Here is a 144179-nt window from a genome sequence, read left to right as displayed (position 1 = left end):
CCAGTTTGCAGAGCGTTGCTTTGCATCAGACACATGCGTCTGCTCCAGCACACAATTTGGCCCCATGCCTCTCTCTTTTCCTTTTTTTGTACCACAGGAAGCAGCATTTATAAAATCCCTAATGATCCCGTCAGCTTTTATACATTTCCTGTCCTGCTTTATAAATGAAGGAGGAAAACACAGCACTTTTGACCTGAATTACTTTGGATTGTGTTTGCTGGATGTGGTATTAGTCACTAGTCTGCTTTGCCTCTGTCATCTGTGATGCCAGGATGGCTGTGTCTGCTTCCATGTCTTTATCAAAATCCTGGCAACTTCAATATTTCTACAACAGCCCTTCTTTCCCCTTCTGATTCAGGGGGAATCTGAGGGAGGAAATTGCTTTACCTTTTGGAGTCATAGAGAAAACCTGGAAAATGTGCATCTTTTTCACTCTACAGACTGAGTAGCAGAAGGAAAAATAAATAGAATTTATGTTCTGTTACTAAAGATGAAAGAGCCTTCATTTTTAAGCTAAGGTATATTGGGGTTTTGTAAATGTCTTATTTGAGACCACAGGGGTGACCCACCCAACACACACACTGAATCACCTCTTTCCAGGAGACTGTCTGGTTTGACACGTGCATTCTTGAGGCCATAAATGGATTTGTTGGGGGATGCAAGAAGTCCTGAGAGTGCTAACCACACACCTGGCAGTAGTTTTGAACCCCACATTAGTGCTGTCTGTTTTCTGTGGTGCAGTTTGCAAGGAGCAGCTCTACCTCAGTTATCCTCTGCCAACAGCCAGGGATTTCAGGGCTTTTCACAGGCAGTCCTCATCCACAAGGCAGATGGAGCTGTAGCTGTGCAAAGCTCCTCAAAGCCAAGGGTTGTAGAGGTTTCTTGATGGGTGCTGTTGTATTCCAGCAATCCATGCTCACTCCAGAGACCATGTCCCACCAGTCCCATCAGTGCTCACAATGATGATCCCTGCAGCACCTGCAGGGCATGGGGCAGGACAGGGGTCTTCCCCTTGGCGTGCAGAAGAGCAGCAAATTTTGGACCACTTTATGACTAAAGGTGGGGAACACTGGCTCTTGTATCCTCATTACCTTGAACCTTCCTGATGTTATTTCCTGAACTGGTGGAAAACTCAAAACCCCAGACCAGACATTAACTGCTGAGGTGAAAGATATTTTATTCCATTCCCTCTCTTTGCTGCCTTGCTTTTTTCCTTCAGAAGCTCTCTTGAAATACCATTCCTACTCATAACTTTGTGAAACATGGTGTCCAAGTGCCTGGAAAATATATCAGGCCAGCTTCTAAGCTGACTTGCATGCAGCACTGGAAATAAAAGTAATTCCTGTAGTCATTGAAGCTCAATCAGACTGAAAACTAGACTAAGTAAGCAGAAGAATCCTGTCCTGACTGCTATAAAGAAAATCTACTCTATAGCAGTTATGAAACAGCAATGCTATAGCCAGGTGTCTTGAGCAAGGAACAAAGTGGTTGAAGTGATACATAAAAAATGTCAAGTTTGTTTTCTTCATCTAAAATAGGGAGCAAACAGCCAAGGACATCACCAGTTAAACAGGCTGTTAAACCAGCTTTGGGGGGAGCTGGATGCAGTTTTGCAAGGGGAAGAAATCAGGAGGACCAGCTGTGAGCAGGACTTTGCAGCTGAGATGAGGTAATGCGGTCAAATACGCGCCTCTGAGAGTGAGGTTAGTTATTTATTCCCTTCAAACACTTTCCTATGTCTATGCAGTCTGAAAATTATTTTTACAGTTCATATCAGCCTGGCCCAGGCCAGACTTGTTCTGCTGCTGTTGGTACTGCTGCAGCAGCAGAGGAGCAGCCAGACCTGCAGCCCAGCTCGGGCATCCTTTGATCAGGCTCTGTAGGATCCCCAGTGACCCAGAGGAGCCCTGAGTGCAGATTATCCTTATCGGGCACTTGAGCTGAGGTCACATGAAGTCAGTCAGAAAGCTGAACTGATGCTGCTCTTTGACTCCCTCAGTGGCCAAGGGTGGAAGGTCTGAGGAGCTGTGCTGGGGTCACCAGGGAAGGGAATCCCCAGCCTGCCTTGTGCTGGGTGGGATATCCCACAGCTTGGTGCAGCCTCCCTGGGACTCATGCCATGTAGGCACAGGCTGCTCTCTCTATTGGTGTATTCAGGTGCAGATTTTTGTCTTCAGGACCATGTGGAAGTGATACCTTAAGTTTTAGGGTTTATGTTTTTCAGATCAGTACTGCTTTAGTGTGTGACTCTAAAAATCTATAGCCTGTCAGCTACTGTTCTTCCAGTTTATTCAGACAAAACAATTTCTCTTCGGGCCTGAAACTCAAGGACACCTTATTATCTCAGGCCCTGAAAAATGTCAACAACAGTGAATTGGGGAGTGGGAGGAAACCTGGAGTAAGCACCTTCATTACCTGGAGCTATAATTGGACAATTAACCTCTGATATGCAAATAGACCAAACTTACATCTGTCAGAAAACCTCAGTGACTATTGTCCATCTTGGGTGTAGCCTCTGGGAGGTTCTTGCCCTGCCCAAGGTGTACCCTTTGAAGGCCTTTAATAAATATCTACCCTTTATCTTTTAACTCTGTCTAGCCTCTGTCTAGGTAGCCTCTCCAGGCGTCAGGAAAACACCTTGATGCTTGTCCAGCCTGCCCAGCTCCACTGACCTGGCTCTTGTGTGCCTGGAGCCCCCACAGTGCCCCAGCACAGGGAGCTGAGGAGCTCCAGGGTTTGCTGTGCTGTGAGTTGCAACAGGGGATGGCCCTGTCCCAGACCACAGAGAGCAGTGACTCCTTCAGAAGCAGCACCAGTCTGTGGCACAGCACAGAGCCCTGAGAGCCCAAACCTGCATGTTGTCCCCAACCCTTCCTGGGTTGCCCCCAGTGCTGGTGGGAGGCAGCTGAGGTGAGCTGAGGCCAGCTGAGTTACCTGGTGTCTGCTGCCAACACTAGCTGGAGTAACCACTGCTGTGGAGCAGGAATGAAATCACTTTAAATGCTGCCCAGAAAGGGGTTTGACACCCACAGGAGGAGGGGAAAGCACCAGTGCTGTGTTTCTGGTGGTTAACAGCTCTGGTGCCATCGTCTGTGCCATTCCCCATGTCCTGGTCTGGCTGTGTCACCCCTTTCAAAGAGTTTCACTGCTCCTGTTGGAGCTGGGCTCCTGCCGTCCATCGTGTCTGCTCCAGAAATAAGGGAGCAAAAGTGCAGGAGATGGGCCTGCCTGCATCCCCAGTGAAGGGCTGGACAAAGATAATGTCTGTGGTCATTATACCCATCCTCTGCACCCAGTGGAGATCAGCTAATCTGAGTGTAAGATTGGGTTTACACTGTGGAAAGGGAAGGATAGAAAAGACTGTTCTCCTGTTGCTGTGTGTGCTCTCTGGTGTTGGGAAACGTGCTCAGTACCCTGTAAGGAGCCTTTCAGCAAATGTCAGACTTGGGTGAGATGAAAAGAGACTTCCGAGAAGCCTGGCCAAAAAGGGCAGGAAGAAAAAAGACAAAAAAAATATTTGCTTTGAGGTTCTGCTTTGAGAGACTTGGGGTTATCTGGGTTTGCAACATTAAAATTAAGGGAGGAGTCAAAGAAATAGAAGACATCACCAGGAAATTTTGATGCAAGGCGATTTCTTAACACACAGAGATCATTCCTGATTTTGGGAGGTTTACCCACACTGAGCTTAGAGGTTGGAACTGGAAAAAAAAATCAGAGTGCTTAGGTTTCTTACCAGTGGCTTTGGTTTGCAACCCCAGTCTTACACAACCCAGTCTCTCCAGAGCCTCTCCTGAGCTTTCCATCACATGCTCCCCTCCTCCTGCTGTGCCTGATGCTTGTGTTACTCAATTTTCAGACCTCAAGAACACATGGATCTATCATTCAATCCCATTTCCAGTTCTTCCTGGGTTCTTCAGGACTTTTTCCTTCCAGGGCTCCTTGCAAGGGAGTCTCAGACAGGTTGATTCCTGTTTCTGGCACTGCTGGCTGCTGTGTCCCCTGCCAGCCCTTCCCCTTGTCACCAGCGTGCTGGCATTCAGTTTTGGGCTGCCTGGAACAACACATCAATACCCAGGAAAGCAGTGGGAAAACAGCAAAGAACATGTTGGAGCTTTATTTTTCTTTCTTGTTTTGACAACCTCTGGCAAGAATCTAGATGAAAACAGAGGGGCTGCAGGAGTGATTGAGGAGGGATTTTTCTGTGGGGTGTTTTTTTTTTTTTTTTTTAAAGATAAGATTTGCCACCCACCTGTTCAGACAAGGCCTCAATTGTGGTAGGTGGTGGTGAACAACTGAGTGCCTGTGTTCCCCTCCAAGAGCCACAATTCCTGGGTTATTTTTAGCAGATTTGTGCACCTCTGTTTATTTGCTCTCCCTGGTGCACATTCCTCAGTCCCTGTGACTTCCTCCGTAATGTGGCCAAAGCTGGAGGCAGAGGAGCTTTCTGTGAGCAAATGCTGTTCTGATGTGAAAGGATACACTGAGTAAAAGGGTACACTGAGTTTTATCCCAGCACCCATTCAATGTAAATCACAGTTGTGGGCTTTACCTCTGGGGCTCCCTGAGTGTTGTCCTTTCACAGTGCAGTTCCCTGCTACTTCTCCTGCCTCTCTGGATGTTTTTGGAGCTTATAAAAACTGTATCTTCATCTGCTTTTCATTTCCTTGGGTGCTTCTGGGCTATCAGCTTGTTTTGTCCTTAATGGCAAGTTGCTGCTCCACAAAGTCTTTCAAGACAAGGGAGGTGTTTAGTCTGGGTTTTTTTTCTGTGCTCATAAAATAAGGGAGACAGTAACTGATATCATGGGGGTGGAGAGAAGGGATTTATCAGTGGAGAAAATTGGACTGACCTGGAGGAATGTCATTAGACGTGGATGAGTCCTTAAGTGGTAAAAATGATCAGACAGCTGCCTGAAACCAAATGCTCATGGCCTTGAGAGATGCTGTCAGACAGTCGGTGTGGTCTCCTCACCACAGTCCCCCAGAGCCTCGTTGATGCTGCTGTGCATCTTCTCAGTGTGCCAAAGGAAAGGAATGTCTTGTCCTTGTCCCTGGAAGGAGCAGAGCAGGGAGGGATTGCTGTGTGTGTGCCCTGTGGGACACTTCAGGCTGCCAGGGCCACCCTGATCCAACAGCTCTGCCTTGGCCTCTGTGAGCTTCCCAAGGTCGTGCAGGAAAGTCCATATCAAAGTGCAGACTTTCAGTGCAGGAGTATTAAATTCCTTCTGTTTCCTTCCATTTGCTGCTGTTACTGTTGCTCTCCTCCTTGGTTGGGTTCCTACTTTTCCTTCTTTGTTCTTGGGACATCATCACTTATTTGCACAGGTAGGAAGACTGTTGGACAAGTCTACTTCCTTTCATTCTGTATTTTCTCTCAGGGTTTGTGCTAACCCTTGATCTGATACACTTTCAGTGTGAGCCTGGGCTCCTTACGTCAAGATCTTTGGCTGCTGCGGTGTGTCCCTTGGGAAGGTTTCACAGTTTGAGGATCAGGTTTGAAATATTCAGACTCATGAACGACAGAAGTGGCTCAGCTCTTCTCTGTTTGCATCAGAGCCAGCTCCACTTGGTTACAGCACCTGGGCTGACCAAACCCAAATGTCATTTTTGTCAGGAATTTCCTTGCTGACCTGTAACAGTCCTGCTGTTACCAGAACCACTCCTCAGGAGATGTGTCCACTGGCATCCCTGCAGCTGATGTTGGCTGATGCAAAGGAGGGCCTTGGAAACCAATGGTCTGGACACCTCTATGTGATATTCACCTCTGTCACTCTGCACACTTCTGCCTCAACACCCTGAGCTGAAATTTCCCATCTCATTTGCTGCTGTGCCCTCCAGCTGCCCCACACTTAGCAGTTGGATTAGAGTTGTGCAAAAAGGGAATTTTTCACCCAGCAACTTTTGGGTGGACCCAAAGATCTTTGGGATTTAGTCAGGATGTAGATTGGCTGCCTATGCCCAGCTTTGTCTGCAGGAAGGTCATAGGATCGCAGAGATGTTTTTTTCTGGAAATGTAGTACAGTTACACTGGCTGTATTTTGTATGAGGGAATACATGGGGAAGAGAGACAAGTCCTGGTAGAGCACCTCACTTGTTTCTTTTCCTCCTCTCTGGGCAAATGCACCTTTTTCTGGGCTGGCTGAACCCTCAGAGGACTTTGCATGTGGATGGAGACATCTGCTTGTGCTGAAATTGGAGACTATTTTCTGTTTTCATAAAGAAGTGATGACCTCTCTCATCCATCCCAACTGTTGGGTGGTGATTACTTGGTGATTCAAGGCATAGGGTCGGTATCTAAACATGAAATGATGACAGTGATCCTGATGGTGCTGGGATTAGCTGTGTCTCTCCCCTCTTGCCATCTACCACCCCTTCCAGCAGTGGAGCTGGAAACAAAACAAAATTTTCCATCCTGCTTTAATGTGGCTTGGCAATGAAACTATGTACACTCTAACCAGCTTGCTGCACGTTAAACAAACAGGGAGACTCCTCATTGTAGTAAAAGCATAACCATTAATAACTTTGTTTATAATGTGCTTATTTGCTGATTTGGAGGTCAAGCATGTTTGACATTCCCACTGCAGGAAGGGGGCTGGCTTAGCAAGGGCCTCTGCTTTGCATTGGACACTTTTGCTTTTTTTTGCAAACCACATCTACAAAGCTCCTGAGAAATGTTTATGGTTTGGAGGTCGCTGACATAGTTTTAAACATCTGCTCAGCTCAGAAAGGGAGAAATGGCCATTGTTTTTGCTATGGCCCTCCTAAGTGTCGGCTTCTTTTAGGCAGAGTGATTCATGTGTCACTCTCCTGCTCACTTCAAACATGCAAACAGTGAGCTGAGCACTGCAGAGCCAGTGACAGCAAACAGCTCAGCACCTGCCACTTCCACTGTCCTCTGGCCTCAGAGAAGGCTCTTGAAATTACATTTTCATGTGTGTGAAATGCCAGGTCTTGATGGTGCAGGGCAAGGAAGTTTTGCCTTCAGCCAGCAGGGCCAGTCAAGCCAGGAAAATCTGGAACTGCTGAGCTCCTTTCCTGCTCTGGAAAAACCAGGTGGGAGCTGGGGAGGTCACCGGGCAGGTGCTGTTTATGCAGGCTCTTGGTCCTGTGGTGTCTTTCACTGCTCCAACACTAACAGAGACACCCTTGGATAGCTGAGTTTGGTTGTTGGAGCAGCCTTGGTCTGTGCCCATGGTTTAGCTGCCAGCTCATTTCTGTGGCATGCTGTTGAGGGTATCTGCACTGCTGTCCTGGCTCAGAAGGGCTGTGGGTCAATGGGAACAGATGGTGGTTGCTCAAAGCTTCCATTTCTTACCTTGCTCCAGAAGCTGACAGCAGGAATATCTCCTGAAAACTGTGCCTGATTGGAAAGACACTCTGATTTTTGTGTGCTGTGCCCTACATCCTTCTCAGTCAGATAATGGAACTGTGCTATCATTCAAAGCCTGAAATGGATGTGGAGTTTGATGTGATGATTTCTCTGGAAAATGGCTGAGGACAATGACATGATGAGTGATTTACAGAAGTAGTTTCTATTTTTTGAAAACACCCTGTTTCTCTGCACACCATCAGACAAACAAGGCAAGGGAACTGGATGCATTATCAAATCTATGAAACAAACTGGGCTGCTTTACAAGTGTGAAAGACATACCTAAGGGCTGCCAAAATGCATTTTGGTGAGGAAAACAAGATTACAAACTGCTTTTGCTGTAGAGAGAACATGCCAAGATTCAGAGTTGTGCATCTACCACTTCTAGAGAGGAGCACACAGAAATCTGTGTCTCAACATTAATGTAGTGAGCAAGAACAGACCCAAACAAGTATGGGGTGCTCTGTCCTTTGGAAATCTGTCCCTCTTGTGGGTCCTACACACAGAAATTCCAGCTATGAAGTTTGCCATTTGAAAAATCTTTGTAGAGGTGGGTGTGGAGCTGTGTGTCAGCCCATACCTGTGCTGTGGCCGGACAAGAGAAGAATTTTCTGCATTTCCTGCATGGTAAGGATTTTCCTTTTACCCAGGTGCTGATTTTCCAAAAACCTGTGGTGACTCTGCTTGGGAGACTTGCACTCCTGGCCTGCTGATCCCAGCCCCACAAACCTTTCTGGGGTTGCTGAGAGGCTTTCAGGGAGTGATCACAAAAGAGTTGTTTCTCTACAAAAGTCAACTAAAAACAGGAAATGATGTTGAATGCCATGGTGGATTTTCAAATTCTAAACGGTATTTTAATTTTATTTAAATCCTAGTACCCTAAGGAGGAAATGATGATGTGCTCATATGGGGCTGTGTGTTTGCATGTGTTTGTTTATCCATCCACATTCACTCCTACATGCTATACTGCTTTTTGACCCCCAAATTTCAGCAAAAACTCGACATTTTGATAGTGTTCTTAGAGTTTATAAATCTCTAAAATTGTGTAAAATATGCAGATCAAAAGCTAAAATCACTTCTATTAATAGTCACAACAAGGAGATTGATATCTAAGCCCAATCCTTCATAGACTGCTGAGAATACACACAGGGGGATGCTATAAATGCTCCAACCACAGAAGGAGTTTCAATCACAGCACATCCTTTATTGTGCACCAGAGAATCCAACCACAATGCAGAAATCCCCAGGAAACTACCCTGTGTTATTTCTGCTGCTTATAGAAAAAACTCATCTGGTCTGTTTGTTTATTTGTGTGTTGGGTGTTTTTAAAATTTTATGGAGAAGCCGCAGGGCATGACATTTTAAATTAAGATGAGATTGCTATAGGAAATGGTGAGAAAGGTCACAGAAATATCCCTCTCTTGGCAACAAAAGGCCTTTAAAACCACGTCCAGGCTTTGCTCTGCTGAGCAGGGTGTTGGAGATGTGCTCAGCCGAGGCGTGGGAATGGGGAGCAGTGTTCTGGGCAGCTTCTCAGGAGGGAATGGGAATCTTTGGGAGGTTCATGTGGCCTGGCAGCACTGTGTTGTGTTCAGCTGCTGTGCTCCCTACCATGCTCCTTCTCCTGAGGGAATGGGGCTTTAGGCTGTAATAATACAGGGTACAAGGAGGCACCAGCCTTTCATATAATAGTGACAGCAGGAGTCCTCTCACCAAACCTACAAGATACCCAAGGCTAAGTTATTTTCTTTGTGATCAGAATAAATAGGCAAAAATAGAGTAACTTTTCCCCAGGAAGGGCTTCATCCTAAGACAGGTGGGGGCTCATCCTCTGGGGTGACTGCTTGTCTTCATGGACTTCACCAGTGCTCAGGGTGACTAGCTTAGATTTGGTCACCTCATTTGTAGACACCCTGTTGAAGGCAGATGGAACCCACTCGAGCTGTCCTGGTCCACAGTGATGCCTTCCAAAAAGAGGTGTTTTAGTGCAGGGCTTTAGTCCAGCTCTACCACCAAGCTCAGCCTGAGACTGAGATCAAGCTGATGAGCAGATATTGCCACCAGCCAGCTGCTGTGAGATCCCCACACTGCTCTGAAGCATCTGACAGGGTAGGATGCTGCCAGATGGACCTAAAATCTGAGCAGTCTCTGAAAATAAAGTGCAAATAACTTCTTGCGTGGAAATTGTGATTAGTGCAGGCAGCTGGTTATGGACGTGTGCTCTGAGGATTTTTGTGTCCTGCTCACTAAGGGAGGCTTCCAGGTGTGCTTGATGCTGCTGTCTCTGAACAGCATAGTGACTTCATAGTGACAGCAAGGACAGACATTGGAGATGATGAAATTCTACCTGGGCTTTTCTGGTTCTGTTGACAATTAACAATTATATTTTTCTTCTTTATTTTTTCTTCCTTGCTCTCTGCTGATACTCTCAGCATGATCAAGCAAGGAAGAAGTTCCACTGCTGCTACTAATTGAGCCCAGCTGATTCTTTTGAAGACTTTCTGCTTGGAATCACAGCATTTTCCTTGAGATTATATTACAAGAACATGGCAGCCTCTAGTTCTCCTTTTGCTATTTCTATCTGTAGCTGTATATCCAAGTGTGGAGCCGTGTAACCGTAAGTACACTCACTCTTTTATGGATACTCTGTCCTGGTCTGTTTTCACTTTTTCTGTTATTTCTGCACACTGTAAAAGTTATGAAACTTGAAGGAAGAAGCCAGCAATGTGGCCAGTTGTAGGCAGAGATGCATTTTCTACGTGGGGACTGGGGTGTTGGAAAGACTGACACTTGTTTTTGTCATAAAAATTGCTTTTGCTAACTCCAGTCTGGCTCAGTAATACCTCCACAAGATCCTTGGCAGTTCCAAACACCCTTTTGCTATGCTCTCTTAGTGCAATTGTTTATTTTATAGTGTCAACTACTTTGTATTGTTAGGACATCGTTACAAGCCAATATTTTACTTGGCAAAACTCTTCGAGTCACAAGCTCAGTCCCTCAAAATTTCCTAGTGTGAGTGATCAGTGAAACCAAAGCATGCTCTGACATCTGTGAGGGGCTTGTTGGTAAAAGAGGGGGATTAGCAAAGAGGTGATCTCAGCTGCCTGTGCTTTGCATGCAGCACATGGGGTGATTGAACCACCACAAAGTGCTGCAAGATGAGGTTTGTGACTCCTCCCCAGTGTCTGCAGCTGGGAAGTGCTAAAGCACTCCACTCTCTGCTTTATGGGAGGCTGGAGACCAAAACCAGTTGGAAATTTGGAATGAAGAATTCTCCCTGATTGAACTGGTCACCCCTGAGGGGTGACTGCAGCCCCTCGTGTCTACACACAGCCAGGGGCTCACAAAGAGCCATCAGCCCCTTCAGTGACAGAGATGGGTGCAGAGGGAGCGGCTGTTGGCGGGGGGGAGTTAGTCTGGTGGAGTTTCTTTTATTAAAAAATCCTGAAACTCTCATCTGGAATGTGATGTGTTAGGTCTCCTGGCAGGTAGAGCAGTGTGTGCTGTGAATTTGGAGAGGGTGAATTTGCTGAACGCTGAGATGGCTCAGTCTGGATGCCTTATCACCATGCCCTTGTTCAGAGTTTGATATGACCACTCTATTCTTACAGAAGCCTTGGCATGTATCTTGTTTTTCTTGCTGTCAGTCTTGCTTCTGTTTGCTCTGTTTGAGCTCTGTACCTGCTGCTTTTCAGAGAAATCACCACTTCATGGTGAATTGGAGCAGAACCCTGCTGCAGAGAGTTGTAAGGTGGAGTACACAGCAATCCTGGCAGTCTAAACCCTCTTCTTCCCCAACAGGCTACACTCATGGTGCTCCTGCTTGTGGCAAACACAAATGGGCAAATCCCCTTCAGCTTCTCTGTCCCACAAGAGCTTCTTACCCAGTAAATGTTTTTTTTTTTTTTTTTTTTTTTCTCTGTCTCGCCACACTGGTTCAGCACCAGCACTGATACCTGTGGTGCTGCTCCATCCTGGTTCAGGTGGTCCCCTGGCTGTAGGAGATCTCAGAGACGTAAAGGAACTTTCCCTGTGCTTAGAGGTTTGAGGGCTGGAGACACCAGTCCCCAGCAGATGAATCCTGATTCCTGATTGTAGGAACGAAGCAACAGAGCTCACAGTTTTGTCAGTCAGGAGCAGGATCTAAGCCTGGATTGCTCGAGCAGCAGAGAGTGGGTTGTTTCATCCCAGGAGAATTTTGTGGGTTATTTTGGCAGAGCACAATGGAAAAAGCATGGACTGTGGCTGCCTCTGCAACTCTTGGCTGTGTGGATGACAAAGTTTGCCTTCTGGCCTGCCAGGCCTTTTTGCCTTCGTTAGCACAAACTTATTTAGGAGACTTTTTTTTTTTTTATATAAATTTTTATTTTTACTTTCTTTCAGTCTTCTCTGGCTGGTCTTTGTCCCTGAAACCCACGCTGATGGGAGCATCCAGGAGATAAGAAAATGGTGAATTACATTTTGCATCATCTATGGCTGGAATTTCAGTGCTGCAGGGTCAGTTTTAAATTATCCCTGGAGGGTTGGTTGTGTTTTATAAGCTGGATGGCTTGGCTTGCAGCCCTTTGATTTTTCCAAATAGTATAAATCTATAGACATTTGCCTTTGGCAAAAAAACCTCCCCACTTCGAAGTCAAGAATAATTATTTTCCCAGAGACAAGGTCAGCAACTGGATTCAAATAATGGGATAGAAAAAGACACTCTTGTTGCTTTTCACATTATTTTTAATAAGTAATTTTCAAAGTAACCTCCATGCATCAGCATCTGCCCCTTGCTCCCATGGCAGCCCCGACAGGGCTCCTTAACCCAGGTACAGCTCCCAGTATCCTCCAACAAGGCAGGAATTTCCTCTGAAGCTCCACCTGCAGCAACAAACACACAGAAAACCACAAGAAATGGTACACAGCCACTCTTCCCCTTGCCTAATAGTGAATGTTTCCCTAAGATTTTCCAAATTACTATAAAAACTCACCATTTCTTTTTTTTTTTTTTTTAATTATGGTTAACTGGAACCAGTGTAGCTCGCATCAACTGAGATGTTTCATTTACGTTTCTACTTTTCCAGAAAGAAATACTCTTTGCAAGTAACTTGCACTAAAAATGCCAATTTAGGGATGGGTCCCTGGACAGCACTTTCCACCTGGCTCTGCAGGGAGGACTTGGGATGCAGGAGGGAAGTGTCCCACCACTGGCCTGACCAGTGGTTTGGAAGAGAAAAATAGACACTGCATCTGTGCTGGACAGGAGCTGTATTGAGCCTGATTTTCCTTCTCAAAGCTATTGAGTTTATTAAGGATTATTATTTCAGGCATCCTTTCCCCTGCTATTGAAAGTCCATTAAGATAGAAAATAAACCCTTCTCTCTTTAAGCACGTGGATAGTTTTGGTCTGGACCAACTCGTGTCAGAGTGACATAACCCAAAAAAACAGGAGGAACTGTTTGACTGAAGTTCTGCTGCCAGATATATTGAAGGTTAAAATAATCCTTGGCAGGGTCTCCATCCCTGGTGGATCCCAGGTGTTGGGCAGGCAGATTCCAGCTCTGGCTTGGCTGCTTTGGCCTCTTGTGTGTCTGTGAAGCAATTCACGGCAGAGGAAGGAGAGGGTGAAGGGCTGTGGCTGAGGACAGGCTGGCCTGGGGCTTTGTGGCTCCCTGTGCTCTTGGCTCAGGATGGATTCAGCTGTGTCCTTGTGGTGCTCTTGTGCCTGGGCTTCCAGGGCTTCTCCTGTAGTGGGAGGCACCTTGGGCTCTTCCATGAACCAGGCCAGGATGCAGCTCCTTGCTGTGCAAAATGAGGAAAGTGGGCAAAACCCAGATCAGACAATGGTGGTGAGATTCAGAAAGGTTCTGCACTGAAAACTGCAGGTGATGGCTGAAGGGAGGTGGTGGGTGTTGCTTGTCAATGCTAGGGATATCTTTGCTTCATGGAGGTGTGCTCTTTCTCTCCCTTTATATTATTTATGGTGGCACTGAAGGTGTTTGCTATCTCTTCTACACAGTTGATGTTTTCCCCCTTCAGCTTCCTCAGCACCAGTTATATTTCCTGGGTGAACATTGTTCTCAGTCTCCTCTTCCCCTGCTAAAATCTGACCCCTGAGGCTGATGGGTGTATCAGCCAACATGACAGGCTCAAGGGGATGGCTGGCTGAGGTGGCTGGTGCCCCTGGAGACCTCAGTAAAATAACCCCAACGTTTATTATGACCTTGAGTAACTCACTACTTCTTTCCTTGTTTCCCTTTCAAACCTGTTAAATAACAGAGAAAAATATTCCTCCCTTCTAAGCCATGTCAAAGGATGGACGATCAACCTAAATATGGATTTTTGAAGAACAGGCTCATTTCTATGAAGCAAGCAGATTCCTGTCTGGTGTAAATCAGGATAGGATTGTCACAGTCACTCAGAGCTGAGCTGGGGATGAGCCCCCAGACATCCACTTTGCAGCTTTACATGTGAGCAGATCACTCTGTAAAGTATGGATATATTTTTCAAGTGAATTAAATCTCTTTGTGTAGAGAGCATTCATATCAATGGATTTATCATCTTCCATTCTAACACTTAATTAAACTTTCCATCTTCAAAGGAATCCCTGAAGACTGCCTGCTGAAGACTTGAATTCCCCCCGTTTTTAAGTTTTTAAAGTCCCATTTTGCAGAGAGGCAAACCAGCACTGGGGTAAGGATGACATTTTGGAAAGGTGCCTGGGATTCTGGGAGCACTCAGGTTTTATCCCATCCTCCAGTGTGGCAAAGGTGCTGTCACCCTGTCACAACACAGCATCTGATCTGCAGCTCACGCTCTGAGAAGTGGCACAGTGATGGCAAGGCTGAGGGAGGAAATGCAGTTTGGGTGATGGATACCCATGAGCCCTGCAGTTGCCCTTGGGATTATCATCCACCCCAAATTCCCAGCTCATCCCAGAGCCACCATCTCCAGTGGGGCAGGAGCACCAGATTTGGGGTTCTCCTCATTTGTTTCTACACTGGTCATTGCCCTTTGGGCTGTTCAGTGTAATTCCTGGTATCAGCTGAGGAACCTTTGCCCATGGGAGCGAGGCTGGCTCTTTCCCTGTCCATTCCTCATCTCTCTGCACCTGGTGTTGCCATTCCTGCCTGTCCTGAGTGGGTGTATAATAGCTCCCACTCGCATTTCACTCGCCCTGGGTGAATAAACAAGGTGAGGGCTGGTTTGGTCTGGCTCAGAGAGCCAAATGAACAAACCTTCCTGCAGAGCTGACACCAATCCCACAGTCTCCGTGGCACCCACGGGTCATTCCCTACCCAGACACCCACAGAGTTTCACTGTTTGTTTGAGTGCTGCAATTGAGTTGTGCAGAGGACACTCCAGTAAATACTCAGCCAAAGGGCAGCTCTGCCTTGGCAGTCTTAAGCCCAGCAGGGCATTGATGGATTTATTTAAGAGGCTGAGCAGGATATATGTCTTTTCCACACAGTAAGAAGAGTGTTGGCCAGGTCTGTTCACTTCAGGCTGCCCAAGGTGTGCTGGTTTGTGGGTATGAACCCCCCAAACCAAACAGGGCAAAGTCTTTTTGCCTTACACAGTGTACACTTGGTGTGATCTGTCCTTCACTTTAAACCTCATGCACTGGCAACATTTCTTGGGAAACCAAAAATTAGTACTAAGTTTCTCTCTTGGACAATCACTTCTGATTTCCCTTGGCTTTTTACCCATGTTGGACTGACAGAAGTGGAAACAGGAGCAGGTACAGTTCCACGGTGGGCCGCAGCCTCAGAGGAGTTTTGAAGAGAGATGACTGCAAAACCTCAGCCCTGATGAGGCCACCCTGGCTTCAGGTGGTGCCTGTGGATTCTGGTGTGTGGGTACAGAGCCCTCCTTCCATCAGGCAGAGTGCAGCATTTGGGGGAACCGTGGTGGGAGGGGAGGAAGCAGGGCTGGGGAGACCTGGGCTGCACCAACAAACCATGGCTGGGGTCCCAGCTCTTCAATAAAGTGAGAAAAGCCCAGAGATAATTATGAGGAAAAGCTGCAAATTAATAGAAAGATGCTTTAGGAGATAGAGATTGGCCCAAGAATGGGGTAAATCAGGGGGGTCTCCCATCACTAAAGCCTGAGTTGAATACAGGACATGGGACCTGGTGTACAGGGGAGGCTGCTGGTCAGGTCTGAGGCATCTTAGGGTTACCAGGCAGAAGAAACCTGTTTCAAGCTGTGGATGTCAGTCTGTCACATTCACAGAGATGCCAGGATCCCTTGCATTGAGTTATCGGGAACAAAGAGTTCTCTGAGCAGTTGTTTAATGTAGAGTCAGATATGATATCAGTATTTCTTTGAAATAGAACTTGATTTTCTTTTTAGTGTTTTTTTCCCCTCTGTGCTGTCAGTGCTGAAACTCGTAGGACCAATTTATCTGTCCACTGGTGCAAACTTAAGTTTAGATACTGGTAAATCTTCTCTTCTGCTCATAGGATCACCTTTTCCACCCTCATAAACACTGAAATAAATTTTCCTATGACAGAAAAGACCAAAGAACTGTAGAAGAGGCAAACACTGGACTGGAACAACAGGAAGAAATGGTGCCACTCAGAATTAAGCCTAACTCTGGCATTTTGGCCCCATGCAAATGAGTGGTAAAATTTGCATCAGCTTGGGTTGAGCTGAGATAAACCTTAATCCATTGTAGATGGTAACTCTGCTGCTCACGTTGTGAGCAGTGTGGATATGGGTTTCTAGGCTTCAGGCAAGTCTGGTCGTGGCTTGGATCACAGCTGTCTCACTGAAGCCAGTTGCAAAAGTCGTGTTGACTTCAATGTGACCAGGTTTGGGCCCTGCAGCAAGCCTGGCCTTTTAGTCAGCCGAGATCAAGTGTGATATTAATTTAATACCTGATGAATAACCTCGTAGGATATAATTTTTCCCATTGCAGGGAAAGGGGTGTATTTGACTACTCAGTATGATCCCTCCCTCTTTAACTGCTAATCCAACTAAATCTTCTGGCAGCAGACATCTGAAAAACACTGGAAACTGCCATCCCACAAACGTGGTGATACGCTGTAAAAATAGCTTTATGCTGAAATGCTATTTTATCACAGCAGTTGCTATAGTTTCTGGGTCTGGCAGAGATTCCTTCCCCATAAACCCTGACTTTAAAGGGGGGTGTTGTAAGTCAGCTGTTGTGATTCCCATTAGGCTGAAACTTGGCACCAAGTCCATCTGTACGTTAAACTCATCCCCTGCAGGTCTTCTGAGCTTTCTCAAAGTGTTAGTGTGTGACTTGTGCACATGAGAAATACTAGCCCAGATTCACTGGCTGCTCTAAAAGACTCATTTCTGGGTTCCTGAGAGGCAGGAGCAGCCCTAAGAGCAGCCAAGGCCAGAGAGACTCGGCGTGGGCGCAGCCGTGTCAGATGAAATACCATGGTGAAGGTCAACTTCACTATTACTGTCTCCCTCTGTTTATGTATTATACCTCACTCTTTCCAAGGTGACAAAGGAGAAAATGAGAAAACCCACATGTGTTCCTGGTCTCTGCTTCCCTGTACAACTTCCATCTGTTCTGAGCAGTGAGATGTGGAAGCTTGCAGGGAAAAGGTGAGAGCAAAGGAGGCCTTTCCCAGCCAGGTCTTAGCTTGGTTTGAGCCTCATGGCAGCAGAACAGGTGGGTGCAGAGAAATTCCCCACAGACATCCCAGCAATGCCAGGGAGAAGCTCAGAATGAAGCATTGGTGTATCTTCTACCTGCCATGAGCTTGCAGAGGACCAGTGCTGGCCTCTGTAGAAGGCAGATGTTCTCTTGGGGCTTATTCAGGAGGACCAGAGGCCAAGGTGTGGACAAGACAGCCAAATTTTTCATCCCCTGACAGCAGTTTGCACTCATAGTTAGCAAGAGCCAAGTAAGGGTTTGTGGGGTTTTCAGTTAGCAGGAAGGTCACCACTAGAAATCTTCCACCAGTGCTTCTCCTGAAGGTGAAGATATGTCAGTGCACAATGTCAGGTGAGCTAAAACCTGAGAGGGAATTATTTGTTTGGAGTCACTGTCCAATGGAGCTAAGCAGAAAATGCAGTTATTTGGGTTATGACCTGTTGCTGTTTGTTTGGGTCATGAACACAACCTTGCTCATTGTCACAGCAAGGATCAGGGGCTGCAGAAAGCTGCTGGTGATGGAGGGGGCTGGGCACCATCCTTTAGGAGATGTGCATCCACACACAGCTCTTGGGGATCCTCAGCTTGGAGAAGCTCAGGTCAGAGCTGCAGGGAAAGCAAGGGGCAGGCATATCTTTAAAGACATCAAACAAACAAATAAATAAATAAACAAACAAATAAATAAATAATCCTTTCCACGCCCTGGCGCCTCTGATCCCACATTGTGTCAATGCTCAGGAGCCACCCACGTGGCACGGGCAGTGCTGTGGGTTCCTGTGGCCCCATTGCAGGCAGGTCACTCCACAGGCTTCTCTTTGATGTTTAGGCAAGGTCTGGATATTTTTTTTCTCTTTTTTTCACTTCTCCCCTTGGAGGGACAGAGGCAGTCGTGTTGTCTCAGAGCCAGCTGTGCTCTATGCAAACCAGATGCCCATCACAGGCAGCTGTCAGGTGTTGCTGGCCCTGGCTGGCTTGTGCCACCAGGGATCTGTGCTTGAGAGGTCAGTTTGGGAAAGCTGCTCTGCTCCAGTCCAGTGCTCATCCCACGGCAGCACCATGTCCTTGCCAAGGCACAGAGGCTCCACAGGACCCACGTTTCTGCAGCATCTCCCAAAGCTCCCCCGAGCGGGTCCCACCTGAGCCTGACACGACTGTGCAATGCTGCCTGGGGGAACAGATGCTTTCAGGAGAAGGGAGTGCAAGGGTAAGTTAGTGAGGGAAATGAGAGATGGCCTGTGGAAATCACTTGCTCCTGCAGAGCCCTGAGCAGGCAGGGGACAGGAGGTGCCTTCCTCTCCCTCCTAAGCCAGGGTTCACTTATGAAAAATGAACCACATGCCCCGGTCCTTGCCACCAACGCCTTTCCTTGTGGCTTTCTGTGCGCTGCAGTTGCATTTTGCAGACATCTGGATTCAATAACCCTGCTGATACAGCCCATAAAATTAGAAACCGAACACTGTGGAAGGCAGAGGTCAGTGAGTGATTCATCCCGATATAATGTGCTGGGGCTGGAGCTCTCCATGACTCAGGATGGGGCTCTGCGGGACCCTGGGTGCAGCGGGGCAGCCCCCTGCCCACGGCTCCCTGTGCTCTGTGGAGAGGTGGGAAAGCAGGGGGAGGCATCGGTTGCCTCCAGCATTTCCGTGACCTCAGAGGGACAGACCTGGCACCTCCCTTCTCCAAGAATCTCTGCGGCTTGCAGAGGAAGTGCTGAGCATCCCTTACTGGGGGGATAACCAAGGACTTGGAAAAACTGGGCTCGTTTCCTCTCCACAAACTTCTTGTGTAACTACAGACAAACCCGCGCTTTCCTTCTGGCTGTAAACCCAGGACCTGAGCCTGCTGGAAGTCCTGTTTTGCGTGGAGAAGCTCCATGTGTGCCTCAGCTTATCCCTGCAGAATTTGGGGCTGAGCTGCAGCCTGCAGCTGTTCTTCTCCATCCTTGCAATGCTCTCCAAGCACCTGAGCCACCATCTCTGAGGATGCTGCAGTGGAGGTGGCTGCAGTGTCCCCAGGTTGGACAGGGCCCTGGCTGGAGCCAGGCTCTGCTCAGTGCCCTGAGCCTTGGGTGGATGATTTCACCTCCCCAGGCTCCTCCCTGCCCCAGTGGCTCTGGGTCACCACAGTCTGTGGCCATGTGTGGGGAGGTGAGAAGTCTGATTCCCTCTTTGCAGCACCCTGTGGCTCCTGTCTATGTGGTGAGCAGAGCTGGAGTTGATGTTTTGCTCTGCAAGGCACCAGCCCCAGGCTTGAGCAGGGACCAAGAAGCTGGTATGCTTAGAATGCACATGGGGGGGGGGGGGGGGGGTGGTGGTTAAAGCTCCTGCTTTAATGTATTTAAATGGATAATATATTAAAATGGAGAATGGAGAGAAGGGGATGGAAAAGGTCGGAGTGCAGAGAATAGATTTGATGCTGTACCACTGCCCAAAAATTCCGAAAGCCCATGGATACCCTCTTGCTGGAAGAGCTCACAGCTGTGCTGGATGGTGTGTGCTCATCCCCTGGGATTTCCCTCCTGATTTCTGAGCCTCAGTGGTACTTGTCCACTTTGGCTCTCTCTGCAGCCAAGAGAGACAGAAACTGTCATATTTTCGTGGTGACAGCATGCTCCCCGCAGTCTGCAGAGAGCAGAGGCACAGCCAGAGGGATGAAGGGCTGTTTTCATCACCGTGCATGCGGGCACTGACTCCCACAGGCACGCTGCATGGTGAGCGAGGCATTTCAAAGTCAGCAGGCTGAATCCTGCTGGCAGCCCTCACCTGCAGGGCTGCACAGACTTTGGGATGGTGTTTGCTACAGCAAGGTGTCCCTTGTGACCTAGGATGGAAGGGGCTATGACCCACACGTGTGACTGGGCTCTTGCAGGACGTGCAGGGCAGGATGGTCAGAGCCAGGACTGGAGTCTGGGCAGCAAGAGGGTGGTGGTGTCACACCAGCTCAGACTGGGGATGTGCACTGGCCAAACTGGGGAGCTGGGCCTGCTTGGTGCCACTGCTTTGGTTCTCACAGAACTCTGCAGGACCCAGGCGAGAGGTTTTTATAACATTGGTTTTATCGTAATGATTCTCAGAATTTTCACTCCCATTTCTTGACCTCAGTGCATTGAGACCACTGGTCCTGTTGGACTGAAACTGTATTTTCCTGCTACTCTCTAGCTAAGATGATAATCTCTGGAGCTTCTTCCTGGGCAATTTTGGGGTGAATAATACCTGTGCTTTCCCTTGTATTTGCACAAGTATTTATATTTGCAAACATATAGAGAAACTCTCAGCCCCTGGTACTGCAGAGAAACATTTTATGCTTCCAAGACCTGATGTGCCAATGACTTTTCCTTCCCCCAAACCTTCAGCTGGGGTGAAGCTGTTAATCTCTGTCCTGAGACACACTCCTTCACACCCGTTGTGCTAAATCCCTCACCTTGCTAGGAGGGAGCTTGCCCACAACCTGCAGGGTTTAGAGCCACCCAGGGGCTCTGGAGCAGGGCATTCTGCACCTCCTGTCACTGCTCAGGGCTCTCAGGGGAGGATCACAAGCCACATTGCCTGGGGGACTGCCTTCCCCAGCTGTTCTTTGTGGAAATGGAGCTTTGTGGCATTGCATGAGCACAGCTGGAGCAGCAGCAGGGGATAATGTGATCCAGGAGGTGGTTGCCTCCAGCCTGCAGGATCCATCCTGGTGTGAAGTCCTGGGCATGCTCCTCACCATCATTTTCACTGCTTGTGGTGTGAGGGGGGATTCCTTAAGGTTAAGGTTTGCTGCTGAAGTGTCATTATCCAGTGCTGGACAAATGAGCTGCCAAGAGAATGTTTTGCCATGAGGCTCTAGGCTGGACTCAGCAGATTGAGCCGGGCCCTGGAGGCAGAGAGACTTTCTGCTTCAGCTGATCATGCAATTTAATGCTGGATTGGCAGGTGCTGCACTAGCCCAGACCTCAGCCAGGAGAGTGTAAAATTTGGCTGCCTGAAGTGCTGCTGATGTGTGCCCAGGAGTTGCCTGTGCTGCCAGCTCAACACCCCTCAGCTTCAAGGGACAGCTCTCCATCACCTCTCCACGCCGTGCAGATCTTGCTCCTTTTAAGGTGACTCTTAATCCTGTCTAATTTTGCTGAAGGAAAACTGATATTCCCCGAGGAGGAACAGGCAGCATCAAAGACAAGCAAGATCTTTATTCTGGAAAGTTTGGCTGGATTAGGCTCAGCTTTTATAAATATGCAGATCAAGTACCATGACCTACATTTCACTTCAAGGATATTTTATTAACTTTATTTTTTGACTTGTCATGGCTTGAGTGTGGCTTGGCTGAATGGCTTCAGACTGTTAACAGCCTTGGCCTTGGCATGAGCTTGTGCTGTTAAGTAATTTGCAATGGGTTTCTTTAATTATAAATGCTCTTATTTTTCATATTGTCTCAGTCTGCATGGCAGATACAGATTTTTAAAGACCACGTGCCTCAGCCATGAGGGATTTGTAGAAGCTGTGTCTCAGCTGGGAGTGCAGCCATGGGCCACACAGCCATCAGGACATCTGCAGGCAGAGCACCAGGTACTCACTGGGAGCACCAAAGAGAAAAGTGGGGTGCAGAGCTCTCAGCAAGAGGGTGAAGTCCAGTACTGCTGCAAACTCAGACCCAAGGAGTCCCAGATGATGCAGCCACAGCTGTGAGCTCTGAAAAAACAACAACAACAACAAAAAAAAACCAAACCAAAAAAAAAAACCCAAAAAAAACCTCCACCCCAACCCAGTGTTTGTCTCTCCTCAGCCGAGTTTCTGCTCTGCAATGACAACTGTGAATGTTTTGGAACCTGCAGAGCCATGCGGAGGCTGAGGCACCTTTGCAGGGTGGTGTCTGGGGAGGAAACGCCCAGCCAAGGAGGAAAAACAAATTAAATAAAAGCTCTTGCTGTTTTCTTAATTGTTGCTGTTTCAAATCAAAACACAAACAAAGAAACCTCAGAGGAGTTCATGGTGGGACAGGAGCTCCGTTTGCTGTGCTCCAGCCCTGGCTGGCTCCAGTGATGCTGCTCTAGGCACTGGGGCTGCTGCTGGTGCTTTTGGGGGGAACAGGAGCAAACAGGGCTGTTGGGAAAGGCAAGCACTGAAATAAAAGACTGTGCTGGCAGCTCAGTGGGCTGGAGAGGCTGTGGAGCCCTGGCTGTGAAGAAATCAGCCACAGTGGGAAGGAGAAGTTAATTAGCTGGAATAAATCATGTCAGTGTGTGCTGGAGCTGGGGCCCAGGAAAGCTGTGGTGGCTGAGGGGCAGCTGTGCATGGGGGCAACACAGCAGGCAGGGCATCCTTTTCTGGCCACACTATCCCAAAATTGAGACTGAGGGTGCTCTGACTCCCTGACACCAGGGCCATGTCCATCAGATCCAGTGGAAAGCTTCAGGCAGTGCAGGTTTAGCCTCCAGGTGAGAGAAAAATGTTGGGGTGTTTGGGATTTGGCAGGTCCAGCTCCCCTACTCCTGCTGCACTTTCTGCTTGGTGTCCTCAGTGCAGCACCAGCCCCCAGCAGGGGATGTGTGACAGGGTGGTGGCAGTGCATGGCACGGGGCACTGCAGCCCCTCTGCTCTGGAGCCAGGATGGACAGCTGAGGTTATTCAGCCTGGAGGAGAGAAGGCTCCAGGGAGACCTAAGGTGCTAAAGCAGCTCCAGGAGAGCTGGAGAAAGACTTTGGACAAGGGATGGAGTGACAGAACAAAGGGGAATGACTTCAAACTGACAGAGGGCAGGGTTAGATGGGATATTGGGAAGAAATTCTTCCCCATAAGGGTGGGCAGGCTCTGGCACAGGGTGCCCAGAGCAGCTGTGGCTTCCCCATCCCTGGAAGTGTTTATGACCAGGTTGGATGGGCTTGGAGCAGCCTGTGACAGTGGAAGGTGTTCCTGCCCAAGATCTTTAAGGTCCCTTCCAACCCAAACCATTCTGTGATCCTGTGCCATGCAGTCACTGTGTGGCTGAGCCTAAGGGCTGGCTGCAGGCTGGCTCCTCCACGGGCACTGGGAATTCTGCTTTTGTGTCCTGGTCCAGTCCCAGGGAGCAGCCTGGGTGTGGGGCACAGCAGGAGCTCCTTTATCCTGCTCTGGCTCTGCCTGGCCAAACCACACACGCTCCCAAGCAGTGCAACTCCGACCTGAATAAATAAAAAGCTCTTCCAATTCCACCCCCATCCCTCCCTTGCCTCACCCCCAGCTCTGAAAGAAAAAGGAGAGTTCAGGAGTTTCACACAGCATCCAGTTTCAGGCAAATGTTTTCTGTAAAGCTAATTGAAAATGTTCCTCCATGCTGTTCCCACTCACACGAGGCTGTTGGGGAGGTCAAGGCTGTGGTGATGTTCCTGTGCACCCCTGGTCTGGGGCTCAGTGGCCACAGTCCAGCACACGGTGTTGAGGAAGGTACTGAGTGACTACAGCAGGAGCTGGCAGGTTTTGTCTGATCCTCCTGGAGCTTTTCAGCAACTGCCCAGCCCCAGAGAACCATCCCAAACAATTTATGATGCAAATCTACGTCCCAGACCTGTCAGAGGTGAGCATGAAATGGCTCAGATCATCAGGATTTGCATAGCATGAGCTGATAGGGATGTGTGGCCCCTGTCCCTTATCTCTCTCATCTCTCAGGGATGCTCCCCTGGCTCAGCAAGGCCCTGAGAGTGCCCAGGCTGGGAGCCACCCCCAGGGACCCGCACTGGAGAGTGTGCAGGAGGCAGTGGCTGATGTCTGCACGTCCCCAAGGATCCCTGGGCTGTTTGATGGGCTGGATGTGCCCACAGGAGCTGATGGGCTCCCCTGGCTGGGTGCAGCCCCATCCCTGCCTCCCTTGGTGCTGGGTTTGGGCACACACAGGGGCTGTGGCAGGAGCGAGGCTCCGTGCGAGGGCTCAGGTTTAGGAGCTGGGCACTGACTTTTGGTGAATTACCTTCACATTCTTAGTTCTTCACTTGCCCATGAATGTCACAACAAGAGAGCCTGGAAAGGTGCCCAAACACACCAGAAAGGAATCTAATTTCTTTTCGAGGGAGTTGCTGCAGAAAAACATTTGAATTATTTGCTAAGCTCTAATAATGATACTTTACATTTGCATTGCAGCTTCCACCTAAGGGCATCTTGGCACAGCCGGTAATTAAACCTCCGAGTCCTTGTGAGGGAGACAAAGCCCTTTTCTAACATTTGACAGACAGCTAAACTTTGGGCCAGGGTCAGATTAAGTGGCTTGCTCGGAGATGTACATTGAGTGTGCAGCAAATCCAAAATCAAACAAGAGCCTAGTGCAGCCCGACTAGACATTTGGGATTCTGCTCCCTCTACACTGCTCCAGTTGGCTTTTGTAAGGCTCTGTGGTTTGATGGCAGTTCCGAGACATCCCTTCTTGGTATTAAATGCAGGAAGGTCTTTTGTTGGATTTAGGTAACAGGGCGAGCTAATTGCAAATTCAATTTTGGTTAGAAATTGAAGCTCAGTCTCCATCACCTTAGCAGCCACAGAGTTATCTCTTAGGACTTTTCTCCAGCACTAGATTCATTTCAGGTCTGTTTTCTTTAGAGCTTTATGGTCAGTAATTAATGGTATAATTACACATTGACATAATGACGGCCCCTGACATGGCAAAGCTCAGGGGCAGGGCACTGAGTGTCGCTCATTGTTTGCTCCTGTTTCTTTATTTTGGAGGGTGAGAGCAGGCAGCTCTGGGCTCTGATAGCCCAGGTCCAGCGGGGGAAGCCCTTCTGCTCCAGTTCTGTGTCCAAAGGCACCAGCACCCCACAGAAACCCACACGTTCCTTTGCTGTGCTGGCCAGTGTCCTGTCATCTCCTATGGCCATCATCATCCACTGGGGAAATCCTGAACGGGCCAAACCAGGGGGAATCCAGCACACCCGGCCACCCACTGGGGGCACAGCTGAACGTGGCAGAGCTGTCTGAGCTGAGGGAGTTTTCTCTGTGCCTCTGGTTTCTTCCTGGGGCTTCCAATTTTTCCCTCAATGTAATGTCTTGGCTGAATACAGATCTGGCTGGTGGGTGTTGGGTGCTCTCAGGAGGTTACAGCATGCAGGTACAGACAAGCAGGGCATGTGATGGACTCTCAGGGCTCTCTTTCCTGCCAGGAGCTGCACATGGCCATAGTTTCACTGGGTAGTGGTGCTGCAGGCACCTGGACCTGGATCTGCCCTCTGGTCCCCTACAGCTTCCCTATCAAGCAGTGGGGACATCCATGGTGAGGATGGACCTCTCCACCCGGGATTATCAGGGACAGGCAGACCCCAAGGACACCTGGTGGAGTTATTTTAGGGTTTATCCCTACTCTTGCTAGGGATGATATTTAAATTCTGGGGTGTTTCCTCTGCTTCCCAGTCATGCAGCCCCTGTCTAGCCCAGCACATGGCCAGTACAGCCACCAGTGCCCCCCGAGCCCTGACAACCATCAAGACAGCCAGGCTGGAGGAACACGGCTGCATGGATCAGACCTTGGCTGCTCTTCCATCCCCATCTACTGGCCAGCCTGGAAAAGAGCTTCCTGGGGAAATCCCACCTGGCTGCTCGGTTTGTGTCTGGGCATGCTGGACGCAGCAGCTGCTCTGGTGATCCCTGCACCGGTGATCCCTGCTTGGTCAGGACGGTGGGACCAGTGGTGGATTTGTCCATGAGGAGAAAGCAGTTCAATCTGATTTTTGGTGGGATCTTGCAAGACCTTGTGAAGTCTATGCAAAGAGGGAAACTGCTTTGTGCTCAGCTCTCAGCTCCCACCAATGTTGGGTCTCTAACTCTCTTTCGGTGTTTCTTGTCCTCTTTCCTATGCTGAGTTTTAGAGGAGCAAGTAATGTTGGAGGGTCAGGGGTGGGACAGCATCTCCACTGCCTGGCTCATTGTGAACTTCACACATCCTTGGTCAAGTTCTCTGCTTTCTCTGTAGTTCTTTTTTTTTCTGTTTTCTTTCTTTCTTTCTTTCTTTCTTTCTTTCTTTCTTTCTTTCTTTCTTTCTTTCTTTCTTTCTTTCTTTCTTTCTTTCTTTCTTTCTTTCTTTCTTTCTTTCTTTCTTTCTTTCTTTCTTAAAAAAAAAAAACAAAACACAAACCAACAGAGTAGCAAAACCTTCCTGTGTCACTGAGAGGCTGCTGGGAATATGTGAGTGAGGCTGGTTCAGTCTTGTTTGCTGGTCTCCTGGTTTGTCCCAGCTGGAATCAAAGTTATACAAGCTGATGGCAGCAATGTTGTGAGGGTGTTTTCCTAGTGGACCTTGTTCCCAGAGGTGGGGATGGGATAGGGGTCCTGTGGGCACTGGGCAGGCAGCTGTAGATTGGCAGTGTGGTGGCGGATGGTCTCTCCTTTGCAGGCAAAGAAGTTGAGTCAGGGTGATGAAAGAGGGACAGCAGCTGCCTAGGTGCTTCCTGAAGAGAAATCTTGGAGATGGTCTGGAGAGATGCCATCATCAGGCTCTGCAGATTCCTGGCTTCAGAGGCTGAACCCCAGCCCTCCCTTAAAGGACTTGGCTCCCCAGAGCACAGCACTGACCTGGTTTTAATTGTTTTTTCAATTTGGTTGATCTATCCATCTCAGAACTTAGATATAGATAGACAGACATAGATATGAAAGGCAGAGAAAACCTGGCAGCTCTGAGGAAAGAAAACAGATAGGTTGCTTCAGCTAGTGCCAACCAGCAGATGCCCTGAGTAATTTTGAGATCCAGATGCCACTGACTGCATTTGCAGTGAGGTCAGCTTATCCCCATGCTGATTACCAGAAAGCAAGAGCTGTGGTGAGAGGAACCATCCCAAACCAGCCACAGCCTTCCCTGTGCTCCAAGACAGAGCCACAGCCTAGGCTGGTTTGTTCAGAGACACATCTGTGCTGTCAGGGCCTGTTTGGCATCAGTAAACTCCAATGATTGCACAGCTAAAGCACAACCACTCTGATCTCGGGTCCAAATTCAGCTTTCTACATTTCAGAGAAAAAAGGAAAGTCCTCTGAAAGACCCAGCCAAAGCAGCAGTGCTGCAGGACCCAGGGATGGGTTGTGTGGTTATGGGTGCTGGCTGCAAAGCTTGCATGGATTATCCTAAAAGGATGATGTGCAGTTGCACATGGGTTACCAAGCATGTACTTCACATATCTACTCTTAGAAGAAGCGATCAGAGATGGTTTCTGCTCCTTTGAGGACCCATTCTCATATCCTGCTCCAGTTCATTATGCAAATGCTGCATCACCTGCAGACTGCCCTTCTTCAAGGACACTTTCTTCCGTTTCTGAGACTGTGCTGGTCTCAACAGGTGGTCAAATAGCCCAAGTCTTCAGTGTCCACCTTCAGAGCACCTACCTGCTATCAGCTTGAAAAGCTGGAAGCCTTGCTGTGCTATCACAGACCAGGTTTTTTTTTTTTCCAAGCTCCCTCAGATTGGACTGAAGCAGGTGCTGAAGGCTTAACAAAAGGTGTTACCCAATACAACTACGAAGGACTATTTAGGTGCTGGGAGAAATCATCTTAATCAGAACTATCTGTAGAGACCTGTGGTGTGGGACTTGGATGGCAGAGAAAGTTTTGGCTGCTGATTTGCTCCCAAAGAAAGTTGTGGCTGCAGCAGTGCGGGGCTGTGGCTGCATTTTTACACAATATGTGTGAGTATGGCAGTTATGGAAGTGCTTGGATTTGTCTGTGGAAAGAGACAAGTGATGCTCCCAGACGCCTTAGGAAGGTGCTTCTATCTGTTGAGTGGGGACACCCAAGCAAGAGGGACTGGACTGGGGAGACCATTGCTGTAGGAGGTCAGTACCTGAATAACTCTGTCTCTGGTCATTTACCTTGCTGGGACCAGGGATGGGCCAGAGCTAAAAGCTTTCAGAAATCCCTTTCCCCTTGCCAGGACTGTACCCATGTCCCCAGATCCTCCACAGTAGCTGCCCAAAATGTGTTGGGCCCTGTCTGCCACCCCAGAAGGATGGGGAGCCCTGCATACCAAACCCAGGGTAGGGTGTGTTTGTGTGAGCTCCAGCAGTGGTGGGGAATCACTGAGGCTGTGGTGAATCCCAAGGTACAGGCTGGCTATCTACCTCTTGATCTCTAAATGCACACTGAGACTGCCTGCCAGTTCTGTAACAGAGCCTATCTTCACAATTATCTGTGATCCCCAGTGATATGAGACATTTAATCTGTGTCTCCTGACTTCTTGTCAGATTAATTACCATCAGCAGGAGTGTTTTCTGCTGTTTTCAGGGGAATCCAGTCATGGGAAAGTGAAGAAACAGCTCTGCTTATTTCAGCAGGGCTGGAAGGAGGAGGGAGGGCATGGAGGTGTTGCGGTGCTGCACTGGGGCTCTTGCAGGTCCCTGCAGCCCTGGGCTGGTCTGGCTGGGTTGATGACCCTAGAGGTCTTTCCCAGCCTTACTGGTTCTATGATCCCATGGCTTTGCAGGCAATGTCAGGAGCGTGTCTGGCTTGCAAGCACATCTCCTTCCCTGCAGGACTGCTCCCGTGCCCTCGGCTCCTGGGGCTGGCAGCGCTCAGCCTCGCCCAGGAGGGATGGGAGCTCCAGGGAAGGGAGGGCAAAGGGAATGGGAAAAAGCCTTTGGGCTCCTGGAGAACGGCACGAGGCTCTTCTCTCTCCAGGCTGTGGGCAGTGATAAATTTGGCAGCTGCCGCAGTGACTGCGTGGGCTGCTTTCGTGTGTGTGTGGCTCTTCCCCGTTTCTCAGGCTGCGGCCCCTCTGAAAGTGAGCTGAGGGGTGGAAACCTAATCCTGTGTGTGGGCAGAGAGCCCATCCCGAGTGCTTTTGGAACGGCTGCTGGCCGGCTTTTTCCTCAGTCAATCTGAACGGATGCTCAGCAGTGGGGGATGCTGTGCGGATGCTCCCGGTACCATCCGGGATCCGGGCTGTGCAAAAAAGCAGAGATAGCAGGGAGATGCTGAGGCTGTGGAGAGAAGCAAGCAGAGCTGCCAAGCCCTGCTTTCTCCAGCTCTCCTGATCAGGAACCCCACCTGCTCTGAGCAAACAGCAGCAGGGGCTCATTGTCACAGGTGTCACCGGGCTGAGCACCCCATGCCCTGGGCAGCAGTGGCACCTTCTCCGCTGTGAGTTGTGATGTGATGTGGTGATGTGATGATGTGCTGGTGTTCAGCACCTCCTCCTCCTCCTCCCCACTGCCTGCAGCCAAGGGAGGTTATAATGCCTCCAGCCAGCAGCATCCCTTGGGATAGAAAACTCCCTTGGGACAGCAAACCCCCTTGGGATAGAAAACCCCTTTGGGATAGCAAACCCCTTTGGGATAGAAAGCCCCTTTGGGACAGCAAACCCCTTTGGGACAGCAAACCCCCTTGGGATAGAAAAGCCCCTTGGAACAGCAAACCCCTTTGGGACAGCAAACCCCTTTGGGATAGCAAACCCCCCTGGGATAGCAAGCCCCTTTGGGACAGCAAACCCCTTTGGGATAGAAAGCCCCTTTGGGATAGCAAACCCCTTTGGGATAGAAAGCCCCTTTGGGATAGCAAACCCCTTTGGGACAGCAAACCCCCTGTGGGCTCATGCCTGTGGGGTGCATAGCAGACCATGGCTGCAGGAAGGTCAGGCTGGATGTGCTGAGGAGGAGAAACTGCAGCTCACAAAAGATAACAACAATTCACTCTTGTCTTAAGGTAGAATGTCCCCATAACAAATCCATGAAGATGCTGAGGGGAGAGCAGTTAGCTCTGTATGGAGTGCTGGAAATGCCTGACTGGGAAGCTCTTGAGTTCTGTAGTGTGGCTGGAACCACTTTGTTCTTTCCCAAAAATTAGATACAATCTAAGATATTTTCCCAGAAAACTCTGTGTCTTTGCCCTCTCCCTGACAGAGGCTGCAGAACAGAGATGTATTTGAAGCCCCTTGGGCTTTTCCCATGAAACATTTGGCTTGTTAAAATATTTGACATCAGGGTTCTTTATTACCTGCAATAAAAAGCTTCTGCTAATCTTTAACATGCAGTGTGTCTGAGAGAAAGGATTGCATTAAAAACCTGTTTATGGGAGTGTTACTAAAACTTGTAAAAAGGAGTAAAAGTGAATGATGACTGAAAAAACTTCACTTTGTAACAGCAAAGGTGCTGCCCACCAGGCAGTGCCCACTGACCCCAAGGCTCAGTGCAAGGAGGAACTAGCACCCCTCTCCCTCTCCAGCTCTGATTTGCAGATTCCCAAACCTGCTGTTTGGGACTCCCCAGCAGTCTTGATTCAAAACTTCTTCAGCAAACCACCCCAGACATGTTTGTGTTGAAGAGCACAGCCTGTCTAGGGGCATGACTGGAGCTCCAACACTGTCCTGTCCCTTGGGTTCAGCATTTTGTGACATTTTTCCCTCTTTTATGTAGTCTGGAGAGGTTTGGATGTTACAAAATTAGGCTTTCCTGCAGCATTTAAGTTTTTATAAATGCTGCTTTTAAACACAATTCCTTAATGCCTTGCGGGTTTTGATATTTTCATTACAGGAGCTGTGGGCTCTGGTCCCAGGGTGAGATGGCAGCACCATACCTGCTGCTTCAATTACCTCATAAAAAATTTCAGTCCTCTAGAAGGATAATTTCATCCCAGTTTCTGTTCAAGACAAGGTCTGGGAGTGTCTGAGCTGTAATCACATGGACATGCCTGTTCCCAGAGTTCAGCTATTGGATTTCAGACAAGGGAGAAGAACAGCATCAGGTGTAAATTTTTTCTCCTGCTATTTCTACTCCACAGACTATTTTAATATTATTTTTATTGTATAGTAGATAAACAGCAAGTGGATGAGTTCCCATGAGAATCAGGATCTATCCACCATTCACAGCAATTTAGCCAAGGGGGAAGTACAGAGATACTTGCATGAGAGACTTCAGGTCTTTTGTGCTGAAATTTCCCCTCTTTTTATGATTTCATTATATTTACCAAAGCTGGTTCACATTAAGCCATGAAGCCTGCAGTGCTGCATCACCCCATGTTTGGGGGGAGGAATGGGAAAGGCATATTTCAACAACATTGTCACCCCAACTGCTGCTGACAGCAGCCCTCAGCAGGGCAGGGGGATTGAAGAGGCTGCAGGACCCTCTTCTGACTTCCTCTGCACGATTGTACAGTGGGATCAGTGTGCCCTTGCTTTCCCCAACACTTTGATCTGCAAGAGGCTGTTTGAAGTGCTCCAAAGCAGCATTTTTATGATAGCATTGCTCTGACTCAGGCTTTGGAGATGCACCGTGGCTCTGTGTCCCACCAGCCCTGGAGAAAAAGCTCCAGTGCACGTGTTGTGCTGCCTCATCCCCATGTGGGAGGGAAATGCCAGCTGCCTCAGATACCTGTACAGGACAGGGATGTGGCTCACCTTGTTGACCTGGGCCTGACTTGGGCACTCTTAGTCTGGTCATGAATCCAACAGATCCACTGACCTGGTGAATTCCAGCAGGTCCCAGGTGGATACACTCTGGGAATGTGATTTTTGAAGGAGACATGCTGCTGAGTGCTGGGACTGTGTGTGCTGGGGCAGGGACACTGAGCATGAGGTCAACAATAGGATGTGTGTGACCCACAGGAGATCTCCATCCATGTGTGATGCTGATGAATTTGGTGACAGACCCAGCAACAGCAGGGTAAGGAGTGGGAAGAAGTTGTGGGAAAGAGCTGATGGATGCAAAGGCATCGGAGAGCTGGAACATCTTCTGCAACTGCAGTCAGGATAATGTCTGGAGGTGGGACTGGTGCCATCTGGGGAGATGAGTGATATTAGACAGACCCAGAGGGGACCTTTCTCTATGCTACATCTACCCCTGGCAGTTACAGCATTAGATCTGGAAGATTTTCTTGCTTTTAAGCTTAGACCTCAGAGCAAGGACCCTTCCAGATGAGGCCTGGAGAGAAAAATTCTTTTCTGTGGTTGCATTTTTGAGAAGCCAAAAGTCAGAGGACTGTTCTTCAAAGGCAGGCCCTGCTCTGCAGATGGGCTGCCTCCCACTCCCAAGCATCTCCCTCTGCTGAGCACAGACCAGGCTGGAGCTGCTCAGATCTGAGCTGCCTCCTGCAGTCATGTGTGAAACATCTGTAGGAAATCTGTAGGTGAAGGGTTGGAAGTGGAGCTGGGATCTCCATGAGGATCTTCATACAGCATTTGGTGCAGGGTGTAGAGGATGAGGCTTTGGTTTGGGGAGCTCCAGCAGGGTTCTCAGGGGTGTTGCTCAGCTCCTGTGTCCCTGGTGGGGTGGCCCAGGCCCTGATCTCCAAGGGTTTGTCACTGGGGCACCTTTTAATGGGATGGCAGCACTGCAGTCATACTGTTGTGTGACCCCACACTCACTGTGATGCCTGGAGAGGCTCCCTGGAACAGAGGCTGGGCAGTGCCAAAGGAATAAAACAGGGATTTATTCAAAGGATTCACCTTGGGCAGTGCAAGGGCCCGGCCGTGGCTCCAGCCAAGATGGACCCAAGATGGACCCAAGATGGACCCAAGATGGACCCAAGATGGACCCAAGGTGGACCCAAGATGGACTCCGAGTCACGAGTTCTCCCACTTGGATCAGTTCTGCTCCATTCCCATCTTGGGCTTCATTGTCCAAGCCCAGCTCCAGGTTCTGCAGTCCCATCCTCCCACATTGCTCTCCTCAAGTCGCTGCTGTTTGCACTTTTTGGGGCTGAAGCTGCAGCGCTGTCCTTGGCTGTGGGGCTGGAAAAGGATTGTTTTGTGTGCCTGAGCTGTGAGGAGAACTTGGAACACTTGGTGTGAAGTTCAGAGTCCCACACCAGTGCAGTGCAGAGTCTGGAAATATGAAAAATAAAACTCAAGGTTTCAACAGGGGTGCTCAGACCTGTGCCCTCTGAGCCTGCTTCCACCTCCTGACTTGGGCAGCGTGTCACCCTTCCTTGTGAGCAGGGTGACACACAGGCTGGGTCTCTTCCCTGGGCACTGCCCTGCTCCAAGCTGTGTGCAGGAGCTAAAGCCCCATGGATGAGCAGAGCCCTGAACCTGCTCAGCAGGAAATGCAGCTCCTGATGGCTTTGAAATCTGCTCCCCTCCTCTGGCCTGAGGCTGGGCTGGGCCTGGGGGGATAAATGAATGGTAAGTGCTGTCAGTGAGGAAGTCAGGGGGTGAGATGGGAGCAGCCTTGGTGCTCTGGAGCGTGACCAAGTGCCACAGGAGGAGTTTCTGAACGTCTCCCTCTCTGCAGCATGGTGCCTTTCGTGCTGCATGGAACAGAGGGAAGGATCCTGCATTTGAGCTCCTCCCTATCCCTCACCAGAGCCAGGAGCTGCTGGCACTGGCACTGTGCCCAAGGACCTGTGCTCCCCTTTCTGCCATGACCCCAACGCTGCAGGGCTGGAGGCAAGCCTGCCACTGGAGGCTGGCTGACATTCCCAAATATCCGTGCCCTGCGTGGGCTGAGTGGCCATCTCCTGGCTGTAACCCCAGCGGAAGGTTTTGGCTCACACCTTGCAGCCTCTCCCTGTTTTCTTGCTGCTCCGTCTAGCTGGGAGATGCTTAAAGGTGCCTCGCTGATCTGTCACAGAGTGGAGCAGAGATTTCTCCCTTCCTGCCTCAATTCAACATGGGATTTGCTGCCTGCAGCAGGGCAGAGGGTTGGTACCCCCAAACCTTCTCTGGCAGGAATTTATGGCACCTGTTGGGAGCTCCCCACCATGGTGTCCTGCCTTGGGGGCCTCCTGACATCTGCTGAGAGGGACCAAGCAGCACACAGGGGCCAGGGGCTGAGGTGGAGCTGAATGCCTCCTTTGACACCAAGAACCAGACCGAAACTATGTCAACGAAGAGAGCCAGGGAGGATTTTCCTGTTTTTCCTGTTGGATGCTTTGAACTGTGTCCTGCAGGGTCAGTGCATGGGGAGACACCTTGGGCTGGGATGGGGAGGGTCTGAAATCCTAGACCCTGGGAAAGGGGAGACCAATTTGCCTGGGAGAGCCCTGAGAGCCCATCCATCTCCAGGGCATTAGCCAGGAAGAAGAATTTGGGGGCAAGTAGTGACCCATTATTTATTCCAAAAGCTGCATCTACCCTATGTGCAATGCCATTTTGGCTGGCTCAGCTGTTGTAGGTAAGAGATTGGTTTGGAAGGAAAACTTTGAATGCCCCAAAGCCTTGGGCATCTCCAAACACTGGTGTAACTTGAAGGGGACCCCTGGGCTGCAAGCCAGCTCTGAGTTTGGGAATCTCACGTGGATGTTCTGGGATGTGCTCTAAGATGCTCTCTGCTCAGACCAGGAAGGTGGCCCCGAGTCAAGAGTGCAATGAAAGTACAGCTGAGTCTGTGGGGGCAAATTTTTGGGGTGGGGTGGTTTCCCAAGGCTCAGTGATCCGTTCTCCTGCTCTTGCACAAAGAGGCCAGCACAGGACCTCAAATCTCCCACTTCTCAGACCTGTTTAAAAGTGTGTAAAAGCTGCTGGGGAGGGTGACAGCCTAGCCCAGGACAAAGCAGGTACAGCCTTGGGGTGGCTTATTACACTGTGTGCCCTCTGCTGCAAGGGCTGCACTCTGAGTTCATTACTGCATGAACCATACAATACAAAAGCTGAAAGCACAGGACTGTTTCTCCTGGTGTAGAAAGGTGTTTTATGCTGTGGCTTGTTTTTATGTTGGTGGAGCAAGGGGCAGGTCATACCTGCAGGGCTCCTTCATAATCCCCAGCTCCAAAGGTGTCTGCAGGAGAAGCTGGGGAGCAGTCCTGGGTGATTAAATCAGCTCTGCTAGAGATGCTGGCCCTGGGCCAGCAGCAGATCCCCCACCACTGAAAATGTGTGTGCAAAAGAAATGCTATTTTGGTGTCCCTGAGTGTCTCAGGACTCTGCTGACACAGATGAGTCAGTCCAGGGTTGTGGCTTCCTCTGGCTTCCTCCATCCAAGACTTACAGAGACACCAAATCTCCCCTTGGAGGTTTTCCCTGCCACCCTTTGCCCAGTCTGGTTATTGCTGCAGCAATGGATTTATCCGTGTCAGGTTGTGAGTTTTAGTGACCCAATGGAAATCCCCACCAGGTTTAAGCTGGAGCACCAGAGTGATTTTTATTCTTCTGCTGACATCTAGTGTGTGAAAACCTGCAGCACAGCATACTCAGTGGGTTGGGAAATCTGGATATGAGAAAAACAGAGCTGTTTCTTGCCATATTCATAGCCAAGCAGATACCAGCATCTTGCTCCAGTTCCTCTTTGGGAGCCTCAGTGACCCAGGTGACCACGAGCAAGGGGGGGATCCTGCAGACTGCTGCTGTCTGGTATTTCCAGGTAGAGCTGCTCAGATTAATCCCAAGCAGAGCACGAGGATGAATTAGAAGTGGGTTGTGATCGAAGCTTCTTGCTTGAGGCACTGTGTTCAGTGGGTGGTGAATGGGACAGTGGAAAGAAGGAGCTGCTGTGTTATCATGGAGATGTTCCTCTGCTCAGGGATGGATGGCAGCTTATCCAGGGGGCTCAATGCTGAGCATCTGTGCTGGATGGGGACAAGAGAGGGAAAGGAAAGTGGAGCAGTGACTCCTTGGGTTTGGCCTTCTCCCCCTTATTCTGTTTCTGGCCTGGTTTCCAAGAGTTATCTCAGGTCAGAGAGTTCTCATAAGTACCTTTCACTGTCTGGTAGTGAATGAGGCTTATTAATGGCAGAAAATATCCTGGTTTGGTATTCCTGCCATCTGACTCAATACACAGAATTTTGGGATCTGCAGGTCGCTGATGGTGCCCTGGAGATGGGGCTGGGAGCTGTGGCTCCATCTCCTGACACTGCACATGAGGGGCACAGTGTAACCTGTGGAGGTGACAGGACACTGCCTGCCCTTAGCACTGCCCCAGCACATTTCCCTCCCTGGTGGTTTAATTTGTAAAATTTCCTTGTCTTTCTCCTCTGCTGTGAGAGGACCCTAGCTGTTACCACTTTATCACCCTTTATCACCCCTCCAGCATTCAACTTGATGGTCTGGAGCACCCAGAATGACCCAAACTCAGGCTTGAGATGGGAAGCTTTGCGCATCCTAAAGTATCATCGTGGATGGAGTGAACCTGCCCTGTGTCCTGACTGGTCTTGTCCCTATGGCAGTGGCCATCCAGTGGGGCTCCTACCCCACATGGGAGCGCTGGTCCCTCGTTCCAGCCTGGGAAATCCTCCTGACACTGTTATGGGACATCTGGTGCTTCAGGGCTCTGTCATGTCACATCACAGGATGGAGCCAAGCAAGTGCTCCCCTGTCCTCGCATGTAAAATGTAAAATGTGCTTTAAGGTACAGAGTGCTGTGGGAAATCTCATGCTGAAGCATTTACACTGCTGTTCACATGACTTTATTTTGTACAGAACCTCTCAAATCTTGCCAGAAGTCAAGGTTTATTTCCCCACCCCGAGGGTATTTAATCCTCATCTCATTAACTTTGATTTTCGCGTACAATTGCGGAGGAGAGAAAACAACCAAAATATTTTGTATTACGGAACAGATCAGACATAAATTTATCCTGAAGCCATCCAAGATGCTTATCAGCATGTTCTTCTCTCTTCCCCAGCTGCATGAGCTTGCAGAAAAACTGGTTTTGCATGGCTTTGGCATTCTGAAAGATGAAATGACTGCTGAAGAAACTCCTTGGGCAACACATCCCTGCTTAGGATGGGTTGATGGTTTGAGATGGGATCAAACTGAGGTACCCCAGGCCATGGAAGGACTTCGATCTTGAAAGGAGAGAGATTTTTTTCCCAACAGTTTATTCAGAAAAGTGACCTCTGAATGGAGTGTAACTTACTTCTGCAGTTAAAACCATCTGCTTCTTGCTTTCAGCCACAAGCAGCCCAGGGTTATAAAATCAAAAAGAGGTGTTAAGTGGGATTATTAAGCCAAATCTCACACTCTCCTTCAGATTCATCTGAGGCTGCATGAGGCACAGGCTGTCTGGAGGCAGAGCACATCAGGGCATTCCACCAGCCCAGTACTCAGCTTTGTTCTGAGCAATGAGTGAAAACCAGCTCTGGTAAAATCACTGTTTTGCAAAGTTGGAATAAACTCTGCTTTAAAACTGCTTGAAAACCAAACTTCTGCCCAAAGGAACTTCTGCCAAACATCATGCCAGAAAAAAAAAAAAAAAACTAAAAAAAAGGAAAGGGCAGTTATTTCTTCCCATTTTGGTACTTTCCATCCACCATTCCCTGGTGATTCCTACTACATGTATGAGGTTAGAGAGGAGAAAATGCCCTCACTGAGACACAGAGAGGTGGAAGGGGGAAGGCTGAGATGGCTTGGGGGGAAGACTGGACGGAGCAGGTGAGTTCCCTGCAGAGCTGCCCTGCCATAATGAGGGCAGGGTTAAGTCACAACATTCCTGGGGGGTCTCAGGAGCTCAGGTGTGGCTCCCTTCTCCTGCCTGGCCTCCAGGATAACAGCACCAGGCTTTGGGGAGAACTTAGACAATGCCTCTCCCAGGAGAGCTGTCCCAAACCTGAGGCTGAAGTGTCCATCCTTGGGGTGCGGGGACATGGGGGGCAGCATCTCCCCTGGGGACACAGCTGCTCCAGAGGATGGTGGTGGGGAAGGCAAAGCAAATGGTGCACCCAGATTTGCCCTGTGCAGGCTCTGAACAGCTCAGAGGAAGCAGCCAGTGTTTTTTGCCCATCCTGCCTGGCCAAAGTATTTTGGAGCTGCCCTGGGGAACAGTGAGCTGTGGATCTGCTGGACCTGCAGCCCCTCCAAGGATACTGAGCTGACAGCTTGTGGATTGGAGCACTAAACTCTGCACCCAGAAACCTGATAATGAGTCATCAGCCCAAGTAAACGAAGAACAAATATTTTCAGGTACAGCCCCAGGAACAGGTTTGATAGTCAAGTGGGAAAGAGTAAGGTTTGAGCAAAATGCACTTTGTCCTTTGCCTTTATGGATTTACTTTCTCCCCTTGAGAAGAGCAGGTCTTCATTTCTAAGAAAACTCTAGGAATGGAAAATTTAATAAAACTTATGGTAAAAGGGGAAAACTTTGTGGTGCTGTGCAATGGATCTTCTGCCTTGCACCTTCCTGGCTACCTGGAAAACTGCTCACAGGTGAGGGTCAAATGGCCCAAGTGTGAGTCCAGGTCTGCAGAGACCCCCATGGCCATACCCTGGCAGGGATCTCTGTGCCTGCTGTTTCCACCTGGCCTGAGATGCTCTGGAGCAGCTGGCAGGGCTGGACCATGCACCAGCTCTCTGAGGCTGGGCACTGACTGCTTGGCAGGTCTTCTTCCACCACTCTGCAGACCTGAGGTGTGAATCTCTTCACCCAGGTAAGAGCTTGGATGGGATGGTTGTTTTACACTCCTCTTCCAGCAGTTTTTAAAGTCATGGATGGCAGGATTTGCATTCATACAAGGTGCACTGCCCGAGTTTAATTATTAACAGAAGTTTTTTTCCCCGCTGCTGCAGTGTGCCACACCTGCCTGCAAGATGCCTCTGACACAAGGATTGTAGCCAAAAACAGGGGGAGCTTTCTATTTATTTCCTGGCCAGGAGTGCTGTGAACTCAGGAATTCCTCCAGGTAGATGTTGTTCCCAGAGTTTACATTGGGCTGAAGGACAAACTGTCTCTAACCAGCTGAGCTGTGAAGTCTGATTATCTGTTTTTACTTGTTTTTTGCGAAGTTGCATCTGAGGGCTTATCTTGCTTATCAGCAGCTCAGTGCTGTCACCAAGTGGAAAAAGCAAATCCCAGAAAATTGCACGTGAGCCAGGCTGGAACCCACCATAGCTCACCAGTACAGCATTACCTTTCTGCATGGTAAGGTCATCACTTGGGATTTGCAACATCACACTGGCTGCTGTGACAGCAAGCACAACAGGCCAGCAAATTAATGGATTTTTTTTTTTCTAAAAGTGTGACTTTCCAGAAGTCCTGATAAAACTTCCCTGGAGAACGTGTTTCAGATCCAGGAGGGACTTTCTTGTCAGCCCAGAAAGAATGAGAAACAGTCAGATAAAAAGGGCATGAACCCATAGTGTGAGCAACAAAGACCAAGACAAGATGCATGAACTCAGCATCCTGGTGAGTCCCCCAAGACCAGGGTCAGGCTGGGAGCTACCTCTGCTTTATCTCCTGCTGAATAATTCCAGGTCTCATCCTGACAGGGAATGGGAAAACCGTGGTGATTACAAGATGTTTTCAGAGCTGCCAGCGCTGTTTCTCGCCCCGCTGCAGTGACAGGTTGTGATGAGGCGTTAGCAGGTTGTGGGATGATCAAAGGCAGAGGGGAGGAATTCCCTGTACAAGAGGGATGCTGGGTCTCACTCCAATGCCACCTTAGAGCAGAGGGCAAGAAATACCGAGGTTTTATGTTTCCTCACATTGACTTTGTGCTGGTCTTTCTTCCCAATGATAAACAGCAGCAGTCAGCTGATGGTGATTTAGTATGTGGAAAGCCTGAGCTTTATCTGTGTCCCTATCCCGGCTCCTTTTAAGTCTCCAGTAGAAATCTCAGCAAGATAAAAACTGTCTGAGTTTGTATCCACACAGGGTAATATGGCTGAGCCTCATAAATCCCAGCAGTGTATAAATATCACCCCATTTTCCTCAGCAAAATCAAAACCACTGGGTACCAGCAGTAATGAAGAGAAGAGCTTGTGCTGCCTAGGATCAGTGTTGGAAAGTGCTTTGCACCCCAAATGTCAGCAGAGATGGGACTCAAGCACTAATCTTGTGGTGTGTTTAGGATGCTGAAGCACCCTGAATCTCCCAGTTTCAGGCAGGAGTAATTTCCCATTTAAATGAGAGTTGGGGCAGCCGTGCAGAACAGCCCTGATGCCTGTTGGCGGCACGAGAGCGCGTCTGACCCTGCTGCACAAGCAGCCCTGTGCCCCTGTGTGCTGTGTGCAGCTCTGCAGGATAAAACACATGCCACCTGCAGATCCTGGCTTCACAAAGACCCTTCTGGTCTCAGTCCCCCATCCCTGTGTGTGGCCGTGGCTTGGAGGATGCAGGGGTGCAGGGCAGAGAACCCCGAGCCCCAGGCTGCTCCCCAAAGTGCTGCAAGGCTGATGTGGGGTTGCCCAGCTGGAATCAGGCCCCACATCTGCAGGTGCTCACCAAGTCCTCCCTTTGGATGGAAGCTCTACAGCACTGGCCAGGAAATTCTCACTCTCTGGATAACACGAGGAACTGTTCCTGCACAGCCAGGGTCCATGTCCCAGTCCCCATCCTGAGAGTCCCAGCTACCATGGCCCTGGAAATGTTGGGGCAGCAGTCATTGCTCCCTTGCCTTTTATTCCTGAAGACACCTGTGGGATCAAAATGATGGTGTTTGCCCATCCCACCCATCCATCACCCATCCATCCATCACACCTCTGCCTCCTGAGCAAAGACAGGGAGTGATTTCCTCAAGTATAGGTCCTGGGTTGGGTGGATTTTGCTGCCCTGCCTTTTAGGGGAAGGCTGGTAAGAGATGCCCTGGAGATGCTGAGTGAAATTCCTCTCACCTGTCTTGGGCACACACCTCTGTCAGCAGTGCTGCAGCACATTCCAGAGGCAGCTGTCTCCTCACTGACTGCAGAGAGAGCATCAGGTATTGGCTTAGGCTCATAAGGACACTTAGGAAAGAAAATCAAAATTAAAACAAATGTTTATGGATTAAACTCCTTGGTAGGAGGCTCTTACAAGGGATTCAGTTTACTTTCATTCATTTAAGGAGAACTAAACTGAGTCACGGTCTTTTTAATTCTGCTAAACACACTACAAAGAAGTAAAATGTGACTTATCTTAATCCACTTGAAAAATCAATTCAGTTTAATTTTCTTGAGTGTCTTGCATAGCTTGCCTTTGATTTTTCATGTTAATTAGTTTTATTGTGGCTGACTGATACCTAGCCTGACCATGGCTTCCCTCAGTCACAGAAAACTCCTGTGGCTGCGTGCAGAGTAGAAATATAAAGCTCCTGTGTTGGCTGCCCAGGATGGAGGATGATCCTGTGCAGGTCCCATGAACAATTGCTCAGGATCACTGTGGTTACGAGGTACCTCTGGAAGGTTTGGGTCCAGCCTGTCTTCCAGATGGGTTTGAATATCTGCAAGGGCGGAGAGTCCAAAATCTCTTTGGGCAAAATTCTGTCCCCCCACCCTAGAAATTCCCATATGGCCACCCTAACAACAGAAAAAAAAAATTCTCAGATGTTTCAAATGTACTCTTTTTAATTTTTGTGTTTCTTCCAGCATGTGGCACATAGCTGGAGACAACCCAAAAGTGACCATCACTGCAGGGGAACTGATACAACAGAGGGGACTGCTGTGAGAAGTGTGCTCTGGGACCCAAAGTCATCTTTGCAGCCCTTTACACCAGGGCCAGGACAGAAACGGGTGGGAAGATGAGAAAAATCCCTGCACAGATCATCGCTCTTCAGCAGGGTGGATCAAGCTGAGAGCAGAAATTGGTGGAGCTGCCACAGGCTGCTGAGAAATTCAAAATTTCCACCCCTGAGAAGTCAGCAGAGCCATAAGAAAAAGAGGCTTTTACAGAGCACTTTGCAGAGTAGGTGAGTCCTTCATCTCTTCTTCCTGCAGGTGGGGAAAATGAGGCAGGAGTTAAAGAAACCATTTGCCAGTGGTTGCCTGGCAGAGAAATGCATCCAGGTGCCAGCTCAGCACTGGGCCAAGTGCAGTGTGAGTGCCAAGGCACTGCCTTTATCCCAGGTACTTCCAGCCTTGGGGCTGTGATGGATAAATGCTTATTGTGCTCTCTGTACAAAACAAAAACAGAAGTGCCAAGGAGGGGTAGAGGGAAAGAAAAAGCACCAAGGCATGGGAATCTGCTCATGGTTTTAAAAAGACTTGGACTAAAGTCAGATTTTAATTTTTGATGGTTTTCCCGGAGAGAAAAATACCAATAAAATGTCAAAAAAAGCCAAAACAAAGTAACTGACTGTTGAAATCCAAATGTTTAAAGTTTATTCTCATTAAACCCCTATAGAAGCATGTGAAATGGAAAAAAAAAATCTGCTTTCTTATGATCCAGTAAGTCGTGAATCATTAAGGTTGGAAAAGACCTCCAAATTCATCAAGTCATAAAATGAAAATGGTCCAGCAGGATCCAGTGTCTCGGAGATGAAACTGGACAGTGGCGCCTGGACATGAGATGTCCATTTCCAAAGTAATGGCATTAACAACCAAATCCCCTCAGCAGCTCTGGGCTGCCTTCTCCACTGCCCAAGGCCAGGGAGCCAGGGGCTGTGCAGCTGCAGGAAAAGCTGCAGTGGAGCTGGGTGTGTATCAGCTGCTGCTTGGAGAGGCTGCTTGGTCTGTGCTCTGAGAAATGCCAAATCACACAATTAAATCAGTCCCTGCTGGTTTTATGCCTTATGGATCTGCATTCCCGAGGGTGGACGGATGGATTTACTGCTATTTCACCAGTGCTCATTACAAGAGCTCTGGAGAGGAGGGGCTGAAAATTGCACCCACATCAGCCTCAGCAGAAGAGGATCTAAGGCTGTGGAGAGTCCAAAGGAACAGCGTGGATGAAGCAGAGGTTTCCTACTGGCTCTGTGACCTCAGGGGGCTTTGAAATGGGAATTTGAGAAGTCTCCAGCAATCCCAGGCACAGGGCAGAGCTCTCCTCTCCTCTCCTCTCCTCTCCTCTCCTCTCCTCTCCTCTCCTCTCCTCTCCTCTCCTCTCCTCTCCTCTCCTCTCCTCTCCTCTCCTCTCCTCTCCTCTCCTCTCCTCTCCTCTCCTCTCCTCTCCTCTCCTCTCCTCTCCTCTCCTCTCCTCTCCTCTCCTCTCCTCTCCTCTCCTCTCCTCTCCTCTCCTCTCCTCTCCTCTCCTCTCCTCTCCTCTCCTCTCCTCTCCTCTCCATGTTGTGCTCCTTTGGGTGCCCCACGACTGGAACATCCCCAGCTGTGTCCAGGCTTGTGCTTGTCCTGCAAGAAATAAGATTTCACATAAGTGAGATGTGCTCCAGTTCACCCTGATGTGGATAAAAGGAAGAACAGACACACAATTCATGCATTTGAGCTGTTGCAGACATGGAACCATCCAGGGACTCAAGTCCCACATTTAACCGCAAAACCATCTCCTGTATTGAGGCTCAGGCTCTCCATCCTCAGCAAGGCCACACCAAATTCTCTTTCCCAGGACCTGTGTGTGGGTGCTGCAGGCTGCAAGAAGGGATGATAGTGGTGACACTGGGTGTAGCCCATGTCCCAGGGCCACAGCTACGGGCAGAGCTGCTGAAAACTCCACCCAAGGCTGGCTCTGCTGCTCTGCTCAGCCCGTGCCTGGAAGTTATATATTTTATTCTGTGTGCCAGGCTGCTCCATCCCCAGGCTTCATTCAGGGATTGCCATGCAAATAAGCCCACTGCTGCCTGAGACTGTGATAATTAAAAGTGAAGTTGTAAAACAAGCACCATCAATTTTTGGTGCACGTCCCCAGCAACACATGGTGATTGCACCGAGTTAGGAGACATTTCCAGCTACGCAGCAAACTCTAAATAGCCTGGAGAGAATACATGGGAATTCAGCTTGTGCAGCGATTTCAGATGTCAAAACAAGTTTCCTTGTTAATATGAAACTATTTGGACTTTGCATTTTAATTAAAGCTTTTAATTATCCAACGGTATTTTATTAGCTTTTATGAAGACAGCTGCTTTAAATGCTATAAGCCAAATCTATGCTCTGAAGCACTATTTGTCCAAGACAGGGTTTCAGATGCAAACAGCCTTCATCTGACTAAATGGGGTAGTTTAATTTAAACTAGAGTTTACTGTCCCAGCTTGATTGAAACACTTTTATGGCAGAGACAATAAACAGCCTCGGTGGGAGTGTTGTGCACCCATGGCTGGGAGGGGGTGCTGTGCCTGTCAGCCCTTCCCAGGTGAGCATCAGGTGCCTCTGGAAGGGATTTCTCTGCCCACCCCACCTCCCTTCTCATGTTGTTTTGTCTTTGAGCACTAGATTGAGACTGGGAGGTCCTGGGGGGAAGCCTTTTGCACCCCTGTGATGGGTTTTGAGGTGCTGAGGCCCTAGAGCTGGTGCTGCTGGGGGGTTCCCCAGCATAGGAACTCAGGAGAGCTGAACTCACTGGGCTCTGGTCTGCAGCACCAGGCTCCAGAGATGTTCTGTGCTTGCTCTGCAGCACTGTGATCACAGCCTTCACCAAGAACGAGGTAGCACCTGTTCATCACACGAGCCACTTGTTCATTGGGATCGTGTTGTTTACAGCTGAACGAGTTGTGGGAGCCTTTATCCTGCCTGTGCAGGAGACCAGGCAAAGAACAGAACTCCTGAATTCCATTGCAAGGGAAGAGCTGACAATCAGAGCAGGTTTCTGGCTGGAGCACAGCCCCGTGCTGAGCACAGTGCTCCAGCTGGAGACCTTACTCTTCATCATTGTCAAAAATCATCAAAGTGTTCTAAATCATCTGTATTTTGCCAAGAAGAAAGTCAAAGCAGGCAGCTTTTGACCAGTGAACTGGAAGGATCAGGGGTTGAAGAGATGATAGCTGTGCCTGAAGCTGAAAGGGCAGCTCAAGACCCTCTGTCTTTTGAAACAAACCACAATCTTGCATGAAAAAAAAAGTGTATTGTAATGGCTCTGAAAAGTTGGAAATGATGAACAAATGTGTTGAGTTCCACTTCAGGTGTTATAGCTGAGTCAGGAAAAAGTACCAGGAAAGCCTGAATTCTGAACACAGCAATGAGCCTGTTTCTTTGCAGAAGTCTCTGTCAGGAGGAAGAAATGAAGAACAAGAAGTGGCATGTTGGGTGCTAGGTATAAATCAGAGCAGGTCAGGTTGAGGAGCACAGCTGTGGTCACTCCCTGGATATCCCTGCTGGGATATTTTTGGGGATAGATCCTTTTCCCTTGGTTCTCTCTGCTCCCAAGGATTAAACCCTGCACGTGGCCAGAGCATCCTGTAGCACCAGCCATGGTGGCTCCATCCTGCCTGGTTCCCAGGGCTGTTGGCAGGGAAACACCATCCTGCATCAGAGCTGCTCTGAGACAGGGCAGATCTTGCCCTAACAGCACCAAGGCTGGCAAGGAGACCCCAGGACTCACAATTCCCTTTCCAGCGAGTAGATGTGTCCCAGTACCAAACCATGGGGTTTGATCCACCCCTTGACTGCCCCTTTTTTGTTTCTTCTTCCTCACTGGGACCTCTAAGAGAAGGTTTCCAGAAAAAGATGCAGTATTCTGTGTCAGTACCCAGCCTTGCTGCAGTCTCTCAAGAGCTCGTAATGATGAAGATTTAATGCAAATCGAATGGACTTTTCATCTTAGCAGAAAAGTATTTACAGCCCATTAAGTAGATGGGAAAACTGGTCTTTTTTTTGGAGGGTAGCAGAGGGAAAAAAAAAATAGTGCTGTGTGTAAAAATGTGGCCACAAAAGGCTCTTAGCTCGAGAAACTTAGCCTGAGAAATTTATCAGCTTTGAGGATGGAAAACTCATCATTTATATATAAAAATATATCACTTTTAATTGCACAGCCAACTTCAGCTTTACTCATTAGCTACTCATGCTATTCTGCCAAGTTACACAGTGGTGAGCTGGCTGGAATATTTTATTTCATATTTCATCCTGGACCAGAAAAGTCAGCGTATGACTCCATCAGCCTTTGCTTTCTTCGGCCACAGGACAGGGAAAGGAATGCAGGAAAATGTAGAGAGGCTGAGAAGCAGGACAGGAAGAGGAAGGTGAGTGAGGGAATGCTTGAATGCCTCAGTCAGGGATGAGCAGCTCTGGCACTCTCAGGTGTTTTTGGGGCTGCAGGGCTCTGTGTCTGCTCCAAGGCTGTGTACCAGGGCTGGTGCTGAGGTATCAGACACAGGAGTAGCTGGGTGAAGGGGTTTGAACCACCTTTGGAGGCCTGACCCCTCTCCTTCCCCCAGGTCACACCCACATGCCCTCCCAACGTGTGCTCACACCGCCTCCAACACCCTGACTCTGCTGGGATGGCCCATTTCTGCACCTAATCACTCACTCCTCAGACAGTTTTTCTTAATGCCTTTGCCTGAAATATTTTCATTTGTAGCTCCTGGCCCCAGGTCTCCTTGTTTTACTGTTTCCAGATCATTTGAATAATCCCCCTTTCTCCTTTGATGGTATTTCCCTGGAGGTATTTATAGCATTATCACACTCCCCACTTAATCTCCTTTCTTACAAACCGTATAAAATTAAATTTCCCATCTCCTCTCCTTTGCCTGCTGTGCTCCTTCAGCTCTGTGTGTTTGTGGCAGCTTGGTTTGAGCTGTGTCCAGTTCGGGGTGACTCCTCTGGTACCCCCTCAGCCCACCCTGGTGAAGCAGTGCCAAGCTGTGCAGAGCCTTGGGGTTGGTCAGTAGCTTGGAGGGTTTGCAAAAGACCACACGGAGTTCAGGGCATCTGCCAGCATTTCCCCAGGCCAGGAGATCTTTGCTGGGAAGCCCAGGGTGGTGCCAGCAGTGTCTGTGCTGTTTGGAGTGTGTTCTGGTGACCCTGACACGTGCCCAATGTGCCAGGGCAGCAGCAGGTTGCAGCTGCCTGGATTGGCAGGAGACTGGGGGGTGTGAGGGTCCTGCAGAGAGACTGGGGGTGCTGGGAACCTGCAGAGAGATGCCAGCAGTGGGGGGATGTAGAGAGGGTCTTCCTTTGAGATTTGGGGTATTTTCTGAGCACAGAAACCCTGGCAATGAGAGCTGCTCTGAGCATGAGGGACACTGACAGGGTACCACAGCACCTGCAGCTCTGCTGTGAAACCACACAAACCCTACACAGGCAAACACCTGCACTTCTTAGCCATGGCAAGGATGACTCCTTGGTCTCCTGCTCCATCCCTCCCACCTGGCTGCTGCTCCTTCCCCACTGCCTCCCTGTTCCTGGAGGTGGGAGATCTCAATCCATTCACACCGAGCCAGCTGCAGCCCCCAGCCCCTGGGGGAAATTTCCCCTGGGGGAAATTTTAAATCGAAGGGATTTTTTTTTTTTTTTAGGGGCAAGCCACATCTCTGGAAACAAATGTTCCATAGGAAATGTCTGCTCTATATTTTGCATTCTGGAAGTAAAGTAAAAAAATAAAAATCCAGTGAAAATGGAAAATAGTTAGCAATTTCAGAGCTCATCCCAAAGAAGGGAGACCTGCTCTGTTTTTCTTTACCTAGTCTCCCAGGCCAAGCTGGATGCTGCACAAAGCTCCTGGAAGCCTGCAGAACCTGTCTTAGAGGGATGTGGCTTTACCTCTGCAATATCCCAGCTCCAGAGGTCTTGTTTCTTCCAGGCCCCCCATGATTTTAATGGTAACTATAATAATAATAATAATGGTTCCTTTGCAAGGGAAGCTTGAAGCTATGGGCAGCAGTGAGGAATGGGGGCTGCTCAGGATGTCTGCATTGAGATGGATGGGATCCCTCTTAATGGGCAAAACCAACTTACTGGGGAGAGGGAAGAAGAAACCCTTGAAACCCTTGTATCTAATCAGTTAATTTGGAAAGATGAGATAGCAGTAGCCTGATGCTGACAGACAGGAGGTTTTGGATAATAATTTAATATTTTTTTTGCCTTGAACATGAAATATTGCCTTAAAAAAAAATTCCTTCCCCACTTTCTGGCAAAGAAATTGGAGATGGGAGCCTGTGCTCCAGGTCCGGTGTCCATGTGCAAACTGAAGGTTCTTGCTGAAACAAAGAGAGAGTTTGTGGCTCCCATGGCTGAGCCTTGGGTGGGAGCTGCCTGGTTTTGTAGCTCATGCCCCTCTTGCTGTGGCTGTGTTTTTTCCCCACTGGAAGCAGTGCTGGCCATGCACTGGTGCCTGTCTGCAGGACAGGAGGCTGAAAGCTCTGCCTCATGTTCCTTTCTGCCTCATAGCACCCAACACCTTGTGCCACCCAGCAAACTGGGATTAATAGGAAAGGTTCACAGTAGCATCATTGTTTTGTGGGGGTGGGATGCTGAAGCCCTCCTTTTCTCAGTCACCTAACTGGCAAGAAATCAAGGGACACTCAGAGCAAAAAGAGAAAAAAAACAACCCAAACACAACAAACATCTAAAAACCTCAAGTCTTATGTCAAACCTTAAGTCATAGGACAGAACAGTAAATAATGGACCTGGTGACCTAGACTTGCAAATATTTACATTCCCTTGGCTTGGCTGATAGCAGGGGTTCCTCTTACCATGTCTCACCTAATTAGCAGCGGGCTGCAAGAATCCAGGGCTGGGTTCTGGTTTCTTTTTCACCTCGTTTGTAATGTGTGCCTCTCTCTGCTGGGCCATGTAGTTTGCATGTCAGGAATAACATGAGGAAGGCGTGTGTGGTTACACCAGACTGGCAGGACTCACGTGCAGCAGCAGCTTGGGAGCCAAGGATGAGTTTCCACAGCCAGGCAAGGGGTGCAAGCCTTGATCCCCTTCAGTCCTGATGGTCAGACCTGTCTGAGGGCTTCCAGAGATACAGAGCTCACAAAGGACTGTGAGCTCTTTGATTTTTAGGGCTCTCTCACCCCAGGGGCTCAGCTGTTTGTGTCTGTTCTCCCAATAAAATATTGGCCGTGCCACTGCTTCAAAGCAGGAGTGCTTTGGGAGGGCACTGGTTGGCACGTGCCAAAATTTGTGGTCAAGAATGTCATAAACAATCCAACTGTGCAGACTGCAAGTTCATGTTCAGGCAAAAACAAAAAAAAAAAAATCTCCAAGTTAGTAAAACATTTTTAGAATTTGTATCATTTCCAGCAGTCTGGGTTGGGAAGCTAAACCCCAAAATGTGAGTCAAAGCAGCACTAGTGGCTCTCAGGAATGGGCACTAAAGGAAGACAGCACTGTGTGAATTGCTGTTGGTCTTTTCATTTGACAAACAGGCTACATCCAAAATACATCCTGAAATGCTACAGAAGAGAGAGGGAAAAGCTGCTTCTCTTTACTCATTATAGTGAGTTACAAGGAAAATAACTGGCTCATGGATGAAAGCTGGAATAAACCCATCCTTCCATCCATCTTCAGTGGCCTTTTTTCACTGGGGTGCTTTGTGTCAAGGAAAGAGGTAATGAGGAGTGGCTGGAGCAGCTGAGGACCTGCAGATCCAAGCAGAGGGCTGTGGAGATGGACTCAGGGCTGCAGCAGAGCCCAGGCTCTGGTGGGGCTGTCGAGGTGGATATGAGGGGACATGGCACGGACATCAGAGCACAGGATGTGCCTGTGGCTGGCTGGGATTTCCAAGAAGGTTCACCTCTTTTCCCTGTGTATCCATGTGGATCACATAATTTCCTTTTGGTTTCTTCTCCCTAAGGCACACATTGTCTCTCCAGGGCTGATTGGGGGGGGGGGGGGGGGGGGTCGGGTCTGCCTCTGGCTTTCAAAGGTGAGTTTGATAATGACATTTTGTGTAGTCAGAAAAGAGCCACATTTCCCCAGGGGTAGCCCAAGGACACGCATTGAAACTGTGACCTACTGGGCCTTCAGCTACTGTGTGTGGACCCCACACAAGCCTGTGAATGCCTCTTTATCTTGCCTTGCCATGCTCTCTGCCTGTCGAGGCTGGGGGCCTTGCGTCATTCTTACAGCACTCCTCAGCCTGACCCGCAGTGCCCTGAGCTGTACAAACACTCACAGGAGGGAATGTTATTCATGTCTCACACAGAGCTTGCACTATGTCCTGGGCAGTGTATATCAAACTTCTTCAAAGAAAAAGCCACTGAACAAAATCTAGTCAGCTTTACCCAAGTGTCAGCCAGCATCACCTCTTGTGCTGCAGCCAAGGAGGCTCTGCTGGGGCTGTAGTTTGCTGCTCACAGAGCTCTCTGTGTCACACAGGGATGGAGAAAGCTTCCCTTCACAGGGCAGTGACAGCAGGGGTACAGCCACAGCGAGCCTGAGTGCTGGGGGAGCCATCCAGCTGGATGCTGCTGAGGGTGTTGGATGCAGAGCGAGTCTCATCGCTCCATCCCAGCCCCCAGGTGGGACATGCTTAGCTCTGCACAGCTCCTCACCTCTTGCAGCCAGATATTTAGTGTCAGGGAGCTGAAATCCTGGAGTGACCCATCCCAGCTGGCCCAGCCAAAGCCCCCCCTGCACAGCCCCAGCAACAGAGAGCTCCAAGCATAGGCATCAGCCACGTTAACATCTGAATTGTCATTGCAACTCCTTTTCCTAAATTTGCAAGGCGAGGTTTATGTCTTTCAGTATTGAGTAAATGAAGCCTGATGTTGAGACATACTGGCCTGGTGATAAATGGTGTGTTGAGAGATGGTTTATGGGGCCATCACGGGCTACTTTATCTGCTGCCACTTGCGAGTTGCTGATCCGTTCCTTTTTTATTTTCAGAGTTAATTTTTATTGATTTCTTCCCCTTGCTTTCCCGCAGCCACCGAGAATGAGGGAAGAGCAAACAGAAGCGGGTGCAGGAGGATGGGCCATCAGTCAGACTCCACTTGCCACCCTGGGTCACCGGGTGAGCTGGGGCTGGAGGGGTGCTGGGCACTGGTACCTGCCCCTGGCTCCCTGTGACCTGTGTGACACTGCTGGCCCTGGCTGTGGCTCTGAGTGCAGCTTCTGCTGTAGAGCCCATTCCCCAGGCTGGGATGCCCACCAGCGAGGATGAGGGTTGGATAAATAAGGGATTAAGAGGAATAGGAAGGAGTTTGGATGTGGGTGATGCTGCAGCCCCACAGCTGCCAGCCAGTCCAACCCCCATTTTAACACAGGCTTTAGAGCGTGGTGTAAAATGCCAGATTCGAGGGAAAACATGCCTTTAAAAGAAGGAACAAAAAAAGCCAAGCCCTGGATGGAGCAGGCACAGGGGGCAATGCTGGTGAGCAGCTTTTCCATGCTGATACCCCCCAGCCCTGTGTGGGGGCAGGGACCCCGAGCATGGTGTGGGCTGGGGGGACAGGGCTGGGCACCAGGAGGTCAGGGCTGTCCTGAGGGGTGACCCCCTGAAGGGGCTGTGTTGGAACCCAGAAACCTGGGAGTTTTGAGCTTTCTGTGCCTTCTTGCACTGACCCCCAGGAGAACACTGCTTTTGACTTGAGGCCTTGGAGGAGACTTCCAAATTTGAGTGATGGAGTTAAAGTAACGGGTGTGTAGTTAAATAGAAGTGTGTGCTTTCACAGGGTGAAGGGTTTTGAATCTGGGGTTTTACAATATAGAGCTAGGTATGGGACAAGATGGAGGTTTTTGGGTGCTGTCTCTTTCTGTGTTCTCCTTCTTCATGATTGCAGGTAGTAATTTTTGGTTGGATAGTTAGTGCTGCACTGGGGGTCACAGGTGTTTGCTTATTGGGTCAAAAGTATAAATAATATAGGTAGGTGTTATCTCTTCATTGGACTGTTTAGTTTCAAAAGAGTTTTAAACTATCTAGATTTTCCTCCACTTTGCTCACTTTTAGCTGGTAGCTCAGGAATGTTGCAGAACTCTCTGTACATCAGATAAGATTTAATAAACAACCATGTCTGAACCCAAGAAATTAGTCTCCTTCATGTTTTTAATCCTGACTCTAAGTGAAGAGAGAAGAAAATGGCAACAAACCACTAGTTAAAGGCTGCAGCTAATCCATTTACAGGGGTCAGTGCTGTGGGGTCTGGGGCCATGCACAGAGCCTTCCCCCATGGGAAACATTTGGGGACCCCACCCTGGGCACCCCAGTGGCACAGGGCTGGTGGAAGGCAGGAGCTGTGGGGCACTGGGGTCCTGCAAGGAATCTCTCCATGGTGGGAGCTGTGCCCTGGAGCAGCCAGGCTGGGCAGGGTCCATGCTGTCACTGGCTGTGGAGCCTCACAGAAAGCCCACAGTGGAGCTGCTCTCTTGTCTGAGGACCATCCAAATTCCTATGGATAGTGTGGGTGGGTGCTCCTGACCATGATGCCACCTCCTCCCTGTGCAGCACCACCTGCTCTGCAAAACTGATGGGAGGGCACAGGAGGAGTCACTGCAATTAACCTCGGGTACCCTGACTAATCAACCGGCAGAGCATCCAAACACAGCTCCAACGAGCCTGGGGAGCAAAACTGGGGGCACAGTGGCCACTCGAGAGCATTGAGTGGCCTCTTCTCTCCCCTCCCCAAGGACATGCACTTGCATTAGAGGGCTGAGTGCTTTTATTTTGCTAAACCACTTTGAAGTAGAAACCAAATTGCACTGTCTCCCTCCCGGCTCCCCTGAGCCCTCCTGGTTTTAATTAGTTCCGTCTGATCTTCATAGGCTTCCAAGAAATAAATGTGCTTTTAAACTACTTAAGAAGCCGGGTGGGGGCAGAGCACAGGGAGCTGTCTCAGTGGCACACAGGCTGACAGGGGACTCGTGGTGAGCACAGCAGTGCCTGCAGCCAGCATGAATCTCCCCTTCTGGCCACGGACATGGCTCTGCCCTGCATGATTTCCATGTCTGTGGGCTGAAATTCTTGTGCTGAGGTCAAGGATCATGGAGGAAGATGCTTTAACCTTTTTGCTGCACAGGCATCAATGTTTTCCCTTCTGCTCCTCCATCCGTTCCTGCTTTGCTCTGAGCTTTCTATCTCTAGTTCAGCTTCTCAGCCCAGGCTGAAAGAAGAATTAATGGGAAAGGTGTCTCACTGCCTACAGGCATTTTGTGTACACGAGTCTTTGCTGAGAAAGACAACACCATCCCTGTGGAGTAACTGGAAAATGAAGTCCTAACTCACTGAGTTAGCAGAAAAAGGCCACAGTCTCTCAGGAACTGTGCTAGCCGGAGTCCTTTGAAACAACAGGGACAAAACCTTCTTTGAGGCTTGCACTCCCCTCTCCATTCCTATGCCCCATAAAGTTCTCAGGACAAGCTGCCCCAGGAGGGTTTTATTCCCACATGTATAAAATTTACCTTGGTTCCCCTTGTTCTGCTGATAAGCAAAGCCAGTAAAACTTGGCAGTGTTCCTCTTTAGATTTGGGGAACAGTGAGTATATCCCTCTTATCTTGTCCTAATTAATCTGAAGTTTTCTCTTCTGGCTGTCAGGAATTAGGCTGCAGTGTGGCTGTGACTGTGGATTAGGTGAACGAGCTGATTGCTCCACGTCCTGCCAGTGTCCCAGGAAAATTCCAGGTGCTCTTGCTGTAGCCTGGGCTCATCCAGGGAGGGAGCAGCAGCTTTCTTCAGAAAGCCCATCCCATGAGCATCCTCATCAGGCACCTCAAAACTACTGAAAGGAGCTGGACAGGGAGGGGTAAATCTTGTCCTGCCACCACAAAATGTGCGTATTCCCTGTCAGCCTTCCCTCCACAGGGCACCCCCGGGTTTCCCTTCTCCAAAGGGCCCTGATGCAGAGAAAGCTCCCCCTGCTCTGGGTTGGGGGCTCCTGGGGGAAGTGCTGCCTGTCTCAGTGACAGAGGCTTCAGGCACCAGTCTGGTGCTGTTTTGTCTCCTTGTCACATGCTCTGGTCTGTCCGTCCCGTGTTCAGGGACCCTGTGACCCTCTGGCTCTGTTTGACACCCCCCCAGGTGCCACTTGTCGCGTCCCCAAGCTGTGGGGTGTCACACACTCACTGACACCCAGCTGCTCCAGAAGTTACTCAACACATCCATGGAATTCTATAAAAACTCCATGTGACTGCCTGGGCCCCCACGTCGGGTGTCCTTGGGTCCATGTTTTGCAGTTTCCTGCATTTCTATAAATCCTGTTAGGATGGGAGGAGTCCTCAGGCATCCTGTGCTTCAAATGCTCCCTCTCCTCCATCAAGGCAGGGTCACAGGTGATCACAGCCAACCTCTGCTTTGGGGAGGATGCAGCTGAGCCCCTGCTGTCTCCTCCCTTCCTCTTCCTCCACTGCTCCTTGCAGATTTAACACCCCAGAATTTGGGCTATTCGAGCCAGGAACATACCTCAAAGAGTACAGACAAGCAGCAAATTTTTTTTTTTTCTGGACTGTTTGCCTTTCAGGTTTGTATCTGTAGATATTATGTAATTTTTGTGTGTGTGGCTTTTTTTTTTTGCCAGTTCAGTGTACTTGTTAGAGTATAAGATATTCTATTTAGTTAACAAAAGCTTGACAAGTACAGAAATCTTCCAGTGCCAGAAGTGGAGTCCTGCTCAATTACAGCCCATCTTCTGGAGTGATTTCCTCCTCCAGAGAGCTCTTCTGCTATCAAGTGTGATTGTGTGGTGTCACATTAGTGAGAGCTTTGCAGCTGTGATTCCAGCTGCTCTTTCCTGGACAGTATCCTGTTTATGATTATAAAAATATATGAAGCAACAAGCGGATTTAATCACTTGGTGTCCATGTCACATCCACAGACAACAGACTGGGAGGAGGAGAGGAGGCTTTAAGGAAGTGTTTTAGAGCATGGTTCAGTGCTCCAAAATATTGTGCATCAGTTAATTATGCAAAAAAACCCCAAACCCTTGGAAACATTCAGTTTTTACAACTGGACATTTTCATTTTGTTTTCAGATCTGGTTCAAGACCTGGAGTTTGCTCTGTGAAGCCCTGGAATATCTGGGAATCAATGCAAGCTTGGGAAAGAACTGAGGGGATAGCACTGGTTTTCTCTGAATTCATGTTGGTACTGACAACTTGCAAATTAGGACTCAGTGCAATCAGGGTTAATTAGAGGAAGCTTGAGCTGGTGCTGGAAATGCAGTCACCTATAAAGGAAATAGGAAACACCATTTTCTCCCAACTTGTTGATTACTGTGCTTGTTTTTTGGTTTACAGTTCATTAGCCCTCCCTCCACACAGCTTGAAGTTTGATTTGAAGAACAAGCAGTATTTCTTGCCATTTGGCCTTGGAATTTTTTCTGGACTTGGAAGCCTGGATGATATCTGGTGACGTTGGTTTGTCTTTGGGCTGTCACAGGAGGCAAGCTCTCACCCCCAGCCTTTTGGCACGTGGCTGAAGAGGAAAGGCAATGCCACAGGATGGGGTGTTGCTGTGCCAGCTGAATGAGACTGAGAGGAGCACCCAGTGGAAAACAGTATTTACAATCCCCCAGTTTAGTTGCTCTTCGTGGAGATACCCTTGGGTGTTTCAGGGTTCCCAAAGGGCTTGTTGCAGCTTTGTAGGTCCCAACTCTCACAGGTGATGGGTATTGCAGCACTCAGACCACAAAATTAGGGCCCAGTGTCTAAAGCCTCCTCTCCTTTGCTGTAGTTATTTAACCAGGATGGCCAGAAACTGTGATATGCCATTGAGGTAATTCTCCTTTTAAACAAGTATATTTATATAAATGTCTTCATTCACATGTTAAAAGGAAAGGTTGGAAATTCTGAAATGGTGGTGTAATTTTTTGGTATTGCTTAGGACTGAGTCTGTGAGAATCAGTCACACCAATACTTTGAAACAGCTGCACTGGGGACCAAAAGGTGCAGGAGGACACCAAGGCACTGCAGTGCTTAGGTGAAGTCACTGGCTGAAAACTCATCGTGTGGCAGTGATATCTGCTGAGAGCTAGCTCTGGTGGAATGTGAGGAGAGCTGAGACACTGAGAATTTTGGGATGTTAGTGCTTCTGCAGAAGGACAGGCGCACGAGTTGTGTTTTCACGGGCCACGTGCTCCACGCAGAGTCAGGTCCTGGGCACCTGTGCCTTCAGGCTGCAGCTCAGTGCTCATCATTTGCTGTGTCTGCCTCTGTGCCCACAGTGCTTTCTGCTCCTAGGACTGCATCAGGCACTGCTATATTGCTCTCTGTAAATGCATTAATGATGTTCTGGTTTGAGTTATTTGGCTAGAGCTCTTGTGTGGGGCCCATCCTGCTAAATGCACAGCAGCCAGGGAGATTCTGCATTCCTTGTCTCCCATCAGCTTCTGCAGGTTTTGCTACAGCACTGGGGTCAAGCCCAGCGTGGTTTGTACCAGCTCTTGAGAGTGAAATGTTGCTGATGCTCTGCAGCTCTCAGCGCTCTGTGCATGTGCTGTGCTGTGCTCTGCTCAGCCCTGGTGCTGACTGAGGGTGCTGATTCCAGACACGTCACCTCCCTGGGCTTCTCCCTGACCTGCTGCTAAAGGTGTGGGTATTTTTTTTTTTTTTAATGCCATTGCAGTTTAACCAGAATATTTTATTTGAACTTTGATTTCAGCTACTTTGATTATACTGGAAATGTTGGCAAGATAATGCTAAGTCGTCAGAGTATAACAGAGCCAAATTCAGAAATCTCTTTTGCTGAGGATGAGGTTTGTTTTTCTAGCAGTTGGAGGCTCTAGCCAGGCTTTTGTCTAATTTCATTGGCTGGGCAGGGTCAGTTGCCCTACACGTAAATACTGAATCTTAATGAAGTTTGCAAAACCACATTATTATAATTAAGTTAACTTAAGGTAAAACCTTGGTCTTAAGATCTAGTCAAATAAACCAACAAGAGAACTGAACTCTCTGAATACCACTGCCAGCTCTCTGTATGTTCACAGCCATTTTTTCTTTTCTTAAAAAGTAGTTTTTCCTTGGAAAAGGTACACTGTCTTCATTGCTTTGGGAGGCTGGAATTGCCTCTTTGGAAAACATTCTCTAATACATTTTCATAGTCTGCTGGTTTTGCTTTCAGATTCATTTCAGTTGCAGTAATATTTTCACAGTTGCTCCTTACAACTGTGTTCCTTACAATTGGTAGATCTGTAGTGGATGTTGTCTCTAATCCTAAACAAAGTTTTAAGGTCTGTGGGCTTTGGGATTTCATGGAAGTTGCTTTCCATCATGGATCTTGAGCAGTTAAGAGCAGAGCAGTTCCTGTGCTCTGCTGTGGATTACCAAAGTATGGCATTGGACAGGGCAGCACATGGGTTATATGTGCTCAGCTTCAAACATAGCAGGAATTGCACTGAGCTCAATGCATCAATCCAGGTTTGAGTAAAGCACTTGCTGAACTGCTTTGCCTGGTTGGACCATATTAAATTCCCATAAATCAGAAATGCCCCTGTTCCACACATCAACCCTGCAGCAACCTGTTCTCAGTCCTTTAACATTCGTATTTTGCAGCATCCTCTGATCCAGTGAGCTGTCCTGAATGCTTGCAGGGAGTGTCTTGTAATCATCTGCAGCAGGGCATGCAGAAGCTGAAGAAGTTCAGATTTAAATGAGCCATTTATTGTGCTGCTTCTGCAGACAATTGTTGTACGTGAGCCCTGGACGAGGGCTCCAGGGAAAGAGAGGGGCTTGTCTGCAAAGCCTTCCTCTGGGAAGAAGTGTTCTCCTGACTCAAAGCAAGCCTGCATTATACTGTTTTAAAAGCGTTTATTAAAACATCTCTCACGTATTCCTGCACTGGGAGATGTGAAATCCTTTTCCTTTCATGAAGGGCAGCGGGGTGGGGGGAGCAGGAGGTGACTGGCTTGCTCTGCAGCTCAGCTGGTAGACTGCCTGGAAGGGAGCCAGGGGGCCTGGCTTCAGTCCTCTGATAAGTCATCAATTTCTTTCTCACCAAAAACATCTGGTTTTGGATGCTGAGTTATGAGCTAATATTAAATACAAAAGTTTATAGCATCACATATATAATATTGTTGATTAGAAGCATCAAGTAAAGTAATTGACCAGAGGGGATTTGGTGTGAGCAGCTGGTAGAACATCTGGAGGGTAGCCAAGGGGCCTGGGTTTAATTCTCAGGTCATCTATTTCTTTCTCACCAGAAACATCTGGATTTGGATGATGCAAAGCTACAGACTATTGTCTCATGCAAATGTTGCTGGGGTCACACTTTTTTTTTTTTTTTTTTTAATGGCAATGTGTTTCCAGGAACATTTCCATTAAGTATTTACACCCAAAGAGTCCTGTAAGAGTGACAAGGAAAAGGTGCATTCCCAGCCCTTGCGAAAATCAAAAGCAAAATTTATTTTGGTGGAGTTGTGATTTTTAACTGGATTCTGCATAAATGGTGCTATGAGCCAGAAGGAAGTATTTAGTTTGACCCTGCCAACCTGAAAGACAGCAGATTCAGTGGTTTGCCAGCACGATGATGCTGATGGCTGACAGGGGTGAGGGGCTGTCCTGGTGGCACAGGGAGGGACTGGAGCTGCCTGTCCTGGGCTCTGGGCATCCTGGGCACCAGGTGTCAGCAGAAGATCACTCTTGTGCTGGATGAGGCTTGGTGGCAGTGCCAGGGCTCCTGAGCTTCCCGCAGCCCAGGGCGTGGTGCCTGTTCCCAGTGCTGCTTGCAGGAGATGCAGAATTCTGCTCTCTGCCAAGGCTTTGGTAGAGGCTGGGGTGTTGGGTGAGGAAAAAGCCTGCTGTGGGTGTTCTCTGCTTGTCATGGAATCACAGAATGGTTTGGGTTGAAGGAATCCTGAATCTTATCTCATTCCCACCCGCTGCCATGGGCAGGGACACATTCCACTATCCCAGGTTGCTCCAAGCCCTCTCCAACCTGGCCTGGGACAATTCCAGGTATTTTCCTTAGGTCCTTCCCCCCTGCGATTGCTCCATCACAGGAGAGGGTGGAGGCCTCTGTTTTCTCTGTGGAAACAAAGGGTAAATCCTCCCAAGGAGAAAAGGATTCCTAAAAATCACATTTTAGCCATACTGCACAGCGCTGCCTTGATGTTGCAGGCAGTGGTGGCTGTTGGCAGCTCTAGGGCTGGGATCTCACAAGTGACAAGCTTGTTAGCTGTGGTAAAGTGACCCTGATTAGCACGGGCTGCAGGCCTGGCCTCTGTGAATTAAATCAAAGAGCTATTCATAACTGAGTTATGAATAGCTTATATAGTTACATTAATAACGAGTGTGATTTGCAGGTGATCAGTTGGGGAGGTATGGCACAGAGCTTGGGAAAACTCTTCTTTTACACTACTCTGTGTAAAAGGTAACAGCCTCTGCAGTCACTTTTTACTGGCCCTGTGCAACCTGCCAAGGTCTCTCCTGAGCCTGGATTATCTGTCCACTGGAGAGGTCTGTGGTTGTGAGCCCCTGTCAGGCTCACTTGCATTACTGGAGTTCATATTCTCTGTTATTTACCTGTTGAGCAATGCCAGTGTGAGAAGACAGTGAGGAGGGAGCCATTATCCAATCTTTTGGCAGTTTTGTCTTTATTTTATTAGGAAGATACACAGCCATATCCTTAATTAGTCTGCCAGAATTCCACAAGGGTCTCATCTCAGTTTTAGTTAAAGAAATAAGAGGCCAAATGGAAATAAAATATTGGTCTACCTGACTTTACCAGCTGAAATGGTTTAGAACATCATTACTAGGCTCATTCCTGTCCTTTCCTCACAATAAAAATACCTTCTAAAAAAGAACCAGAATGGGACATTTCCAGAGGAATATTACATTTCATAAGTATGGATTTTAACAGCCAATCTCAACCAAACAATGCACTGTGTGGTGCCAGGAATAATAAACCAGTGCAGCCCTCAGGACTGAAATGGGGAATTGCCTCTCCTCTTGTAGCTCTTTGGAACTTTAATCTGTAATATGGCACGAATCAAAGGATAACTTATTGGTACACAAGAATTCCCATGCTTAGTCAAATCTGATTTCCACAGATGGAATCAAAGTCTGGTGCTTTGCTGCTTCTGGTGGCCAGAGCCAGAGAAAGGACCAAAAAGAATGCAGGAATGTTTGCAGTGGTGTGTCTGCAGAGAACACTGAATTTTGATAACGTTCAGCATGTAGGAAGGACTTCAGTACACCTGACCTCAGCCACGTGGGAATTGCTGCCTGGTCCTGCAGGCTTCTTTTTCAGTGGAGAGAGACACAGGAGTGTCCAGGAGATAATTCACCCCACTCTACGATATATTAAAGCTTGTTATTGATTTGGTTAGAGAAAACCTTAGCGTTGTCTAAACACAAGTGCCTCAAGTAAGGGATCCCAGTGACCTTTTTCTGCCCCTGAGGATGGCACTGCTGTCACAGCATCCTGCAAAGGCTTTGGCTATGGAGGGACCCACTCACCTCCAGATAATTTCATCTTACTGGGAGGATTTAAGCTTTTGTTTCTCACACAACATCTGTTTTCTATAATTTGGGGCATATCTGATAGCTTCAAGGCAGCTGGGAACTTGTCTGTCAGTTATTAGTGCAGTGGAAATGGTCACACAACAGCTCTTTCTCATGATGAAAGTTTTGCAGAGTGCAAAATGCCCTTTTTGTGTCTGGTCCATCTGCCCTGCTCAGGAGAGGTTTTTAAAGGCATTTCCCTGGTATTTTATTTTTTATCCCTAATCCAACCCTGGCTGTGCTGAACAGTGGGGATAGCTGGTGAGTTTGGTTTTGGAGCTGCTCTTGTAGATGTCATGGCTCAGTTAATCTGAAAGATTCATTTTTGTGCACTGAGGAAATGGGATTCACCTTTGCTGTGCATTATTCTGTGTGCTGCTTTTCAGCTGTTTCATAGCTGTAGGAATTTGAATGAAAAGACTGTGATTTTTTCAATCGCTCCATGTGATTATCTCCAGAATTATTAACCAGAATTAAAATCATTTATGCTCTTGGCTGGAAGTTAAGTGTGAATCTGCCTGTTCCCTTCCTATCCTGGCTGAAATAGTGCAGACAGGGTACTCCATGGCAAGGTGTACACAGAGTGCATCTTGTGTTTTAGTGCTGCTCTCACTTGGATTTCACAGCATTTACCTTCAGTTTGCTTATTTTGACCACTGGGGAGTGATTTTTTTTTTTTTTTCCGTAGCTGCCCACAATGCCTGCATTTTTTTTTTTCCCCTAATGCACAGAATTCTTTCAGGACTTGTTTACTTCAGCTGCTTTTCAGTGCACTGTATTTGCCAGGCTGAAATTCGCTCTTTTATGAGAGAGGGAGGTTGTTACTTTTTCCTGACTCACCTTCCTCTGTAATTACCCAGCTCTGATGTTCCCCAGGCTGTGAGAGATCTCAATATTATCATTATTAACAGCACTCACTCATCCCCAGCATGTGCAGCAATTTCCAGCATAGCCAGGCAAGGCCAACCAGGGAGCCCACAGGAGGAATGGATTATTCAGTGTTTAAGTGTTTGCAGGCACAGAAGGTTAGATTTTCACAAGCAATTAGTGCTGTTGGGTGCCTCAGCTTTGATGCCTGGTTCAGCACATTTCAGCCAGGGCTGCTCCTTGCAGAGCACCAGCTCTGGGCCCCTTTGAGGTGTCTGCCTGGGCATCAGAGCTGGAGGAATTTTCTGGTCAGTCAGCTCTTGGATTAAGAGCTCTGGCTGGGAGCTTGTCAAATGGTGTGTGTCTGTAAATGCCTTGGAGATGGATTGAGGCTAAATGAATTATCCCTTTCTCCACCCTTTCCTTTCAGTAGAGGCATCATTCCCTTCTGTGTCTATATTAAAGCAGGTCTCCTGTATTATCCCCTTTGCTTTCAGGGGACATAATTGTCATTTAGCAGGCACTGTGGTGTGCTGACCTATTTTTGTCCCTCTCTAGACAACATATCTGCAGGTGTATTTATCCATATTTCAAGAATTAAATGTATATTTCAAAAGCAGTCATGGAAGTAAAGTACTGACTTTATTCTTTTCAGTTACAATATAAAAGTACCACCTAATTTGTCCTTACAAAAATCTGCCTGTTGGCCTGAAGACAATAACTGTTCAGACAAATTAATAAAATACCTTTTCTCTAAGTATGTACCCTGCATGTATGCTTTAACAGAGGATTTCCTGTGACAGCACTGCCAGGCTTGCTCAGGCTGGGTGCCTGGACAATTTTGAGGTAGGCACATCCTTGTTCAGTTAAGGGGAGTTTTACACTCATTTAATTTTTTAAGTGAAGAAATCTTGGGTTAAGCTTAGAATTGTAGAAAGATTAAAAGGCTTTTGAAGGGGGGAGTATTGGCTGTCTTCTGGGAAAGGCAGTGTAAAAGTGAGACCTGAGCTTGGCTTGTGTTTTGATCGAGAGCCAGTTTCAGGTGCTGCTGAATAGGACTTGAAAATGGGATGTGTGGTGCTGACTGTACACTTTGTGCAGCCTAAGCTGAAATAATAAAACCCAGGATCATGCAAATATTTCTGTGGGGCTTGGAAACCCGAGCTGGATCTGAGCCCAGCTGTGGTGTGAGGAGCTGGGGCTGTCTCGTGGCCCAAACAGAGGGAACCCATCAGGGGATTGTGTCAGGGATGTAATGAGCTCTGCTTGATTCTGGATTAACTTGGCTGGCAGTTAACATGTCAGGCATCTTGGCAATGGTGAATCCTGTTCTTTTTCTCCAGTCTCTCTCTTTAGGGCAGATTTTAACAAAAAAGTGAGTTCTTTGTATGAGCTGGACTCTCTAGAAGACTTAAGGGCCTGTGGTTCAGATACAGCTTTCCCAGCAGTGCCCAGCAGATGTTCTGAAGTGCTCATGAACTACATAGAAGCGCTGCTGTTTTGAACTCCTGCAAACAGTCAACAGATTCACATGGGAAATTAAATGAGTGCAATTTTGTGGAGAGATACTGAATGTGGCTGCTAAACGAGCACCGCCAAAATAAAACACAACCAACAAGGGCTGCTTGCTGGAGCAGCTGGGCAGGGACACAAATGACAAGTGAAGGATGTGATGACTCCTAAATTGGTTCCTCTGGTTGCTTAAAAACGTCGCTTTAGAAAATACTTGGACTTTAGTGGGAGCCTGCAAGGAAACCTTTGGGGTGCAGGGAGCCTGCAGAAAGTTCTTGGGAGAAGGGATTTGGGAGGGTGGTGGAGGAGCAGCAGGAACCAGGGGGATCTAAAGTCAGGGAGAGCCAGAGAAGGCTGGAAGGTCTGAAACACCCTGGGGAGAAGGAGGCTGTGAGACTGACTGGGGATGATATCCAGGATCATACCTGTGGCTGCTGCTCCAGCTCATGGCATCTGTGAGGGCTCCATCTACTCTGTGTAAAAATCCAGGCATATCCTTTCATGTTCCTTGCTGTGGAAGAATGCCAAGTGGTTCCCATTGCATGAAATTCTCAGGATTTTTGTTGTGTTTTTCTGATGTCCTGGGAATTGCAGGTTTGTATAACCCCATCTTCTGCCTCTGCTCAGTTTTGGATCTTGCCTTCATCTGTAATAGCCAGTTAGTGTTTTGAAGTATGTACAAGGCAAGAAACCAAATAACCTTTTAGGCTGCTGATGAATGGCTTTTTGTTTGAATGGAAATCACTGCTTACACAGGTATTTTCATTTGTAATGCCTATTAAAAAAAAATAAAGTTGTATTTGAACCATCCAAGCAATACTGAAATTATTCACCTGTCATGAAACCTGTAAATCAGCCTTTAATCCTTTAAATATTTTTCATATTTTTAATGCAAATTTGGAAAAGAAGAGTTGTGCAGCTTACAATATATTGACATGAAAACAGTTTTGAGGGCAATTTGAATTTAATTTTTGACTGCTTTTGGTGCAACTCCATTTTCTCAGAAGAAACAATCAACACCTGAGCTAAAGCAACAAAGCTGGGTCCTATTTCTACTACTGAAGCGACAATCTCAATCTTTTATTCCTCTGGCTAACTGTTATAAAACCCACAATATTTTTTCCCAGTATTGCTCCCTGGCTTTGGTCAGTGACTGGGAGAGGAGTGATGTCTGCAGCACACAGGCTTTTTTCCCTGGAAACGGGGGGAGGATTGCCTCACCTGTGTGATGTGAGCTCCTTCCCCTTCTCATGCCCCATGTGAATGTGAGAATTCCTTGCAGGGAATGCCCACCTGACCATCTGGTTTGTGTTTGGTCCTGCTGATGATGAGGAGAGCATTTTGGAAGGGTCCTGTTGCTCGTATCAGCCAAACCCCACCAGGAGCAGGCTGGGGGCTGCAGGTTCTTCTGCTGACCCTGAGTGGCCTCTCCAGTGGAGGAGCTCAGTGTGTGCTGACCCAGCTCTGTCCTGCCGTGGGCTGGGGCCCAAGGAGCTCCTCATTGACATGATGAAAGCCATGTTCCTGTGGTTTCATGATCTATGGTTCAGCTCTGGAATATCACTTTTCTGAACAGGATACAAATCGGACACAGAGGCTTCACCTCTTTGGGAGCAGCTTTTTGAGGATTAATTTTTTAAATTTATAATATGATTTTGGTTGACTCCCTCATCTGAAGCCCTTGTATTTACCTTGGGATTGACCCCTTAAAGCTCTGTGTACCCTGACCCTGCCTGCTAGCTAATGGGAGGTTGAGTTGTGCTTCAGTAGTTTTCACACCTGTGGATAATGAAAGTATTTCCATCTCCAGCAGTTGTAAATTCCACAAATCCTTTTTGTTCAAGGCATGAAGGAACCACAGGTTGATGAGGATTAGGAAGGAGTCTGTGGTGGAGGCCTTTTCACACCCTTTGCAGAATTAAATGCCCATGGCCAGCCAGCAGAGAGTGGGAGCTGCTCCATCTGCAGAGGACTTGTTCTGCTGGGAGGAGAGCAGACACACAACACCCTTGTCCAAAGCAGCAGCAGCAGCTTTCCCCTTTGTGCTGCCATGGAGTAAAATGGGATGAAATAAAAGTGGGATTCCTCTTTCTCTCACAGCTGGTGCTTGGGCTCTGGTGTTCTGATGTTGAATTGCTTTCATGCTCCTTTTTAGGATGAAAGGTTTGATTCTTTCTTTTGTTTCTATGAACTGACTTTTCTTGCTGGTGCCATCAATCCCAATGGGACAGTACAAACCCAGCCATGAGAGCCACGTCAGCTGAGAGATTTTATAAGCTGCTTGAATTAAAAATTGTAACTCATATTTGAGCAGGGAAGTTGCAAAAGGATGACACTTGATTGCAACAAGAAAAAATTTCCTCTACTTGCATTCCTGGCTATTTTTTCTCTCCCCTGATGATTACAGGTACTGTATTTTGGGTTTGATTGGGAATTTTCCCACCCAGTACTGAAGCAGACTGAGATGTGCAACCTTCCCACCCTCACATAATCACCACTGGGCTTTCCCAAGGAGGTTTGGCTGACTTCTCATTTCATCATCACTCTGTTTGAAGTGCAGCAAACATTCATTTCTTGAACTGCACTGAAGTCTGCACTCGAGGTTTTTATTCCTCAGCTGAAGCCGTGACTTCACTCGGGTGAAGTAATTTCTCTAATTTGTAGGCTTGAACAGTTCTTAACTTCACACCAAAGGCAGGAGAAGGGCAAAGCTGGAGTTTGCCTTGCCCTGATAGTGATGCTTCGGGGCAGATTTTCCCTACAGATCTCAGAACTGAAATGCTGTTGGCTCTATCTCACAAGTGTTCCTGGAGGCACAGAGAGGTACTTTGCAGAGGATCATGAGACCAAGAGGGAACCTTTAGGGTGGGGAAGAGACTCCCCACATCCTAATCCTCTGTCCACAGGGCCACCCTGCTCAGACTGCAGCTCTGTGGGGCTCTTGTGGTACAGGGGTACAAGTAATTTTGCCTGTTCTTGTGCTAATTTAGCTCTGGTAGATCTGCCAAAGCCAGTAAATCTGCTGGACTGGAACAGAATGAAATGGAGAAAGATCTGAGGATAAACCTTTCAAAAAGTCCAGGACCCCTGTGGGCCCAGCTCTTTTACAGCATCCCAAACTGGTTTTCAGCAGGAGCTGGGAGGACACTGGCTGAATGGCCTTGGGGAAACTTGTTTCACCTTCCCTTGGCTTCTGGAGCTATTGAAGTGAAAGCTCTTTCAAAGAAACAGCTCTTTCAAAGATCAGCAAGTGCCCAAAATGAACAGTAGTGATAAAGATTGGTGTTTGCTCTAGCAAAAAGCCTTCTCAGAGGGATGTGTGAAAGGGAGGGTGAGCTGAGCTCCTTTGGAGCAGCCTGGTACAAAGTGAAGGTGTTCTGTACACCTTGGGACAGGCACATGCACACACGTGTGTGCTCCTGAACACAGGCTCACACAGAATTACAGAATGGCCTGAGTAGGAAGGGACCTTAAAAATCATCCAGCTCCAGGTTCCTCAGAGCTCCATCCAGCCTGGCCTTGAACACTTCCAGGGATGTATCTAATGGGTGGGGATGTGTGTCCAGACACCTGCAAAACTGCTGTTTTTATAGCTCTGCTCCTTTCCAGGGAGGATGGAGAGATATGAGAGAAGCAATTTGTTGGGGAATACAGAAGTGCTAAGAAGCAGACAGTGTTTGTGTGAAAGTCAGGTGGCTCGAAAATGAAATTTTATCCTTCAGGGAAAGCTCTGGATGGGCAAGGAAGAAGCAGGATTGCCAATGAGCATGATTCCACTGCAGGTCCAGAAATCCTAGGCTGAGCACTGATGGGATAATACCAGTTGCATTTGAGTAGATTCCCTTCTGTAGTGATTTAAATAAGTGAGATTGTTCATCTGTCACTCAGTGGCTTCAGCAAGAAGTTACATCTAGTGTCTCCCTGGTCTTTGTATGGACCCTGAAGACCACAGTTCCTTAAAGTCATCTCACCACTACTCTTTGGGCCTGGCCAGGCAGATTTTGCCCAGTGAAGAGCACCCATCCACCCCATGAGCCGCCGGGTTCTCCAGGAATGCTGCAGGAAATGGTGTCAAGGGCTGTGCTCAGGTCCATGTAGGCACATCCACAGCCTTCCCCTCTCATTTTGGAGCAACAAAGTGATGACATCAGCCTTAGATTACTCAAAGTTTTGAGCTACAGGTGAAGGCAGGGATATGAATAATCTTCTCAGCTCTCTTCTCAGTTTTGCTGACCTATTTGTCCAGAGACCACCCATTTGTCCTCTTCACTTACGGTAAAAGACGGCTGGATAAATATTTAAATTTTGTTGTCTGTTGAAGAGGAAATTCACAGAGTTTTGCAGTCATTTATTTCTTGGATTTGAGCTGGTGTATGTACATCTCTGCACCCAGGCTCCAGCTTGCAGACACACACACACACACACAAAATAGAGTCACCAAAGAGCTGTTTAAATAGCAGCCACAGTAACAGCAGCAACATTAGCAACACCAGCAGGAGCTGTTCTCCCCAGCAAATTCAAGTTGTGCAACTGATCTTGAATTTATTCATAAAGAAGTCTTGAGTTTTGCAGAGCTAAGTTACCACATGAGGCCAAGAGAGGGCTCCATTAAACTATTTTTCTTCTATTCTGAATGAAGGGATTTGGGAAGATCACAAGGAAAGAGGAAGAATGGGAGAGAGGAAACGTGAAAAATGCAAAGGCATGCTAGAAGAGGAAAAAGAGAGAGAGGAAAAAAGGAGAAAATCTCTGCTAGTTTCTAGTGTTAATTCTTTATTTTCTGTAAGTCTGTACAAAACAAAACCATGCACATAAATAAACTGGTAAGTGTACGGGAACGAGGAACAAAAAATGCAGTGGGACAAGGAAGAGCATGTGGCTCTGGGAAAACACCTTTCCTGATGAAAAATACTAAAAAAGTCAGAGAAGACTCTGGACAAAGGCAGGAAATCTGGCAATGCCACACAACTGGAAAATCTACTGCTTTGCACAAAGCTGAGTCTGTCAAGCAGAATGTATAATCCACCTTTAATTAGTTACAGCCACATTTTCATTTAAACTGGTAGGAAGGTACTGATGTTACTGCGGGTTGCAGAAGAAAATTTAAATGACTAATTTCCTAACAATTGTTTTTAAAGCATCTGAGCTCAGAGCCTCCTTATTTTCTGAAGATTAAGGACTATGAGGTGTCTGTGTGATGGGACTGTTGGTTGCACTGTGTTGTTTTTGAATTTCTCTCACTTTGCACAGTACAGTTTAAAGAAACAAATCTGATACTGTGAGGCAAAGCCCACTTGGAGCATAGAGAAAATCCTCCTATCCTTGTCTTTTCCCTTCTCAGACCCTTCTTCAAGGTGACAGCACTCACCTTTCACAAGAATTTCAGCCATTCACAAAGAATTTTAACCATTTACTATGAATTTTAACCATACAACTTCAAAGCATTTCACACAAGTTTCCCAATGAGTTATAATGATTAAGTATGAAGGGCATTGTTATGTTTTGGGACACTTGTTCAACATGAAGAGCTCGTGGCAGAACATGTCACAGCAAGGACTGTGGATGCTGGTGGTCAAAAAAAAAGGAAGCTGGAAGGATGTAAAAAGGCATCAGGCATTCAAGCAGCTGACTAGTAAGCAAAAATTGTTATAGGGAAATAATGAAAGACTTAGAGGAAAGACAGCCTGAATAGCCTTCAGGATCTCAGATTTGGTTTAGAAGGTCATTTCAGGAGATGTTAAACACCACTGAAACACAGAGTGTGAAAGATTTTCTCAGCAAGAGCACCACTGGCTGTTTCCTTGCCATTTTAAATTTCTAATTCTATGACTGGGAGGTGCCATTTAAGGCCTCAAAGACCCTACAAGGTGGCAATTCCAGCTTCACTGAGGTGCAGTCCAGCCTACTTAGAAGAATAACCTTTATATGCCAGGAAATGAAGGCTGCTTCTAATTGGCCTGTTGAGAATTAATCACTGCAAAAACCAATACAAGTCACAAGTGCAACAAGCTTTCTGAACAGTATTACCCTGATGGGGAAGGACACTGACCAGGGATTTTAAAAGGCTTTTATAAAACCTTCTTTTGACAGTTGCGGTTTTAGGAGCCCTTTGATCCGAGCATCAAAAATAGATGGAGATGCATCCTGCTGAAATGCCAGTCACAAGCACTGAAAGAATGGTCTGCTAAACTTCCACTAGCCAGACTGACACAAACTTCTTGCTGAGTTTTGGTTTTTGTTGTCAGTTTTAGACCAGGTAACATGAAAGTCTGAATTTTTCCTCATCTAGTATGTCCACTGCCAAGGGGGAAGTATTCTGGAGACCTTTTTTATACATCAAGCAAAACATTTTTCCATGTCTTTGAGGTTTGTGCTGCCCAGGTGCAATACAGGACACTTGAGTGTAATATCAGCTTCTTCCCAGCACCAGTAAACCTCTAAGATAACACAAGCAGAGCAGCTTGATGGAAGAGGAGTTTGCTTTTCCATCAAGCTGCCAGCTTTGGCACTGCCAGCAAAAGAAGCCAACAAGAGTCCCAGGCAAAGAAATTTATTAACTAGTGATGTGGACTTTACTTTCTCATGTATACACACTGGATTATGTAAAGACAGTGTTGTAAAACTTGCTTTATCATACTGGCTTCCTGTGCATGTATCACATCTCTTTTTTGCCGTCTTCCTGTGTCTCTGAAAATTAATTCTCTGCTGTCTCCTGAGCACACTTCTAAGCTTTGGCACGTTTGCTCTATGCCAGGCAGTGAAGATGGAGCTGACACCTTAAAAGTCTGTGATCCTGCCACAGAGCAAAATTCATTATGTGTTTCTTTAGGTTCTGAGCTGATCTATGAAGTGTGGTGGCTGCCAGGGGTGAGCCCTTTCCCAGAGGAGCTGATCCTTGCACTGTGTCTGCACTACTTTGCTCTATCTGGTCTATCAGCAGCAATCTGGATGTTCAGCTCCCTGCAAAGCTGTTGCTTCCCTGGCGTGTTTTTTGCGTCTTTTGTGTTTCTGAGCAGGTTGTTTCTGCTTCACTGATTTGTTGGGCCCATTGAAACCTTGCCCTCGGTGTCTGAACGTGGCACAGTGATGGTGGTGAAGGTTCCTGCTGGGCTCTGGGTCAGGCTATGCCTGCTCCTGCTGAGGGCTTCAGTGCTTGGGGTGTTTGCTAGACCTGAAAATGGGAAAGGTTGGACATGGGCAGGTTGGTTCTGCTGCAGCTGGGGGATCTGGTGTGCAGGAGTGATGCCATCAGCATAAGGAGCTCTCCATTTCCCACCTCTCCCCTCTATCCTATTCTCTTATTCTTATCCTATCCCTCTATCTATTCTATTGGAATTTTGTATTCCCAAGGAACAGATCCCACCAGGACATGAAGTTTCCCCCCTGCTTTGCAGTGAGAACTGTGTCCTGAACAGGCTTACTCCATATCATGGCTCAGCCCTCATTTGTTTAATGCAGGGATTGAAGGTCCTGGCAGGTCTGGTTGTCTTTGTCTTGTTCTCTTCATTACTGGATCCATTCTGAAAAAGGCCTTGTTCAGGTGACCCTGCTCAGGGTTGTGGGTCTGCTCACAATCCAATGCTGCTGCTCTTAATTGCTGTGTCATGTCAGGGCCAGGAAACATTGGCTTGTCTGTACTTTTTATTTCTCTCCCCATTTTTTTCCTTGGATTTTCTTTCAGAGGTGTAAGGCTGCTCATGCTGCCACCTTCCATGCCATCATAGGGATCAGCTGAAGAACGTTACTCTAACACTCCCATCACTTCCAACCTCTGATTTTTCTCAAGCCCAGAAAACTCTTAAAATGCTGCTTGAGCAGACCTTCTGTTGTGTCTAGCAAATCTTGGGATCCCTCTCAAAATTGTGCCTTCCCAGCCTTGACCAGTCCTTTTCCAAGTGGGTGTGCCAGATGCTGGGAAATCTGAGCATCCCTTGGACCACAAACGTGGTGGAAGGAGATGGCTCTGTAGTTTCGTGGCCAAAAAGGAGATAAGCTGGTGTTTGTCTAAGACAAGGCATGCCTGAAGGGACTCTGCCTTTGCATATAAACAGGGATGTGACTTGTGATTTGCAAAATTTTTTTTTGTTAGCAATGGCACCAAAATACAAGGAAACCCCTTTTTGTTTTGGTTTGGTTCTCACTTTTTTTTAATTTAAAAAATGATAATAATAATAATAAAAAAAAAATCTTGCCAACTCCTGACTAAACTTTCTGGTTTTAAAAATATATTTAGGAGAATGATGTTGCCTCTGAAAAATTTAGCATAGTTCAACCTGGGGACAGCTGCCTCTCATTTAGAAGTGAATTACCATTAGAAGATTAATTTCAGGTTTTTCCCTTGATAGAAACATTAGAGGTTCAGTTGACCTAAACTTGTGAAGGGCTTAAGTCCATGTGAATCAGCAAACAGTTCCTGAGCAGGTTCCAGCCCCAGCTAATGCTGCTTGGTTACTGTGCCAGCCTGTCCAGTGATGGGATATGAGGTCTGAATCAGAGCACAGGTCGATTTTACTCAGGGAAAAAACTAATTTTTCCCCAGAAGATCCATTCTGCCTCATTCACCCAGTGTTTGAAGGTGGTGGCTGCAAGGCCTGGCTGTAGCAGTGGAGGGCTCCCATATCACCCACAGGATTTTTGGCAATGAGTGGTCTAGTCCCTGTGCAGCACGTGGTTTTTGAGGTAGTGCAAATAACCCCAGATACTATTTGGAGATCCACACCTTGTCCCTCAGCCCTCGAGGGTGTGTGCAATCTCAGCCTGAGTTTATTCTTGCTGAAATAATTCATATTCTTTCTGCTAGGTAAAGGTGCAAGGGAGGAAGGGGAGAAAGGAACCCATTTGCAAACACTTGTGAGGAAGGAGGCAGCGTGGATTTATTTTCTAATGGGAGGGATTTGGCTGTGGGACATCTGAATGAATATAATCTGATGAGTTTCATTAAGGCTACACCTCATTCTTTTAATTAACTTCTTGTTCTTGTCCTTGGTGAAGTAGTAATTATTTTTTAATTAGCCCAACACTGCATTGCAGAGCTAGCCAACCCTAGCCTCATCTTGGAGAGGTGTCACAAGAATTAAGTTAATTAGCTTGTCGCCATCCCTGTAAAATATGGCTGTGTTTGGCAAAAAAGGAAGAAAAGGAGACCCTTTGCTGTTCCAAGGTTAATTAAAAACCACATGCACAGGAGTCAAGTGGGAGAGAGGCAGATCCTGGGGTTGGGTGAGTGTTGTATGGGTGAGTGCTTCCTCTATGGGCTCAGAGGTGGAAACCCAGCAGCACAAATCCCCAGTTCCTGCTGTTCCTCCTGCATCCTGGGGCTCTGAGGCAGCTCATGGCACCACAGCAGTGGGGCTGTGGCTGCAGATGGAGGGAGAAGGTCTAGGAGCTGTAGCCAGCCTGGTCTGCAAAGCAGAGCCATGGAATGATGGAATGGGTTGGGTTGGGTTGGGTTGGGTTGGGTTGAGTTGGGTTGGGTTGGGTTGGGTTGGGCTGGGCTGGGTTGGGTTGAATTGGGTTGGGCTGGGTTGGGTTGGGTTGGGTTGGGCTGGGTTGGGTTGGGTTGGGCTGGGTTGGGTTGGGTTGGGTTGGGCTGGGTTGGGTTGGGCTGGGTTGGGCTGGGTTGGGCTGGGTTGGGTTGGGCTGGGTTGGGTTGGGAGGGATCTTAAAGTTCATCTTGTCCCACCCCTGCCATGGCAGGGACACCTTCCACTGTCCTAGGCTGCTCCAAGACCCAGTGTCCAGCCCGGCCTGGGACACTGCCAGGGATCCAGGGGCAGCCACAGCTGCTCTGGGGATTCTGGATTCTCTGGATTCTGGCTGTGATTGTGGAGCTGGGAAGGAATCCCAGACCTGAGCCTATCACTGTACACTTTTCTTGCGTGTAAATTCCATGAAACTGCAATTTCTGCAATTTTAGTTGGTGAACAAATATATTTTAGGTTCCAGCATCTCACAGAGCCAATACCAGACGGAAAAAAACCCCAAAAAACCGCAAGCATTTAAGAATTTGTAGAACTCATCCATTTCCCCCAGTTATTTTCATTAAACTGGAAGAAGTTCTGTAAAAATGAACTCAAAGAGTTGAAAAAGATATTTGCTCTTGCAGAGCCTGTCTCAATGAGAGATTTTTCTACTACCTTTTGGCAAACCCTGGTCCCTGCACACCTGTGATTCTGCAGGAAGCTCACTCACAAATATTCTGGTGTGCTGGGGCAGCTTCTCTGCCTTTTACAGAGAGTCCAGAGAAATTGGACTTTTTCTTCTTTCTCATGCTTATTTGACAGTTCAGCATTAATTGGTTTTTTAAAGGCAATTTCTGTCTCTTCTGATTGAAGAGATGAACTTGAATATATGATTCCTGAGGGATTTAGAGCTGTCTCCTAAATCTCTCCAGATGATAATGGCTCTGCTGTCTTGCTCCAAGGAATCCTTTTTCTTTTTCTAGGTGTGTGGCTAATTGCTGCTTCTCTAGGATGGACTCTGAATGTTCATGAATACTTTTCCTTGGGCAGTTTCCCAGGACAGAAGGATGGTCCTGGCACCCCTCCTGCTTGCCAGGGACAAGGAGAAGCATTAGTGAACATTCAGAGTCCATCCAGGAGAAAGGTGTTAACCCCTCCTTGTCTGTCTGTCTGTCTGTCAGGTATCCCCACCTTCTGTTCCTAGGCCATTTGGGTCCTGTGGCATCTTTGAGCCAGTTTAGAAAAGAGCAGTAATACACAGAAAATGTCATTTTTGGTGCCTTGTAGCCATTGGGATATAGGACAAACTTCCATAGAGGATCTTGTACCATAACTTTATCTCTGACAGTTCACTGGGATTTCTTTAGGTCAGAGCTGAAGGTATTTTGAAAAGAAATTTGCATTATTTTATAAGCTGGGGCTGTTTTAATGGAAAATGCTGATAAATATGAACATAATTTCATAGAACATATTTTCCCCAGAAAATTCTGACCCTTCACTGAAAAGCAGCTATCTATGGAAATGGAAAACTTTGTGTCCAAATTACTTAATCCTTCATGTTAGAGAGCTAACATGTTATATTTTTTGTTTGGTTGGTTTTTTTGTGTTTGTTTGTTTGTTTTTGTGTAATCACAATTTCTGTAGGCAGTAGGCTTCCCTTTTCTTTGTGAAAAATGTTATGTGTTAAAAAAATAAAGTATCTATCAGTAAAGCTTTGACATAAAATTGATGACCAGCCCTGCTTTAGAGCAGCTGGCCACCATCAGAGACAGGATACTGGGTAGACAAGCCCCTGCTCTGATCCAACAGAGTGATTTTTATATTCCAATGTAAATAATCATTTAAGAGCTAACTGTTTGGGGCTCCCTTAAGCTTTCAGCTGGGGGTCTGCAGGCTCTGTTTTTAAGTCAGCAGAGAAGGTTCTTAGTAAAAAACTGAAGGGGAAAAAATAATTCCAAGAACCCCAGTGGTCTCCTTCAGAGAATAAGGATATTAACTTCGGCTTTAATAAAAACACAATGTTAACTAATCTACTGTGAAGAGCTCCAACTGCAAACTGTGGGGATTTACTGGTGAAAAACTGGAAGGGGACCAAGAGTTGGAGGGAACCTGCAGTCATTAGCTGCAGATTAATCATGAATTAAATTACTTCTGATTGTGTCAATCCATCCATTGCAAGGACTGTACCTTTCCAGCATTTTGGCAGCTGAAGGGAAGAATAAAGAGGTCTGGATGGATTGGATGCCTCGCTGTGGTGGGGATAACTCTGGAGGGTGGGATGTGGGATGCTTGTGATGCACAGAGATCCTGCTGTGTTTGAAGAGGCAACACTTCCAGGGCTGTTGCTTCTGCCACTGCAGATATCCCTTTAAAAGGTAACATTTCTCCTTTTGGATCACAGAATATACACCGTGGCCACATATCTTCAGGCTATGAGAGGTATTTCCAGCAGTAAGATGGGAAAATGGTGCATCCCCAGGCTGGAGAGCAGAGGCATTTGCTCCAGCTAAACTTCTGGATTAAGAGGAAGATCAGTTGAAGAGCAGTGTTGGGATCAGGTCCACTCAAGGCTTGTGTATTTTCCTGTGCTTTCAGGAGCTTTTCACTGGTGTGGAGCAGTCTGTCATGCAGGTGCTTTGTTGGTGTGTCAGGGAATGCTGGCTATGGATTCCTGAAGTCTCTGCTCAAATAAGAGTCACTGGAACAGCCTCCTGAAAAAGACCTGTTCCTCTGACATCCCATAAAATACACGCATTTTATTTGGTACAATTGGTTATATTTACTAACCACATGGGTCCTGTAGCATTACAGAGAAACACTCAATCCAAAATGACCAGGGAGTCTGAACAAAAAGCCTGTGTCCCATTTTTGAGAGCATCTGAACCCTGTGAATAGCCTATGTGTGCAACCCTGTTATAGTAATGGATAGCCTAATTCTAAACATTTCCCTGCTTAAATTGGAGGGAAGTTTGTATTCATTCTACTCAGATTTAAGGCTTTCTTCTCCCCTCTGGGCTGTTTACTACTAAACATCCAGTCTCGCTTGGAGATACAGAGAAATCCTGCAAACTTCCAAAAGACCATTCCAAATTGCGTGAACAATAAGCAGAAATGGGATCCTAATTGCATGGCATATGGCTTATCACTACAAACCTTCACACTCCAAGAGCTGGGGGGTAATGGCTGCTCAAACAAAGTGCAGGACATGTTAAGGCAATGCCTGTCTGAGCTATCAAACCTCATTGCTTGCAAGAAACACATAATCCCTCTTAATCTCATTCCTTGCATTCCGTGTGGCTGGAAGGCTGGGTTCCAGTAAAACTGATTTTTCTAGCTGATGATCAGAATTCTGAAGGAGCTGGGAAGTGCTCACAGCTCACTGTGGGGCAGGGCACATTCCCTGCAGGGCTTGCTGCATGGACAGGAGGAGACAAGGAAAAGGGAGCAGCCCAGGGCCAGCTGCTGGTGGAGCTCCAGGGCTCAGGAATAGCTGTGTCCAGGGCTTACCTTGCTAGCAAGTGAACCTCTTGCTGTTTTTTAAACAGAAAGGAACAGCAGCAGTGTTTTCTGAGGGGCCACTGGTAGCCCCCTGGGATGTGGCCGTGTGAAATTGGTGGTGTCTTCTGTAAGAAATTCCCCACTGGGTTTAGGAATGCTCCCTGTTGTCCCTACAGCCTTTGGACTGGCCAGCAGACAGCTGAGGGCAGGTATTCTGTAGAGGAATAGGACTCTAGAAGGTGATTTTATTTCAGCATGGTTAATCATAGGACTTTTTCTCTGGGAAGCAAACACACAAAATTGTATTCATCCCTAATCTGAACATTTCCATTTCCTGAGGTCTTTGGAATGGGGAGAGCTGATGTAAGAAATGCTGACTTTTGGAATGAGAGGAATCAGCATGTGAGTGGTGTGGCACAATTTAATAGACCTGGAGGGAGGGGTGTGTTTCCCATGGGGAGAAAAATTTAGGTTATACCTTTCCTCCACACCCAGATTTATGGGGATGAGCAGTGCGAGCTCCAGGGAGGATGTTGTGCTGCTGGATAAGCCTCGATGTGAGCAGGGAATATGCTAAATCCTGATGTTTGTCTGCTTGTGTCCAAGTCATTTCCATTGAGGAGCAGGGTGGAGGCTGAGGGACAAGTGTGCCCTGGTGAGCAGAGCCAGCTCTTGGGTGCTGGCTCAGGTGAAACCCCTGTGAGGTTCAGCATGGGGAAACAAACTCTCCTTCTTCTACCCACACACTGCAATAGGTGGTGCCATGTGAATGCCTCCAAGATAGTAATTGAAAGAAAAAAATTAATCTGCCTCCATCTCTCACCATTTCCCTGTGCAGCTCCCCAGGGGCCATGGGGGCTTTTGCTCAGCTTCAACTTTAATAATTTTTTAAAAAATCTTTAATAGTCCCCTGTTTGACAACTCCAGAGCAAGGATGCTGCTCCTGAAATGGTCAATTGTAGCTGTTTAGTCTCAGTGAAACAAAGATGTTCTTTGAACGATTCCAAGTTGATCAGAGATATTTCACAATTGGATCAGTCTGCAGGACTTAGTCTGAGGTGTTCAGAAGAGCTTGCGAGGGATGAGAAATACCTCTGGCAAGTCCTTGTCTTGTGACAGCTCCACCTCATGCTATGAGCAGCAGTCTGGGTTTTATTTTGGCTTGCAGGGCAGAATGAAAAATATGCAGAAATTGTCAGTTGTGGAACAAATTGAAGTTCACATGGGGATTGTTTTGTCCTCTTAATTAAAAGTGTATTAATCTCCAGCTAAAAATACAATTTGGCAAAAGGGGAGTTGAAACATTCATTCTGGGTAATGCTGAGAGTCAGCATAGTGCCCTTCCATGGCTCTTCTCCAAACTGTTTCGCTTTTTAAATCTACTGTTTGCTGAAAGAACCATTTTAATCTGTCCTAGCCCATCCATTGCTGAGCCCTGCAGGTGGGGTCTGGTGGAGATGCAGCACAAAATGCTGGGTTTGGTAAGGGTTGTTATTTTATGGAGGGCTGTGTTGGACAAAGCCTCCTCTGCCCTGGAGGGGTTTTTTACTTGTGCTCTCCACCCTGTGAACCACAGCTGGAGCCGAGTGGAAGAGCCAGCAAGGGAAAGCCAGGGTTGGCTGATCATGGCATGAGCAGGGTGCTGCTCCACATGGGGACAGCTTCCCTTCCCCTTCCCCTTTCCCTTTCCCTTTCCCTTTCCCTTTCCCTTTCCCTTTCTCTTTCCCTTCCCCTTTCCGTGTGATCCAGGTCAAAGCACAGCTCTAGTGAAGGATCTGCTGTTTTTTGGTGGGGAGTAGGCTGCAGTGAGGAGCCCAGAGCAGAGAGGCAGACAGTGACCTCTGCTCAGAGGGAGCAGCTGAGCCAGGTGAGCAATTTCCTGCTCTAGGAGCAAGCAGGGCCAGCTGGGTCTCCAATGGGGATAATTCCACTGATTTCGCCCTAGGAACTGGCTCCATAGTGGCTGTTCTGCCTTTGGATGGAGTGAAAACTGGGATGTGTAAATCACAGCCATGAAATATTGCATTAAATAAGCATGCTGTTACATTTTCATGGATGGGGGAGAAAAGAGGGGAGCATCCTCCCCCCATGATAAAATATTGCAGCAGACATCACTGATGGGGCTGGGTAGAGACAACAATACAAAGATAAGGACACTTCTCCTCCCCACCCCCCTCCAAGCACCTCCCTCACTTTCTTTTTTCTCTTCCCTTTTTTCCTCGTGTTTCTGAGTTAAGAGGATTTTTAGGCACAGTAACGAGCTTTTGCTTTGAACTTGGAATATGCATGCTGCAAAGAAAGCCCCTGGACCGTCCTTACTTAGTGTGCCCAAATATGATTAGTGTCAGACTGTGAAATATCACTCCCTTATCTCTAGGAGCCAGCAGACAGGAACATTTCTAGGGATCAGGGTATTTTTAATTTTTTTGGCAAAACGCCGACTTTGAGAAGGAGATGGTTTCTGTGCACAGTCTCTTCACTGGCATGATTCTCATAAGCCTCTGGAGAATATCCGTGCTTCTTTCTTTCTGCTCCCTTTCACTCACTCATTCCTTACTTCATCCCTCATCATCTGCCTCAACACTAATTAGTGATCAAGAGACATGATTTTCAAACCAGCAGCTGATTTGGAGTTGAATTTCCTTCTCAGCCGTGTCACTGTTTCACCTACAGCTGAGGAGCAGCCCCTTTCCTCTCACTCCTCATCAGAGTTAGACTTGAAGAGATGCTTCAAGAGGATTCCTGCTTATAGGAATTAATTATTTGGGCCATCACACGGGCTGCATTGTTGCTGTTTATCTGCTGACCAATGTTGCTTTAGCAAGAAGAAAAAAGCCCAGTCCAATTTATTTACATATTAAGGGTCTTGCATGTCAACACCTGCAAACTGTGGATAAAGGATTTGTATCTCCTCTAATTTCATGCATCTCTTCAGTGATTTTATTGACAAAAAATAGGAGAAGAGGGAAGAAGATGAGTAGTAAAATGTGTTTCCATCCTTGCTTCTTAACAGGCTGCCAAAATTGCCTTCCTTCCCCACATCCCCTGCAAAAAAAAAATAAAATAAAAGAACCCCAAGTGTGTGGAATAATAGGAGAAACTCATTACAAATTCCTTGGGATGCTTTTGTTTCCAGTTCTCTTTGATCTTCAGATGGGCTAAAGATAAGGACTGAAACAGCTTTTTAATATCTTCATCCAGATCTGGCACTCACGATCTGTGGAGAAGAGTTCTCCTGAAATCAGAGCCTGGGTTTGAGCTCATTCTCTTAAGCATCTTTGAATTGAGGTGCTGTGATTGTGATCTATTTCTGCTTGCAGCTTGGAAATGTTTAGGATTTAATGTATCCCAAGCTTTATACTCTTACATGCACCATTGGCCTCTTCTGGGAAGAATTAGAGCACTTCAGTTATAAAGTCCTAAACCTTAATACTGCTCTGAAAGAATCTTCCACTCAAGGAACAGCACATACAGCACTGGGCTTTAGGCTGCAGGAGCACTGATCCTGCTGCCAGGACGTGCTTCCAGGCCTGGCTGATTTTGTGCTGGTCACAAGTTTTATGGAATCATGTCTAGATTGCATCAGAAATGTCCTTGCTATTTTAGACATGAAAATTGTGAAACTGCAGGCGCTGCTCTAAACAGAACCTTCTTTGAAACAGGTCAAAGAGTAGATGTGGTGTGTGATCAAACTGAAGGAGAAAGTTGTGGGGTTACTGTGAGAATGGTTGTGCTGAGATTTGAGCTGAGAGGTTGGGCTGAACTCTGAAAATCAGGGGGAATAAGAAGTTTGTTGGCTTTGGACGCTGGAGGGTTTTTTGAGAAGGGATGGAGTCAAGGATTCAGGAAAGGCTGATCCTCCAGAAGAGTCTGCAGGTGAGTACTTACAGACCTGGGAAAGCGTGACCTATAAAAGAGGAGAAATTCTGGTGCTTTTATTTAGAGTGAGGAGGCAGGAGAAAGAGAAACAGACTTTGTGAGTGCAAAAGCTGTTGGAAAGAGGACTGGGAGAACTTCTGGATTGTGTTGCCCCAGGTTTACATTACAGGAGGGGCTGTAGCTGGTAGGTGTAGGGAGAGGAGTGTCCAGCCATGGAGGTAGCAGAGCTCTGGAGGAGTTTGGAAGAAGCATGGAGCAGGAGAAATTGGTTTATAGCTGCTTGGCAAACATACAGCAGGAAAGACATGGGCAGAACTGGTCCTGTTTTGGGGTACAGGCAGGACAGTAAGACAGCCTTATGGCATCTTTTTCACCCTTCTGGAGATATTTAGTGATACTGCTTTAATTAATTCTTGATTCACTTAACTGGCACCTTAAGCCACCCCAAATCCATCACAGTGAGCTGCCATAGGCTGTAGGGAGCATGCTATATTATGGCATCATAATTATTATTACTATTATTATTATTATTATTATTATTATCTGGCTCATTTACCAGCCTGCTTTGTTCATAATGAGCCTCTTCTTTGACATATTCATTGACAACCAAAGTGCTGTTTTCTGGACTGGAAAATGTTGACTTTGAGGTTTGGGCCTTTAAATATGTTCAGAATTTGCCAGCCCTTCCCTTCTCAATCCTATGGCAATAATCCTGTTGATTGTGGTGGGAGTAGCATTCATGGGAACACAAAATAAAAGGAAGCCTTGGTAATCCTGCTCTGAGCATTTTGTGACTCAGGTGTCAGAGGAAACATGATGTAATTCAGTGTCAAAGGTACTCTGAAGCCTTTCAAGAAGAATTTTTTAAAATTAAAGTGACCTTTTAAATAGATTGACATTTTTGAAGCGAAAAAGCCTATTAGCATGAAAATATAGGGAATTGAATCACTTCTCTCAAGGTGTTGGAGCAAACCTCAGGATGTTGTCTTTTCTTGCTGGAGAGAAAGCGTGGCTGAAGTGACTATATTTTGAAATATGGAATCAATTTCCTTGTTAGCTTTATTGCCATCAGCAGGGAAGGAGGCTCTCGGTGGAGAACAGGAGGTGCCTCACCAGAAATTCAAGGGTAAGCATCTCCCTGTGGGTCTCAAGCTGGAGGATATGACTGTTTCTCAATCTGTGCTAAGGAGAATCCTCCTTCTGACCATTCCATGGTTCTTCATTCCTCAGGGCTCACAGTTCATCTTCTGTGTTCTCCTTCTGTGTTCTATGAAATGACTATTTTCTATGAAAATCATAAAAACTGAAAAATTGCTCCCATCATTCACATTCAATGTCCAAAAAGTGCAACTCTAGCCACAAAATTTGCTCTGTAGATTTTTTTAAACTCATAATAACATTGTCTCTGAAAATCTTCAAAGATTTTACTTCTCACTGCTTGATTTATGAACACACAAAAAAGTTATAAGTTCAAATACTTGGATTTATGGCTATGATTGATTCTTGCAGGTATACTTTGCTCTTCTCAGATTTTCAGTTCTCAAAATACCAACTGGAATAATATACCCAATGTGACCCCTGTAATCTGCTCAGGTTTAGGTTCAGCAGAGATTTCTGCCTCCAGTGCTGCACATTTCCTTTCCCCTTGTGTCTGTGGAGTTTGGGGAGCTCTGCTCTGTCCGTTTCTGCACTAGAGAGAATTAAAGCCCATCTTCCCAACAGCTGGGGCAATTCTGTCACTACAGAGTTTAGGTTCCTGCATTGAGTCCAAGTTTTTCAGAAAATGTCAAAAGACTTTTTTACATGTTCTTAAATTCAGGTTTGTAAGGAGAGAGGGGGAACGAGGTACCCAAGGATGTAGGTAGGTGTCCTTGCAGTGATTTACATTGAAAATGTGAGGTACAAATTGGAGTGTGAAGTAGCTGCTCTTATCTTCTGGTCAGCATCATTATGGCAACGCAAAGTTTTACAGTCTAAAAACAACAAAAAAGCATGTTTGGGGTCTTAAAAATGTTCTTTTTCTGAGGGCAGGTTGTTATGAGGTGTGAAGCCCTGGTGGGAGCACAGGGCAGAGTTTGAGTGCAAGCTTTCCATGCAGGCAGGTGGGACAAGAGAGAATCTTGTGGATGCTTACTTTCAATCTAAAATAGAGTTTCGGAAAGTCTTTGCTTTGTCAATGGATGAGTCCCGTGCTGGCAATGAATAGGATTTTGTGCAGGAAATAATATGAGCTACTGTACTCAGTTTGTTTTCTGACAGCAGGAACAATTAAAAACTGTGACACTGCCTGCTTTCCATCTCACTGCACTAACTGCTGCCTTCATACCCTGCTAAATTCCTACTTTAGCTTGAAGCAAATTTGTCAGTGTGTCCAACGAGACAAAAGAGTAAGCAGAATGGAGAGAATCATTGTTCAAGGCTCAATCCAAAATTGCTTCCACAAAATCCAAATGTCAGGATAAAGACAATGGCCTACAGAGCAGCTTCCCCCTTCCTCTAGAAACAGGCAAGCAAAATCATAAGCACACAGCTTCCTGTGTGTGAGTGTGGTTAAAATGCAGTATATTGTAGGGAAATCTCAGGCACCAACAAATTCTTGCTGTAGCTCAGGGGATCTGGCCCGTGTGGCACTAACTGATGTGTTTGTCCCCAGCAGCGTGGGGTTGTGAGGCCACGCTCGAGTCTCCTGCAAAGAGCTGTGGTGACCTGGTGGTGAGTTATTGCCTGGGTTTATCCCCAGTTTCCAGTCGAAATTCTGGGGTGTTAGCTCGGGGTCTGTGTACAGTTCACGTTCTTCAGCTCGTGTTGCTGGGATTGAAGAACTTCTCCTGGATATCAGGTGTGAGGTGGTTTTCTTGGGGCTGGAATCATTACCTGGGTGTAATCTGTCCTGGGGATTCATGTAGGACCAGTTGTCTTCATATGGGAACTGCAGGAAATATTAATCTTCTACAGCTGGGGGCAGATCTGGATAACCCTGGGCAGCCACACCATTCTGGCCACTTGAGTCCATCACACCTTTCACTTCAGCTTAGGGAAGAGTGGAATAAGATTCCCTGGAATTAACAGAATTTGCATTGAACAAGTGGATTCTGACAAACATGCTTGGGGCATTAAATGTTCTTTGTCACTGTTGTTGCTTCAAAACCAAGAAAACAAACCTGTAATTCCTGAAGGAATTATGGGTGAGTTTTCATGGCTTTTCCCAACCCTGACAGATACTGTGATTTTTTGGGGGGTGAATTTAGGTATTTTACTGTTAACATTTTGCAGTATTCCTGTATTGGAAATCTGCTCAGCCCTGGCACTTGTAGATTTTTGGGGGTTTCAGGATGGAAGGTGCATCTCATGGTGGGCATTTTGGTAAGGCCATGGCTTAATTCTTCATGGATGATGCTGAGGTATCACCTCTCTGTGTGGCTAAAAATGGGACCAGATAGTAAAGATTCCTCTGCAGAGGCTTCATAGCAAAACCTGTTTGAAGGACCACATTCATCATTAACTGTTTCTAATGGATCCTCTCTTTCTCTGCTTATTTATTCAGAAATACCAAACTGAAAGCCCCTTTATTGCCCTGGGGCAAGAGGCCAGCTTAAATCCACCTAATTACTTTTAATGAATGAGACTTTTTCACTTTTCTGAATAGGTGGTTAGTACCAGAGTCCATAGCCTTACTTTGAGGCTAAGAATGTGCTCCAGTCAGCAAAATGCTTGGGCCAAAAAACTCTAAATTCTCTCTTGTGACATTTCAGTAGATGAAGAAAATGTGAAGAAAAAGCAGGTCATGTGTGATGGATGGCGAGTAGGGTTTGCAGTACCTAGCATGTGTTATCACATCTAGGTTATCTAGTGTGCTGGTGGGGAGCTGAGCCAGTAAATGAATTGGAGAAAGGGGCTGTGAGTTGCTAGTGGAGGAACTCCTTCAGTCAGCTGTTGCAGTAATTTGTTCAGCAAACTTGAATATGATCAACGAGCTGGTTTTCAGTTGTCCCAGACAGGCAGTACATAGGGACAATGTTGTGCACAGGACCACAAAGAGCTGTGGAAACCCCTGCAGTCCTCTCTTGTTTCCTTTTTCCATCAGCAGCCTACCAGGGTCTTTGAGATACCCTGAAAGATGTCTTAGTTTTTGTTTGAATCACTCTAAAGAGAGGATGTAGTCTGCTTGTCCTGAAGAACTGCTTGTGTGTGCTCAGAATAAGACTTAGATTTATGACCTGGATTCAGCCTTTCACAGCACTCAAAAAATGTTAGCTCTGCTTCTTCATTGCCTTCAGCCTTCCTGGGATTGACCATAATGCAAACTGGAATGCCAAGCTGCAGCAATAAAAGTAAGCCCTCCTGTGATACTTCCAAAAAGAACAGGAACTTCCAGAAATCTCCTGAGAAGGATTTAGCTCATGAGGTTTTCGGCCTAAATTGGGGAGTTTGGAGAAAGTTCAGAGGAAACACCCAAGCTCTTGAGCACTTCATCACACTGAGCCCTTGTAGGCTTTCCCATTACCTCTGTCTGGTTTTTACACTGTTCCTCATCAGTGGTTCAGTGTGTCTCCTCCACAAAGGAGCGCTGCTCAGCCCCCTTTTCCATCCCATGCTGTCTTCTCTCTGACTTCTGCTTCCTTTTAGCTCTCTCTGAAGAATACTTACTTGTCGACAGAATTTTCTCTTGGAATGATATTACAGCTTCTAAACCAAGCTTGGGTCAGCAGCATCACGTGGATAAGAGACTCTTTTCCTCCATGTGATACTGTTTTAGCAGAAGATTAGGCTTTTAACCCTGAAATAAAATCAGCTTTCTTGTTCTCCCTGTCTTGTTATCACTCCTGCTCTCTCTTTTATTTTTTTTTTCCTGGTCCTCAGGCCACATCAGTTAGACATGACATCAATTCTGGCTGCTGGTCTAGAGAGCAATCCATCCTGAGACTTGATCTGGGGATTTAATTAAGTGTGAAATTGAAGGGAGAACTGGCACAAAAAATGGCCGGGGTCCTGCGAGGCAGAAATTTTATAACTCGCTAGAAAGCCAGGTGCAGATGAATATTCTCCAAGATGCCCAGAAGTTATTGACTGTGATTGCTTAACACAATGATGATGAGAGATAGGTTTTTAGAAGGTATTGTCAGGGACTAGATATTTTGCTGAGGGCTTCCTGCATTTAAGTGAACACCACTGCTGTCTTCATGTCTGAGTGGATTCACAACCTACCTGTGGCTCTGAATTCCTTGCTTCTGTTGTATAAAGCTCTGCAAAGCAAGAACCGGCCTCAGAAATGCTTGCTGGGTTCAGTTTGAGCTGATGCTTGGTTTAACAAAGGTAGTCCTGTTGTGGTTGGAGAGGACCTGGCTGGTTCCTGCTGGGAAGTCACCTGAGCTGGTTTATGCCGGGATAGTCCGAGTTGCAAAATCTGCACGTCTCCAGTTCTGCTCCACATAATCCTACAGCCTTCTTCCAAAGGGATCTAAACCCAGAATATTTTGTTTTGGGATGATGTAGTGTCTGTCCTGCTGCTGCAGTGCTGGGGGTTCCTCCCTGCCCCTTGGCTGCTCCTCTTGGTGTGGTTTGCAGCAGTAGTGAGGGACTTGGAGCAGGGCTGTAGCTGTTCCCATGGGTGATGAAACCCCAAAGTTACAGGGCAGTCACTGCCTTCAGGGGTTTCTCTGGGGGAGATTTGTTACATGAAAATTCTTTGCAGGTGGGTGGTGGCCTGACCTGGCCTTGCCTTCCAAATCTGCACATTTTAGGTTATGTTTGTTGCTGAAGACTTGGATGTCTGAGGGTTTTACCATGGCAGAAATACAGGTGCTGGGGGCTTTTGAGGACTGGGAAGCTGAAGCTTGAACACCCTGGGTGTTAATGCTGTTCCTGCATGGGGCAAACTGGAGACCTGCAGTGAGCCTGCTGGGGCTATGCACAGATGCTCAGTGTCACTTGGAAGTGACATTGCTGTGTTGTGTCTGGTGACCTGTGCCAGGGCAGCCCAGCCAGCACTGCTGTAGGACTCCTGTGACCCGCATTGCCTTGTCTGGACTGCCCAGGAGCAGTGGGATGGAGAGACCCAAAGCCCTGTGTGCAGCACCAGCCAGGTGTCTCCGTTCCAGTAATCTCTTCCCCGCACAGTGCTGCCACTAAAGATCTTGTTTCTGCCACCTCAGCTGGAGACTGCTCTCCTCTTGCAGTCCATTTTGGTCAGGAATGGGTTTAAGCAGCAGGAGGGTGGCAAGTGTTCCCACCTGGCAGGGCAGTGGCTTGAACCTACCCAGCCAGGAGCCAGCAACTTCATCAGGTCTCAGCAACTCCCTCCCTCCTGCTGGCCCTGTAACCTCTGGGGTTTGCAGGACAAGTGCTAATGCTTCCAGAGAGCCATCCCAGTGCTCTCCACCCCCCCAGTACTGAAATCCCAGATAACACCTGCCTCAGAGAAAGGAAGAGGGGGTGATGTGCAGAAACAAAATCCTTTCTCAGATAAGACACTGCTCCAAGACACTTGCTACCTGTTAGAGAGACAGGAGAGCATTTGCCCTGGGCAACTCTGTTTTCCCTCACCTCACTTTCCTCTCCCTTTATCCTCTCCCAATCTCACAAGGTCAGTTCACAGATTTGGAGGGGGTGCAGCTGTTCAACAAGGGCATCCAGATGGTTGGATATTGCAGTGGGACAGAGGCTGCAGGGACTGGCTGTTGCTGTAGCATGCAGAACTGGCAAAGGTCCTCCTCAGGTCCAAACCCACCTTTCTCCCCTCCTTGCCTGTTGAGCAGGAAACAAACCCAAACAAGGTGAATGTCAGAGCCTACCTGAGCTGGGATGAAGTTTAGTCTTGAACAGAGGTCAATATTTTAGTGATGTCCTCAGCACCATGTTGAGAGTGAAGTGATGGTAGCACTTGATGCCTTAACTTTCAGCTTTCATATTTCCAGACTCTGCACTGCACTGGTGTGGGACTCTGAACTTCACACCAAGTGTTCCAAGTTCTCCTCACAGCTCAGGCACACAAAACAATCCTTTTCCAGCCCCACAGCCAAGGACAGCGCTGCAGCTTCAGCCCCAAAAAGTGCAAACAGCAGCGACTTGAGGAGAGCAATCTGGGAGGATGGGACTGCAGAACCTGGAGCTGGGCTTGGACAATGAAGCCCAAGATGGGAATGGAGCAGAACTGATCCAAGTGGGAGAACTCGTGACTCGGAGCCCACCTTGGGTCCATCTTGGGTCCATCTTGGGTCCATCTTGGGTCCATCTTGGGTGGAGCCACGGCCGGGCTCTTGCACTGCCCAAGGTGAATCCTTTGAATAAATCCCTGCTTTATTCCTTTGGCACTGCCCAGCCTCTGTTCCAGGGAGCCTCTCCAGGCATCACACTGAATCAGCAGATCCCTGCTGGTGATGGGGAAACAATCAGCCTTTCTCTCCTTTTCCCTGTGGACTGGACCTGGGGGATCTGGAGCTCAAGGGAAGCTGTCACACGTGGTGGGATCGAGTCCCAGCCCTGCTGCACCTGCACAGCTCTGCTGATGGCCAGGAGCAGTGAGCCTGGGGGGCAAGTGTGGCAAGGGGCTCCTGCAGGATGGGCCTCTGGGATCGATGCTCAGCATGTGGAAGATGCTCAAGAGTTTTTTTTTAAGGTGAAATTTTCCTCAACGGGCCATCCTGTGGATGCAGATTGAGTTAATGAGAGCAGGTCTGAGCCTTACAGCTGTACCTTGGGCATAATTTCCTTTGTGTTGATTGAAAATTTTCTGGAGAGTAAGAAGGACAGCCAGTGAAATCGCTGGTGCTGTGGTGTTTAGCATCACCTGAGGATCACCTCATGCACTGATGATAATTGCCTGTGGAGATGACACAGCAGCAAATATTAAGCCTTAATTTAGCGTTGTATTTATGTACAATAGAAGCTGACAAAGCTTCATTTCAGTACATTGCTTTCCCTACATGCTCTCTAGAAACTGCTGGTCTATGTACACTCCTCAGCAAAGATTTAGTAACAGATGCTGTAGCCATGTCTAATGTTAGCAGGATTTCATTAGCTATATATAGCATGCTCCTCTCCTTGCTGTGCCCCATGATGTTCGCCGCTTGAAACTGAAAAGGAGAGCATTTTGTGATGCATTTATTTGTACTTCTCTTGCTCCTTTTAGTTGGAAATATTCAATGTGGTTTTCTCACCTTCAGTGTGAATTAGTGAGGTACTGTTGTATTAATCTCCTCTGGGTGCAATTCCACTTTTCTTATTTGCACCAGCTATGATTTGACTACAAATGTGGCTTCCACAGGACCATTTGTGGATTAACGTACTGTTATGCATAAGCATACCATAATCCATCTTTAATTGTGTTTTTATAGTGACTGTAACAAAAGACTTAGTGGTAGTGAATAACTGTAGACCTTTGTGTTTGATCTGAATAGAAGGAAAAGCTTTGCAATGAATATTGGAGAAAAGATTGTTAAAGACAGGGGATTGGAAAATGGGATGGCATGCAGGTTTGGTTTAGGAGCATCAGATGGGTCAAATATGACACCTCTGTAAGCTACACTATCTTCTTCTAGAAAAAGCCAGGAAACTTATTTGTGATTGGCTAAGTATTTGTTGTTGTGCCACATAAAAAAATATTAGTTTATTTATTTAGTCAGAGAATAAAAAGATTAAAGCCAGATTTTAAAAGTTGGTCTACTGGGAGCTGATTAAAAGACATGTGATGGATTTTGTTGATAGCAGAGTTGTCAGGACTAAATATGTTGTGAGGTAGAGTCCTGTGAAGTGGGTTTTATGGCTGATTTTATTAAATATTTCCATTAGTGAGGCTGTTGCTGATGATGGACTGTGGGGAGGCATCAGCAGAGGAGGAGGACTGGATAGGGGGAGCAATAGAAGTTGGTTTGACATATAAGTACAAGGTGATGAATTTATGGATTAAGATCAGGAATTTTTTGCTGTAAATTCGAGCCTCACTGGCTGTCAGTGACATAAGTGAAAGAACTGTGTGTAAATCAATCACAGATGCCTTCAAGACACTGATAAAATCATAAGTGCCATATGCAGGCTCTCCCCAGCAGGAAGCACTAATAGCATGGGACACGGTGATCTGGGAATCCTGGAGCAGTTCTGCCTGCAAGCTTTCAAAGCAGCAAAGAATACCAGTGGAAGCAGGTCTAGAGAAATCTGGGTGCTGTAAAGATTAGAAACAGGGTTATTTTATGCTGCACACAAGATCTTGTGTTCTCTCATGTCACAGGTTTCCTGGTTTTGGCCTTGGCTTTGTGTAAGGTGTGGTCTGGTCTGCAGGTGCTGGAAATGTCCAACTCTGCATTTTCTCTGCTATTTTGGGATGAGGGCTATGTGTATTGCAAATTATATATGTATTTGATGCTAAAGGGGGAAATACTGCATCTTGATAACAGAGGAATGGAATGGAAAGGAATAGATATGCTTTAAATTTTATAACCATTCCCAATGGATTTTTTGCAACTTCTGAGTGTAGCATCTGGATGTGGTTATAATGGGAGGTAATTGGACAAGGTGTGATGCTGATTTATCCAGTTTCCATGTTCAGTGTATTGACTGATCAGAAAGTGTGGGAAATACAGAACAGAAATAAGGAAAGGAGGTGCAAACTAGAAAAAAAGCAGTGAACTCCCCTGTGAAATGATAATCCAAGACATACACACCAGAGGAAGATGCTTGGGAGCTGGCAGGGCTGAGAAAGTTTTGAGCAGATCAGACAGGAACCTGCAATGCATTAAGCAACTGATGGGTTTTGTAGTTAATTTATTTCCTATTTCAGGGAAAACACTGAAACTTTTGCACTGCCTCAGCAGGCAGCACATCACTAACCGAGTAGGTGCTGGTTTCTTTTGCTGTAGGAACAAAAGGGAGTGCTTATCCCCAGTTCCTGTCTTCTAAAGCAGGCAGGTGTTGTAGGTGCAACAGCAAAGGTTACTTGTAGAAGTCTGGGAGGGTTGGACCCTGCAGAAGGAGCAGAGGGATGGCTGAAGGAGCTCTCCTGGGTAAGAGGGATTTAATTTGGTTGGGTAACCTGCAGGTGAGAGGGGAAATAAGGTCACAGAGCCATTGAGGGGTCGGGAGAATGGGAGCAGCCGCCCTCAAGGTCATTATCTCTCTTTGACCTTGTCACTAACAGGCTAAAACATAGCTGAGGTGTGATGTTGCCATCCCTCTGGGCCCTGGCTGGCTGTGAGCTCTGCAGCCAGGCCACTAAGGCAGGGCAGTGTCCCTGAGCCCTTCCTACAGCAGACACAGCCCAGTGGGCCAGCACGAGCTGCCCAGCCTTGGGGCTGCCATGAAGTGAACTTCTCTTTGAATGTCACGTTGTTTTCATTAAGTCTGCAGCAGGGAGGACTGGAATGTTTTGTCTTTTCTGCCTCAGGTTTCTTCATCCCTGCACTAGACTAACAAATCCCTCAAACTTTGGAAGCTTGACAGTTTCTCACCTCATCCTCCATTTTTCAAGCCTGGATCTGTTCAGTTTGAGCAAATGCAGTTGTGGTTCCCACTGGGCCAAAATGAGAAATATGGAGGGAAAACAGAGGGAAAGACTGGTCTGGAAGATACCCAGGGGCTTCACATACTTCCACAGAGCTTCCAGGCTGCTCTGGAGGCTGCCTGGTCCAGAGGCTCCAGCATCCCTGGGCTTGTTAATGTGGTTGATGGCAAATGACTGCAGAAAGGGGGAATTATCCTCTTGGACTCATCAGAGTAGGCTCTGGTCCTACTGTTCCAGAGTGTGTTTGGTGCAGTGTTATTCCTGTGTGAAAAATACCAGCTGTTCACTTCTTCTAGGTCAAGGAGGTCTCTGTCCAAGCATAAATGGAAGGTTTTGGTGCTTCTTCCTCAGAAGGGCTCTCCTTAAACTCACTTTGTGTATCAGTGAGCAGTGAGGCTGTTGGGATTCATACCTGTGTTTGCAGAAGGATGTTCTTCACCTCTGCTGGGCATAAGTCTCTGTTTTGCTGCTGGTTAGGAGGGGAAAACCCAGACAAAGATGATGGCAATCTGTGAAGCTGGAGTATGAAAGGGAGGATCTTTTCCTCTTTGTGAAGAATTTTCCCTATGCATTGGAGAGGTTCTCAGCATGTCATCCTAACTACTTCTTATAAAAATTAGTGAGTTTTGATCAAAGACATCTGACATGTGTCAACATAAGGGATTTCTTTAACTTCCCAATCCAAGAAAAGAGGTAAGCCCCACCAAGGTGTGAGACTGAGGACTCTGGCCAAGACAGCAAAAGATTTGCTGGTTAAAGAGCCAAGTTAAACAAGACACAATTAGGAATAAACTGCCCCCCACAGCTCCCAGAGGCCATTTTATAGATCCTGAGGGGGCCAAAATTGGGCCTTGCTGTGTTTTGTTTGCCTTGGCTACATCACACTGTGAACCCATGTGCCTGTTGCTTGGCATGCAAGGCACAAATCACACCTGCCCTGGGCTCAGGCACAGAGGCTTTTTCCTTTCTTCTCCTCTCTGTCTATGCATATTCATCCTGAAAAAGTGCAATAAAATCTTGATGCCATAGTTCTGGCTGTCCTGAGGAAGAGGATTCACCAGCTTCACTGTCCCACCACAGCTCCCATGTCCCACCTCTTTCCCTAAGGATTTGCCCATAGTCTTAGGGCTGGCAGTTGTCTTTGTCTCTCATTTCAAATGGAGAGATTTCCAGGTTGCTGGCAGACAAGAGGAATTCCAGGAACTCTTTTATGAGCCTTCCAATGTTTGACCATGGTCAGTTCTGCAGATGGAGCAGTACATTACCACCAGAATGTTTGTTGCTCTGATGTGGAAATGCAGATCAAACCTGTTGGGTACTGCAGATCACACTCTCACCTGAGCTCAGGGGAATTTTGGGGTCCCTTACAGCCTTAGGTAGGGAATTCTAAGTCAGGCTGTTACTCCTGTGTTTAACCTCTAGAAGCTTTTCAGTAATGTCTGTGAAATGTGCTCCTGTAAATGCTGGTTTTCCAAAGCTTGTCTGGACACTTCATACTCAGACTCTCTTTGGGCTTTTGGCTGGAGGTGGGTCAATTCTTTTATTTGAAACCCTTTCCTTCTGTATGAATGCCACCACACACAAAGATGCTTTCCAGCCACTCCAGGGTGTAGATGGAGGCAGGCGAGCTCCAGACTTACTAGCCAGGCCAAGCTCAGGCTGGAGGCACGGTTTGGTTTATTTGGTTTATTTGTCCACCTGACACAGCTGGGAAACACAGACAAGCTTTTAATGCCTGCAAGCCCACCCTGCAGAGCTGTTACCTGCTGTGTATCTTTAGTCCATATGGCTGCAAGAGCTCTACATTAAGGAAGATCCCCATCCCTGTAAAGGTAATGACACGTGACTGCAGAGGTCAATGTGCCTCAGCTTAATCATGTTCACCAACTTAATAGTGGTGTTTTAGTCCTGGAAAGGACTCAAAGAGGCTGAGGAGCCCCTGCTCTCAGTGACTGATAGGTTGGGTTTGCAGACAGTGTTCAGAGGTCCTGGGGCCATCCTGAATTTAAGGGTATATCTAAACCCATTAACCGTTTTTCTCTCCATTTTCTTGTTTAGCACCTGTACTGTGTCAGCAGTTGTTTGGCTCTGCTTCTGGGCTCATCTGAAGGGATTTGATCTCCCAGAGCCGTGCAAGGACCCCATGAGGCTCTGGAGAAGCAGGGTGTTTGTGTGGAGATGCCAGGGCTGATGGGGTATTGAGGAGGTGTCTTTGTCCATCCCTTCTGTGGCCCCTGAAATCACCCACAAATTAAAAAAGCAATAGCAGGAGGCACTTAATGGCTCCCCAGTGAGAATGACTGGGAGGGAGGGGCACGTTTTCAGTTTTTCCATTGTTTTTCCTGTGTGCTGATGGCCCAAGGATTGTGCCCTGGGTGCCTGCTCATTTCAGGAGGCAGATAGGGACAGTTGGAGGAATTGTAATCCCACATTAAGATCCTTTGGGGAAAGTTTGGTATTTCTCACATTTCTGTGCTGAGCAAGGTTTCCCAGAGACTCAAATTTAGGGATGATGCTGAAGACACAATAATGTTTTCTGGTGTCACTTTGCTCCTACAAGGCCATCCAGGGCTTCACTCTCCTGGCTGTGGGATGGTGTGAGGTGGAAGGCACCGAGTGGTTTTTATCCCAGAGAGACGGGAGCACAGGCTGAGCTGACTCCTGTGGATGAATGAATGAATGAAGTCATTATGGTTCACCACCTTGAATAAAAGAAATTGTGAATATTAATTAAAAGCATAGTCATCTGCTTTTGTAGACACATGGTTTTGGGCTGTTTCTTTAGCTGTTAACAGGTTGGGAAAGATTTTTTTAGGATTTCTTTTTGGGAGGGTGGGACATTACTACTTACGTGCTTAAAAAAAATTAATAAAATAAATTTGAAGGATGGCATTGTGGTTATGGAGGTGAGGACTTGAACAGACTCTGCTGCTTCTTTGCTTGTCTGAGTCCAAAGTGGAGCTCGTTTGCAGGGGCTTTGATCACAGATGAGCCTCATGGTATCCTCAGTTTTTCACCAACCATGAGTTTTCTCTGCTCTCTCTCCAGACCCTCACCAAGGTATCCCCATCCTCTTTATGCTCTCCAGTGTGTGCCTGTGTCTCTGCTGGCATCACTCTTCTCTTGTAACACCTCTGCATGGCTAAAACATACTCTCCAGATTCCTTTCCACAGGAGAAGTAGAAATTTTGAATCACGCAAGGGCTTTGAGAAATATATTTTTGCAAGGAACACTGAAACTGTTGGGTTGTGATGTGTGAGAAAATTCCACTAAGTTGGCAAGCATTCTCCTTTTTTCATTATTAATGTACCAAGCTGTTAAATTTTTTTATTAAAGACCCCCTCTCTCATTATCAATGAACATCATACTTTTTACTGCTTAAATTTCCCCATTTTAAACATGGAAAAAACACTCCCTCTCACTGCAGCCTGCTTTATCTGTAGCAAAAATATTTGGCTAGGCTTTAATTTTTTTTTTTTTTTCCCCCACACCTCCTTCTAGTACCATTAACCACAATGAACAAAACCCTGTTGTTGTGCGAGGGCTTCCTGTGGAATGACCTTGCTCCAGCCTGGATGTGTTAGACGAAGCAGCACAACGATATGATCTTATAACCACCAAATGTTCGCTCAGGGTGAGATTTCATGGCAGGTGATACTTCCCCCACAACAATACCATCTGCACTTATTTCCCTACATCCAGTGTCACTGAAGGTCTGTCCCAGTGAAAGGCTCTGAATGGTTTGTTTTCACTTTTGACACTCAAACTTTCGCTTGGAGGTGAAAGTTCGCTCGAGCGGCGCCTTGGTGAAATATCATAATATTCAATTCTGCCGCAGCTTCGGGGAGTGTTTCATAACATTTTTGAAACAGATGTCAAGCTGATCTAAGAGGAAGAATGAGGGCATCTTTAATGTGTCACCATTCTTTATCTTTGAACAAATAAACCTTCTAATTCTGCGTGGGGAGGTCATGGCAAGGAAGGCAACTCAAGCCCTTGTTTCAGCAAGCCAATGACATCAGTCTGCCAGGGAAATTAAAACAGCTGAAACCCAGTCCTGGAAGTGTTACTTGGGCAAAAATCCCAGTGATCCTCACTAAATGTTTTGCCTGGTTACCAGTGATAGATCTGCTCCAGGGTTGGGCCTCTGTGTGTTGTGGAGGATTCAGCCTCTGCAGGATGAGCACTTTTAAATAAAAAGCATGTGTTGGTTTTGCTTGTCCCATGTTTGTTTGACTGTTTCTGTGGTGCTTTGGGGGAGCAGCAGGAATCAGTCCTGTGTCAGCCTCTCTGCTCTGTTCTGGCCGTTCGTGATGATGTACCTGTGGAGTTACAATACCCACTGGCACATTTGCAGCACTGAGGCTTTAATTCACTGGCACTGTTGCTAGGCTGATGCTGTGTCTGATTGTAGTAGAGGACAAAGCAGCAGGGCTCTCTGCTTTCATCTTTGGCTGTTCTTTTTGTTCCACCCCCTAAGGGAGCAAGGTTTATGTCGCTGTGTTTGCAAGTCTGCTGCTTTCTGTTGGCAGCCCTCTCAGATGGCCTTGGAACCAATGGAAGCAGGGTTTGATGGTGTGAGAGAGGCCCCAGAGCTGTTGGGTTTATGGCTGCAGGTGATGGGGAGTGGGAAGATGTGACTGCAGGGAGGAAACGAGGAGCACTGTGTGTGTGTGTGTGTGTGTGTGTGTTTTCAGGCTTTAATAAGCACCAAACCCCAGGCTTTGCTGCTCTTGCTCTCAAATGCTGTGTGTGTGTGTGTGTGTGTATGTGTGAAGCAAAGCCCAGGGGTGCTGAGGCAGCTGCTCAGGCAGCCCAGCAGCAAGATGTGTCCTCCTTTGGGCATCTCTGCTTGGGTGGGCAGGCTCTTCCTGATGGGTGTTTCTGGTCCTGTTTCTGGTAACTCCAAGGTCCCACCATGAGTGATGCTGACCCTGCCTCCCCCTGTCCACTCTGATGCTGAGGGCATCCTAACCCTGTTCAGCCTGGCTGCCTCAGACCCCTCCACTTTCTGCCAGCTTCAGTCTGGAGACATTTTCCCCAGCCATGCTGTTTTGCCTGTGAGATAGAGCAGCATCCCTTGTTCTGCCTGTTTAAACCCAATCCCTTTCTTTCCTGAAATACAGTTGTTTAATCCATGATTAAGATGATAAAACTGATGGCTGGAATAAGGCAAACACTTCATGGTTTGGGTGTGAAGCTGCAGCAGCTAGGGTTGCTCAAAGCCCTGGTAGAGGAGGTGTGGGGACTTTTCACTCCTGAATGTCAGATTAAAGCTATTTATCGTAATCTCATTAGTGTCTAACTCAGTGCCAGCCTGCTGATGGCAGCCTGGCTTAGGGGGCTCAGGAGCTGGTGTTTACCCTTGGCTGCAGGGTGCTCATTTCCTCAATGCAGCTGGCTCTGAGAAGATGATGGCTACTTTGCGTCCATGTGTGCATAATAATAATAATAATAATAATAATAATAATAATAATAATATAAATATACATGTTCAAACACTTGGGGCAGAGCCTGGGGCTCCTGGACTGCACAGCTTTGTCTGAGCTCCTGGCTCTGCTTTGGCTGCAGAAAGGAAACTCAGGGGGTTGCTGTCCTTCAGAGGAGCCTCCAGGGGTTAAGGCTGAGAGAATGACTTGTTTCATTTGGATGTCCCCCCTCTGGAGACATGAGATGTGAATAAGTTAGTTGCCCCCTGTTTAAGCCTTTTTGAGACCTGCCCTTCTCTTTGAAGGGCCCTTGGGGATTTGCCTGGCTTTTCCAGCTTTTGGGGCACACTGGGCTGACCAAGATGGGGCTGTGACTTTATCCCCCCACCTCCCTCTCTGGAGAGCTAGTTCCTGGCCCCACCAGCACCACTTAACTCTGGCTCCAGTTGGCTGTGGAGCTGCTTTTACCCATCATGAGCACTGGACTGGTCCAGCTCAGCCATCTGCATGTGCTGTGTGACACCAGTGTGCTGAAAACTTGGCTAATCCCTGCCTGTGGCAAGGCAGGTTTAGACAACTGCTCTTTGGTTCCCCATTTACTTCCCTGCAGTCTGGTAAAACTGAATAGGGCACTAGGACAGATGCCAGAGTGTTCCAGGGCACAAAATGTGATTCCAAAGCTCTGTCCCCTCTTGTATTTGTTGAAAAAGGAAGATTCACTGCTGAAATGTATGATGTATGGGCCAGATTTATTCTTCCTTATTGCTGAATACCTGGAATTCCTTCTTAGAAGCCAATGGGATAATGCAGAAGTAAATAATGAATCAGGTCTACAGTTGTGATGTATGATAAATAGTTTATTATCTTCCTGATTCTTCATACCTTCTTGATCCACCAGATGTATTGTTACTAACAGACTTGTCGTTTTTTTTTTTTTCCTTCCCTGTAAGCCTTTTATTTAAAAAGCAAACCAGTGAAAGACCTGTAATGTATTACCAGTTTTCCATTTTCCTTAACAATGTAGCAAATGTTCATTGATTTTTAGAGATGACATCAGATAAGAGAAACAGAAGCAGAAAGAATGTGCCAGGAAGTTTTTACACAGTTAATTTGGTGACCTTTAGATGTCAGTATAATCAAAGAATAGCACAAAACTCAAGGTACGTTTGGGAGCCTTGGTAAATTTGGCAGTCTCTTTCCTTGAACTAATTTGCTGGACACTGGCTCCTGGAAACCCTGTTGCTACTAATTTATGTGTGTGCTTGATGTGCAGCTCACATGAAGGATGGAGGTGGGTGTAACCTTCAGCTGGGTGCCAGGAGACCTCCTTGAGCATTTCTCTGTGGCAGATCATTGCTGAGGATTTTGGCTCTGCTGCCTTCTGGAGCAGCAGAACTTCTGCAGGACCATTCCAGGGAGAGGGCAAGGGCAATGGAAACGACTTCACTGGCATCATGCTCTGTGCCAGATGCTTGTGCTAACACAGATCTATCAAAATACACTTCTTCAGTAATAATTGTAAGAAATCCAGCAGTCTTCTCTATCTGTAAATCCCTTCCTCCATCAGATGTTTTATAATCCCTTGCACATTAGAAGTGGTATTCTAGTCCTTAGGGAGCTTTATTTTGTCAGAGAGGTTTTGTGTGGCAATGCTGGCGTGACAGGTGTATTACTCTCTTATCGAAGACTTGCCTTGAAATGTTGAATTGTGTAAGCAAAAATGTACCTGTAAATATTTCTGTACTTGCCCATCAGGGCTGGGTTCCCTATGTTGTTTTGGTCATTGTGTCTTCATGGCTTTGAACTACTACTCCACGTAGGTAGTGCTCTTCTCAAGTCCTGGATGGCAGCTCCCTCTGGGTTATTCATGATCCATATGACCTCTGCCTATGGAGCTTCTCTATTTTCTTTTACTTGCCTCTCTATTTTAAAAGCATGTTTCTATCATGCAGAATTTGCAAAAACCCAGGCAATGAACTGGAGGATATTTCTACAATCTACCCTTTCCACTTAGTGTCTGTCCTGTTGTTTTGAAATACATTTTAATTGCAGTTTTCCAGGGTGGTATTTGAAGGGATTGACAGGACCCCATTAAGACAAATTTGGCCCCTGAATTGCTTTCTATTAAAAAAATCCAGCACCTTCAACTTTCACAAAACCAAAGACCAACAGAATGTTTCTATTAAAAGGAAATCCAAATGGAAACAGCTTTTAAATCTATCAAATATATGTTTCTTTTCTTTATTTGCCTGTCAGACTTTGTATGTGTACAAAGGCCAGACAGTGAATTGACTTGAAACATATTATTACCTAAAATGATACTGACATCAGAAATGCAAAAGCACCAGTGAAAAAAGGTGGCTAGAGCTTGAAAATTCTGTTCTGGGCTGGAGTCCGGATTTTGAAAACCTGCTGCCTATATTTGGGTCAGAAGATTGGGATACAGGGCTTGTGTGTGAACCATAAACAGTGATGAGATTTTGCTGTTTAATAATCTCAAGCTGGGCTGCCCAGTGTCTGGCTCATGAGCAGCATGTGGCCTGCCAGGACAATTCATCTGGCCTGGAGCCCATTCCCAGCCTCCTGCTTTCCTGAGGGTCTCTCAGGAAAGGAGAGGAGTGGGCTCTATTAATGGTGCTGGCTGCCCTCAGCCATTTCCTTCTACCTTTCCTATGGACATCATCTCTTTTTCCACTAAGTTAGATCATAGAAGCACAGAATAGTTTGGTTTGGAAGGGACTTAAAGGTCATGCAGCCCAAGCCCCTGCCATGGGCAGAGACATCTTCCACTAGCCCAGGTAGCTCCAAGCCCTGTCCAACCTGGCCTTGGATGTTTCCAGGGACTCAGCAGCCATACCTCCTCCCTGGACAACCTCTTTCCTAGAAGTGCTTCATCACCCTAGGCATAAAAAACCGTTGTTCTTATGTCTAGTCTAAAATAGCTCTTTTTCAGTTTAAAATCATCAGCCCTTGTCTTATCTCCACAGGTTCTGCTAAAAAGTCTGCTCCCATCTTTCTTACGGGCTTCATCTGTGTATGGAAAGGCTGTCATAAAGGTCTTCACTTCTCCAGGCTGAGCAAACCCAACTCTCAGCTGTCTCCAGAGCAAAGATGCTCCAGCCCTCAGAGCATCTTCATGGCCTTCTCTGGACCTACCCCACCCAACAGAGTCCCATCTTTCCTGTGCTGGAACCCAAAGCTGGTGCATTCAGGTGCATCCAGGTGCATTCTGACCAGAGCAGAGGGGCAGGAATTGCCTTCCTCAACCTACTGGCCTGTGTTGTGCCAAATGGGAGAGTTGATAGGGCTGGTGGAAATGAGAACTGCTCCACATGAATGGGAAAGGACAGGAGGTTTGCAGTCATCAGGGAGGTGCAGGGTGATTCTGTGGGTAGGAGACAGAGTGAGGGATTGGCCACCAGTGGTTTGAAGCATCATGGCAAAGCCACATGAAAAGTTCATCTCAGGAAAGGGGATTCAGCAGTGACACAGGGTCTGAGAGGCTGTGAGCCTTCCTTTTGTTGCGTGGGCATACAGTGCAAACACTGCAGGCAGGAGCCTTGGATTGTGGGGCAGTAGGAACCATGGCACTGTCAGAGCTGGGAACTGCCACGTGCAGCGCTGAACGGGTGGGGAGCGGCAGCTTAGTCAGCACAAACCACCTCTCCCAGCTCAAAACTGAGGCAGTGGCAGATTTAGGGCTCATGAGGTTTCAACAGAACTCAGAGAAAGCCTTGCCAAGTGTGAAGGGATCCACTGAGAGTTTAGAAAGCCAACAGTCAAGATCTTGCTTTGTGTTGAGCCCATGTTCTGCATTTGTTGGTTCTCCCACCAGAAGAGTGGGATAACAGTTCTTGCTTATCTCCCAGGGCTGTTGATGGCTTTGATGTATGAAAGATTATGAGATGACCGGAAATTTTCACAGTGTAGAATACCTAACCCACAGGGATCAATGACCCCTTGAATTTCCCTTTTTTTCCTGAGGCTCTCTGAAATGTGTTGATTAATTCTTTGAACACAGTGGATACACTGTCTGCCAGGCAGTGTGGATATTCTCATTTATAACTACAATATCCTTTACTCAAATTCCTGAGAACACGTTCCAGAAACAGATGTAATTTGCCAGGTGAGTGTCTATAAAGATGGGATGGGTGAGGGAATACAGATGGAAGAACACCACTCCTATCTCCCTGAGGAGTCTTTGAGGAAACCTTGCAAGTGTGAAACAAGTTTCTTCTTCCCATTATTTCATCTCTAATTCCAATTTTCAGGCCAAAATGATGAGTGACACGGTACACTGTCATCAGAATATATTGTTATGGTCTTGTACTATTTCTGATTGGTCCAGAAGCAGGAAATTCCACAAATCTCCCAAGCAAGCCCTCTCCTCTGGGATTCTTAGTCTCTGTTGGCATCCCTGTCAGGTTTGGATCAGTTTTCATTTAAAGAATGATTATATTTCTCATTGTTGCTCTACCAAAGAGTCTTCCTGCTGTAAAGCAGAGCACATCTGTCCTGCTAACCAGCCCAGCGGGGATCTGTGCAGTGAGAAGGGATGAAGTCATCCAGCTTGGGATGTGGGGTGGGGCAGATTGCAGAGCTGGGATATGTCCTGTGCCTGACTGTAGCTGCACTGGTCTGTGTCCCTTTTTCCATCTCTGTGTGTTGTCAGAAACGCCTCAGCCTGTGACAAAAACAGGCAGGTCCCACGTGGGGGGTGACTGTGCAAAATGCTGCTGTTCATGGATTGCTGATCTGAGAGAGGGAAGTGACGGCTCACTGGATTTGACTTGGATTTGTGAATAGTTTTGGGATTGGGTTCTTTGGTGCCCACCACAGGAAATAGTTCCCATAGCTGTGAGCACTCAAACTGTGTGTCTTTCCTTGAGATTCCTTGGTGTTTGATGAAGATTTGGCTGTGCTACAAGCTGTCTCATGAGGTCTTGCAGCACATAGCTTCATGCCTGTCGTGCTTTTGAAAGCTCTGCACTGTGGCTGGTCCTGGGTGATGAGGACCACTGGGCTCAGAAGTCACTGGTCTGCATGGCAGTGACAGGCCCATGGTCTCACAGCAAGGGATCCTTACTGACAACTTGGTTTTACAATTCAGGCTGAAAGCAGAAGAGCAAGGAATCTCCTGAAGTAGCTCTACTTCCTGCACTGGCTTCCTCCTTTGAGTGACTGTGTATATTATTTATTGGTCTTTGAAGGTGTTTTTTGAGTGTTAACAGGTACTGCAAGTAAGAGTGATCACAGTATTGACGTTTGTGCACACTTTTTTTGCCGTGATCTGTGACTGCATCGTGACTGCATGTGATAGCATGAGTGCTATCTGTAATAGTTTTCCAAGGGTGTCTTTGCAGAAGCAGCTGAAGATTCAGAGCAAATGAATAACACAGCAGTAAGTTCCACTGATCCCAGCAGTGATGGTACAGGGCTTTTTTTGATATTCAGTAACCTCCTTCCCCTTATCAAAAGGTTTTCCCAGTCTAAACATCACTGCCAGATGTGTTCACTTTTGTATTTAAGGAAAACAGATTGAGTTAAACCACATGTGTATCAAAGCAGAGGCTGGAGGTTTAAAGGCTATCACAGACGACTGATGGCAAGATATCACATACAGAATTCTCTCCAGATGGGACAAATTTTATGTAGCTTCTGGATTGATCTGTACATTAGTCTCAACAGGAAAGTTTTATAGCCTCATCACCATATATCTGAGCCTGGCAGTTTCAAGAGGAGCTTAAGTGAGTTAAGCCCTCAAACCACTTCAATACAAGGTTCTACCTCTCTAAATATCCCACCTGTCCACAAGTTTTGAGCTTTTGTTGGCTTTCCCAGGTTCCTCTGATGTCGTGAACAAAATAGTCACTGCTGGATTAAATGCATTGCCACTGTCCAGCTTCCAGTATTCCTTGCTGGCCAGCTCAAGTGCCAAGGCAGGCAACAGTGAGTTTTCAAAGATTGACCTGGGTTTCCCAAGATGTGGTGTGGGGTCCCCAGTGTGGCAGGGGAGGCAGGACCCATGCAGAGGAGGCTGAGTGTAGTGGCTTTACAGAAATTTCCATTCCATATTCCTGAGCTGGGACGAATCCCTCATTACAGTGATAGTGCAATAACCCTGGGAATTTTTTCTTTTTATAGAGGTCCTGTGTAGCCAGGGCACTGAGGAAGATGTGGGTCTGCATCTAGCTGGAAATGAAGCAGTAATGAACAAATCCTTTCAGCTGGTCAAAAAGAGAGGTTTTAGTGTCTTTGGGTAGTCATAAAAAGTGAACGTCATCGCTTGCAGTGTCATTAGCCTACATGATGAGAATGTGATTCTTTTGCTTTCCTTGCAGGCTTCTGGGAATGATTATTCAGTGGGGAAAAATATATAATTCCTTGATAATCTAGAGCTGTTGGAGCTTTCAGTGAAATCTCTGAAGTATTGGCACAATGATTAATGGTCTCTTCTGGAATACAGAAATGGATAAGACACAAAATAAATCCTTCATGCATTGCAAGGCTTTGCTGTAACGCTGCTCATCTCAAGGGTATTATGCAAATTTGGTGCCTATTTAAATCTTGATACTCTCATCTGGAGCAGGTGTATTAGCAACTTACCTTTCTGTGGGCCAGCTTTCTTCCAGCTCTGCTGTAGGACTAGGAGTGACGTTTTAATGTCAAGCTTCCAGCTGGGAATGCCTCTATGTGGATGGGAATGCAGCTTGCACTACCTGGCAGGTGTATCCATTTCCATCTAGAAGCATTCACTGCCTGGAAGCTGCTAAAGATGAACCTTTGCAAGGACAGAAAATGCAGTAGAAGGTATCCACTCTGCTAGGGCCATGGAAGTCCTGGCAATGGGACTGTTACCAGGGGGTAAATTGTTTATACCTGGTGAGCTAACACAATGCTTATTCTTCAAAAACCCTGGGAAGAGGGAACTGCACAATTCCCACTGTGTAAGAAGGGGAACTGGAAGTTCACCAGCCCCAGTGCTCTGCCAGCTGCAACACCAGGGTCTGTGACCACCAGGGACCACCAGAAAGACCCCCCCAGGACAGCAGAACGCACGTGTCAAGAGGAGGGGAAATATGTTAATGATTCTGAGGAAATTATTATCATATGCATATTTATTCTGGGACAATCAATGAATATGTATGTAAAACACAGTCTATAAACAGAAACTTTACTCAGTACACACAACTTTTGGAGATCTCCCCTCGTGTATCTGGCTAGATAAAGAATGCCTGCTTCTTAATGGTGTTAAGGAACTTTTTCATTTTAACCAATTTTTGGTAACAGAATGAGCCCAAAGGATGATGTGGGGGTTGCAGCAGGGAGATACAAATACCTCAGTTAAATATACTGTAAGGGTTTAACATCTTGGATGATAACCTGTTCTTAAACATACTTGTTGGTTGTTATCATGGTAATGCTGGAGTCCAGTCATCTTGGTGTTTTCTACAGCATACCCTAGGCTCTTTAGATATTTTTAGTTGTCTTCAGGTGAATTTTTTATTATAAGGCAAAGTCTATGTCTGCATATCTTTCAGTAATTACATCAGTTGTCTTGCCTAGGGCTGATCCTCCTAATTATCTCTGGCTATTCAAGTAGCTCTAAGAATCCTTTCCTACTTGCATGCTTTGTTTTGGAGCTCTTTCTTATCTTCTGAAATGAGAGAGTACTCCTGCATGAACAGGGAAGGGATTGTTTCCTCCTTTCTGTCTTTATTCACTACAGTAGTAGAAATGATAATGTGTGACCTGTGTGTATGGGCAGTCTCACACTTGGGTAGTGAAGAGCAACCACACTGGTATGAATGGTCCATTGGATGAAACTTATTCATTCCAGCTCTGGGGTGAGCAGCTTTGAGGAATGAAGTCATGGACTGGCTCACAAAAACTCATGGATTAGTTCACAGATGATGAGAATTCAAGCCACAATGGCTGCTACTTGCAGTTAATTGTTTGACTGATTTTGGGGATAAAGTGAAAAATGGTGCTGGAGTTTGTTTTGTGCTGGTTCCTTTCATGCTCAGAAGGAAGAAAGCTCATTTTATTCAGCTCTTTTCTCACAATATGGTCTTTTGGGCAGGGCTGACTGAGAACTATTAAAATTGCTTCTTGGTAGGAGATTGGTTGTGTTGAAGCAAATTTTTGCTGAGACACTAGCTTTGGTATTGCAAAATATTTGTATTTGTGTGTTTGTATGTGTGTATGTAAAGGGTCAACGCATTTGTGGTAAAAATTCCAATTTGACAAGAAAGATTAGAGTTTTCCAAACCTACTTCACTTCCATCAAAGTTTTCCCATTAATCCACTTTCCCCATGCCTTATTGAAAACTTTCCACTCAACTAAATGTAGAAATGATGCTCATTCCTGACTCACACCCATCCTGTTTTGGGGTGGGGATCCCCTGGCCCTCATCTAGAGCAGTAATTTCCCATGCAGATGCAATGATGGCCTTTGAGGTGCACTGAGGCTCAGCACAGCATTCCTGAGGGTGAATTCCCATCTGCTGTTTTGAAGCTCTGTGAGAGCTCAGCCCCTCTTCTTTCTGCCTTTTTCCTTGAAAACAATGCACCCAGGCAGCAGCTGCTGGGCTCAGGGATGTTCAGTGGCTGCTGTTCTTCAATGGCAACAACACATCCTTCCCCACTCAACACATTCAAGCCTTGAGGAAATCCTGGTGTCTTTTCCTTTTGGAAATATCTCACTTGTGGTGTCACCAGCACACGCTGCTTGTTGGTCTGGTGGCTGGGTTTGTGTCAGGCTCTCCCCTGTGTGCTAGGACACAAAAATGCTGCTGTGGGATTTAGCCTGGCTTAGTCTGACCCTTGGGGCTCTGTCCTGGCTGCTCATGCTTCAAACCGAGTGTTCAAATGGCCATGTAGGATTTCTGCCCTGGGAATCAGCAGAGAGCTTTTTAAGCCAGGAAAATGAGCCCTGGGTTGCCAAGATGACCCAAAGTAACCTGCAGCCCAGGAATTCAGCTCTCTCAGACCCAAGGCCTGGCTTGGAGGAGCACAGCTGTGTGACCTTGGATCTGTTTTGCTGAGAAAATGGTTTCTGAGCTGTGAGAAAGTCTATCGGCTAAAGGCATGAAAGGTAGGAAAAGGGAAAACAGAGAGTCATTGTTGAGATAATGACTTAAGGATTCAAGAGGGAAACTGTTGATGTGGAAAGTTATAAAAAAAAGGAAAGTTATAAAACTGTAAGCAAAAATGTAGAATAAAACAGCAACTATGAAGACTGGGAATCAGCCTGTGTGAAGAAGGGGAACACATTTCCACCTTGGCTAGCAGAAACTCACTGAGTCTACTAATAATAATTATCCTGGTAGGATGTAACTCCTTGAGAACTACAGGGGATAATGACCAATAAATAGTTATTCTGTACCCATAAATCTTGTGTATGCCTCCTGCAGAGCTCACAGGGGAAAGTGTTGGAGCAAAAGTGACTCAGGGAGAGTTACACCAGCCATGGATTAACGTTGTACGCATTGGAATTTACCAGAGAGTCTTCTGGTTGTGAAGGATCTCATCAAGTCTTGGCAAGAGAGCTCATTAGAGGATTTTATATATTTTCCGCAATGTCTGTGCTTGTTTTCAGCCCACCATTTTTGGTTTCTGAGACTTAAATGTTTTTTGTGGGTGACTAACAGGAACATCTTGGTGCAGAAAATACTCCTGGAATTGGCAACCCTTCTTAAATTAAGACAATGGAACAGGATGGGAATAATTTACAGCTAAAGAGTGTAAAGAGAATAGCTTCATATAACACCTTCAGTCAAGTTTTATTTTGGGGGAGGGTATGTCTCAAAAATAGAAGGTGATAGTAAAGCATGGCTAGAGTAATGGCCATGATGTGTCATTGATCAGGCAGACAACAGCAGATTGCCTATTAACTAATAACAAATAGTCCTTTAACCCTAATAACTGCTCCTCAGTTCCACAGCATAGCTCTGGTTAGGCAATCAACCATCTCCTGATCATCCTTTTTTTAATCGTAGAATCATAGAAGAGGCTGAGGTGGATGGGGCTCATCAGGATCATCCAGTCCAACTCCTGGCCCTGCACAGGACACCCCAACAGTGCCACCCTGTGCCTGAGACCACTGTCTATATGCTCCCAGTGCTCTGGCAGCCTTGGGGCTGTCACCACTGTTCCAGTGCTCAACACCCTCTGGGTGGAAAGCTTTTTCCTGCTATTCAACTTAAACCTCCCCTAAATAATTTCCAGGCCATCCTGTACATCAGGAGAGTACCTGCTCCGCCACTGCCCCTCGTGAGGACATTGAAGATGACAATGAGGTCTTCTCTCAATCTCTTCTTCTTTAGGCTGAACAAACTTTGATGACTTAAAGAACATATGGGTGGAGGAAAAGTGGAAATCCTAGACACAGCAATGTTACGTGGCTGAGAGGATTTTAGCCTGCAGTCTGGGGATGTTTTTTTTCCCCCTGCTTAAATCAGAACCTATACACTGCAGACCCTCAAACCTGCAGTGATCCCAGCTGTTGCCAGCAAGAGAACTGCAGGAATGAAGGCCCTGCCAGGCCAGATCCATCGCCTTGGGCTGCGAGTGCAGCTGAGTCAACAAATGAAAACAGAAGGAAAATTGACTGTGAGGATCTTTAGGAAAAAAAACACAACCAAGCCCCAAAATTATGCAGGCAGCAAGGTGCACTCCGTCCCACGTGTCTATTATTTTTCTGCTGGGACCTTATGAGCCAATGTGTGAAATCCTGCATCCCATGAGCAGAAGCCTGCTGGAGCAGATGACTTGGTGAGGGTGAAAAAGGCCATGTGGTTACCATTGCTCCACTTCATCAAAACTTCCACTTGCAAGGGGCAGTGAGCTCAGCAAGCCGGGAAAGTGTCACACCAGGGCTGGAGGAATGGCTGGAGGGCAATAGCAGGGACTTTATACAAACCAGCTGGCACACGGGTGTGCTTGGTTACTTCACTCTGAAAGATGGATCCACGAGGTCTGGGTGTGTTCCAGACAACCTCCTCGCCCCCAGCCTCCTAATAAAGACTTTGCTGCCTGGGAGCTGCCATTCCTTCTTCTCTGCCTTTCCCTGTGAATCACTCCTCTGTAATCTTATGTGGGTTTTACAGTTAATGTGAACCAAGTGCTTGTGTAGGGAGGGGAAAGGATTTGCTCCCCGTCCCCTTCTGTCAGAGGGGGAGATGGGGAGGCTGATTCAAGCACAAGGGAAGTCAAAAGGAGATTTCTTGGTTCATGTCAATGTGTTTGAATTCCAAAGTGCTTGAGCAGCATAGGGACAGCAGTTACTGTAATCTGACTACACCAAAATATAGCCCTGTTCAGTTTGGGCAGCAGCAAATTGGCACTGACTTCAGGAAAGTCATGATTTATATGAAGTATTCAACCACATTGCTTTTGGAAGAGAGATATGCTGGGTTGTAATTGGCAACAGCTGGACTTTTTCTCTACGAGTAATGTTATCCATTTTCTGAAGATAGAGAGGTGCTAGAAATTTCAGAGTATATTTGGAGTTTTTGTTCCTTGATCATGGAATGCTCTTTCTGGTCTTGCCTGTCACTACACTTCTCACTCTAACCAAGTCTTTTTTGAAAACCTCATGCCACAGTTGATCTTGTTGGACTAATCAGACCTGTACAGTTTTGTGTTCTGTCTCTAGGACAGAATTGTGCCTCAAACTTACTGAGAAAATGTCTAGGTGGGTTTGACATCTGCTCTAGTACTCTTACGTAATATTTTTTATGTTAATAAGCAATATAAAGAATTGTATTGATTCTTGCTGAGTCTGTAGCCTGAAGAACTTTTTGTATTAGTCAGTTTTGCAGCTTAATTGCATGATTCTTTGGATTTCAATTTTGCACCTTCTGGCATGCTGGAATGTTGCCTGTAAGAAATGTGGAGATTGATATATTGCTTTTCCTTTTGACTGAAAGCGTTCTTCATTGGATGACATCTTCAGCATCTCATTTTCCCCTTCCTCTCTGTGTCCTTAATCCATTATTGGTTCTATTTGTGGCCCCTCAGTTGAGGCCATATTGGGCTTTGTTGATCAACAACAGAGGATGCTGAGGAAGGAAATCTGATGCTTTTCTCTGGATGAGGCTGTTCCTCACACTTGCTTGTTGACTGAAATCAGTTGGAGCTGTGAAGCCAACCTTTAAGAGAGAGTACTTTAGAGACAACATAGGCAGCACAATGAAATAACTTCACAAAAGCCTTGTGTGACTGGCACTGCTTGCCTCTGGCACTCTGCAGTTAAAATATTACACTTATTGAACTTGTATCTCTAGTTGATATTTGAAGCAAAGCTTATCATGAGACTTTACCTCCTAGGGATTTTAAAGAAAGACTAGAAAACAGGGATTTGTAGTGGTTATTGAAGCCTAATGAAAAACCCTAAGGCTTTAGTGATCTGCTAGAAGCTAAGAGGTCAGCTTCATAGCCAGAATTTATTTACCCAAAAGGTCTGGGTGATTTCATAGATCATAAAAACACAGCTCCAAAAGCCATGTTTTATTTCACAGCGGTGGTCTCTGCCGTAAGGTGAGGTCAGGCTAGGAATCCATTCCTGTGAGAGAGAGAGCAGCTCTGCAAGATCTGCTTTCAGATTTGCAGAAGGATGCCTTGATGTGCCCTGAACTTTCCCCATGAGGAGCAGAAAGAGCCACTCTGGGGTGAGAGACTGCTCTGTTCTCTTCTCCCCACAGGAACAGGACATCTCCTGCTGCTGCCCCTGGGAACAGAAATGCATTTTTGGTGCCTTCTGTTCATCCAGGCTGCAGGTACCTGGGACTTCTGCCAGGAGTGATGGGAAGGTTGCACAGGTATTTTCAGCTTTGGAAAGCTCCAGAGATGAGATGCCTTTCTTCTCTAAAAACAAGCTATAACACTCATTGTTGTATCCATCTGATGCTCTGCAGGTGACTGCAGTGCCCCTCTGGTCTCTTCCAGCCCCAAGCTATCCCTTATTTTATTAACAGCTACTAGCTAAAAGACCCCCAAACCCCCAAACATACGGACCAGACTTGCTGGAGATGTTGCTGGAGGCGTTTTCTTGGCTGTGGATAAAGAGGAACTGCAGTGATCAGAAATACACTTATCACAAAAAGTCGACAGATGTGGGTAACATGGTGCCCAAATTAGCATCACTGGGGTGATGAGATGTGAATGATATCAGAGCTTGGCCCAGGGCTAAACTTGTTGCAGAGCAGGAAGCTTGAGTAGCCAAACACAGAATGCATCAGAGAGGGATCTTTGGGCACACTGAAACTCAGACTGGTGCCAGGTTTTGATACGGGGAGAAAGTCCATCCAGTGAATGACCAGAGGTGCTGCTGCTGTTCCAACAGAGCTCACTGTCCAGCCTCGGGGCTGACCCACAAATGCTCTCCTTTCCATTGTGGAGCTGCCTGTGCAAACCAGATGCTTCTCTTACTCATTTCTGAGGGATAAAAAACCAAAACTGGAGCAGGGAGAGAAATCTCCTAGCTATGTAGTTAAACTACAATCTACAGGAAAAGAATGTCCCTCGTAAACCTGGGAGATCATACCCACCTCTTTCTTCATTGTGCCAATGCTGTCAAAGGCTCTCATACTCTAATTTCAACTCCAAACCTTATAATCAAGGCACACACAGTGGCAGCACACTCTTACTCTAAGGGTCTTGATTCTAAAAATACCTTGGCAAAGGCTTTTCAGGGTTCACTCTTACTTCCTGCTGGACTGGCTGGGTCTCCACTGAGCAGGTTCGTGATGGCAGGGGTGAAGGTGGGCTTTGAAAAGCAGTAATTGTTCCAGTCTGCCCTAAGCAGAGGAAGTGGAAGGTGATGGCTAATTAATTTAGCACTCGGCGTGGCTGCTGTCCCGTGAAAATAACAACTGCAGTGAATCCCTACGGAATTGTCTTTGGCCTGGAAATGAGAAGAGATTGATTGAGGTAAATGAGAAGGAAAATCACAGCAAGGAAAAAAAAATATTGAAAGAAAGGGACAGACCAGACACGGCTGTAGTTTTTTCCCCATGCAGAGCCCTCTGGTCTTATTTTCTGGTGTATTTCTCAGCAGTGGCCCATGAAAGCCAGTTCTGAACTCTGTCCAGCTGTTCTTCACCACCATGTGGTGTCCTGGGCAGAATGTGATGCAGTAGCGGACAATAATAATATTAGTCCACGATAAAATCAACAACACAGTGCTGTTCATTATAGATCTGTTATGCTGGCCTTTGTCCTGAAGTTTAAAATTCAGAGAAATCTTAGTATTTGGGAAATTCTGACCTGCTGCATAACTAGTTACAAAAACCCAAACCAATAAAGTAAAGCTGTGAGGGGTTGAACACCACAGTCTCCTTTCAGGGAACAACACCTGGACATGGTGATGAAGCTGCAGGTGAAGCCCAGACTTACGCAGGGGTAAGAGGGTATTCCCTGGTTTGTTCTTTAGTCTTAATAATTTCCAATGATGCTTTTTTAAAAAAAAATTGCTGCTGACCAATGGATTGATGTTCCACAAATCCATCTCTCACAACCCAAAGCATTGCTCCTGTGTGGTTTGGCCAACTTAGAGCCCATAATTCCACACAGGAAGTTTAGATTGTACTTTTCCCAGGTGACTCCCTTTACATTTATATGTGTTGAATTTCCTCTGCCATTTAATTACCTGGCAGCGTATCAAAAAATTGTTTTGGAGTTCATTATGATGCTCTCAAAATCAGTATTGTCAGCAAACTTTCCCACCTCACTGCTCACGCCCTTTTCCGGATCATTTATGAACATGCATTTTTAATGGCACAGATCTCTCTAGGGCTCCATGTCAGCCCTGCTCCTTGCAAGGTCTGATCCACCTGACCATCCCCAGATTCCTGGCTTTTAAACATGGTTTATCCTTGCAAGAACTTTTCTTTTTGCCCTCTTGTGTTTGGTTAGCTTCCTAAATGGCTTAAGTCAACATCTTCTGAAATAGATTTAAAAAAATCTGGTTTGGGCTGAAAATTGCATCTTGCCTAAAGACAAACGAACAAGACACATAAAGATGAAACAAAACAAAACATTGTCCCATTTTCATGCATCTAGTGAAGTTTCTCCTTTCCTTCCTGTCTTTCAACACCTGAATATTCTTGAGATTAACTTTTCATCTGATTTTTCCTGGGAATCTCAAACTCTTCTGGGAGGAGAAAATAGTTTCCTGATTGTTTTTCTAGTGGTAAATAAATATGCTTAAATTGAGCTGTGCTTCCTCTCTCCCCTTCCTTGCTCATTTGATTAAGTGTGGCTTATATTTAATATTTAATATGGTCACACTGGATAAAACTGTGATTTTTTTAATAACTGCATGTTCAAAATTGTGTTGGGATAATCGTAACAGTGTAGGAACTTACACTGGTAAAATTTATTTTTCCTGTGAGGAAACGGAGTTTAAAAAAGATGCAAAACACCTCAAACCGCCCCCCCCCCCCCCCCCATTTATAACTGTATTCACTTCAGGAGATTTATCAGCTTGCAATTAAGTTAATGTTTAATGTGGTACCACTTCCTAATGGAGGACAAATGATTAAAGTGCTTTTTAGGTATGCCTGTGTTTGGGAGGTAACCAAACCACGTGCCATGGTGTGGATGCTGAAGAAATGGCCCCAATTCCAACCCGCAAGTCCTGTCTGCCCCCTAAAACCTCTGGACTTGGAGACTGCATGGGGTGTGTGCCTATTTTCTTCAAAATTCTCCAAAAAGTGTCCTCTGGAGCTCTGCTGAAGTGTCAATGCCAAGTTTTGGTGAGAGGGGAAAATTTTATTGCTATTATAAACCTTGAAAATATGTTTTTTATAAAGCAAGTGCCAGCATAGCCTTCAGTACAGCTGTGGTAACAACCCGACTTGATTTCCACAGCACGTCTAAATGAAACTCCTAAACAGGGCAAAGAAAACAACAGAGAATTTACAGTGCAAAACCAGCCTGGTAATTGTATTAACAGCCCCTTCTAAGCAGAATCAGGCTCCCAGCTGTATGAAAATCCATAAAAAGCACACCATTAATTTTATGAAGAGAAGTAGCCATTTGAGTCCTCTGGAAGCTCTGGAGTCTGTAAAGATAAGGTGATGGACTTTTCCCACAGCTGTGAAAGCTACATCTGGAAACCAGGTCTGTGCCATACCATGGGTCTGTAGGAAACTCATCACAGCCTCATCCTGCTGGGAAAAGGTCCCCAGGGTGGGATCCCCTGAAATGGGACGTGCCCACCTTGGCCATGCTGTTGGCATCCTGCTCCCAACAGGAACATTTTGCTTCCAAAGGAAGGACAGCTCCCTGCTGTCTTGAGTACCAACAGAGAAACCCAGGATGAAAAAACCCCAAAAGAATTTGCTGAATTTGAATATCCTGCTTTTGATTTTCACATTTTCTAGCTGGCTAACCGTCTGGATTTCCTAAACACTGCTAATTTGCAGTTAAATTTGCCATTTATATGTTCATAGATGATTTGTTAGGCCTTATTGGACAGCAAAGAGGGTTTTTTTCCCCCTTTTTTTTTTTCTTGGAGATGGCTTTTCATGCCATCAAGGCCACTTTCTTCACTTATTGACAGGTTTATGAGCACTGTTGGAAAAGCACCAGCTTCCTTCGTTTCACAGCGCTCCGGCTTTTCACGGAGTGAGAAGGCAGTTTCTTAATTAGGACCTGAGAGCCTTTGCTTTGCTCCCTCATTCCCCAGGTACAAAGCAATACACTGGCCTTTCTGTAGTTAATCACTTTTCCAGACTTCAGCCCACTAAAATTAGGTGGGCTTTGTGGTCAAATGTTTACCTGGCTCGGGGCCACCTGAAGAACCTGACACATCTGCATTTGGCATGTGTCTGTGTTCTGGCGGTGCTTACCAATTAATCAGGGGTGCAAAAAATCAAATAAAATAAGAAAATAAACCCAATCTCTCCCTGCTTATAAAATATCCTATTTTCAAGCTATTTCTGCACACACAAAAATGGAAAACTCTTCACTGATTCTTTCTTTCTCCTTACCCAGGTTTTTTGTTGCGCCTTTGATATTGCTTTGCACTGGAGCTGCTCACGTTTGCACCACTGCCTCTGGCTCCCTTTCAAAATCTGTTTATGAGAGTTTTAAAGTTTTATATATGTGGTTAGATTTGAACTCCTCATCATTATAGCCCTACAAAACTGTTTTCTTCCTTTTCTGAAGGGACGGTTTTGGCTTTATTTTGCTCAGGTGAACGGCAGCAGTGTTGCAATGATGCCACAGGCTTGGTGTGTTTTATTTTTGCTGGAGCAATTCCTGTGCTTGAAGCTGCTGGGGTTGGAAGAGCTGGGGACAACGAGGTGCTGGCACTTCTGCAGGTCCCTGTGTGGGAGCCTGAGGCAGAGCAAGGTGAGAAGACAGAGCCAGAATCCATCAGACTTGCTAAAGAAAGTGTCTGTGCCCTAAACCAGAGGGTATTTGTAAGGCTGGGGACTTGTCCTCAGGCTGCAGCTCTGCTGGTTAGAGTGGCTATTTTTCCTGGCTGTTTGTCCATGCTCTCCCCCATGTCCACCAGCAAAGCTGCTCTGGTAACTGCTCCCTGGCCTGACCAGGGTGAAACTGGTCTGATCAGAGGAGAATTGCTGGTTTTGCTGGTTGTGCTGTTGAAATCAGGGAGGGGAGAGTGGCTCCTGGGCAGCTGGAGGTGGGATTTTGTAAGGAGGAAAGACTGCAGCAGGAGGAGGGTGTGAGATGGGCACAGTCGTCAGGAACCAGGCTGGACTGGTTCTTCCTGCTGCTTCCATGGAGGGGGAGCTGCACTGTGCTTGTCTTAGAGGCTTCATGGGAAGACTGGAATAGCCCAGTGGGTCCATGGCCATGTCTCCAAGCAGCCATGTACTTCAGAGAATGCTGAAGAGCTGGGGTAGAGGTGCCCTTTGTGCGGAGGTGTTGTATTAAATCTAGAAAAACGTGATTTGAGATCCTTTCCAAAATCGTTTTTCTGCAAGTATTTATCACTGTGAGAATCACCCGTTCACCTGGAGCCTGCAGAAGACCTACCACAGTGATGGGCAAAGGAGGAGCATCTGCAGAGCTCGTTCTGCCCCCAGGCCATGGAGCAGGAGTCAAGTGGTAGCAGGCTCTGAGTACAAGCTGGAGCTGGGCCACCCCTGTCCAACTCATCATGTCAGTGATTTGAATTCCTAACCCCATAATCATCTCTATCTATGTAGCTCAGAGAAGAGCTGGTCAGGAATGTCTGGGAAATATAAGTCTTGAAATCCAGTTTTTGAAATAGCCCTTAATGAGAAAGGGATAATTTTAAGAGATAATTAGACTTTTATTGTGTTACAGAATTAAATACTCCCAGCTTCAGCAATGAGTTTTTTTAATATAAATGCTGTATTGCTTTGGCATTATGACTGATTTCTAATAAAACAGAATGCAGGTTAATATTTCTCCTTCTTAAAAATAAAGAGAAGAAACAAACTATTTTAGTGGCATTTGAAAAATATTGTTGATATCTGCTCAATTCAGTTGATGTTGGCTTGGGCATCTTCATAGAACTTTTGGGCTTTGTGTGTGTGCCTTCTGTTTCAAGATGGGAAGAAGAAAATATTTTGTATTGAAGTGTCAGGACCTCTGAGATATTCTGTTCAGCTGTCACCCTTCTTTTCCTTGTGCTTCCCTTCCTATTGCCCCACAAGAGAAGAGATGCTCCTTTCTGAACTGGACTAATTGTTAGGAAGAAGAGTAGAGGAGAGAAAGGTCATCGAACAAGAAGAGAAGGAAGAGAGCATTAGCTTGGTTTGAGATTTGCACTAGTTCGTTGAAATTAATTAGAGATATTGGGCCATAAAATCTTTAAAATTATCCATTTCCCTGAAGTCAACTTCCCACTTTCCTCCTATTTCTAGTCAACAGTGACATGAGAGCTCTTTTTTACCACTGGGGACAGGTTGTGAATGCAATGCAACAAATCCAGCCTGTGCTCTGCATGCAGCAGCATGAGAATGATACGTGTCAGTAATGCCAGAGAGTCTTTAATGGCATTAAATGTGTTTGTTTAGGGATTAGACAAAAATCCCCTCATCTTCCAGTGGTGGGGGGGGGGAAGTTCTTTGTGTTTTTTCCCTCTAGAGGCTGCTCTGTGCCTGCTCAGCTGGAGTGGAGTCAATAAGCTACAGTCACTGGCAACTCAACTCCAGCCTCTCCAGGGAAAACCACTCAGCTGCTTTATCCTTGTTTGAAATCAGGAGCGTGGCAAACTGCACCAGCTTATCTCTGTCCTGAGCCCCGGTGCTGGCTGTCACCCCTCCTTCCAAACTGCTCTGATTGCTCAGCCTCTGGCTGCTTGTTGAACAAATTGCCATCATTGCCTTTGTTTGGCTTTTCTCAGCTGGGCTGGGGGTGATGTGGAAGCCCCCTTGAGGAGCCTTCCCTCCAGAAGTGGGCTTGTTGGTGGGGCTGCTTCCCATAACTCGGGGGGATTTTCTTGAAAGTCCCACCTCAGACTAAGGATCAAAGGGAATCCTTACTTCCAAATGCAGCTGAAAAATCCCTGTGTGAAGCGTAGTGCTCTGTCCTCACCTGCCTTAAAGCAGGACCAATACTGGAAGTCTTTCCTTCCACTGGCAGCAACAGAGAGATCAACTTCTTGGATAGAGCTCCAGATTTGCCAGGAAAATCAGACTTTTCTTTTTCACTATCCCAAGAATTCAGTGTTGTCCAAAGAAGAGAGGATTCTCAAGTGTAAAATCCTCCTCTCTGGCTCCTCTGTGGTTTTGCTGCAGGAGGGATGGAGGATGCAGGTTTGAGCCAGGACACCTGGCACTGGTCCCTTGTTGGGCTGTGTCAGTCCAGCAGCACCCATGCAACTCTAGGAGCAATGAGCTGCTCAAGAAATGTCTTATTTCTGTAGGAAAAATTATTAACAGAACTTTAGATGATCAGTTCTGTCAACAGAGCTGATGCTCCCTTTCTCAAATGAGAGATCCTTAGAGCCCATTGGGGTTGTGATGATCGAGGCTGGAAGTATTTACATTATTCTTCTTTAAAAAGAAAATTTAAAAATAGCTTCCAGATTTCTGGTGTTCCATCAAAAAATTACTTTCCCACCAAAATTACTCTTTTGAAAAAAATAGCTGTTTCCCATTTTGTTAATAGCAAACTCCCTTTTGCTAATAACAAGCTGCTCATGCTCCATCCCTCCCCCATGTGTGCTGCTGTGAATGCACAGTCCTGGGATTCCTCTGCTCACATCAGTTTCTCTGCAATTTTCACCTGTTATATTTCCTGTCAGCTCTAGATCATGCCTTAGGAGGTTTAACTGAGGATTGAGTACGTTTTGGGACATGCCCGTGTCATTGTTTGATGGAAACTGGGATCAGCAGTTTGTAGTAATAACCCTGCTATTGATTTGCTACAAGTACAGAGCTGGGAGCTGCTCTGATAAATCTGACTGGAGACAGCAGCAGCCTTCCCTTTCTGTCCTGATAGGAGCAAGCTGGAAATTCTCACCCCATTTACAGTGAAGCTTCTGGTTTGGTGCCTTGGGTTGCAGCTCTTTGACTGGGGCTGAGCTGACTCTACCCATCCAGTACAGGGGAGAAATCAGATGTGCTGATTTTCTGGATTATTGTGATATCATTCTGCCTCTGGGAGGAGAGGAAGACTGAGGGTGGAAATGCAGCCTCCTGGGTCTGGAGGATGCTCCAGAAGCACTGCTCTGCTTGCCCCAGTGCAGACCTTGGGGCTGTCCAAGTCTCTCCTCCTTGTGTTGGGCCAGATGTACCCTCCTAATCCAAGTCAAAATGCTTCCAGCTCTCTGGAAGTGCTAATCCACTTGAAATCTCAAGCATCCTGAACTATTTTACTACCAACAAAGGGAATAAAGCAAGGGATTTGTGACTTGGTAGTGATGGTAGGCAAACCCTGGCAAAGTATCCCGCGCCAACTGGGGAATTGATTGCCTGCAGCTTCCAAACACAACACCCTAATTCCATTGTTACGATCCTGCCTCTGCAGTAATTGTTGTGAGCAGGAAAAAAGAGACCTCTCATTTTACTCCCAGCAAAATATTACCACGAAAAGGCTTTTCTGCTGCATTCTGTTGTGCCAATGCCATTAATGAATGTGTAAACACCTGCTGGCATAGATTTCCCAGTTTACTGAGGTTGGAGTTCATGCTGCTAACACGCCTTCCAGTAAGAAGTGCTCCATTCGTTAACCTCGTGCATCCACTAATTAGAGGGTCACTTGCAGGTCAGAGGTGTGCTTAGTCTCTGCTTCTTGGCTGCCTGCTGTATTATTACTGCAACTGTAAATGCCACATGTGGGAGAGTTGAAGAGTGTGTTTGAAAGGCTGGCTGTATAATTAGGGAACATATTCCCAAGGCAGAGTATGCCAGCTGACATTCAAGTGGCAATAAAAAGTGGCTGGTGTTTGTTGTTTTTTTCTTTTCTCCTTCCTTTGTAACACATCAGCTGTCAATGGAAAATTTTTGAATTGTTGCTGATTTTAGCTAGTCTGAGGTATTTGCTAAAGGACCAACAGCTTAGCAGCTCATCCATATTCATCCATCCATCCATCCATCCATCCATCCATCCATCCATCCATCCATCATCCATCCGTCCATCATCCATCCATCCATCCATCCATCATCTATCATCCATCCATCCATCCATCCATCCATCCATCCATCCATCATCCATCCATCCATCCATCATCCATCCATCCATCATCCATCCATCCATCCATCCATCCATCCATCATCCATCCATCATCCATCCATCATCCATCCATCATCCATCCATCCATCATCCATCCATCCATCCATCCATCATCCATCCATCCATCCATCCATCCATCATCCATCCATCCATCATCCATCCATCCATCCATCCATCATCCATCCATCCATCCATCCATCATCCATCCATCCATCATCCATCCATCCATCCATCCATCATCCATCCATTCATCCATCCATCCATCCATCCATCCATCCATCCATCCATCATCCATCCATCCATCCATCCATCCATCATCCATCCATCCATCATCCATCCATCCATCCATCCATCATCCATCCATCCATCCATCATCCATCAATCCATCCATCCATCATCCATCCATCATCCATCCATCCATATCCATCCATCCATCATCAATCCATCATCTATCATCCATCCATCCATCCATCCATCCATCCATCCATCATCCATCCATCCATCATCCATCCATCCATCATCCATCATCCATCCATCCATCCATCATCCATCCGTCCATCATCCATCCATCCATCCATCCATCCATCCATCATCCATCATCCATCCATCCATCATCCATCCTTCCATATCCATCCATCCATCCATCATCCATCATCCATCCATCCATCCATCCATCATCAATCCATCATCTATCATCCATCCATCCATCCATCCATCATCAATCCATCATCTATCATCCATCCATCCATCCATCCATCCATCCATCCATCCATCCATCATCCATCCATCCATCATCCATCCATCCATCATCCATCCATCCATCCATCCATCATCCATCCATCCATCCATCATCCATCAATCCATCCATCCATCATCCATCCATCATCCATCCATCCATATCCATCCATCCATCATCAATCCATCATCTATCATCCATCCATCCATCCATCCATCCATCCATCCATCATCCATCCATCCATCATCCATCCATCCATCATCCATCATCCATCCATCCATCCATCATCCATCCGTCCATCATCCATCCATCCATCCATCCATCCATCCATCATCCATCATCCATCCATCCATCATCCATCCTTCCATATCCATCCATCCATCCATCATCCATCATCCATCCATCCATCCATCCATCATCCATCCATCATCTATCATCCATCCATCCATCCATCCATCCATCCATCATCCATCCATCCATCCATCATCCATCAATCCGTCCATCATCCATCCATCCATCCATCCATCCATCCATCCATCATCCATCCATCCATCATCCATCATCCATCCATCCATCATCCATCCATCCATCCATCCATCCATCATCCATCCATCCATCCATCCATCATCCATCCATCCATCCATCCATCCATCCATCATCCATCATCTATCCATCCATCCATCATCCATCCATCCATCCATCCATTATCCATCCGTCCATCATCCATCCATCCATCCATCCATCCATCCATCCATCCATCCATCCATATCCATCCATCCATCATCCATCCATCCATCCATTCATCCATCCATCCATCCATCCATCCATCCATCCATCCATCATCCATCCATCCATCATCCATCCATCCATCCATCCATCATCCATCCATCCATCATCCATCCATCCATCCATCCATCCATCCATCCATCCATCATCCATCATCCATCCATCCATCATCCATCCATCCATCCATCCATCCGTCCATCATCCATCCATCCATCCATCCATCATCCATCCATCCATCCATCCATTCATCCATCCATCCATCCATCCATCCATCCATCCATCCATCCATCCATCATCCATCCGTCCATCATCCATCCATCCATCCATCCATCATCCATCCATCCATCCATCCATCCATCATCCATCCATCCATCCATCCATCCATCCATCCATCCATCCATCATCCATCCATCATCCCCTGCAGAATCACAGAATGGGTGGAAGAGATCCTAAAGATCACCTCATTTCACCTTTCTGCCATGGGCAGGGACACCTCCCACTATCCCAGGCTGCTCCAAGCCCTGTCCAACCTGGCCTTGGACACTTCCAGGGATTTCTTCCAAACATCTAGTGTAAGTCTCCACTCTTTTAGCTTAAAACCATGTCCTATTTAAAACCCTGTCCTATCTGCCCATGTGAAAAGTCACTGTCCATTTTTATAAACTCCCATCCAGACCTCCATTTGGTTACAATTGCTCAGTGTGTGGGGCTGAGCAGCCACTTCCACCACTGTCTATGGCATGAGCCAAACGCTCCTTCAGGAAAACACACTCGGGAGATTAGTGAATAATGATGAGTTCTTAAAAATGTAGTTTCTCTGTTTTTCACTGGCCCTCAGTTTTCTGATCTCCATTTTCAAGCTCCTTACTCATCCACCCCATTGCAGAAAGTTCTCTGGAGGTGTTTTATGCTTGGCTAGAAGCTCAGAGAGCAGGATTGCTTCTCCTGCCATTGAGTGACTCCTGACAGTGGGGCTTTAAGTCAGCTATTAAATCTCTGTCTTTGCTCTTGACACAGTATTAAGAACATTAAACTGCTTGGAAACAATTAGATGGTAACTAAGCTTGTTCAGTAATTATGCACAAACTGCTCTGGCTATATCCAGATGTTCCTGCTTTGTCAGACTTCCCTTCTGCAGTGTAGGACTGCGAGTTCATCTGATAATTATTAAAGCTGTTAGAACCTGTATTACCTGCTGCTTTTCCACCTTCAATATGTGTGACCAAATCAGGATATGATCACTCAGAATATGCAGCTGAAATAGCATTTTTTTTGTCTCTATTAGTTATCAGAAATTGTGTATAAATCAGAAATGTCCTTACTAACATTTTGTTTTGCTTTTCAGTAGTGGAAGTGACTGCAAAAATTATACAGCAATAGAGAATTTGGCTCTTTGTGTTTCATCTGAAGCCTCTTAATGCCTGTAAAAATCTTTCTAAAAGCAGAGAAGAGAGAGAAGAGGGAGTTCAGAATTTTAGGAGGAGGAATGCATAAAATGCAGACAGAAAGGAGGCTGAAATATGAACACATGAGACACTCCAGGGAGTCCCTGAGGTAGCTCAGGAAGGCTAGGGATCCTGTTTAGTTTGTGAAATTAATTGAAAAAGGAAAGAAGTTTATATTCTGTGCTATTCCAGCACTGTTCTGTGCTTAGCAAAATATGTTAAAAAAAATACCTGGAAACCCAAACCTCTCCATTCCATTTGGTTTCAGGCCTTGGCCAAGAGCTCTGGAAACTGCCCTCGTCCCTGTGGGCTGTGTGTGCTCCAACGTGGAGCATCTCCCTGTTCCAGCAGGAGGGACACTCCTCACAGAATGTCAGCAGGGGAATTTCTGTGCTGGAAGCTTGGGACAAAGGAATGATTCAAAAAGGCAGGAAGAGAAGGCAGCTCACGGTGTGGAGACACTTGCTCTGTCTCCCCTGTCTGTAGCTGGTGTGTCGAGGAACAGGAGCAGCCCAGTGATGGGGAACAGGCTGTTCCCACGTCAGGCAGGAAGGGCAGGAAATCCCATGGGCAAGTCTGTGCTCTGTAATGATTTCCAGATGACATCCCATCCCAAATGTGCTGTGGTTGTCTGGATATGCGTTCACACGTCGAGAAGCTTCTACAGAAAATCACAGGATCTCCTTTAAAGTCAGACCTTGGCCTGAACCTTGGGCCTTGCATGTAAAGATCCATGTGGTGCGTTTGGCTTTTTCTCCACCAAAGGACATTCATGCTCAACCTGTGGAAAATGTACTTTAGTTGATTGCATAGAATCTATATTTTTAGCAAACAAGCTCAATCCAAACCGCAGAATCTGCTTGAATTTCCAAAAATCTATACTTGAGTGCTCTCATCAAAGGTTCTTTACACTAAGTTAAGGTAGGGGATGAAGCCATGTCCTTCCCTGGGCTTGATCTGGCTAAAGAATAAATAGTTTTCTTACTGGAGAATGGTCATTCATGGAGTTCCCTGCCACCAAAATGTAGGGCGGAGCGACAGATTTTGCAGACGGATAAAGTATTTAGGATGGGCACAACTCCAGCTGCAGGTGGGAATGATAAGGGCTAAGTGGACTCCTTTGTGCCATGTTAAAGCAGCTTTGCAGGCAGGGAGAACTTTAATGTGGGGAGGGAAGGTGACACACCGCAGTGCTGTTCAGCGCTGCCTGCTTGCCATCCCTGCAGCTGCCACGCCATGAGATATCAGCTGCAAAAGGCCAAAGGCACATCTGGAGTCCCAGTGTCAGGTGTCTCTCTGACAGCTACGTGTGAATTTAATTAGCTCGCCAAACTGTACCTGTAACAGCATCTCGCCTCCTGGAGGGATTTCCAGGAGGAAATGTGAGATGGGAAATGCTGACAAATCTCAGATTCCCGGGGGGTCTCAGGGGTTCATGCAGACGAGGTGCAGCCTCGAGCACCCCTCCTTGGCTCTGTGAAACTGCACCTCCTTGGAGCAAGGATGGGCTCCCGGGGGATTGGTGGTGGGGTGTGCCTGTGGATGAATGCCTGGAACCTTTGTGGTGCTGCACAGCGGGGAGGGAAAGGCAGAGCAGGAGATTATCCTGGGGCAACCCAGTGACACTCGCCTTCTCAGAAGAACTTTGACATGATATTTTCCTGTAGTTTCTTTATAAATTGTAATTTGAGCTGAAGGTGACAGGGCAATCCCCTCAAGGAGTGTATTTGAGGGAATGCTGGACCAGATGGTGGAAATGCCCAGGATGGATTTGTTCTCAGTGGTCTTTCTGCCCTGCAGTGTCTCCCTGGAAGTATTTACTACTTTCTTCACTTTTGACCTTGCACTTTCCAGGAACTCATCAGATGGGAGCAGTGAAGGAAAGGAAAGGGGGATAATGCTCAGAGAGGGTTTTCATGATGGTTCCTGTGGTGCACCTTTGACCTCTGACCTGGTCCCACTAAGCTCAGCTCTAGGCTTAGTGGCTTCTAGGAGTGACCCCACAACCTCAGAGACTGATCCCATGGCTCGTGTGCCCTCCTGCCACACATCTACTGACCCACTGCCTGGGTCCCCATACAGTTCAGGCACTAAACAGAAAGGTGCAGGCAGGTGCCAGCAGGGCTGGGTCCTGCTGGAACATGCTGAGAACTCTTCCCAGACCTGGATGTGTGCTGAGAGCAGCAGCTGTATGATTGGGAGAGAAAAAACAGTCTTATGCTGGGGTGGAAAAGGATGCCTTGAGGGCACCTTCATTTATTTCACAATGCTGCTGATTCCAGCTGGGAATTACAATGCCAGCTGGAACTTGCTTCCTGCAACACTCCTGGTACTTAGAGGAGATGCTGGCTCCTCCTCGGGGGTTTGTTCTCTTTTCTGATGGTGCTTTTCTGCTCTCCACACCTGGATGGTGACTGCAGGTCAACTCTGGGTACTCTTTGGTATTGGTGAGGAAAATCTGCTCTAAATCACCTTCTCCAGCTTCCCCTGTCCAGGATGTATCAGAGTTTGGGGCACAAGCCAGGGATGTCCCTGGATCCCTCAGGGAATCCCTGTTGGCAAGCCATGCTCCAGTTGCTTCCTTCCTCCAAAGGGCCATCCTTCCTGTATTTAAGAGCTAAGACTGACAGTCAGCAGAATGAAATAAAAAAGGAAAATAAAGGACAAACTTGAAGGAATATCATTAGAGCTTTGGGATGTAGATGATCTTTGTGACTAATGATTACAGGGTATAAATGTTTAATTGCAGTGTTGTTATCAGCATCAATATTAATATTGCAAATCACATCTCAGTTGCCTTAAAACTGTGACATTAGTGCAAGGAGAGCTGGTGGGGAAGCCACCTGGGTTTTACTTTCCCTGTATGATAATTTTCTTTTGGGAAAGATGACTTAGCAGACAGTCAGAACAGGAGGGAAGAGAGGATTGCAGCCCTCCCATGGCGTGGCTGTGGTCCCCTTGAAGGCCACGTGGGTCCATCCTGTTTTCACATCCCTCCAAATGCCAGCCCACATCCCACGTGCAGCAATGGTAACTCCACAGCTCCCCACAGACAAACACAGGAATCTGATTTATCATGGCCCTTCAATGACCTCAACAGCCCCTCTGCACACCTTTTTACAGGTACTGCTCACACTAATCCCAACCCTTCAGACAGATGCCATTTTGGGAGCAAATCCTGCCACGAAATCCTGCTTCCACTGAGGCTCCAAAGGGAAACATCTTCTCTGTGTTACATTGGTTTAAAGAGCACATGAAACTTTTGGCTTTGGTTCAGTGCCTGACTAAAGGTCTTCTACCTTATAAACTATCAGAGCTAGAAAGAGTTGCTCTATAAATGGCTCCATATGCATATGCACTGTACATATACATTATGGATTTGCTTATGTCATGGAGCACTTCAAATATCCCTTAATAAAGTAATAGACCCCAAGGTAGCTATATATACTGGCAGAAAGTTGTTCTGTGTTTTGGAGCCATGGAAAAATTTGAGCTCCTAAAGATTTCTTCTTTTTTGTATGGTTTCCACTGTGGGTATTTAAAACTGCAGGACATCCTGGATCCTATTGCATGAAGGGATGCAGCCATGGTCCTCTGAACCTGACAGAAGCAGAAATGGAAATTGCTTAAAGAGAGTGTGGAATGTGCTGCTTGTCTCCTGGCTGGCCTTGGAGGTCAATGAGTGAGCTGCACTGAGAAGGTCTCTGATGAGCAGAGAGAAATTGCTTCTGAGCTTTGTTTCCAAGGGCTGGGGCTTGAGAAGTGCTGGCAGGTTCACAGCTTTCCAGCAGGAAGCTGTTGTTGCTGGTCAGGGAGGTGTTTCCAGCTGTGAGTGACCCCCCAGATGATCCTTTGCTTTGCAACACACAACCCCTGACACCTGGCCAGGGATGCAGCCCAGCTGAAAAGATGTTTTTCCACAAGGCTTTGTTGGCTACATCCTAAACATCAGGCTGCAAGGTGGGACTCCTGTCTTAATCCAAAAAGAAGACTCAGGGATCCAGACTGTTGTTTGGCTCCCTAGGAATTTCCTAGGGGAGCTCACCGGGCTCCCAATGGCACCCAGTGAACCAAGTTAGCAAATAAAAGTTTGTTTTCTGGTTATTTAGCAGCATTCTATCCCCAGATGACCTTTGGGTAGGATCCTTATGGACCCTTCCCATGAGACTGGACAACAGGGGTAATGTCTCAGAAACCCTTTGCCCAAGATATCCAACCTTTCTGTCTCTCCTGGCTGAAACCAGACAATAAATCTGTGGCTGGTTCTGCCCCAGCAACTGCAAACAAAGATTGACTGCCAAGCTGCGAGCACCTCTCTGCTCTGAATTTAGCTTTCAATTCTCCCTTAATTTATTATTTGCAGTTAATTTAATCCATATTGACCTGCCTCAAAGAGAAAAAAGCTCTAGATTTGGTGAAAAATAATCTATTTTTAATTATTTCTGATGTAGAACACTAGCCCATAAATAAATTCCACTGCTACCCAGTGGTTTTTTTGCCGTCAGAACTGTCTTGCTGGAATCAATAAACAGTTGATTAAAAACCTTGTTATTTAATATATTCAGTAACCCTAATCTATTCATTAGAAACTTAATCACTTTCATGTCACCAGCTGCTGTGATGGAGAAAAGAGCTGTAGCTAATTATTAGCAATTTTACAAAGCTAATATTGAATTTCTAATGGGTCCTCTGTGGCCTCTATTTCAAGCACTTTGTATATCCCACAAACATGTGTTCTGGCTCCGGGCAGGGCCAAGCACCTCAGGCTTCCAACCCTGTGGATAAACCTGGGGCTTAGCAACCAGCTCTGGTTATTTTGTGAGTGGAACACGAGTGCACAGGGCTGGCCCCTGGCCAGGTCACCCACTGGCCCAGTGGCCATGGGACAGGGAGCTGCTGGTTGTGTTGATGCCTTTTTCATGCTTACTTAGAGACAGAGCCCAGACAAAGTTCAAAGGATAAAAGCAGATATATTTAATGAAGGGTCTTCAGGTACATTGAGGGCAGATGAAGCCTCCCCGAGGGGCTACACCCAAAATGAACAATGGTCACAAGTGTTTCAGACAATGGTAAGTTTGGTCCACTTAGATATCAGGGGTTATTCCTCCAATTACAGCTTCAGGTAATGAAGTCATGTTCCCCTGGTTTGCTTCATCCCCCAATTCACTTCTGTTTATACTTTTTGGGGCCTGAGGCTGTGGTGTGTCCTTGCATCACAGGCTCAGAAGGATTGTTTTGTCTGACCAAAATGTGAAGACAGTAACTAACACTTCATATGGAATTCAGAGTTATGCACTAATGTAGTGCAGGATCTGACAAATATAAAAGCTAAAATCTGAAGGCATCAGTGGGACAAGGACCAACTGAGCAATGGGACAGGGAAGTCCTGTGCCCTGGCCACTCATCCGTGTACCCAGCTGTGGTGTGGGGTGTTCCCATGTGCTCTGCTGTGTCCTTTTTGAGGGATGGGATCAAGGGGAGACAACTGAAAAAGGCATTGAGGTGTTGAAGGGTGTCCAGGGAAGGGAACAGAGCTGGGGAAGGGTCTGGAGCCCCAGGAGCAGCTGAGGAGCTGGGAAAAGGGCTCAGCCTGGAGAAAAGGAGGCTCAGGGGGAACTTCTGGCTCTGCACAACTCCCTGACAGAGGGGGACAGCCAGGGGGGTCGGGCTCTGCTCCAGGGAACAGGGGCAGGAGGAGAGGGAACGGCCTCAGGCTGGGCAGGGCTCAGGGCGGATATTGGGAAAAATTCCTTCACTGGAAGGGTTGTCAAACACTGGGACAGAGCAGTGGTACAATCACCATCCCTAGAAGTGCTCAAGAAATGTGTAGATGTGGCACTTTGGGATATGGGTTACTGGTGGGCTTGACAGTGCTGGATCAACAGGTGGACTCTTCAGGATCTCAGAGGACTTCTAAATGATTCTAATATTCTGTGATTATTCACTGGGGATGAGGGAGAAGCCTGGAGGGTGTGGGCAGGTGGTTGATGTGACCTGTGCACTGCCCATCTGCCAAGGGCTTTGTTTTTTTGCCTGTTCAGTTCTTTGATCCTGGAGCTGCTGGTTTGGCAGTGTGGTCATGGAAGCAGAGAGCCAGCTTTGGGTGAGACAAAGCAGGATTTTCTTCGGGGCTGCGTTAACTTTAAAGCCACTCACCTGTCTGGATTGTTTGCAGCTGCTAGCACTGGGGTTCTGTCCTTCTCTGTTTCGTTATAGCAGCTGAGGTGCCTTCTGTTTCACCAGTCTCCTGGGGGACACCTCCTCCCCTTAGGTCCTTGTGGCAGAAATGGGGTGCGGGGGCAGGACAAGACTAAATCACATCAGGCTGCACCAGGGGCTTGTGCCACTTGGAGCTGTTTGATTTGTGAAATAATTGCATTAAACCTTTGGGGAACCAAGTAAAATTTCCTGTGGGTGAGATGCAAGGAAAAAACCCTGGGCAGGAGTAGTGCAATCAAAGAGCATTACTGCACTCAGTGCTGGGGTGGGAGTGCAGGAGGGGATGGGAACAACGGAGCCAGGGCTGGGTTTAGGTTATGGGCTAAGGATCTTTCTCCTTGGAAGGGTGATGGTTTTGCACCTCTCTGCCGTGGGTTCCTCACTGTCTGTGCCCAGTGCCCCTGCCTGAGCTGGTACATGGCTGGACTGTGCCTGGCTGGCTGCTCCTGCTGGAGCTGTTCTTGGGTGCCTCCTGTGGCTTCCATATCTCTGGTCCTTGCAACAGTTTCTGCACCAGATCATAATTAAATATGCTGCGGGACAGTAGTTTCAGACATTTAATAATTTGATGTCCTTTGCTTTCCTGTTCCTGCCCTGTTCTGCTGTGAGACAACTGATGGTGCAAGCTCTTGGATTTAGTTTAACAGGGAGAGCAACAGCACAGGACTGAAGATGTCCAGAGCAGATGCAGAGAGAAGAGATTCCAGTGATGTTTTTTCTGTTGTCCCCGGCCTTGAGCTCTGCACAAGTCATGGTTCCATCCCATCAGGTTCCTTACTGAGGTGCTCAGGTCTGCAAGCTCTGTCTGTGTGCAGGTTTTGTGAGGATGGAACTCCTGGCATTATCTCACCTCCTCTTATCCTCTCCCCTTAGGGGTAGAGAAAGGTTTGAAACTTGCTGTGTCTGAACACTGGGGTTGTGGCACCTCAAAAACTTGCAGAGCTGCCTCCACAGTTGTCTGGAGCCAGCTACCCTGGAGGTGTGCACCCAGCAGAGAGCAGAGACCCCTGGTTTCCCCTGGCTTTCCCTGGTTTCCCTGGTTTCCCCTGGCTTTCCCTGGTTTCCCCTGGTTTCCCTGGTTTCCCCTGGCTTTCCCTGGTTTCCCTGGTTTCCCCTGGTTTCCCCTGGTTTCCCCTGGCTTCCCCTGGTTTCCCCTGGTTTCCCCTGGCTTCCCCTGGCTTTCCCCTGGCTTTCCCTGGCTTTCCCTGGTTCCTCTGGTTTCCCCTGGCTTTCCCCTGGCTTTCCCCTGGCTTTCCCCTGGCTTTCCCCTGGTTTCCCCTGGTTTCCCCTGGCTTTCCCCTGGCTTTCCCTGGTTTCCCCTGGTTTCCCCTGGTTTCCCCTGGCTTTCCCTGGTTTCCCCTGGCTTTCCCTGGTTTCCCCGGCTTTCCCTGGTTTCCCCTGGCTTTCCCCTGGCTTTCCCCTGGCTTTCCCTGGTTTCCCCTGGTTTCCCCTGGCTTTCCCCTGGCTTTCCCTGGTTTCCCCTGGCTTTCCCCTGGCTTTCCCTGGTTTCCCCTGGCTTTCCCCTGGCTTTCCCTGGTTTCCCCTGGCTTTCCCCTGGCTTTCCCCTGGTTTCCCCTGGTTTCCCCTGGCTTTCCCTGGCTTTCCCTGGTTCCTCTGGTTTCCCCTGGCTTTCCCCTGGTTTCCCCTGGTTTTCCCTGGCTTTCCCTGGTTCCTCTGGTTTCCCCTGGCTTTCCCTGGTGTCCCCTGGCTTTCCCTGGTTCCTCTGGTTTCCCCTGGCTTTCCCCTGGTTTCCCCTGGTTTTCCCTGGCTTTCCCTGGTTCCTCTGGTTTCCCCTGGCTTTCCCTGGTGTCCCCTGGCTTTCCCTGGTTTCCCTGGTTTCCCTTGTGGGCAAGCAAAAGCAGCAGCAGCTTGTGGAATCCTCTGTGCCATTAGCAGCAGCCTGTGCTCTGGCTAAGGGGGCCTCAATCCTCCTTCAGAAGGGTGTTGCTGAGAGGTGACTGAACACAAACATTTCCTCCCTTGGGCTTCATCTCGCTGCTCGGGAGGGGAATTTGCCAGATGGAAGGAAACAAATACACAAACATACATGTAAACTCTTCCAGAATGGCTTCATATCCTCATTTTCAAAAATATGTGATCAAGCTTGTTTTATGGCCTTGGCGAACTTCTGGTGGCATCTGGCTGAGCTAAATATTGTACTTAATAGTCCAAGACAGCAGTGACTGCAGAGCTGGCTGTGTTTCATGTGTGTTTACAAATGTGCTGTAGCATTTCCATGGAAATTAGCGTAGAGCCTGAACAACAAAACAGGGGATGGAGAACAAAGAGAAATCTCCTGGCCTGTGCTGTTTGCGTGGGTTTCAATTGGTCTGTCTGCCCATGGCCCTCGTGCACAGCGCTCTCTCTGCTACTCCTGTCTCTTAGTATTGCTAGGTTTTATATTCCAAAACCTCCAGCCTCCCAAAATGTTTTTCCTTCTATATCAGATATTAGAGGAAGCATTGGCAAGAGGTGTAACCTGGACTCTTGAAGTTAGTCTGAAATATGAGGCTTTTGCCCTATTGTGTGACATGGTGATCCATGAAGTTGCATAATAGTAACACTGAAAAGGTATTTAGAGGATAGAGCTTGCCAGCTTGCCAAACAGACTATTTAGTGAGCATGTTTTTGATTTCAGACGTTTGAAGGAACCTCTTTGTCAGTTCTTGGCACAGTGTCTCTGACAGGGAGCCCAGGGCTCCAAGAGTCTGTACCCAGTGCCCAGCAGCTCTCCCTGGACTACAACTCCATCCTGTTAGGTAGGGAATATCAAACACTTCTCATCTTTGCTTGAATCTGAATGAAACTAAGAAAAGAAGTATCAAAATTGTCCAGAAAACAAAATTGCTTCCTCCAGATGACTCCAAGGAGTGCAGCATGATGCAGGATTTGCCATGGATGTAAAATGTTGCCCTTGTTTTAGCTGCAGCAGAACTGGGGCTCGGGGCTTCCTCGTGGGGTGTTGGCAGCAGCTCCAGGGTGCAGGGCCAACATGTTGCTCTGTTTGAAGTGTGCCTGGGCTGTTGACACAGGGACCCTTTCTCCTCCTGGCATGCCCTATGTCACTTTTCCTGAGCCCCTGATGGGTGGTGGCTGAAGGCATGGAAACAGGGGAGTGCACGCTGAGTCCCCAGCCCTGGCTGAGCAGGCTTTGCCTTCTGTGCTTTCCTGCAAGGAGCATAAAGGTGTTCTGAGGATGTCTGGAAATGCTCTGTGGTGTGATGCAGAGGACATGCCAGTGTCACCAGCTGACCCCAGGTTCCAGCTGATGTTTTCCTCAAGCCACGAGTGCCTCTGGTGGCACTGGGAAGTGGGGACAGTGGCAGCTGGGCCAGTCCCTGCTCAGGGAAGTGGGCTCTTGTGGTTGCCACAGACCTGTGACACGTGGAGAGAAGCACAGATCCTATTCAGTCATGTGCTGGCAGCTGTCCCAGATTCCAGTGAGCCCAAAGCTGAGGAGGAGCCATCAGAAGTTTTGAGGTGTTCACCCACACCCCATGTGCAATTAATTGCACCTGGCCTAGATCATCAGTTCATGTAAATGGGCAAAGCTCCATACCAATCTTCTGAGTCTTTGCATCTGCAGATGATGTATTATTGAATTATGCTTGATTAGCTGTTTTTCTGTTGCTTAACAGAAAGCAAATCTCAGCATAAATGAGATTAGTATGTGCCCTCCATGTACGCCAGCTCTTGCTCCCAAGAATTTAACATTCTTAATAGAATGATTTTTTTAAAGAGAGAGAGCGGGGGTGGGGGGAAAGAGTCTTTGAGGCTCGTCTTTCATTTGCCAGATTATCTGAACATTAAATTAAGCAAGTATGGAAATTCAAAATGTAGCTGCTCTACAACATGTGCTGACACTGGCATAACAATATTGGTAATCCCCCTTGACAGCCATTACAGCTTAATGCTCGAAGAAAATGAACTACTTATTTTCTTTACACCACATACACAGAGTCTCCAAATCTTTGCCTGTCTTCCAGCCAAGATGACTCCTTGAATTAAGCTCTCCCAGGTACCAGCTGTGTTTGTCTCATCCTGCTGAGCAGCAACTGATGGCTTTGAGGTTCTGTCACCTTGACAGCTCAGAAAATCCCCAGCTGCTCGAAGACTTCACTGCACTGGGATTTCCCCATGTGATAGAGGACCTCAGACATTCTGAACTTGGGTCATGCCAGGGGCACCCCTCACATCTTGTAGGGTCTTGTCCTATCGTCTTTTTGTTGTGCTTTGTCTCAGTGCAGCTGCAGGAGGTGTGGAATCCACAGTCATGAAGCTTGTGGGTGTGTTAGCTGTGGATGAGTTCCCCTTCTGCCTATTTTAAAGTTGTGCTGTGTAAGAAGCACCAGGATTTGGTCTTTGAATGATGCAAATCTTCAGCTTGACAGTGAAAGCATCAAGTTTTGCTAAGCTTTGAAAGGGTTGATGAAGAAAAGACAAGTTATGCTTATTGGAGGTGGCAACTGAGCCTGTTGTTTGTGCTGAAATTTGTATCCTTGTCCATCTTTTCTTTAATAAGAACAACTGTTCTGACTTCAATCATCGCCTTGTCCTCAGTGCCTGTGGGAAAGATCCACAGGACTTGCTTAGGAGACCTCTTTTGAGATTATAAGGACAGTTAAGCTATTTTTTTTGCCAGGTCTCGATCCCAGCAGGTCCTTGGCCCATCAGAACGGTCTGGGAATGCCTGGGGACTTCTGTTAGAAATGAACAGGCCACAGAGAGCTCACTGGAGAGTTTTAAGGGCTTGGAGGATCAACTGGTTGTGGAGGCAGGGGGTTCCAGACGTGCTTTTGTGAAAGGAAGTGCTAAACTCCACCAAAGTTCAACTCAAATTCTGCCAAAGTCCAATATTTGGGACCAGAAGAGGTTTTTAGTGAAAGCGCTGTCTTTGGGAGTGGAGGGAGTCACATCAGTTTAAATGACCCCAATCTCAGGTAGTGCAAACCAGTTTCCCTCCTCTGAAGAAACTTGAGTCATGGTGATGTGCATGAGGAGTCACCTCTTCATCACCAGGTGTGTTTTACAGCCAATTCATGACATGAAGAGAATTTCCACTGTCAGATCATTGTGCTGTGGGGTGAAATCGGAGCAGCTGCCTTGTAAAATGTGGAATGGCACCGACACACCAGGCTGTGTTTCGGAGCATGTGACTGAGAAGGTGATTGCTCTCGTTAATAATGAGCCACTAAATTGGATGCAATTGCAATAGCTCATCATTTGTATAGAAATATTATGCTTTATAGGTACATTACTGGGCTGTATTTTATAAGGCTGTTAAGCTTACGCACTTTCCCTTGCAGTAAATGTCAGCGAGGTTACAATAAAATTTAATACAATATTATTAAACCTGAAGTGCATCAGTATGGAATGGTCATGTATGCACACTAAAAAGTCTTTATTATTGCTTCCTTAACCTTCTTAAGGAGCTGCTTGTTTTAAAATACAGTGATGAAAAGGATCAAAGTTTGGAGGTCTCTTCGTCCACCCAAAGGTTCATCAGAATTTTCAGCGTAGATGGGGATTTTGTGACACATTAGTTCAAGTAAATTAAACATTAAAATTTCAGCTCTGCCAGGAAAATTTCAATACAGCTGCAGATTATAATACAGGTGGCAAGGTCTCCTCACATTCACCTTAGTTTTCACGGGGTGGAACTGATTGGCACATTGTTGGCCCCCGAAGCAGCCAGGCGTGCCCTTGCCTGTGCACATCTCAGAGGGGTGGAACACCTAACAAGCCTTGGGGGTCTGCCATTACCATGACAATGCCCATGGGCTGCCTCTTGTGAAGAAATCAATAGGCTGTGAAGCTCCCCAAACAATTCCCCTGACCTGCCAAGGTTGCCAAAAGCCAGGTCAAGCAGCAAAGATCAAAGGCCCTGTGGAAACAGGCATCCCCTCTCTGACCTGCTGGCTTGGGACTTGGCTCAGTCTTACCTTGAATTATTTTCTTGATTTTAAGAAGTGGTGTTATTTGCATACACTTTAGCCAGAAGAAATCAGAATTAATCCCAGTGAAGTCTGAGGCATTATCTGCTGTCTGATTAGATTGTGAGTACCATTTTGGGGTGGTTGTCATGGGTGAAACAGTGTGCAGAACTGGACAGCAGCCCAGGGAGACGGTTCTGTTTGGGTTTTGTGCAGATGAGGAGTGTCGGGGCTCAGCTGTGTACCTTGGAGAGGTTATCAGTGCTTAGAGCTGTTCCTGGTGCTTGCAAAGATAATCCCTAAATATTTGGAAAGAGCAAAATAGATGCTGGCTACATGAATTTTAGAGTTAACTTCTTCGGACTTGTCTGGAATGAGCAGCTGATGTAAAAAAAAAAATGTGGTTCAGACACAGTGTTTTATCAGTGATCTCCAGCTTCCCATGGGAGCTCCAGAAATCACCTTCTGCATGAGATACACCAGCTCAGTCAACCCAAGGTGTATGTTCTGTGCATGCAATCTTCTAATTCCACACTCTCAGCTTCGCAAATTGCTTCTTGTTTTCCTCTATCATAAAAGGATTTGGACTCTTGTCAAAATATTTTGGTGCTTCAGAGCTTCCCAACAGAGGGTGGATTTTAGGCAAGTGGGTACTTGATGCTTCCCACGAAGCTGGTCCTAGCAGGGGTCTGGAAGCAGCAGAGATCTGGAAATGCAGTTTGGGTTCATGGTCTCCTTTTTCTTTCCAAGCAGCAGCTCCTGAAAGTGGCAATTGCCTCAGATGGATTAAGTTCCCCTTTCTGCCACTTGTGCTGTTGGCCACGCTTTTAAATCATGGTTTTAAGAGCCTGTGTCAGAGATTTCATCTCTGAAAATACTTGAGCAGCTGCTGCCTGTTGTACAGGTGTGGTTTTTTTGTGACAGCCCCACTGCAGATCCCTGTGCCCAGGATCTGCTCCATCCCCACAGCCACGCATGATGCAGAGGCTGCTGAACTGGTAAAAAATCAGGGCTGGGTTCAAAGTAAGGAGAAGAGAGCTGCAGTGGCACTGTGAAGGCAGTGGGAAGGGCAAGGGATGGGAGGAAAAGCAGGAGGAGCTGGCTTGCCTCGGTGACAGCTTTGGGTGCCACGTGCCACTCCAAGGGTGCACAGGTCGTGCATCTCAGGTGGGTCTGTGTACACACAGAGGCAGACAGACACAGACAGGCACATAAAACCTGCTCTCTCCAGCAAGATGAAGACTTGCCCTGGCTTTTTCCTTGCAGGTTTTGGAGTGCAAAGCTCCAGGGGTGTAGCTCCCTGCTGGTGCATGGGGTAGAGACTCTTGAAGAATTTCTTTGAAGGCCAGTGCAGGTCTGGACATCCCCCACAGTCTGATGAGTTCTACAGCACACAGGCCTTGTGCTGGTGGTCACTTTTTGTGTGTGGTGCTGGTGGTAGGGTAGGAAGTGTAGGGGAAAGGGCCATTCATACAAAATTCAAACATTTCCCCCTGCCTTTCTTGCGAAGTTTTGGAAAGGAAAGGGTTATGATAGTTCTCTGGAGAGGGTTAAAGAAAAAATTAACGTGGGATAAAGCCCAAAAGTCTTGTTTTATGTGGACACAGATTTTATTGCAACCTTTCCTTTTCCCACCTTTCTTGCTTGCTTGCTCTCCCTGCTCTGCCTTCCCAGCCCTCCCAGCCACTGCTGTCTCTTTTCCTGGTTTTCTCATTGCTGCACAGCAAAGCACAGTCCTTCTCTCCATGTGTGGACATCCCTTGCAGTGCTGTCCCCTCCATCTTCCCACTGCTCATTTTCTTCTGCAGTGATCCTCTGCTTTCCCCCCCTGTAATTACTTTCTTGAGGTTTATTTTCATCTCAGTGTCTGATGTGACCAAAGTACATAAGTCTGTATCTATTGATTTCTGACAGCACAGTCTGCTTGTTCTCCAGTAATATTTCTAGCATCAGCATTCATCTTCCTTTCAATCTAAAAGATATGTCAGGACCACATCACTAGGGCTTCAGTTTTTTCTCCCCATCAGCAGCATTCTTTCCCCATGATTCATATCCATAAATTGCTAAGGGAAAAATTAAACTTTTCATCAAACTCTTAAATATTTTGAGACTCTGCAGTTATTTCACATTTTCAGGAGGGAGGCCACAGCTATGGAAGCTGTTCCTAATGATGTCTGGATTTTTTGGGAACAGCCTCTTTGGTCTGATGTCTGTGGTCTCATATAATCAAAGTCATCAGTTCCTTTAATATATTGATAGCTTACATCCACATGCACACACACCTGTTTTTACTATGCTTGAGGGCAGCCCATACTCATCAATTGCCTTTTTTCTTTCCCCCTCTCTTTTTTTTTTTTGGACACTAACAGTGGTATTGCTGAGGGTTGTAGCAATGAGCTATGGCTGTCATTGTTGTGTGTGATGTAGGTTAATAGGTGTCTGCCAGGGCAATCACCAGCTGCTCCCACTTTATCCAGGGTTGTCGTAGGATAAATTTGCTGTACATGCTGCAGAGGCTGGGTGGCAGAATGTGTGTGTCACTTCTACCCAGGACAAACCCACTTGTTCACTGCTGCTCTTCCTGGGGATGGGTTCTATTTATGATAAAATCACAGTGAATTTGGTGAGATGCTCTGGAGTTCCTTTATCAAATGACAGAGAGGGATACATTGGATGTTTTGAGCACAACCAATGGCTGCTGAAACTCTGTTTTGTCAGTGATGTGAAGGATGGTTTTAATTTCCCCATGGGTGTCTTTCTCATCTCAGGAATCAGCTGATGGTGGCATTAATTTTGCTTCTATCCTTTACTTCACATGTCTTGAATTATGCTTGACCATCAGGGGGATGCTGTGATAGTTACTTTGTGTGCCCCTTCTCTTGAACAGAATTTCATTGAATTGGCTGATTACCAGGCATCAATATATCTTTCCAGATTTTTCACGTGAGAGCAATGCCAGGATAATTGATCACTTTGAACAGTCCTTCTGATTTTCCTTGGTGCTTTCCAAGAGATCATGTCCAAACTCCATCCAGCTGATGTGTGTCTCTCAGAGAGCTCCATTTTGGGGTGAGTTTTCTAGATGCACCTATTACTTCAGGGGTGTTTCAGGTGGTGTTTGATTCCTGCACAATTAGAAAACACTATATTTTTATTTATATTTTACTGTTTTCACAGAATATTTGCAGTGAGGAATCTGAGAGCTGTGAAAAAACACCTGGTAAAACAGAAGGAATGGAAGCAGTGGGAAACATCACCCTCACTGCCAGATTCCAGAGCAGAGCATGATAAAAATGACCCACATAAAGCACTTCAAAGTGTTCCTTTAGGCATGAAGCTATAACAAATTTTAGTGGTGGGCAGGTTCTTTCTGATAAGAAGAGTACAACTGCACTTATGAATTGAATTTTGGAGGAATTATAGTGTTTGGTGGGAAAGGAACAAACCTTTCTAGACAGTTTTGCTGGAGTTGCCATTTGGAAGGTAAAGATGAAAGGCCATTAGCTGTTACATCCAGGCCATTGGGAAAACATGGCAGATATATAGCTTATATAGTAATGTAAAAATTGGGTTCAATCTGTTGGATGTTTGGGGTTAGAGGCAGTTTCATTTACATCTGCAAGCTGACATCAGACATCACTTGGGGAGAATCCAGCCTGGGGGAGAATCACCACAATTTACCCTGGAGGGATTCCCTGTGGTCACCATGAAGGTTTTATGTGCCTCTGACAGCAGGTGGTCAACAAGTGACATGGAGAGATGTTTGTTAGTGAAATTGTCCAGCAGTTTTTGTAACTGGGAAATTAATATTGGAACTGAAAGGAGAAACTCTCTTAAAAGGTAATGGCACATAGTAGTCTTCAGAAAATGGTTTGGTGGAAAGTGTCCCTGCCCATGGCAGCGAGTTGGAATGAGTTGAGCTTTAAGGTCTCTTCCAACCCAACCCAAATTCTGGGATTCTGTTGTAGAAATGGGTTTTGTTGATTTTCCTGTCTGCCATGTCTACCTGCTCACTTTGAATACCCAGATCCATAGCATTCAGAGGACTGTAATGCCTAAAGATTTTTTAGCTTTTTGTATATTTTTTATGTATTTGTAGCCTTGTAGATGTTTTTAATATGCATTTGTGTAGCTTCCAGTATTTTTCCCTAGCTTCTAGTATTTTTGCCCTCTCTCACAGTTTAACAAACACTAACACATTCTTGAAATTCTGTTTAGTCTTATTCTTAAGAAGAGAATTCCTAACAAGCACATCTTATTTTCTACCAGAACCTAGACATAACAAATAAATAGGGCAAAGAAGTCCCTGGGCCAGCTCCAAGGGTTACTGGGATAACTGATTTCCTACTGGATGTACCAGCTAGATAAACTAATTAATTAACCTTATAAAAATTACAGAAATCCTGTATCTTGTGTGTGCACCTGAAAGCTTTCACTGAAGAATTGTTTTTTTATCTTACCACTTTAACTCTGTTACAAAGTTTTTTTTTTCCTTTTGCTATTAGGCAACAACTGAGCCCACTGAGCTGACTGTCCTCTGGAGACCAAAAGTTTGGTGATCAAAGTCTTTGCAAAGTGCAGACAGTGCTGGTCACTCTTTTAGCCCCAAAACAAGCAGCTCAGAAAGCCACTGCCCAAGGCTTGTGCTGCTGCCATACTGCCCACAGCTGGGTGTGCTCATGGTCATGCTCCAAAATGAAAGTGTCCCTTGATTTCACGTGTTCATTTTTCAGCTTTGGGTTGCACCAGGATGACTGGAATGGCTGTGGAAGTAGCCAGGAGTGAAGGAGGTGCCAGGAGGGGACAGGACACAGCAGGAAGGGCTCAAAGGCAGGGGAAGGAGCAGTGGGGCAGTGTCAGTGCGTGCAGTCCAACCTGTTTCTCTTTGCATGCTCCCTCAGCAGCTGCTGCTGAGCCCTGGCACAGGGTGGGCTTGGGGTCTCTGTTCCTCTTCCCATCCCCATGTGAGCACTAACCCCTGCCACTCCAGGAGAGGGAACATTCAAAACAAGCCACAGATGTTTTGTGTCGCCTCTGCTGGTGCTGGAAGATTACACTGATGCCTTGAGTTTTGGCTTTCATATTTCCAGACTCTGCACTGCACTGGTGTGGGACTCTGAACTTCACACCAAGTGTTCCAAGTTCTCCTCACAGCTCAGGCACACAAAACAATCCTTTTCCAGCCCCACAACCAAGGACAGCTCTGCAGCTTCAGCCCCAAAAAGTGCAAACAGCAGCGACTTGAGGAGAGCAATGTGGGAGGATGGGACTGCAGAACCTGGAGCTGGGCTTGGACAATGAAGCCCAAGATGGGAATGGAGCAGAACTGATCCAAGTGGGAGAACTCGTGACTCGGAGTCCACCTTGGGTCCACCTTGGGTCCATCTTGGGTCCATCTTGGGTCCATCTTGGGTCCATCTTGGGTCCATCTTGGCTGGAGCCACGGCCGGGCTCTTGCACTGCCCAAAGTGAATCCTTTGAATAAATCCCTGCTTTATTCCTTTGGCACTGCCCAGCCTCTGTTCCAGGGAGCCTCTCCAGGCATCAGCACCCTGTCCCCACGTGAAGGCTGGGGTGACACTGGATGTGAGGGGCTGAGGGAGCTTGTGCTGGTTTTGGGAGCCACAGTTTGTTGGGGAAGGTCTCTCCAGAGACATCTTGGGAGTTTCCAGTCCCCTGCTTTTGTTCTCCCCAAGCCATGAGGACACAGGGGCAGATTTCCTGGCTAAGGGATCAGCTTTTTGGACAAGTGCTGCCCACAGCACCCACACCCCTGGGCTTCTCCTTGCCCTCCACCCATCTCCTGCCCTGCAAGGTGTAACACCACACATCTGCTCCCTGCATCCCAGCGTGTCCACGAAGCTTTGCTCCCTGCTATTCTTTACACAGGGAAGGTTTTATTTCAGATGTGTGTGGAGCTAAGGCTTTGGCTCTTTGTTTTATTCCCTGTGATGGATTCCTGAGTCCTGGTGTTACACAGAGCCCGGCGTGGTGCCGCACTGCAGCTCCGGGCTCTGTGCAGGGTCTCCAGAAGGACACTGAGACATCACCAATCACTCCTGAAACCCTGCAACAGGCATCTGCAGGGAATATCCACCTAACTGAGGGCAGTCATGGCTGCAGAGAGGAAATTGTTCCCCTTTATTCATGGGATATGACTGCAGGGTAAATAAAAAGTGAGAGCAAGTTTGAAGTGCTTACACCGAGAGGGTCAGAGGGGTCATCTGCATTTGTGAAACGTCCAGCACCTCCTGTCCCCTGTGCTGCCAGCACATGGAAATCATTTCACTGGGGGTGTGAGCTGAGGTCAGTGAGGGAGAGAGGCAGAGCCCATAAGGAACAGCTCACTAATACCCCCAGAGCCAAAAAGCCACCTTTCTGAGCTGTTTTCTTTGTGTTGGTATAAAACACAAAGGAGAGCAGGCGGGCCCATGGGCTGGAGGAGTTTAAATCAATATGACAAATCCTTAATTACACAGCGACTTGTGCAGTGAGAACATCTTGGGCTTATAAGGAAAAACAAACGTCAGCACGAATCTCCAATGTTATATATAAAATCCAGACATATAGAGTGAATCTATATGAATGCAAGTTTGTCTTATTCTGGATATTGTGTACACGAGAGTTTTTTAAATGTCTCTGCTCTTTCTGCCTAATTCATAAATCATAACAGGAGATACAATAAAAGGAATTAGGTGATCATTAAAGCACTATGCACTGGATATATATTTCCTTTTCTCTTTCAGTCTGAGAGCTCATTAAAAGCTCTCTTGACTCTTGAAATATCTTGACAGGGAAGATGATGATGAATAGAGCTGTTAAGAGTTGTTAATAATTTGAAATACATTGTCAGAATCACATGATGATGCTACAGGAGATTGCTATAGACGTGTTATTTGTGTTTGTTTTATTTGGTTACCTTTTTAATCGACGCAAATTAGAAACAGAGCATGAAGCTGAGCAAGTATTTATTTTCTCTCTAGAAGGACATTTTAATTAAAAAATGAACTATTAAAAAAAGAAGTCTGAGCAGGTGAAAATTACTGGAATGACAGCATCCTGGCCACGTGCATCAGTGTTTAATTCCAAACCCTTTCCAGTCTCCTTCCCAGGTGTAAGTGCTTTGCTGGCCAGGGCCAGTTCCTAACACACTGAAACTGAAGTGTCTTCTCAAGTGCTTTGCTGGGTCTGTCCCTCCCCAGTCAGAGCCACTGGTTTGTCCTTGGCATGGGGGGACAGAGGGCTGGGACCCTCACTCTGCACTGCTCTGCTGACAAGTCCTCTATCACCAAGGGCTGGGCTCTTGTTGTGGGCAGCAGGTTGTTTGCTCTCCATCCAAAAATCTCTGCCAATGCTGCTGAAGGAACACCTTTTGCTGCTGGGAGGGGATTTTCCTCCATCCCTGTGAGGGGTTCAGCCTATGCAGAAGCATTTTCAAAGGGCTCTGTGGATGGGCTTCTTCTTCCCCCTTTGAACCACTTGACATTCATCTTGATAGAGATGTTTAATGTATCCAGGAGGTTTTGTCCTGGAGAAAAGCTGAGGTATGTTTCAGGGAGCACAGAAAAACATGCACAATTGTATCCCTGCACAGAGGGGTCTGTGGCTCAATCTCATACACCCCAAAAGAAGTTTAGGACTTGGTCCCTGGAAGTTAGTCTGTGTGTGGGTTCCAGGTCATTGAAACTCCACGGGGGGCAGGTTTCCAAATATCCAAACTGTGTTCATTGATGGGAAGCGTGTGCCTAAATCCCCACTGCTCTGATTTCCAAACTGGGTGCTTCAAGTGGCATTTCCAAAGTGCAGGGGTGGCCACCCACCCTCAAGCTGTGCTGCCCTCAAAATGCTTCTCTTTCTTTGCCACCCAGCTGCTCCTCCTGCAGCAGGGAGGCAGCACCTGCCCAAAACACATCACTCATACCAGGTCAGCTCTTCATTTTCCTCCGTCCACTTGATGCTCCTTGATAGAGCATCCTGTAAATCATGTTTAAAAATCCATTAGTGTAATGTTTCTGGATGATATTAAGTGGGCTTTGGAGATCCTGCTGGCTCCAAATTCCCTTGTCTCAGGCTAATTTACAGTATATTTCACCAGGACAGGCATTTTCATACTGAAGGACCAGCCTTGACCCTTTTCTCTATCTCTTTCTCCTTTTTGTTCTATTATTCATCTGTTTTTAGCAGATGATTGATGGCTTTTGATGTCAACGTGATATTTTTTCTTGTTTTCCCACCTTCCACTGACATAAAGGCAGGGACAGAATAAGAAGGAAATGCAAAAGGGGCAGGTGAAGGCTTTTCCAGCCTTTGTTGGGATGTGCTCCTCAGGCCAGGGGCACACAGCCTTTGGCAGGTGCAGGATTGGGTGCAGAGGCTCCAAGATTTTGTTTTCCATGCAGGATGAAACACTGCATTAGCAGGAGCTGCTCCTCTTCCCTGCTCCTGACATTGGGAGGGAGCCAGGGACAGCTGGGGGTGCTCCAGGCTGCCTGGAGCAGCAGGGATGTTGCTGAGCAGGTCCTACAACCACAGAAAAGCTGATGAGTGTTTAAGTGAAGAAGTTAGAGTAATCTAGTAAGGGAGAAAAGGTTTCTCCCTTTGACATGGAAAATGTGGGATGTGGAGAGTCCCACAGCCTGGCTGGAAGCAGAAGGAATGTATCATGGAATCACAGAATAGTTTGTGTTGGAGGAGACCTTAAAGGTCATCTCATTCCAGTTCCCTTGGAATGAACAGGGACATCTTCATCTTGCTCAGAGTCTTGTCCAACCTGGTCTTGGCTGCTCCCAGGACACCCACAACCCCTCTGGGTAATCTGTGCCAGTAATAGAACTACAATACTTGGTATTTATTTAAAGTTTGATAAAAGAGTTTCGAAGCACTTTGCAGATAATGCAGACCTGAGCTTCGCAATTCTCCTGTGAGACAGGCGAGGAATTCATCAGGACTTCAAGCTGAAGAGCAGCCTGCAGGCAGATGGGAATGGGGCTTCTTCCAAATGTGTGCTTTGCTCTCTTCTGAGGGTTTGTGAGCAGTTTGGCTCTTCAATTTTAAGATGGATTATAATCTGCACAATACTGAGCAGCCCATCAGATACTTGAACTGTGAATCTGGACAGTGCATTCAAGCCTGTACTTTAGAAGAAATGCCCTCAAAGCAAGCAAGATCTTGGTGGATATCCCTAAGGGGAAGGCTTGTGTTTGAAAAAATGGACTTGCAAGTTGAAATCTCAATATTTACCTCACTGAGTGAACAGATTTAAGGCATAACAGTGGTTCATGTCTTTTACCCTTTTATCCTACCTGAGTATCAGGCTATGCATTTTCTTAAATACACGTGAAAATCACAGACTGTTTGGTCTGTTAGGTTTCCTGTCAACATGATCCTTCATTACCAAACCTTTGGGGTGCAGGATGAGCTGAGCACACCTTGTGGCATGCTGGTTTTTAAATGAGAGTGTTCCAGAGCAGTCCTGTGGGCTGTGGTCCTTGTGCCCCACAACTCCCTTGGGCAGTGGGGTGAAATAAGAGCTTGCTCCATGTCTGGGCAGTCAGAACCTCACACAGCTTTTTTTGACACCTCTCATCCCCACTTCACCTCGCTTCTCCTGCTCTGCTGAACTTGAAGTCGCTCCAAAATATGCCAAGAAATGTTACCAGTGATGCTGTTTGGAATCTGCTGCACAGGGCTGGCAGTAGGAGCCCTGATATGGGAGGAGGATCCCTGGAGAAGAAAAGCTGATAACAGCAAAGTTCACTCCTGGAAGCTGGGCAGACCCAAAGGCCTCTGCTTTTGCTTGGTCTCTGCTGAAGGTGATTGACTTTGAGTGAGCAATTGCTGCTGACTCTGCAACTTGATCCTGGAGTTTATGTTCTGTGTAAGTAACCTTGAGATAGGGATAACTCATAACCTTTACCTGACCCTGGCTGTGCATCTCAGGAGAACAGCAGCTCTTTGTTTGAGGTTTTGGGAGCCATGGGAGGTATATTTAGTCATGAACTGATGCTAAACATATGTGCCCAGACAGCTGCTCCTTCATTTCATCTATGAGTAAGTATTGATTAATGGAAGTATAAATTTATACACGTAGTGGATTGTTTTGTGGAATTGGTACCAAACCATCAGGAGGTTGATTTTGTCTTTTTAAATAAAATGAAACACTTGTTTTGAGGGAAGAAGGACTTTGGATGTTGATAGGTGAGTGAAATAGTGAAGAAAACCAAGTGCAGCCCATGGTCTAGATGCTGTGAAATTGCCAGCAGGAGGACAATTGACTTGGCACACTGCAGACTCCTGAAATGCCATGTGGATGAGGAGTGCTTTGGTGATGACAGGACGTGTCATTGTGACCACATTGTGCTCAGTCGGGCTGTGGCAGGAAACACATGCTAGTGTGGAAAAGGGTGGTATCAAACCAGCTGGGACCCAGGACCTTGTTAATGGGGTTAATGAAGGACTGTACAAGTTGTCTCTTTTATCCTGATCTCCCACTCTCCCATAGGAAGAATTTTTATAGAGTTCCTTGAATATTCAGTTTCTATTTAATTTGACCTATTCTGAACACGTGAACAAAGCATTTATGATGCAAAATTAATCTTGAACCTTGGAGGTTCTTGGGGAGAGTGACCTTTCTGACAGTAACAGCAGTGGCTGTGACAAATTCAGTTTCAGCGACTGCCTGGCAGTCTTAGGTATGGGCATGGGCTTCATGAGCAGCCTCAGACATGAGTGGTGGTGTCCTGGACTTCAACAAGTCCTTGGTGAGTCTCACTCAGACCTCAGGATCTTTTATACTGTGGGTGGTAAGAACACCCAGCCCATGCAGGACAGCTTTGCTCTAAATCTAGAGCTTCCTGAAGAGTGTGGAAATCCTGCCAAGCTCCCGGAAACCCTTCAGTTAAACCTGGCCTGGTTCTGGTCAAGCATTCCCATTAAACATTTTGCTCTTAACAAAACGTGTTGTTTACCTAATTTCCCTTGTCTGTGATTCAGCACTCACACCCCTCCACTGAGCAGAAAACTTGTGACCTGGTGGGCTTTTTTGTATCCCACAAAGCCACAGCCTTCACAACCCTGGCTTTAAAGCCTTTTTTAAAATTTTTTTTTTTTTTTTTTTGAGGGAATTGGTAGGTGCTGGCCAGTGCAAAACCTGCAAGCAAGAGAGCAGGGAGGCGATGGTGCCTTGTCTTCCCCTCCTCTTGGCATGGCACAGGAATGCTTTCTGCTGGAATTCTGCTGAGCAGCAGGGTGGAAAGAGGAAACTCTGCAGGGCTGGGGGAGCTGCAGGTGAAAGTGCAGCTCTGCTTGTGCACCAGGGGTTTTCCTTTTCCAGCAGGACATTTGCACAGAAAATTAACTCCTGCTCAGGCTCCTGGGGCAGATTTGTGTTATGTCCAGCCGTGCAAGATGTGTGTAAGTGATAGCATGAATTGTGTCCCTGCTCACCTCTCTGGAGATGAAAATGCATTCCCACAGCCTGAAACTGGGCAGGAAAGTGTCCAGGAGGACACGGGCTGGCTCTGAGTGTCCATGCTGGACTGTCCACACACAGCAGCCCTCACCCCTGCTCCAAACCAGCTGCCTGGGAAAGAACTGAATACCAATAGTCCCAACATCAATCCCGTATCAATCATAGAAGCTGGCTCTCTTTTTTGTGACATTTTGTGTTGCAAACAGCTCAGGTCACAGAGCACCCAGTGGTTTCTGTCTCTCAGCTCACAGACTAAGGCCTGATGATCTGCAGGCTGGGTGCAAATGATTTATCGAGGGTTTGTCTGCATGATTTCCACATACCAACACTTTTAATCCTTAGCATCGGCAGACAGAAGGAAAAAGGGAGAATGAAAGCAATTTACGTGAGAAAATATTAGAACAGTATCCTATCCTAGTCTATTATTTTTAAATGTCTCTGTGGAATACAATGTTTTCTGTAAAAGGCAGGGTGCCTGGCTTCATAAACCCTTCTAAATTACCACCTCACCACAGCCTCCAGCAGCTGTCCTAGTTCCTCAATTCATTTTTAGCGTTTGAGGATTAAAAAGAATACAAACCACACACTTTGAAAACAAAGATCCCAGTGGGTCCCACACTGTGGGGAGGGGGCAACTTCTTGTGACTCCTGCAAGCTGATGTTAGCCAGCCTGGCAGAGGAATAATGGGATTGGAGAACAGGGGGATTTGTTAAATCAGCCTGAACTCATGGAACTCGTGTTTGTGTGCAATTGCTTCTAGTGGAAATCAGTGGTGACACTACTGGAAGAAAAACTAGCTTTAAAAAATAATTTAATCTATCCACAGAGGAGCTATACAGAGAGGGGGGGGGATTATTGAGGGAAAAGGGAAGTAGTCCTTCAATTCTGCCAGCAATATTGTGCATTTCCCTCAGCAGAACTGAGGTTCTTTAGGAGCTCAGCCTTATCTAGGAGTGGAAACATAAAGATGGGCAAATATCAGGAGACTTGCAAGTGTGGAGTTCTTTTTTGGTTTAATGCATAATAGGCCTGGCTCGTGTCTT

This window comes from Cinclus cinclus, chromosome 20, assembly GCF_963662255.1.
Source record: "Cinclus cinclus chromosome 20, bCinCin1.1, whole genome shotgun sequence".
Lineage (NCBI taxonomy): Eukaryota > Metazoa > Chordata > Aves > Passeriformes > Cinclidae > Cinclus > Cinclus cinclus.
Note: the sequence above shows the minus strand (reverse complement) of the source record.